Source organism: Haemaphysalis longicornis, unplaced genomic scaffold (assembly GCF_048455015.1).
Source record: "Haemaphysalis longicornis isolate Haplotype H1 unplaced genomic scaffold, Haemaphysalis longicornis Haplotype H1 scaffold_1, whole genome shotgun sequence".
NCBI lineage: Eukaryota > Metazoa > Arthropoda > Arachnida > Ixodida > Ixodidae > Haemaphysalis > Haemaphysalis longicornis.
Window position 1 is genome coordinate 479,105,334 of NW_027526203.1, and position 117,712 is coordinate 479,223,045.

General features: G+C 48.0%; 1 protein-coding gene across 3 annotated transcripts; it reads left to right on the forward strand.

Annotated features, from left to right (window-relative positions):
- The first annotated feature begins 28,786 nt into the window (after positions 1–28,786).
- LOC144173767 (uncharacterized) lies at positions 28,787–107,761 on the forward strand. 3 transcript variants are annotated; one of them, XM_077702043.1, is made up of 4 exons: positions 28,787–28,913; positions 96,178–96,352; positions 96,406–96,648; positions 107,398–107,761. In XM_077702043.1, the coding sequence occupies exons 2-4, from the start codon at positions 96,185–96,187 to the stop codon at positions 107,653–107,655; spliced, it is 669 nt and encodes a 222-aa protein (XP_077558169.1). In that variant the 5' UTR covers positions 28,787–28,913; positions 96,178–96,184; the 3' UTR covers positions 107,656–107,761. The 3 variants fall into 3 exon arrangements, with proteins under 3 accessions (XP_077558169.1, XP_077558173.1, XP_077558167.1); XM_077702047.1 differs by having other exon boundaries at positions 28,849–28,934; XM_077702041.1 differs by lacking the exon at positions 28,787–28,913 and adding an exon at positions 52,625–52,759.
- The last annotated feature ends 9,951 nt before the right edge of the window (positions 107,762–117,712 follow it).

Sequence of the window (117,712 nt, forward strand, 5' to 3'; positions counted from 1 at the left end):
GATTGTGCGTCCCCATTCGTTCTTCAGCTCGATCTCCAGTATGTAGTGGTCGCTCCCCAGGTCTTCCCCGGTGTTGCGCCACGTGTCTTCCCCTACATTTTTGACGAAAGTCAGGTTAGGTGTGGAGCCCCGTTGGGTCGACGTCGGGGCCGTTCTCGTAGGCTGTTTGTGGTCCGTGATTAGGGCGTACCCTTGCTCCGTTGCCTCGTGCATTAGGTCTCTGCCCTTGGCCGTGTCTCTGCTGTAGCCCCACGCCTGATGCGGTGCGTTGAAGTCGCCTCCCACCACCATCGGTGCGGCTCCTCTGGCCAGGTTGTTCGTCGCTCTCAAAATGATCTTGAAATTTTGGCAGTAGTCCTTTGGGTTGCTGTAGACGTTCGTTATGTACAGTCCCCGCTTACGGCCTTTTCCCGGGGTGATTTCGATGCAGACGAGTTCGCACTTGGTTTTTTTACCCAGTTGTCTTTCTATTGCGGTCAGGCCCTTTCGTACGAAGGTGCAGACCCTTCGTCGACTGGACGTATCGGCGTTGTCCCAGTACCCCGTTAGTTTCGGGTCCTGCACCACCGTCTCGTGCAGCATGATGATGTCCGGCTTTTTTGGCCAGCTCCGAATGTGTTGCTGCAGCGCCGCTTTTTTGTTTCCGAAGCTTCGACAGTTCCATTGCCAGATTGTAAACGGCTCGGTTTCCGGCTTTACTGTGCGTTGTCTTGGCATTGTTATCCCATCGTGGGTTGCTGCACCTGTTCTTGGACGTAGGGATGATTAGCGAACTGCGTCGCGAATATCGGGTTGCGTAATATTATCTTCTGTGTCTGTTCGACGATCTGGAAGCGCTCGCACAGGTTCCTGTGGGACGCCGTCAGCGTGGAGAACATCTCTTCCAGCCTTGCGAAGCGCTATTCCTTTGCCGTCGCCAGGTTTTTGACCATGGTCGTTAGGTTGCCCACCGTGGTCGTTAAGTTGCCCACCGTGGTCGTCAGCTTTTCGATTGACTGGCTTTATACGCACGACGTCGTGTAGTCTGGCGGAAGCCATTATAAGCACGACGCGACTGAGGCGCCAACGCGGCAGTTCCTGAAAACTGAAAGCGCCCTCATCATACGGGTTGGCGGGTTCCCCAAGCCCCTTGGCGGCTTCGACGGAGGTGGCATGGCATTCGAAGTTGGGGCACGATTTAGTTGCTTTAGCGATTTCAATCGCACCTTCAGAGAATTTCAGCTCCCGAACAACGCCTTCTTCGTAGTGAAAACTACAAAAACAGTGGACGTCGTCAATTCCCGGATAAGTGTGCGACTTGAACGGCTGCAAAACAAACTGAAGTACACAAACGCGACAACAGACTCGGACATCACGATAACACCGTGAATTAAAGCGCCCTATTATTTTCGGAACGATCGGTGCAGTTTGTTGTTGAGTGTCGCGGTTGCTCGCATGACTGTTATGTTACATGCTGATATTTCTACGCATGCCGTTTTGTTTTATTGTCCGGAATAATTTGGTTCTTTCTGTTTCTTGCGTGTCGGCGTCATTTTGTCGAGGTGGGTCAGGCTCGCAACCCTTCGCACATGAAGGAAGTTCCTTCACGACGTATACATAAACCAAGCAGTTCTTGGAACGTTCAGTGCACATTTGGTTTCTTAATTTTAGTGTACGTAAATGGCTAATGCCCAAAGCAAACATGAAAGCTGTTATCATTGCTCAACACATGTGGATGTGCTTGAAATTAAATGTTGTGGGTATTCATTTCCAAATGGTGAAATTGGCTTGCACGTGGCCACCGAAATCCGTTTAAGAATAAAATGTATCATCTGACTTCGTTTTTTTTATAATTTGTTGCAACTGAACTTGAACCTGTAACTTCCTTAACGCGCATGAGTAGAACAATTTGCCGCATCGTTTAGGCTATCGGTCAAAGTAATCCTCCATATACGTGTTAATTCTAAATATAGGACAGGTGCTTCAACCCAGCGTATTAATTCGGAGGCTGGATATGAGCACCGCCATCCGTTGTGCACGTGGGTTCGATACGATCGCAACCCGAGCGCTTCTGAACTGCATTGACTATGCAGATGTAAGCCGATATAAGAAGTATGTGAAAATTATAACCTAGGTTATTTTTAGGGAGCTGAACGTTATTTAAGAGCCCCAAATTTCCCATCAGTAATTGGGAATATGGTCGGTCTGTCAAGGACGTAATGTGGCACAGAGCAGGTTAAATAAGTCGCATAGCTGCAATCGTAGGTGAAATAAATGCATTATCCGGTTCTATGTTTGCTTTGCATCCATAACATCAGCTGTGCTTTTTTTATTGCGATACGGAGCGCGAACGCTAAACAAAAACCCATTTTGAGGAGCGTTGTACGGCTGTCATTTGAACCATCGGCTTGGTCATTTGAACCATCGGCTGTCATTTCAAGCCATGGTATGGGACCTGTGGTGCGACGGAAAAGGGCGATAGAGCCGCTTGGAAATTCGGCAAAACGGTCTATCAGGGCGATTGGGACGGGCGGAGCATCAGCGCGGCGCCGGTTGCTTTGGCTACCGCGTTGGCGCATCATTCACGTCGTGCGTATAGTGGCTTCCGCCAGACTTCACGACGTCGTGCGTATAAAGTCTGTCTTTCGACTTGGGCATCGTAATTTTTCTTGGTCGACGGTCTCGCTCGTTTCTTTCGCGTCTCTTCGTCCTCGTCTTCATCTTTCGCGATTTCCATCGCCGTGTCTTTCTTTGGCTGCTCCTCTTGCTGTTGTTGCTTTTGCTGTGTTGTCGCGGTTGTACCTGCTTCTGCTGGGCCGGTTGCTTTTGCTGCTGTAGCTGTTGCGTTCGTGGCGCGCTCGTTTGGTCCGCTTTGTTTTCTTGCAGCTCTTCTCCTTGGTGGTTTCTCTGTTGTTGTATTAGCGCTTGCATGCTCCAGAATTCCGTCTCCATTTCCTCGAGCTTCTTTGCCATCATCTCGTTGGCCGCTCTCAGCTGTTCGCAGCATTGGTTGCCTCTCTTGTGCCCGTTCCCGCTGGCGGCGTCGGCCCAGCTCACGCCTTCCATCGGCGGTTGTTGCTGCTGCTCGCTGCCGCGCAGGTGTCTCGTTTGTGAAGTCGCTCTTCGTGACGCACTTCACGAAGCGCTGCGCGACGCGTGGCACGATACGTTCACGTCACGTGACGTCACATCGCCCAGCTGAGGAAACGAGTCCGGCGATGGCACGAGCTGTCTGTCGGTGTTTTTGCGCTTCGTCTTCTCACCACGAAAGGAATTTTAAATTTTGCCTTGCATGTCCTATCTCCGGTTGGGTGACCCTTCCCGCACAGTTTGCATTTGGGAACGCACTTGTGTCCGTCTTTCGGGTTGCGCACTCCGCACGACAGGAACACTTTCGCATTGGGAGTCGGGCACGTCGCCCCGATGGCCGACACTGCCACAGCCCATACATGCCTCAATCTGTTTTCTGTATAAGCTGCACTGGTATAACGTTGACCCGTATCTCACGTATCTTGCCACCTTTTCGCTCTCGAAGGCGACGATGACCGTCATAGACGTTCCAATGCGCTTGGCTCCCACTGCCGTCGAATTGTGCTTGGTTAGAATCTGCTCTAATATTTCGGCCTCGCTGTCTTCCGTTGGTATCCCTTTGATTACTCCCTTCACCGTGCCGTGGGCGGACGTTCCGTATGCGTTGATTTCATACTTGTTTCCTGGAACTTCGACTCGCGGATTGGGGCGTATTTTTCTGCGCGTTCTCTGCTCGGCGTGCTGAGCACCATTATGTTTTGCTGGTAGTTGGGGCACGCCATGTCTTCGGCTCCTGCCTCTCTATGCCCGCGGCCGCCACGATGGCTGCCACGATGCATTCGGCTCGTCTTCTCGCGATGTCTAGCCTACCGCGGTGCCCGAGTACGATCTTAATCTCTTCCGCTGGCATGCGGGCGGCCCGAATGGCCTCCTTTCTTGAGCTGGTGCCTCTCGAAGCCTTGTCGTTACACTCGGTTTTGTAAGTGTTGTCGATAGGCTCACCTTGGGCGTCTTGCTTCTCCGGCTCCTGCTGCTGCCTCTTCTTCCTGTCGTGGCCTCCAATGTATAGCCGGCCGGCCGAGCTCTTGAAGTCTTCTGGCGATATTTCCTCCCCCTTCGACTTGCACGCACATCCGGTTCGATGGCCCGTCTTCTGATGACGTCGTCGTCATGTCTTCCTCCATCGTACACGTGGAGAACGCCGACTGTTAGGTTTAGCGAAGCGCTAGTGCGTTGGGCTTAGCTTCACCATGCCGGCGTCGAAAATTTCACTTTCGGTAACTCGGCGAAAAACGCACCTTTTCGTTGAAATCCGGTGTCGGTCGATAGCTCTCGACTTCGTGAAAACACTGGCAGCAATATCTTCGTGGTTGAGACAATTATCACTACATAATTGGGCATTAATTACGGAGTCGATGTAAGCGCGTTCGCACTCAGCGACCGCGGCGCCACCCATCCGCTACCCCAAACGCCGGAAATTACCTAGCGGCCGGCCGGCCGCTGCGCTGCCCAGGCGGCGCTACACGGCAGGAGGCCATGCAAACCGACTTCCGGGCAATACAAACCTGCGGCGGTCCCGTAGGATCCCGTGGTTACAGAAGCAAAATAAGTTCCCGATTTTTTTGCGACATGGTCGCCAGCCCATCCCCGGCGCATCCCATCTCTTCCGGCGATCAACCTGGCACCAGGGAAAAACGTTTACGGCGTCGAGGAAACTGCTGGAACGATGGCGGCGCTCTGCCACTCGCAGGTTCACGAATTTTAAATGAGAGTTTCTTGTTTAAACTAATGCACTTGGTGAAAAGGACTTTTAAACAATCGCCGATCAAAATGAAGAGTAACGCAATCGACGACGATCGTGCGTAAAAATCAGCGTGCCCGGCGGACCGCGCTGGCTCGTCTGCTGCGGTGCGCTAGGCTGGGCTTATACTATGCTTATACATTGCCCATACCATACTTCAAAATTCATATTTTTGGGTTTCACGTGGCGAAACTTGGCATAGATTGGGATAGCTACGGGTGTACTGTGGTGGAGGGCTGTGGGTTAATTCAGGCCGCCTATGAATCTTTGACATGCGTTGAAATCTCGGCGCACAGGCATGTTGTTTTTTCTACTGCACCTGAAAAGTGGCAGTGACGCCGGAATCAGACCCATATTCTTGAGTTAGCGGGACACCAAGCTGCTAAGGCAGGTGCTACCTAAACCAATGCTGATGGCTTTGGCCAGAACGTTTCATACGGGGGAAACTGCGCTATGCCGCTACAAATAAGAATGGAAGCAACTCGCGTTTGTGTCCTCTTCGAGAATCCTGTGCGCGCCTAATATCGAAACTTGCATCAAATATTCCAGCAGTCGATTCAAGAAACTCACTTGTGTGGTCAAGGGAGGGTCCACAACAAAAAGGTGCCTCACTTTAATTGTATTATTTGCATATTTATTTTATTTAAAAATTTTAGCACGAAAACAACAAAACACAACAAGAAAAGTACAGACAGCGCTGTCACTGTTCGTACTCTCTCTCTCTCTCTCTCTCTCTCTCTCTCTCTCTCTCTCTCTCTCTCTCTCGTGCTCTGTTGTTTTTGCGGTGTTTATTCTTTTTTAAAAAATGTGCCATATCTGCCAATTTAGTTTGTTTTATTTATTTGATCTTATGCTGTGTTGCTAAGAAAACTTGGTGATGTCCCCTTCAAGCAAAAATAAAAATATCTAGCATTTGTAAGTGTATGCTTCTTGATGGATAGGGACCCTCACTATGTGAAAGTGAAGCCAAGAAAACCCCAAAGTCGTCGCGAACACACTGCAGAATATTGATTGACATGGCGTCACATCACTTGCAGAAAATACATCAAGGCCCAACAATGCTGCTGACACATGAGTCCCAAGCATGCTCCCTGGCTAAAGCCACTTAATAAATATATGCAACGGGCACTGATCTGCCCCACGATAACCCTGAATACAAATGTGACATGCACAACACTGGAAATCGAAAAATTAGCGGGTCTCTTTGTAGGATAAGTGTAAAGTGCGCAGAAAGGTCAAGGGCACTTCCATGTGTTGGATGACGATACTGCTTGGAAAAGAATAAGGGAAGGACCAAAGGGTGCTTGCTCGGTATTGCATGGTTACAAATAGGTGCAGACTGCAACTCACTGGACCAAAAGTGCTTTGAAGACCCCTGATATTAAAGCGGAGCTTTCTATGTTTCACCGATGGCGCATGTCGTGCCGCAAACGCACGGCAGGAAAGCAAGCTTTCTCTGATGATGGCGAGGACATATGTGGGTGAAGAAGCGAAGAAAAAATGGCCAGAATCGAAACAGGACCCTCGCGTTGTGAAGCCGACGTCTATTCCATGACGCCGTTACAACGTGGTCGAATCAGTTTGGATTTTGATAGAGGTACACCGACGTGCAAAATTAGACAAAAAATCGTGCACCCCCGCAGTCTAATGACAATGATAGTTGAACGTGGAGCTTTCTTCATGCAAAATCAAACGGCGAAGGGTCAAAGTCTAAACCAGTGCAATTAAAAGTCCAAATTGCGTGCGAGTCAAAGTGAGAAAACCAAGGAATCCCTCACGAGTAAACTTTGCATTCAACCATCGTCGTCGTTACAGAGTGTGGTGCATGTTTTTTACCTCTAATCATGGCTATAAACTGGCACGGAGAATAAGGCGAATTGAGGAAATGAAAGGTTTGGAGTCTCAGTAGACACTGTACTTTACTGTCAACCAGGTGTGTTGCTATATGGCAGATATGAATAGCAACGAGAAACTAAGGTATTACTTGCTGGCGACACTGACTACTCTCCAGTAGTCTGCACTCCACAGTACACAGTAGGAGGAACGTAATTGGAAGTGGGACTGCAAATTGGCATGTTACAAATAAAAAAAAACTGCTGCGTGGCTGTCACAATTGTTAAGGTAAATCACCCTTAGAGAGACAAAATGCAAGTTTGCTTTATTCGAAGAAGAAGAAGAAGAAGAAGAAGAAGAAAAAAGAAAGGAAAGGCCGGGAGGTCAACCAGGTGTAGAGCCCGGTTTGCTACCCTGCACTGGGGGAATGGGGCTCAGGGAATAAAAAAGGGGGGAGAAGAGGAAGAGATAGGAGTGGGAAAGCGCGCACTCTAGTCCCGTTTCGGGCACTATAGTCTTTCAAGCAAGTTCGTTTCACTCAGGAAACGTAAAAGGGCTTTCGTCGCCTTCTGCGAGGTCGATGGTGAAGACCGATGACTTAAAATAGTTTCCACCGTAAATGGTCGATTGTCCAATCGGCTCAGCGCGGTGGCAAGCACGCTCCTCTCCGACGAGTATTCGGGGCAGCGACACAGCACATGTTCTATAGTCTCTTCCGCCCCGCAGGCGTCACAGTGGGCGCTGCTGGCCATCCCGATGAGGAAAGAGTAGGCTTTCGTGAAGGTCACTCCCAACCACAGTCTACAAAGTAAAGTTGACTGGGGTCGAGACAGCCCATACGGAATACGGCGCTGAAGAAGGGGATCCTGAATATACAGTCGGGGATTCGAAAAGTCCGGTGTATTCCATTGCTGCATGGTAATCTTGCGTGCAAGGGAGCGAAGCGTCCTGGCGGCATCGGTTCTTGAAAGCGGAAGTAGAATGGTGCGGTCGCTCTCATGGCCTGAACGGGCAGCTTCATCCGCTAGCACGTTACCGATGACTCCGCAGTGACCTGGAAGCCACTGGAAAATTACTTCATGGCCGGCTGTGATGGCTTGATGGAATTTTTCTCTTATCTCTGTCACCAGTTGGTGTAGGGGGCCGTAGCGCAGGGCTGCTCGTAAGCTCTGTAAGGCAGCCTTGGAATCCGAAAAGATCGCCCAATTTTGAGGAGTAGCTCCGATGATATGGTCAAGAACCTCACGAATGGCTGCAAGTTCTGTAGCTGTTGAGCTCGTGGTATGGCCAATACGGAATCGAGTTGTTGCAAAATCTGCTGGCACAAACACTGCACCTGCCGAACTGGATGACGTTACTGAGCCATCTGTGTACACATGTTTCCGGTCGTTGTACCGTTCATGCAGTAACAGCAGCGTAAGCTGTTGAAGGGCCAGTGATGACAAGTCGGCTTTTTTTCGAATTCCCGGAACACTGAGACGAATCTCAGGTTGTGCCAGGCACCACAACGGGGAGGTCGGTGTTGCCGCAGGGGCGTACCTTGAAGGGATTTCAGCCCTGTGCGTTGTGATAATGGCTGAAAAAGTAGATCGTGGTCTACTTTGAGGAAGCTGCGCCAGATGGTGAGAAGGCAGCCTCGTGAGTAGCCTGATGTATAGGCGCAGTGTTTGAGTAGCCACGTACGTTGCTATTGGGTGTTCCTGTGCGATGCAAATGGTCCCACTGTTGATGCACAACGCGGCAAACCAAGACACGTGCGCAGAGGCTGCGCTTGGACGCTCTGTATTACCCGCAGGTTAGTGGTACAGGTGTTGGAAATTGCGGGCAAGCTGTAACGCAAGGCGCCTAAAAAAAGTGCGGAGTACAGTTGCAGCATTCCTCTTACCGATGTTCCCCACGTCTTTCCAGCAAGAAATCAGAATATCTGGGCAATGGTGGTAAGTTTCTTCTTAAGGAAAGAAACATGTGCGCTCCAGGAAATGTCCCTGTCGATGATTACACCAAGAAATTTGTGATGCCTGGAGTAGGGAACCAACCTCCCATTGATCTTGATGGAATATCGAAACATGGGCTTGCGGGTAAATGCAACCAGCGCGCACTTGTCACCCGAGATACTCAGACCTTGTTGCCGCAGGTAAGATCGCGTTACATTGGCCGCCTTTTGAAGTCGTGCCCGTAGCTGTGGTCGGTTGACCCCCGAAGCCCAGAGGCAAATGTCGTCGGCATAAATGGAGACGCAGACATTCTTGGGGAGAGCGTGCACAAGTCTGACGATCGCTAGGTTGAAAAGCGTTAGACTTAGCACCGCACCTTGAGGAACACCCCGTTGAACAAAGTGCTGTGATGTCGGGCCATCCTCCGTCATGACATAAAAAGATCTTCCGGACAAGAAGCTTTCTATCCATCGGTAAACTCGCCCACCAAGTCCGAAGTGCTCCAGGACGTCTAGAATAGCCTCATGAACGACGTTGTCATAGGCGCCCTTAACGTCAAGGAAGAGGGCTGCTGAAATGCGTTTGCGACTTTTTTCTTGCTGTGCAAACGTTACCAAGTCCACCACGCAGTCTATGGAGGAACGCCCACGCCGAAAACCAGCCATAACTTCAGGGTATATATTGTTATGTTCGAGGTACCACTGCAGCCGCGTGAGTATCATTCTTTCCATAAGCTTGCATAGGCAGCTGGCCAGGGCAATTGGACGGTATGATGGAAGGTCGAGCGGAGATTTGCCAGGCTATTCGAAAGATTTCGTGTTTTATAGGGCCTCCAGCGCTTGTCCGGAAGCAAACGATGCTTTATTCACTGAGCAATTAATCAATTTCAGTGAAAATTTTTATTCTTCTGCAAATCGTGTTTTCGTGACGTGTGCAATGACATCACAGGAACCTCTATGCAGCCGATTGCGGAGTTTTGTTTATTGTTAGTCAATCTAGATGGCGCCACCATACCGCGAAAGGCCGTTTTCTGCCTTTGCTTTGTTTTGGACCGTACTTGTACCTGGCTTGTTTTTGTTGAGGTAGAAAATAATCGTTTCATGAAACATGGTGTTCGCTCGACAAATATGGTCACATAGGACGCCGTCGCTTACGCCATTCGGCGAGTGTCGTCTGAGACAACCCCAAAGCGCCGCAGTGCTGTGCAGCTAAAACAAGCATAGTGCACGCAGTACCAACAGCAGTACGCATCGGTACTTCTGTGTTTACGTGTACAATCGTAACTTCCACTGTTTACCCCAAAATTTCAAAGGCGAACAGTGCTTTATTGGAAAGCGTGCACTGTAAGGCCGTGCGCTTTATCTTGAACAGGCGTAGTGACTCTCCAGCTGAAATGTTACAGCGTGCGGGCCACGCTGAACTGGAAAAGCATGCCAAAGTGAACCGTTTGAAGCTTTTGCATTTACTTGTAGCACAATGCGTTAAGACGAACTCCGATACCTACATTCGAACCAATAAAACCCGTCCTACGCGATGCAAACATTCACACACTCGAAGAATATGTTTGCAATAACGATTGATTGATTGATCCCGGGGCTTAAGGCGCCGACGCAACTCAGGTGATGAGGCGCGCCGTATATTAGAGGGCTCCGGATTAATTTCGACCACCCGGGGATCTTTAGCGTGCGCCGAAATCTCGTACACACGTGTGTTTCTGCTTTTCGCCTCCATCAGAAAAACGGCCGCCGCAGCCGGGAATCGAACCCGCGATATTTGCAATAACGACACTATACTTTTATTTCTTTCCCCGCGCCATCACAGAGTGGAATTTATTAGATCACTCCATTACTGAACAAACAACAGTAGACAAATTCACTTTTCTTGCTACCCGCCGCGGTGGCTCAGTGGCTAAGGCGTTGCGCTACTGAGCACGAGGTTGCGGGTTCGCCTCCCGGCCGCGGCGGCCGCTTTTTCTGATGGAGGCGAAAAGCAAAAGCGCCCGTGTGTACGAGATTTCTGCGCACGTGAAAGATCCCCAGGTGGTCAAAATTAATCTGGAGCCACTCCACTACGGCGCGCCTCATCATCTGCGTTGCGTCGGCGCGTTAAACCCTACAATCAATCAATCAATCAATCAATCAATCAATCAATCAATCAATCAATCAATCAATCAATCAATCAATCAATCAATCAATCAATCAATCAATCAATCAATCAATCAATCAATCACTTTTCTTGCTGGATTTGCTGTCCTTTCTTGATAACAGGTTTGCCATGTTACGCTATGTGCGTGGATGTGTGGGATTTCGGTACCTTTTGAGCAAGCGCTATCTTTTCTTCGCCGTTTATCTTTCTCGCCTTTATTGTATTGTATAATTTCTTTGTTACTGCAAACTCTGTACTTCGTGTCAACCTTCGTTATACTTCTTCATTAACTATTGTGAAAAAAAAAAAAACTGTTCGACATGCGTTCTTTGACTATGCCTGCTCCTGTAAAAATCACAGAAGGGATTTACAGTATAAATAAATAAATAAATAAATAAATAAATAAATAAATAAATAAATAAATAAATAAATAAATAAATAAATAAATAAATAAATTTAAACCCCAAAGTCCCGCAGTCCTGTGCAGCTAAACCAAGCATAGTGCGCGCAGTACCAAGAGCAGTAGGCATCGGTACTTCTATGTTTACGTGTGCTTTCATAACTTCCACTGTTTGTCTCACCATCCTTAGGGCTTTAAAAAGAATGTGCCCTAAATTTTAGCGCAAATAGCTCGTTCGGCAAGCTTGTAAGCCCTGTCTAATTTGCGTTTGCTTTTTACGGTTTCGGCCAATCGCAGAGCTGGCGCATATGACATCATAGGTTCTGTTGCGGGAAATGAGCTAGTGGGTCGCATGGCCATTCCATTTTTTCCTAATTATGTAGCTTATTTGAGCGAAGTTTACGTGAAAAGTGGTTTCAGTATACGATTCTAACGAGGCAATCTTTTGAATGAACCAAATTTGTGTTTTCTCTTCATGGCTCCTTTAAACACGGAGCTCAAGATGGAAATTAAGCGGAGCAAAGAACAAGGGGCACCAGGAGGAGACTGCAAGGTCTGGGACGAGCAAGCTACGTGTGATGCTGCCGAGAAGCCAGGGCGGGAGCGGACTAACCACGTTTCCAGCCTCTTCTTGAGCAGTGGTTCAGCTCCGCAGGTCCACCATCTTCCCGACTATGACTGCTCTAATCAACGAGTGAGAATTGCAGTGAATAACCTCCCACAAATAACGTACTGCGACCAACTTGGTGTTCACTGAAAAGTTTAGAGGACGATTTCTTCGCTTGGCAACACTGGAAACTGCCATGTATGTGTCGCTGTGCCTGCACATTGCACCCGCACCTCGCAGAAAAAAAAAGAACACCGGTGTGAGTCGTCTGGACCGTTTGAACCCGATTCTCGGCCATAGTGTTAACAGATCTATTAATAACTGTACTCAAATTATGTGGTGGCGCTCACCTTGCCCTCGAGAACTTTGCATCACCGGAGAATGCAACCGCGACTGTGAACGAAAGCGGCACGGTACACAAGAGGCCGACGCTGAAGTTGCCTGCGCTTACGGATGTCGACACAAGTGCCCTCTAATGCGCGGTTCAGTACAAAAATCAAATATTGCTTTTAAGAAATGCTTCACGGGTACGCCGATTTAAATACGATGGTAGCGTAGCAGCTAATGCATGTGAGGCCATCTCCCGACTCGTGCCGTGCACGCACTCCGTAGCCGGCACACGCGCTGGCGAATCACAAGCGTCCTTCGAACAAATCACTTTAGTTGGGCTTCCGTACGGCAAATTGTCGGAAGCAATACTTCTGATGTTGTCCTTGAACAAGTGACAGATCTTAAAGGAGCGATAGGCTTTCAGTAGCACACGCGCGACTTGGTCCATCACGACGCGTTGCAAGGTTCCGAAGTTTTTACCGCTCTACCTATAGTCAAGCGACAATTTCAACCGTGTCTGGCGTCGGTCGCAGAGCGCTGAATGGTACAGTATTACTTTACGTTTGGTGGTGCTCCATCGGGCTCCAGCGCAGCCGGTTACTGCCATCTCATGGTCTCCGACGTAACAATATATGGTCTCTAGAAATATATTTTTAGGGACCATAGTAACACAGACGCTGTGGCACATATATGGTAGCGCACACACAAGGTTGCCCGCATGCGTGCCACACCAGTGAATACAACCCATAAAGTAGAATGTTGATCAGATACAGTCAGTAACAGTAAAACTAACATTGCAAATGCGCGAGCACCCAAATACCCCACCGTTTGCAATGATGGTAACAGACATGATGTAAACTTTTTTAAAACAAAATTACGGCAACAACTCAAAGGAATGTTGCACTGCAACACGCATCTAGGACAAACTTCTGCGAAGAAAACATTTGACAAGAACTCTAGACAAGAATACATTTTTCTTACTGCGAAGTTTCCGACAGAAACGCGCAATTTTCCTTTTTAGCCGCACAGCTGCATCTCAGGAGGATGCCAAACTTTTCGTTCACAAAAGGCACGCATCTTCGTTCAGCTTGGACGCCTGCAACAACTTGTAACAATTTATAAAGCAGCTAAAACTGTGCCTATCAGCTACCATGATACAATCCTTAGTATTTGCATGAAGAACACACGGTGAGAAAGATGTTGAAGGTATGAACAGGATACAGGTTTACCATGTTCTTGTAGGAGGGTTCTCGTACACCAAATTACTTGGTACAGTCAAAGCTCGTTAATTAGAACTGTTGGATTTGGCCCGGCCAAGTCTCCATAGAAGCGTATGTATTGGGGGCTTTTACCACGGATAATTCGAACTACGCGCTGGCAGCTCGGGGCTTGACGCCGGCCAGAGAAGAGGTACCGCTGCCTACACAAAAGGCTGCGTCGTCTCCGGAAAGGAAAAAAAAAATCAGCGAGAGAAGTTAGATAGGGTAAAAAAATTTCTCCCACCTCCCCTCGCTGGAACCCCTGTGTAGTTGCGACGCATTGGGGGTTCCGTTGTTGTTTCCGTTAGGCTGATTCTCCCATCGCGTGAAACGTGCCGTGAACCCCCTGACGCGGCCATGACGCAACGTGGCGCGGCTATGACGCAACACAATCCAACACAATCCACTTTAATCCAATCCAATCCAAGCCAAGCCAATCCAATCGAATCCAATCCAATGCCCCTCGCGAGGGAGTGTTCGCTATCGGAGAGGAGAGGGGGTGAGCGGCGGAGAGCGCAGCTCGCGCGGCGAGGAGAATGGGGGAGGGGTGTGGACGGACAACAACGCCGTATGGAGGGACAAGGCGAGTGAATGAGATGCAGTCGCATTTAATAAATCTGAAACCCCCATAGCGGTCGTTGGGAAGAAGTTTTGAGGACTACGTAGACGTGGAAACGAGTTCAATGTGTAGGGCATGCTGACAGATGGCACTATTCATGAGGTCAGAAGCGTAGAACCTCTCGCTGCCAGTGACCGCGAGGTGGCGGAATAGGAACCAGTGCGACCATCACTCGGAAGTAATGACCAGATAAAATGCTACCCGTCTTTTCTTGCGTTTTGGAGTGTGTAAATAGGAGCTAGGCCCATCGTAAGTAACGCATGAAACGGGACACAGAAGAGAAGATGATTTGATTGTAGGCCTTAACGCGCCAACGCAACGCAGGCGATGAGGCGCGCCGTAGTGGAGGGCTCCGGATTAATTTTGACCACCTGGGGATCTTTAACGTGCGCCGAAATCTCGAACACACGGGCGTTGTTGCTTTTCCCCTCCATCAGAAAAGCGGCCGCCGCGGCCGGGAATCGAACCCATGACCTCGTGCTCAGCAGCGCAACGCCTTAGCCACTGAGCCACCGCGGCGGGTGGAAGAGAAGACACACACGACGTCGTTTCATGCGCTACTTACGATGAATCAAAACCAACTAGCCCAGCTGTCAATTTTAAGGAGCTAGGCCTTCCACTACATTCTCCTGCTAGAGAAAAAAGTTCTAGCTTTCGCCTTCAAGCATAAAAGTCAGGTTACAATCATGGCCTTTTTAAAGCTTTCAATATCTGATATGCTCTACTGCTCCAGAACCGCAGTGTATGGCTTTTGTGTTTCACTTTTGTCAGTTCGAACTTTCATTAATTCGAATTGAGGTGGCGTCCCCTTGCATTTCAAATCAACAAGCTTTTACTGTGTAATAAACCATTTTATTGCATGAACCTGATGAACTCTACGTGCTTTGTTGTGGTGGGAAGCTTTATCCTCTATTAATTACCTTGAAGTGCAGCATGGTCCTTTCGTTTCCTGCCTACATCATCCGCACTGAATGTCAAACAAAAAAGTTCCCACTTTTCAATTTTCCCACTTTTCACTTTTCACTTTTCACTTTTCACTTTTCAGTTCCCACTTTTCAAGCTAGTTGGCACTCCAGTAACAAAACCTACAAGACTGAAAAAAATTGATGCAACGTTCTATAATTTTTAAGAGTAAAAATCAGAAGGGAGTAAATAAACAGCGCATGAGATATACCTACCTCTTCAATAGAGAGTTTTAGCACTCCGTATGTTCCGTGTTGTACATGGTTACCGTGTTGGCCGGAACCCGTCTGGGCACATGCGCATTTGTCGCGGTAGGGGGGATAAGTGCCCTTCCTCCTCGCCCTTCCGCACGCGCAGGCGCAGTCGGGTCCCGGTCAGCGCGGTAAGTACGTAAACGACGGAACAGAGGGACTGCTAAAACTATCTATTGTTTCGCAACTCGCGTAAAGACGTACTTGAAAACGTCAGGCTGGAATGGATACGTAGATACACACGCTGTTGCCTTCATGGCTATCAACTACCGTGTCACTCGCTTTAAATGTACACACAGTGAGAACGCAGTGGTGCATTTCATTTCATTTCATTTATTTACTTTCAGGGCCCGAGGGCATTACAGAAAGGAGTGGGGTTTGAGAACAAGAAATGTGCAAACAATCCATTCAAAGCACTTCTTGATGGATGATGACCTTGAAGTTATTTACGTCCGTGATGGAGGCGATGGCGGCGGGAAGGTGGCTCCAGTCCCTGCTAGTTCGTGGAATGAAAGTCATGATAAATATTAGTTCGACTAGATGGCACACCAACTTTTAAACCATGATCCAAACGGGACGAAATATAGGAGGGGTTTGTGAAAAGCTGTTCTTTTAAAATGGGGTTGTGATGAAAGATTTTGTGAGAGTGAAAGCCGTGAACACTTACGACGCAATGACAGATCAGGCAAGTTTAGCGACTTCTTCATTGCAGTTACGCTAGAATGGCGAGAGTAGTTTGAAAATACGAAACGAGTTGCGCCATTTTGAATCGATTCGAGGGTGACGATGACAGTATGTTTGGAAGGATCCCAGATGGCGCATGCGTATTCAAATTTCGGACGTACAAGCGTTTTGTAGAGAGTTAGTTTCAGTGATGAAGGTGCAGATGAAAAATTACGACGTAAATATCCAAGCACGCCATTAGAATTGTTAGTTAAGTTGTCAACATGCACCTGCCAAGACAGATTATTTGTGATATGAAGACCGAGGTGTTTGTATGAATCGACGTGTGATAAAGAAGCGCCATGAAGAATATACGTGCACGTGTTAGCAGTATTATCACGACGCGAAATTCGCATGTATTTGCATTTCGTCACGTTAAGTCGCATGAGCCATTTATTGCCCCAATCGGATAGGTTGTTAAGATCTCGGTTTGAAGTTTCATGATGTCAGCTGGGGTAGAAATTTTGAGATACAATACACAATCATCAGCGATGAGTTTAATGGTTGAAAAAGTGATGCAGTCGGGAAGATCGTTAATGTATATAAGAAAGAGCAATGGCCCCAGCACTGACCATTGAGGTACGCCAGACGTTACAGCACAGGAGGGGGATAAACAGTTATTAGCGGTTACGTACTGGGTTCGGTTAGAAAGAAAGTCTTTAATCCAAGAGAGAACATTAGGGTCAATGTTCAGTTTGCTAAGCTTCAGAATTAGTAAGTCGTGAGATACATTGTCAAAGGCTTTCGCAAAATCAAGAAAAATGCAGTCAGTATCGAAACCTTGATCAGCGTTAACAAACAGGTCGTTAGTAAAGGACAAAAGCTGGGTTTCGCATGATACCGTCTTCCTGAAGCCGTGCTGACAGTTGTTGAAAAAGCAATTTTCTTCGAGAAAACTAATTAAATGTGAATATACTATGTGCTCTAACATTTTACAAGGAATGCTCGTCAATGAAATGGGACGGTAGTTCTCCGGCGAATTAGTGTTACCTGATTTATGAACGGGAACCACCTTGCCCCTTTTCCAGTCGCCAGGTAGGGATGAACACTGCAAAGACTGATGAAAGATCTTGGAAAGAATTAGTGATGAGTACAACTCTGTACATTTCAATATTTTAGAATTTATGGCACCAGGACCCGCTGGAGAAGACATATTCAAGTTGCTGCTCAGTTTTCTAACTCCTATCCAATCTATTACAATATAGTCCATAGGGAAAAAATATCGCTGGGGGCTGTTGGAACAGAAGAAAAACTGAACAAAATGCATCGTTTAAAAGCTTGCAACATTCATTATTTGGAACAGGTGCGCCACAGTATGTTGTTTTTGTTACCGTTCACAATAGACCAAAATTTTCGGGGATTGTTTTGTAGATAAGAGGGAAGAGTAACGTTAAAGTAAGCATTTTTTTGCATTAGAAACTTCACGGAGGCATTCGGCGTTAGCGTTTTGGTACTGGGACCAGCGGTTGATTGATTGATTGATTGTAGGGTTTAACGCGCCGACGCAACGCAGGCGATGAGGCGCGCCGTAGTGGAGGGCTCCGGATTCATTTTGACCACCTGGGGATCTTTATCGTGCGCCGAAATCTCGTACACACGGGCGTTTTTGCTTTTCGCCTCTATCAGAAAAGCGGCCGCCGCGGCCGGGAATCGAACCCGTGACCTCGTGCTCAGCAGACCAGCGGTTGGGTCTGTCTACTCTCTTGGCAGAGCGAAACAATCGCTCCTTTTTGTTGCGTAGGCGTCGAAGTGCAGCATTGAACCATGGCGAACGGGGATTACTACGGACATTTCTTTGTGGAACGTAACGGTCAACTAAATATAAAAGTTTATTTTTAAAAATAGACCAGTTTTCTTGTATTGACCGTTCTTCAAAGTTCGCCATGAATTCATCGACGAATCGCTCCATTTCTTCTGTTATTGATCTGATAGGCTGCTCTAGGGTAATCCCGGATAGTTTTAACACTTTTGTTAAAAGAAACACGTGCCTTTAGATTAAAGTGTAACATTGAATGATCACTTATTCCTTGAAGGTAACTAAGGGAAGTAACCAAGTCTGGCGCGTTTGTTAAGATAAAGTCTAAGGTGTTGGAACAAGTAGTGGTAGTGCGTGTGGGTTTGTGAACGAGTTGGGTTAGATTGAAGTCAGAACATAACGTTATGATGTCAACACACTCAGACGAATTTTGAGTAAGGGTTACAATGTCACTTTGCCACTTTGTTTGGTAGGTTAAAGTCTCCCAAAAGAAATAAGGGCAAATTCGGGTATCTAATAATGACATTGTTTAAAACATCATGTAGTTCGACAGAAAACGATGGTGAGGCGGCAGGTGACCGGTAACATGCGCAGAGAATGAAATCTTGGCTTGGGAGACAGATTCGTACATATATAAGTTCTAAGTCGGAAGAGACACTAACCACATAAGATTTCAGAGCACTGCTGACACCAATCAATACACCTCCCCCATTACGTACGTCACGGTCGTAACGATAAATGTTGTATGATTTTTCGCATTCAAATATCTCACTGTTCTTTATTTTAGCTGACAGCCAAATCTCTGTACAAACAATAATATCTGCTGAGCATGAATCAATTGCAGAATATAACTGCACGCGCTTGTTCGTCATGCTTCGCGTATTTGTGAAAAGTACGGACACGTGCTCGACATGTGGCTGCGCTGAAGATAGCTATGAATGGTGACTGGCGCGGGGAGTATGCACTGACGCGCTGCCGCTCGATGCACGTGTCTCTTGGCTAGGGGTGACTTCACAAACCTCATCGGTCGCCGCGCAGTACACGTACGTTTTCTTGTTCATTACAAGTTTGTTGCTACGTAGTGAAAAACGCTGACCGCTTGCAATGCCAAATTTAATTAGCTTCTTGCGCGACTGTCGAGTGATTCGGCAAAAGTCCTCCCCCACTGATACGCCTGAGCTTTTAAGTTTGGCTTTTTGCGAAATGATGCGGTCCCTCATTTTGGAAGAAGAAAACTTGACGATGATGGGTCGCATTTTTGTGGCTGAAAAAGCGCCCAACCTATGTGCTCTCGAGATACTACCAGAAATTTCAGAACTTTGCATTTCAAGCTGAGAGGCTAGGTTACACACGTGTGCTTCAGATGGATCCCATGTCTCCGATTCATTGTCAGCTATTCCGTAAAAGATAAGGTTGTGCCTTCTGGACCGGTCTTCAAGCTCGTCCAACCTTGACTTCAATTCCGCATTTTCGCTTTGGACAGCGGCAGAAACAATGTTTGTTATGTCATCGGTACATGGTCCGCTGCCAAGGGTATCAACAACTGACTCAAGAGCGTCCATCCTTGTTGATAAGTCGGAAAACGTTTGCCTCAGTATTTCTTAATTCTTTTTAAGGTCAGCAAATTGCTGCAAAACATCAGCGTGACGAGACTCCATTTTGGCGGAAAGATCGGCGATAGCCGCTAGGACTTCCTTATTAGGCCCCAGATTCAACTCCACGTCGCCGCAAAGCAGCAACTGTTTTGATACAAGAACGCATTCACAAATTATCTCGCAAAGTACACTTGGGCACGGAAAGAGCAGCAGGTAGACGTTACTAGAACGTTTACAGTACAGTGACAGAATTTCACTAACCTGCACAACAAAAAGCAGCGGCTCGGTCAGTGACGAACACATGCCTGTCGCTACTCCGTGCCCACTAAAGGCTGGCATGCTATGCCCGTCCTTTAAGTAGTCGGTGGCTAGTGTTGACCATGTCGATGACGCTTGCTTGTCGAGAAAGGGCTTGAAGGTGGTTTCGAGATCCGGTTGGTGACGAAAGCATGGCTCGTCGATAATCGGCGCCGGAGGCACCAGCTGAACTTGCAGTACTGGAACAGTCGATGCGTCATGTTGTGGTAGAAGCCATGCGCCAACCAGGAAAGACTGCACAACAAAAAGCAGCGGCTTGATCAGTGACGAACACATGCCTGCCGCTCCTCCGTGCCCATCTAAAGTATACCATCGATTACAAGCCAGGACTGGGCGGGGACCCATTAGGTTGTGTGACAGTGACCTGCGCACATCAGTTCTCACTAGAGTGGCCGGATGAGTGCTGCAGGCACGCTGGGGGCACCGTGACTGCAGTCAGGAGATGCTGCAAGACAAAGATGTGGAACATGAAGAATGAAACAACGTTCACGCAGCAGTAAATAAATAATCTACGACTACTGAAAAGCAGGGCAAACGACAAGGAAGACAACGCAAGCAGTGCTCCTGCTGTGTGTTGTTATCCTGGTCGTTCCCGCCGCGCACTACCATTAATTATTGAACGAAGATTGGCTTCACTATTAAACATGAAAATACATAGCGAAGTAAGCATTTCTTGGCAGGCCCGTCTGGCAAGCAAAAGTACTGGATGCCCCAAGGGAATGCAATAGGCCAAAACAGCGCGTACAACGCCCTCACGAATCACGCGCACACACGAAAACCTTGCCAACAGCGTTCGTTCGCGCCCTAACATAACGCATAGATCGCACTACAAGTTAATCATTTTCGTTACAAGATTAACATTGGTTAGGTTAGCACGAAGCACGTTGCCTTGAAAAATCGTACAGGATACCATGTGGTGCTATTAGGGCACCTTGACAAACAAAAAGCCCCGGGCGAGAAAGGGTTGCATTCCAACAAGAGAAATGTGTCCGAATGCTTTACCGAGCCGTGCAGGAAACCATCAACAGCTCGCCATCGCCGACAGACGCGAGCCGAACAGCATAAACAGGGGCAATAATGCAAGAAGGTGAGAACGTGCCGTTAAGAATATCGTGTTCGTCGCTGTTATAACCGTCACGAGCATAAAGCATCTGTTCCACTTGCAAGTATGCGAACAGATTGCGAACCCGCCAAAAAGGAGCGCTTACCTGAGTCGGCCGACGGGAAACGGTTGAAGGCCCACAGCTGACTGCAAAGCCGTAGTGCTAGAAGAAGCTGGAGCTCTTGAACGACGACTGAGTGGGCGACAACCATCGCCAGTTTGCGAATTCTTGCGTCGACCGCAAAAGCCGAACACGACTACTTGAATTGCTGCGGTGCGTACGCTTTGGAGGCTGCACTCCGAAAAAATGTGAACATACCGCGCGGGAACGCTGGGAATAAACGTGACGTCACATCCGCCTAGTGCTTCTCCTCAGTCCTCACCCGCCGAGGTAATCGGTAAATTCCTGCCGTGAAAAGCAGACGACAGTGGAGCGAGCGACGGCGGAGGAGGTAGCACTTGCGCGCAAAATACAAGCAAAAAAGGGCGGAACCAATAGGCCTCCTGCGCTGGAGTGATGATGATGATGATGATGCTTAGTGGCTTCCCCTTTGTAACGGGGTGGCGTTGCACAGCGGCCTTAGTCGCAACGCCACTGTACAATCACCTCGCCAAAAAAAAAAAAAACAAACAAACAAAATAAATAAAAAATAATGTCAAAATAAAAAGCAAATACTGTTACGAAATTTTTGTGCTAGTCTGACAGAATTTGTTCGCATGTCTTCCCAGATTGTTCTCTGCTCTTTTCCCACCAACATTCTAACCTTCTTTTACTAACCTCAGCTGCTGTCCAGTTCACTTTTCCGCTAACCTTAAAGCCAAGGGCTTCCAGAAGCTGGATGGCTCCATCTAGAGTCACTAGATAAGGTTTAGTGACACTAGCTCCATCACTGAGGACTGAACGGATACTTTTGCACTCCGTTACAATATGTCGCATGGTTTCTGGCTCATTTCCGCAGCCTGCGCATAGTTCTTCCTGTACCGGCTCGCGGATAAGCGTTTTTGTCCGCAAGCAACCCGCTCGGTCTTCAAAAAGCAATGCACTCCCTTTGGTATTATCGAATAATTTTTCCCTTGTGATCTCCTGCTTCCCGATCCTGTAGATATCTAAGGACTTCTTTGCATCCATCCTCTTTTTCAAGGTCGTTGTCTCTGTTTCTTTCACTTCATTTTTTATTGCCTTGGTCGTTTCCCCTGCACTTCCAGGTTTCATATACTTTGTCCTGAGACTTCTGGTTCTTTTCCTCCATTGTGTGTCCACGCTTTTCATGTAAAGATACCGTAACACTTCGGCCGCCCATCTCTGATCGTCCATATTTCTAAGTCGTTCTTCAAAACATATTTTGCTCTGTGCTTCTCTCACTTCGAAGGATGCCCATCCCATGTCTCCCTGCACTGCCTCATTTGTTCTTTTACTGTGTGCTCCTAATGCCAATCGACCTACGGCCGTCTGATTTACTTCTAGCCCTGATTGAATCTCTGATTTGACACACACTACTGCGTTTGAAAAGGTGAGTGCTGGTACCATTACTCCCTTCCAGATTCCTCTCACTACTTCATATCTGTTATATCCCCACAGTGCTCTGTGCTTCATGATAGAGGCGTTTCTTCTGCCTTTCATTCTTAAATGCTCCTCATGAGTTTTTAGATACGCCTGACCTTCGTTTAACCATATGCCCAGATTTTTGTATTCCGTTACCCACGGTATTGCTGCTTTTTGAACGAATACCGATTCGTTACGGGCGTTGTCATTAAAAACTAGAACTCCCGACTTTGCTGTGCTAAACTCTAACCCCAGTTCAGTGGCTTCTTCCCCGCAAATATCTGTGAGCTGTTGCAGACGCTGTTTGCTATCTGCTAGTAGTACTATGTCATCTGTATATATATCTCCCGGTATATGTTGTTCCACTTCCTGTCCTTTGCGGCTATAACACAGATTGAAACCTATTTTACTGCCTTCAAGCTTTCTTTCCAGTCTAGCCATGTACAGCATGAACAGCAATGGCGACAGAGGACAACCCTTCTTTAAACCTCTATTTTTGACTACCGGTTCCGTGCAATTTTGGTCCTCCCAGGTAATTTGCACCTCACTCTCATTGTAAATTCCCTGCAACAGCTGTATAAAGTCCTGGCCTAATCCCTCCCGCTCAAGTATGCTCCATAGAAGTTCTCTATCTACGTTGTCGTAGGCTCCCTTTATATCGAGAAATGCTATCCATAGTGGTCGCTCCTGAGCCATTGACACCTCTATGCATTGGGTTAGGACAAATAAATTGTCCTCTAAGCGTCTGTCTCGTCTGAAACCATTTTGTAGTTCTCCCAGTATGTTGTTCCCCTCTATCCACGCCTGTAGTTCCGCTTTTATGGCTTGCATTACCAGCCTGTATGCCACTAAGGTAACTGTAATAGGTCTGTACGAATTGGCATCAGCCCTGTCTCCTTTAACTTTATATATCATCTTCATCCTGCTCTTATGCCAATTGTCCGGTACTTGCTTAGTTTCTATCACTTTTTCGATTGCTCGAATCATTTGTGCCTTGCTTTTTGGACCCTGTAGGTTGACCAGCCGTATAGGAATTTCATCCGTTTCTGTTGCCGTATTAGCTGGAACATTTTCTTCGGCTTTTTTCCAGTTTAGATTCTCCAACTTTAGCTCTCTATCTGTACGCACTTCGCTTGCCCCACTCCCTGAATGCTGTAGCCCTCTCTCCGATCTTCTGAACTTCTCTTGTATCATTGAGCGTATGTGAAATACCGCTTCTTCCCGTTTTAGTACCTGGCCTTCGCCGTTTATGACATGACGTTGTACTTCCTCGGTCTTTTTCCTTAGTTCCTTTACATGATTCCAAAATTTTCTCGGCGCGCCTTTATCCTTTGCCCGTATATTCGAGACCCATCGCTCACCTTCTCGTTTAAGTTTTTGCTGTACAAGTTTTTGTATTTCCAGCTTCTTAAGGCGGTACCAATTCCACTTCAAAGTTATTTCCTCTGTTTGCATTTCCACTCGCTTGTTCCTCCCTGTGCTCTCTCGAGGCCTGCTGCCTTTGTGTTATAGCTTCCTTGATTTCCTTGTTCCACCAGCTTCTAGGTTTTCTTTTTCCTTTCCAGTAGTTGCGTTCTTTCGCGTTCCTTATCTTTCCTTGAATGAAACCAATCAGTTCGCTGTATTCCCAATCTTTCGTAGGTTGTCTCTCGATTTCCGTCTCCAGGCTTTTGACAATATTAGCCATTTGCTGATCGTTTAATTTCAAGTCGTGTACCACCGTTTTCTGGTTTTGACCTTCCATTTTTCCAAAAGTCAATGTTATCCGTTTATGGTCACTTCCTAAGCTGTGGGCACCTATTTCATCTATTTCCATTAGAGTCAGCCTTTCATACACTCCTTCTGAAAGGAGGCTGTAGTCTATACTGGACTGCTTTTCCCGTCGTTCCCAAGTAATTTGTCCCTCACATTTATTTTCTCTGTTTACTACAATGAGATTATGTTCTTCACACATATCTAGTACGAGTTTGCCGTTGCGGTCTGTGTATCCGTCCAGGTCCTCAATGTGGGCATTCATGCCTCCCACTAGAATCACATGCAGCGCCCCTAGTGGCCGACGCCTCTGGTTAGTACAAAAGCAGACGACCCTCGCCGCCCTCCATGTGTTTTCAATTACAAGCCAGAGTGAAAGTTGGTTGTACTTAGTTTAATCGCTTTGTGGCGCACTGTATGAAATAGCCCTTAAAGTACTTGCAGAGGCTAGACAAAATAATTTTCCGCTAAAACAAGCCGATTTATCTAAGGCCCCTGCATTTATCTAAGGCCCCTGTATACAGGCACCTTAGATTTATCGGCTTTCTTTTGAGCGAGCTGTCGCGATCGTCGCGGCGTGGGACAGTATCGCCAGGTCGGGTGTTCTAACTTCCTGACGACTATTACCGTTCTTTCTTTTGCGTGCGGTCGACAAAGGAAAGTTCACGAGTAGCATAAACACGGAAGGCTGCTGGTAACTGCAAAAGGTTGCTTCAGCGGGAGCATGCAAGCGAACGCAAGAATTGCGCAGCCGACTCAGCTGACACTATTGGCCTGGCACCGCCTTGAAAACGACTGGAAATTTTGTTTTGTATTTTCGCAAACTAAATGATTCTTGCGTAACGTTTTACGCCGCACGATTTACGAACGGCAGGGTACATGTATACTAGCGAGTAGGTGAGGCAATAGCATCAAACAAACAAATTAAGCGCTATTAAAGGACGCAAAACAAGCACCAAATCGCACGCCCGCTGCCTGCAAAGATGTGTACTTCTATATTTGCACAACATAACAGCCGCATACACGGGGTGCGGCCCCGCATATTTACATACGATCACCACTGATTCTGTTGGTTTTCTTCTAGTGTAGGGGTCGTCGCTAACAATCTGAACGCCGATACGCCAGTTTTGTCCTCAAATGGAGTTAGGCAGCGAGACAAGAACATATAATCGGTCGCTTCCAGTTGAATTGTGCCCCATCTTCACACTTCGCCAGATTATTGTAAAATATTGGCAATTCGCTTTTTTTTTGCGTTCAAATCCCCCCTCCCCCTCCCACCCGATTTGCCGCCCAGCCCTCCGCCGGGTCGGCTGCATGCAACTCGGCCCTACAATTCAAAACGTTGCTGACCCTCATTCTATAGCCTATTAAGTTAAGAGCGTAATCAAGTAAAATGAGAGCAAACAAGGAAAGCGAGCGGCCTCTCAGGTCGCCCGAGCACCTTGTTTTACCGCCACTAATTTCGGAATCGCAAAACAGATTTCACGCTTCTGACGCTGGCTGCATTTTGTCACGGAGACACGCAACAAAACGGCAAGCTAACGCTGCACCATGTATTCGTAACGGCGACGCAAACGAGCACTGTTTAATGAAAGTGCACGCATAGTGCGCAGGTACGCAAAAGAGCAGCGCACCGCAGCAGGCGAGCCAGCGGTCCGCCGGACTCGCTGAGTCGCTGGCTTTTTAAAGCGCGATCATCGCCGATTGCGTCCCTCTTATTTTGTGATCGGCTGTTGTTGAAAAGTCCTTGTCACCTCGAGTATTAGTTTAAACTAGAAGTTTCACTTCAACTCTCACTTCATAAGGCCATCGATCGGTGAACCTGCGAGTGGCAGAGCGCCGTCACCGTCCCGGCACTTTCGTCGGCGCTGTAAACGTATTTAGCGCTGCAAAGCTTTTCCCCCTAATGCCAAGTTGATCGCCAAAAGAGGCCGGACTCGTCGGGGATGGGCTGGTGAACATGTCGCAAAACAATCGGGAGCATCGAGCTTATTTTGCTTCTGTCAACACGGGATCCTAGGGACCCGCACAGCTTTGTACTCCCCGGAAGTACTGCCCGGAAGCCGCTTGCGCAGCGCCCCCTGGGCAGCGCTGGAGGCCTATTCGCCGCGAGCTCGACATGTAGGTGGCGACAGCGTCGCGCTGCTAGTGTGGATGCTCCGCTGAGCGGCCCGTAAGAATGCACACTGTGGGCGCGCTTCGTGCCTTTTTCCCGCCGTATGTGCGCACAAAAGGTGCAAACAAGAGTGGTATGCTGTAGTTCGGTTCCTCAACGTTCAATGTATAGCATGGAAGCGGCAGTCAGTTTTCATTACTACGCCAAAAAAAGCGACGACTCATCGGAAATCTCAGAATGGCCGTAATTGTGACAATGAACTTGTACGCTGTGGCTCGAAGCAAGCTAGATCTTTCCAGACTATGGCTTTGAGCCTTCAATAAAAGCATAAATAGAAACAAATCAGGAAGCCTCGATCTCTGAAATTCAGTTTACAACGGCAATCTCAATCACTTTCACTGGTAGCATGACGCATTTTTGCATTTGTGGGATGCCCTGAATGGGTAACACTACTTAACTGCCCCAAAATTCTTTCTAAGAGCTTACGATATTTTTTGTGTGTTCAAAAGGCAACATAAAATTACTGAATTTTGATCAGCGTGGAGATGTAAATGTAACCGCTCTAACGGTTCTTTTAAATTAAATTTTAACGACTCTGAAGGAAGGTTTGATGAATAACGGTTTCGGATCACTTATTTACGGCTTTCGTCGCAAGTGAACTTGCGAATTGAATTGTCAACGCACGCAGTACAATCAACATCTCATGTTTAGCTAGGTTTTCGCAAAGTGACAAGTAGGTTTACAGTGTGCAAACCAAGCTTCTGGGACCTCACAGTGAGCACAAATTTTCTGTTACGGCTGCTCTGTTGACCATTTGCGTTCCTTTTAAAATCTAACAGGTGCCTGCAACAGCGAGGTGTGTTTGCATTCTTGCGTATAAGGTCGCTTACGAACCCTAAAGATGGCAATAAATAAAGTTGCGCTGTTGCAGATGTAGTAAAACATTTCCTTTTTATTTCTCGTTGCGAATCAGCGCAACGGGTTCCCGGTAACTACTTTGTTTTGTGAACTGAATATCGCCTTTGTCTTGGCATTTATTTTTTGAGGATTGGTTAAAAAATGAAGTTCTGTGCATTTAGTTTTTTTCGTGAAGGGGTGGGGGGGGGGGGGGGGGGTCCTGCCAACGTTGCAAGAGCAGCGAGAACGCATGTAAAGCGAAAAGCCAAACTATGGTTATCAGTAGTACAATCGAAACTACACTAGGCGTTGTGTTCTGTAGCGGTGAAAAAGCAGTACGTATTTTCAAAACTGATTAATCCCCCTTTGGTCCGGGATTGTCCAGGAATTGTGGCTCGCCTTGTTCAAAATTGTATTGAAAGCAAGCATTGTGGGAAAAAATTAAAAAATAAACAGCGAGTCATGGCACACACCCCTCACACATGTGGACAACAACGTGCATTATATTACGCGTTTTCTCCTGTTTCTTTAAACTTAGGTCCACCTTAAGAGGTTAAGACGTGACCATATTAGGCATTTGGTTATGCTGAGTGAGACACGTTTCTGGACGAGGTGATTCATGTCGGATTTGAAAATGATATATATGAAAATGACACACGAAATGCCACGACAGACGCAAACTCACAACTGCTTAATTTTACCGAAAAATCCCCCCTAAATACTCTTGCGCATCCATAGAAACGTATTTTAAAAATGTAAAATTAGCAACTCGATACAGTTGAATAAATGTTTATTCCTCCTCCTCAATATAAACAACGACTGTCCAAAAATGGTATTTATTTTAGAAAAGGTACGGGAAGGACACGATCACACAGGCGCTTGCGGGTGTAAAATACGTGTCCGGTAATGTATGGGCGATAGCGCATGGGTCGTGTGCAGTGTAAATGTTTTTGCTTGTTTCTTCTTTCTATAAGGACACAGCGCAATTTTACAAGGGTGTGGAATTTGCACGCGTATGTACAGGTCTTGTCGCTTCTTACCCGTTTCGCGTACTAAACTTTTATCCTTTAAATAATCACCACGCCACCTTCGAAAAGCACCCTTCGAGGTTCCCGAAACGGCAAACGACTGCACTCAACAATAAGAAAAGTGCAATGTGTAGAAGCAATGTTTATAACACGTTTCACACTCAAGCGGTGACCAGGGCGAAGATGTTTCGTGGAATTAAACCAGCGCATTAACCCGCAACGGCCGCTGATTATTGCGTTTCTAGAGGAAATCGCAAGCAGAGGTAACTATGTCATTGCTTACTGCCAAACGAGCACACATATTGGTTGTTTTGTCGTGTTCAGCACGCGTCTTGCGCCGCACGCAACGTGAAAAAGCAGACGACGCGAGAGCGCCATCCACACTAGGAGCGGTTCGTCCAGCCGCCGCCAGGGGCCGACTCTGTTCGCGCTCGGGGCGAATATGGCGGTTCCGGCTGCTGTAGGAGTGACGTCATGGCCTCTCCTGGGGCTTCTCTTTCCTCCATGGGGAAGTACCCATCACGCCCATAGAGTTAATACTACTGATCACGCCCATCGCGACGGACAATGTCCATGGGGCTATAGTGCCTAGAATATTCTAAGCACTATAATGGGGCGCTGCATGGAGGGGCGCTGCGTGGTAAAAAATGACGTAACTTCCGCCCCAATTTTCAGCGGATGGGGCGCCTCTCCGGAATATTATTTCCTACATGTTGGCTTACTACGTCCGGTGGAGAAGCGCGCATCTTTGAGCCACAATGCAGCCGTATTTAGCAAAGCCCGGAGCATGCTGCCTGCGGCGACATTGGGCGGCACTGCGGTCGCCGGGGGGCGGCGCCCACAAGTGTTCGAACGTGCGCACGCGCAACCGATCAATGCAGCCGACGAAGCCGGCGCGCGGGCGACGCCGCGGGACTCCTCGCGACCACCAGGTCAGCCCGCACGGCACCCAGGCGAGCCCGTTGAGCCACTATTTTCCCAGCGCGCTCTAAATCCTCCAGCTGCACGCACAAGCTGGACTGATTACTGTGGTGCTACTCGTGAGGCCGACAATGGCAGGAATGAGAGCCAATCGATGCCCCGGAATACACGTCTCCGAGGGAATCGGGTGGCTCGCGCAGCTCGCGCTTTGATGGAAACCGGGAGCGGCGGTGATTTACTTGGTCTGACCCTGGTTGCCGACAGACCGCCGCTCCCCTCGCGCTGCCGCCGACGAGGATGTCCAGCCAGCTTCCTTCAGCGCACCCAAGAACGGGGCAGTCGCGCGATCCGTACTACACGGGCTACAAGTTTCCTACAGTGCGGGCCTTGGAACGAGTCGGCAGCTTGTGGCTTCTGCATGGCGCTAGGGCTTGAACTCGTTGGCGCTGCAGTTCGTTTTTCGCCCCGCTCCCACGCTTAATCAGCTGCGCGATGTCTGGTATATTTAAAGCCGCAGAGCTCAGTGTCGAGCGCAGCATTGGGCAGAGTGTCTTGGAAACAGCTGCTCAACTAACAATTCCATGCGAGCCGTGAGCGGCGAAACGCCGTTTGGCAGCGTATGCCGGGTGCCACCTGCCTAGAACGGTGCAGCATAGTAGCCAGCAGCCCTTCCAGGAATCGGTTTTTTTTTTTGGGGGGGGGGGGGGGAATTTCAGCACCACGAAAATGCGCACTTTCCACCAAAAGCAGGCAATTGTATTTTAACAATATTTACGTTTACTTTTCCCAAATGAATACTTATTGGACCAAATTTAGGGGAAATCCTAAAGGTGGAGTAAGTTTCTGCGAAGGAAAGTTTGACATCCACCTCAATGCAGCCGTACGGCTAGCTGTACAGCTTTCTCAGAAGGAATGCTGTAAAGCTTTCTCAGAAACTTCACAGTTGAAGAAAAATTCGTCCTGGTCCAGAATTCGAACCCGGGACCACCGCTTAACCGGACCGTGCACCGCTTAACCGCTTGTAGCCGTACGGCTGCATTGAGGTGGATGTCAAACTTCCCTTCGCACAAACGAATACTGAAAACTAAACTAACTTGTTCGTGTGTCAGTAAACTCCTACATCTATTATGCCGCAGGGAAAACTTTCGAATTAAAAAAAAAGAAAACTTGCAATACAGCTTTCTTTTTAAACAACGGCACGAAGGCCGAAATTTTAACATTTATCACTTCTACTTTTTATGTATAAGTGTTTCTACTCACGGGAAAGCCATTTAAACACTTTGTCGTAAGTGATTGCGCAACACTTGAACAGTTTATTTGATCACATATTATTTACATCCGTTACAGAATGATAATCAGCGCTTGCGATAGAGCTGTATATATGTACTAGAACAAACATGAATACAAATTTGCCATACGGTTTTTTTTTCATTTGCAGCTAGTAGTCTCTCGTTTATCAGGGTGGCTTCAAAATGCATGCATGCATGTGCATACATATATAGGTGTATTTGTATACGAGAACATGTTTTTGTTTTTCCGAAGGAAACTTGATATCGTAGGAAAAATGCAGCAAGGTTTTATGAAAACGAAATTTGTTATATTAGAATGTAGTGAAAAGTGGAAAGTGTAAGGATAACGTGCGAATTCTCCTCATTTTGTCGCCCCTCGCCGTCGCTGATGTGTGGCATACCTGCTTTAACGACCTTACCACGCCAATGGGGTTCCCCACCTCCCCGTCCATGATGGTGCTGGTGTAGCAGATTTTTATACACTCCACCATTGCATCACCTATCCCACATCGACTGGGGAGCACGAACAGGAAGGCGTGATCTGCCTGGTCGGAGGTCTTTTTAAACTCGAGTTGTAGGACAGCTCAGGGGTGAATGCCTGATTCTGCCACCTCACAGGCAGTCCTCATGCAGTGTAGGTTGGTGTCCATGGAGCGACCCTTAAAACCGCATGTCTGATGTGGGCCCATCACACTGCTGAGGGTCGTCTCGAGCCGTCTGGACAGGATTCGGGCTAGTATTTTGTAGTTTGTGGATAGCAGACTACAGGTCTGAAGTCTTTTTGTTGTGCCATATCATGAAATGCTTTTTTTCGCCATAAGGGCCAAATTACTGCTCCACATTGAAGGTGGCAGCAGCTTTGTGCTTTTGATGTCCTCGAAGACCAACGCCAAAACAGGGCTCATATCCTTACGGAATACTTGGTAGAATTCTGAGACTATCCCTTCCGGCCCCGGTGACTTATGTTTTGGCAATTTCTTTATCGCACGTTTGACCTCTTCGACCTTTATCAGGTTGTTTATTACGGCCTTAACGTCCTCCGACACCATGGGAAGCTTATCGAGGACCGGTGGCGAAGGACCATCGAGGTTAGCGCGCAAGGGAAACCGCTTCTCGTAATACTCGCTGAAGGCAGCCGCCACCTCCCCGCTCCCACGGGCAAGACCGCCAGGGTGGTTCACCTCGGAAATCGCTTTATGGGCAGCCCTTGCTCGCTCTAAAGCACCAAAAAGTTTCGATGGCTGTGCCTCTGACACCACTCGGTGCTCCCTGCTCCGCACAAGCTCAGATCGGATCTCCTCTTTCACAATGCGAATGCGAGAGAGAGAGAGAGAAACTATATTTTCCAAAAAGCCCTAGTCCGGGCTGTCGTGCCACGGTCTCTTTATTAGGAGACGGCTGGTCCCTAGAACTCCCAAAGGTCCTCACTAACACGAATGCAGTGGGCCGCCAGTTCTTGCGTCAACTTGACATCCACGCCAGGACCCGAGTTCAACCAGTCCTCCCAGAAACGATGCGGGAACGTAGGTGCGGTTGGAAGCTCCGGCGGATGGCACTCCCTCCCAGTGAAGGTGTCGCACTGGTGGGCAGGAAGGGCAGTTGGGTGTAGGGCAAGGGGGACGCGAGAGGATGCCATGCATGTAGTGGATACGGGGTGAAGTGAGAAGAGTCTGTGCTTTCCGGACCGCAGATGCGGCTTCACGGGAGAGGGTGAGTTGGAGGACCGGGAAACACTGCCCACTTGCGTAGTAGCGCGCAGAGATGCTGCTGGCGTACCTGACGTTCTAAAATCTTCTGAGTGCCAGGGTGGTACACAATTCCCCCGGCCTCTCCTCGTCCGCTTCTACTAAAGAGCGCAGGCAGTCCACCAGTCTTTCGGACTCTCGCCTCCTGTCGCCCGACGGCGATTGCTGTATTTTTGACCCGTTGTTGAAAGCGCTTTCACGCAGCTCCATCGATGGTGCATCGTTGATTGCTTCAATTTCGCCTCTTAAGCGATCCACGAAGGCCTCGTTATCGAGGACCTTAGTATTTATCACCCAACGGTTGTCGGCCCTCCCCTTGATTTCGCGCTCAATTTTAATGGTGCATGTCACCAAACCGTGGTCCAACAGGAGTGACGGCGTAATCAATCAATAATGACAGCGCATGCCCCGTTGGGTACACCCGGTCTAAACGGGCCTGTGACGAGCCACGTCATCTAGCGTCGCGGGTAGTTGGTCACCCACGCTGGAGCAACACGTCGATCAAGTCACCCTCCCGAAGGACCGCTTTCAAAACGCGTGCCTTAGCGTCCACCACTGCCTTAGCACCTCCTCTGCCGCCGGCATTTACAGCGCAGTTAAAGTCGCCTGCTAGGCCGAGTTGACCCGGAACCACCGGAATGTCCCGAATGGAAGATAAGAAGTCGGCACGCGCCGCATGAACACACACCTCCTCTCACCAGTACGTCGACGGTGCAAAAACGCCTGTCCTTCGCCAGCTCGCAGGCATTTACGGTGAAGTTATGTTTGCGGATTAGAATTGTGGTTCCGCCCGCTCACCCGCCGAGGTGGCTCAGTGGCTAAGGCGTTGCGCTGCTGAGCACAAGGTCGCGGGTTCGATTCCCGGCCGCGGCGGCCGCTTTTCTGATGGAGGCGAAAAGCAAAAACGCCCGTGTGTACGAGATTGCGGCGCACGTTAAAGATCCCCAGGTGGTCGAAATTAATCCGGAGCCCTCCACTACGGCGCGCCTCATCGCCTGCGTTGCGTCGGCGCGTTAAACCCCACAATCAATCAATCATCCGCCCGCTCGGGTAGGTGTGAGGGTGTAAAACATCAAACTTAGTGGCCAAGAAAACGTGCAAAATTTTGAGAATGGTGTGTTATTACATAAGTGTAAAATACAACCGGCTGTTTTAGAGCTAAGGAAAAAGGAAGTAAACCGTATTTTTTGCCGGAACGGTTGTGCCTACTATTCTGCAGACCAAGCTTTGGATGGAGGAAACTTAGATACTCTTATGAGATATTTTACCATTATTTCAAATAAGAAGTTGTTTGAAGAGCTTGGAAATGTTTTTGAGTGCCTACAGCGCCGGCAACAAGTTTTGTTAAACTGCAGCTCTTCAGTTTACAAAACTTGTTGGCTATCGCAAAGTGAAGCCACTGCTATAAGTCAGATGTATACAAACAATGAACGGACTCGAGCAACTTATTTTGTAGCACCTATCCCCAGTGGCTAACACTGAATTTTCAAAGAACATCTTCCATGGCACTGGCCGGCACTCTCCTCAATAGTTCTTTTTCTCTTCATTGTGCGGCTCAATGTACAGGATTTCTTTTTAATATGTACACTTCGTAGGCTGCAATCAACCTCTCCCCAAGACCTTTTGCTTTTTTCTTGGGGCGGTACTTGCTAGAATTGTTGTGTTTTCCACAGGCTGGTGGCATACCTGCACCGTTTTGCGCTGCTGAGAATTTATCCAATGATCCTGACTTGGAAACTGGTAGCATATCTGGTGCAGCCCCTTTTGGTGCCTGCTGGTCTGCCCCCTGCGCTGTTCACACAGCTGGATGCTGTGTGAACCCTGCGCTGTTCACCTGTAGCGAAATGGATGCCACGGTTTTAGGTTTTCCAAGGCTTTTTGTACATGTGTCTAGAGCACAATTATCTTCTCTCAACATCCAAAAGACTAACAAGCTTATCTGCACAATGGGCTTCAGCAACATAGGATATTCTATGGCTATGACTTTCTCATGAAAAGCACACAGGTATGGTAAGCTGCTTTGCTCGTGGTGAAGTCTTTATTAAACCAAAGAGAGGACATACGCAGTACACGCTGGGTCCCAACGATGTTGTCAAAGGGTCGTGTTTCGACAAGGCATGACCTTATAAGTTTAGATTATCCAAGATTGACAGTATACTGACAGAAATGTTTGGAACTGACTCCGGAACAGCTTCAGAATAACGAATGCACGAGGGCAGCGTGTGTATCGTGGAAGCGATACCACAGAATCACTGTGTAGTTGTCGCTATTTAGACAAAACACCGCCAGATCAGCAACATTTACACTGTTGGACAAATTCATTCGCACGTAATTTAAAACTCTGTTCCTTCGCTTCGGAGCGCTTGTATGGGTGGCACTGGCAAATAAACTAAGCCTTGAATTCCACACGCGTACCTGGATACATTTGGGAGCGAAACCTCGTTGGCACTATTTTTAAGCAGGTGGTGATCAGTTATCCCAGAAGAGCAGTGTTGTGGGCGTGTAATGTAAACCCATGGTGCTTAGCAATATTTGCGCGCATTATTGGTCATACAAGAAAACGTTCTACGCGGGAATTTTCACAAAATTAAGAATTCCGGTAAAATGCAGTCCCCTGCTCCAGTTTTAACGACCTACTTGTCTCCCTCAGCAAAAAGCGGTCATCGTCTCTAAGATTACCATAAACGAAGTACGAATATCTTTTTGCTACATGGCCTGATCGATATCGGGTACCCTGCTTCGTACGTTTATCGCTCTCCCCATATAAGCTTAGCATTTGTTTAGAGAAACGGCTCAAAAGTACCTCAGGACATACAAGAAAACAAGAAAGGTAAAACAAACAAAAATGAAGATGAACTATATCCGTTCATCTAATCAACTATCCGTTCAACACATTTTCTGCGCTTTAGTGACAAACAGCGGTGGCGCAACTGTTCGAGCTGGCCGTTATCGCTTCTCGGAGGAATTAAAGTCAACAAGCAGATTTTACTCAGCGTAAACAAAGCGCCCTTTCGCGATTTCGCCAGCACGTCGACCGCTCGCCGAGTAAAGCTCCAACAGTTAGACTTTTGAGTGGAAATGAATAGCAACCGTGAATACAGCCTTGGGGTTATATGACGCGTCTCTTCCCTCCTCGTAGTCTTCCAGAACAAAATTAAACGCAGTACAGCCGCCCCGCTTCAGTCGCAGGCCATCGCCGACTCGCATTAAAAAAATTGCTGTGGTTTAGCTTTGGTTAACCCTAGCTGATAGCGAAATATTCACTGCCCTGGCCAGGCCCATTGTCGAGGTGGGGTTTCGGAACGATACACAGACATGTCTGCAATCAATACTCTGCTTATTCTTCATCTTTTTTCGCCTCACGGCGTTATTTAAGCCTCGCCGCTGTACGAGCGACCACAGCCCGATCTTCTTCCTCCATCGCACACTGCTCTGTGCCGCACGTGGCCTCTTGGACTTTTTTTTGTGGCGCGCGCTTATCGCTGCGGCGGCGGCCTCCTCGCCTTCCTCCGCCAGGTGGCGACACGGGTTCCGCGCACGCCTCCGCTCCCTCCTCACCTCTCTCTCCCCTGCCGCCTATCTCTCCCCGCCATCGGGCCGCTGCTTCGTGCCGGGCGCTTGGGGAAGAGGGTGTGGTTCGACCTCTAGCTCTCAAGGTCGAAACTGGTCACCCCGCGAAGAGAGCCCGAGGTAGCGTGTGTAGCTTTCGCTAAAAAATAAAAAGCAATTCGCCGGCTCCGATAAACTCGGCCATGTATACAGGTTAAAAATCTCTTCCCGTTTAAGAGAACAATACGTCTAAACCTCAATTTAAAGTTAAGATAAAGTAAAAGTTGTTCACATGACTAATAATTTTTACACTAATCAACGTTAGTCATACAGTGGTTAAGGCGTTGTGCTGCTGAGCACGAGGTCGCGGGTTCGATTCCCAGCCGCGGCCGTCGGCTTTTCTGATGGAGGCGAAAAGCAAAAAACGCCCGTGTGTACGAGATTTCGGCGCAGGTTAAAGATCCCCAGGTGGTCGAAATTAATCCGGAGCCCTCCACTACGGCGCGCCTCATCGCCTGCGTTGCGTCGACGCGTTAAACCCTACAGTTAATCACTTTAGTTATATCTTTTGTATAAAAAATGTACTTCGAGTCAGGTCATGATAACGGCTGGGTCAAGCCAAGTTCGAAAATCACGCATCCTCGAGGTATGGCCGCCTCTATGGTGGTTGAAGCCGTTATTCGGCTGCTCGCATAGACACTATTCAGCAGCCGACCGATTTTTCGGACCTGGAGGGGAACGAAAAATAGTCCGAATAAAAGAGCAGGCCGAAAAGTCCGTGAGTAGTTGCTCCTATGGGACAACTGTCCGTTCCTCGGAAAAGACCGAAATATCCAGCAAGTCCGAACTTTTGGAGTCCGAAAAAAACGGTCGGCTACTGTATTCGGTTACAACTTAGAAACAACAACGCAAGTTGCACCCGCGCCTCATCATCGCAACCGGCTTTTCCTACGCTCAGCGCAGAGTGCGTTACTGCGAATATTTTTGGCAGCACAAAATAAAAGAACCCGTAAAAACAAACCAAGTGATATTGATGTTCTTGCGAGTCTAAATTTTCAATGTCAGATACATTACCACAACTGACACACTGTAAAAAATTTTCCCCAGAAAAAACACATTTTCTGGCAGCTGTCCTGCCAGAAATTTTCTGTAAAGTCATGCTTTGTGCTTTAAGGCGGTAGGGTTATTAGGCTCATTTTCCGATTTTCCCCTGCCTGCTAGCCGCCCGCTATCAGCCGTGCTCATCAAGCGTCCGCCGAAATGCGTCATCGCTGCAAACCGGAAACTGCTGCTGGTTCAGCCAGATACGACGGCTCGTCTGAACCTCGAACACGGGAAAGCGGCTACTGGAATGTGGAAAGAAGGACAATGATACTACAGCAAAAACAAAAGAAAAGATACGCGATTTCCGCAGCCGCCGCGCCGGCGCAGTAAAGTTTGTTCTACGCCACGCCAGTTGGCAGATGCTTGGCAGATGGGTCCCGAGCCGCTCCCGCAACTCGGCCGTCAGCCCGAAGCGCCCCGCCACTGAAACCGATGCCGGCTCCAAACTTGTGCCACGCGGTTAAAAAAAAGGGGACATAAAATTAAGGCCCGGCAAAAATGAAGGAACGTCTAGAGTGAGACCAGAAACGAACTAAAATGTCTCCGTATAAATAAAACGGACACCTCGCGTCCAGCTGCGCCATTTTTAAATTACTTCAAATTTTTCGCGGCCCTGACACCGCTGCAAGCTCTGAGCGGAAAGTGATGAATGGCGCCTAGCAGCCAGATGAATTATCACCCTACAAATTAGTAAGAGTGTCATTCGAGACGGTGGTCACATAAGAATAGGCATGGATATACCTATCTCACAATCCCCCCAAAAATATAAAATTTTCACCAAGTTGGCACACATTGTAATAACCTAACCAAAGGGAGGGCTCGAAAGAAAGAAAATACTCCCGTTTATAAAGGAAAATATAAGGGAATATAAGGTTTATAAGGGAAAGAAAATACCCCCGTTCACAAGGAAGGAGGGGAGAAGGAAATAAACAACTACCGACCAATATCGGTCCTACCGGTCTTTTCAAAGGTATTTGAAAGTATTATCAGAGTCCTTCAATGCTTCCCTGGTCATGGAACTCCCGGCCAAGTTTCGTACAGGGACAAAGGCTACCGCGAGGGGCGCCACCGCAGATCGGAGGGCATCGGGCGGTCGCCGCTGCTCTGTAGCCAAACCGGCAGGCAGGAACGCAGTAGCAGCATGCACGTTCGCACCAATTTTTTTCGCCACTCACAAAATGACAAGTCCATTTGAGCGGCCCACGACACGTAAAGCGAAAGCGCACTGCTGATAAGGCGGCGAGCGTCTACTTTATCTTATACCCCTGCTACACTGGGGTCCAAATGTCATTTGAACCAAATGTCATTTGACTCAAATGGGTTGCTTCAAATGCCATTCAGAATCCGCCGTGCTACACTACAATTTCGATGGCATTTGAAAGCTTTCACAACTGTTCGCTGTGCTGTAGTGGCGCTGTTGTTGCCCCGTTCCGTTTTCGTACACTAATACAACAATCAAACTTAGGAGCAGTCCGAGGCAGTAAAATGATATCAAATTAGAAGAGACACCAGTTTTGACTCTAAATATGGCTGTCTTGCGTTGTTTTTGTTTGTGTTTTTTGCAACTGACCCCCTGGTTTTGAGAGTATGAAAATTAAATATGTTGATTTTGTATTTTAAGTAAATAAACAGTGAACAAAGTTTCACAAACAAGAATATTTTGTTTGTTTTACGTACGGAAGTATTATATTTTTTATTGCCGATCGAAGACGCTGCGTCCGAGAGTGCTGGAAATGGCATTTGAAATCTTAAATGTCTCTCTCGGTGCTCATTTGGCTCAAATGTCATTTGAGCCAAATGGCATTGAAAAACCTAGTGTAGCAGCACAACATGGCATTTGAGCCAAATGACATTTGGTTCAAATGACATTTAGACCCCAGTGTAGCAGGGGTATTACTCCGTGGTTCGTTCTCTGCCAAACGCGCTCTGACCACGCCCCCGGCTGCCCTCCGATCAACACCAGCGCCGCGGCGCGGCCTTCCTGGGCAGCGTACGAAGCTCTCCCATAGCGTGACGGCGAAGTTTCATGACCAGAAAGGCATTATATTATCAATGATAGACTCATATCTTTTTTTTTTAAAAATGGGAACAATAACTCCAGCGCAATATGGTTTTTAAAAACCTAAATCCACGGAGATGGCGCTAATTCGCATCAAAGAAAAATTGTAGAGAACATTGAAAACAAACTACTTACACTTGGGCTATTCCTAGATCTACGAAAAGCGTTCGACGCCGTGCAGCAGCACATACTAATTGAAAAACTTGAAACGTATGGCATACGAGGTGGAGCGCTGAACTTAATGAAAAATTATCTGACAAATAGATATCAGTGCGTTTCTGTCAACGGTATCTCATCCATTCAAATGAGGATTCAGTATGGCGTCCCCCAGAGCTCTATTTTAGGGCCGCTGTTATTTCTCATATACAGCAACGATATTACAGAAATTCCCGGTTCTTCCGAATTGATAATACACGCCGACGATACAAACGTATTTTTTACTGAAAAAACTGTAGAATGCATACAACAATCAGCTAATGCGCACCTCATGAAGCTATTGCAGTTGTTTTAAACAAATCATTTAGGCCTTAATGCTAATAAGACAAAATACATCATATTTAAGCCAGCAAGTAAACGAGAGACCAGCCCTATTTAAACTAACGTACGAAGATACCTTACTGTAACAAGTGGCTCAACAAAAATTTCTTGGTGTTTGGTTTTTTGAGAAGCTTTCATGGTCGTTTCACGCCAACAAACTTAAAGCTGAGTTGTCACGAGTGACAGGAAGCATATACCGAATTCAACATCTGATAACCTCTCCGGTAAAACAAACACTCTACTATTCTCTTTTCTATTTGAGGCTGAGTTATGGCATATTAATTTGGGGAACCATGACGGCCTATAACTACAATAGCTTGATTATTTTGCAGAAAAAATGCTTCGCATATGTGAAAACTACGAAGGAAACAAACAAAATTTAAGGACAGATCCACTCTTTATAAAGTATAACATGCTTAAAGCTGATAAAATCTGTTACTTCAAACTCTTACAACACATTCATAAGAACCGCCTACTTAACGTACTAACCGCGAAACCTAGCACATACCCAATACGCAAGCCCTTAATTCCACCACCTACAATTCGCACTAATTATGGTAAACAGACCATTCTTTATCAGGCTACACAAATATTGAATAGCGGTGATATGAAAATGAATTTCCTAAGAGTACTTGCACCATTCAAAAGCGAATGCAGAAAATGTCTAGTCCGTAATGGTGCATCATTCTCTACACTGTGAAGTGTTGTTTCTGTGAAATATTGCACGTTTCTGTAATAATTTTTGAACCACAAGAACGTTGCATTGTATGTTTGAATATGCAACTTATATTTATGAGATATTACCCATGGTGTAACCGAATTCACTAGGCCCATTGTTAGAAATACATGTCAATTCCCTTCTGTACACTGTACGCCCGATTAACGTTTTGTGCGATGTATGCTTACTTAATGTTTGTTATTATATGTTACACGGATAGACACACGCCTGAAACGATTCATCTATGCACGTGGATATATTGTAGTAGCATTGCGCTTCATTTTTTAAATACATGAACCTGTGTTATGTGTTTTACTCTTTTGCTACGTTGAATTTCTGTTATGTTTCCTATCTCGTTCAGCTGAGAGCCAGCTGTTCGAATCTAGATCCCTTGTGTGAAACTGTGAAACCTGTAAGGGGGCCGGGGCCTCGTCAGGCGATGCACGCCTATAGCCTCGGCTCCCTCTTAGAGCTGTCTAAGAAAAACAAATGAAAACAAAAAAAAAATAAAAATAAAACGGCAAGACTTATGCAGGCACTGATCATGAAACGGATATCGTACAGCGCGCCGTCCCAGAAGCTCACCCACACTAAATAAAATGAAATAAACACCATCATCAGGGCAGCATATTAGGCAGCCTTCAACCTCCCACTACTCGCTGTTGCCGAAAGGTCTGCGATTCACCTACCGGAACGACCAAACAGCAGGTTACTCGCTCTGAGAAGGCCATTAGATTATTGCCTGCAGGCGGCATGTCTAAACACTTGAAAGAAATTCTTCCAGCCATTATGATGGCAGTTCATGTCGGACTGACGCCTAGACCCGACTGGCCTGGAAGGCTACGCCGTAGCTGGCCAAAAAGCGCTCAAACTCGCATTCTAAGCTCTCTGCGACGACAAGCGGCACACTCTCCTCCCCGAAAAATCTGTGGAACGCCTTCGTATCTTGCGCTTAGGAGCACCATCTTTCCCCATGCCAAACAGGGATCGCAGCGCCGAAGAACCGCAAGCTCTCCGCAGTATAAAAACCAACACAAAAATTCACACATCTAGATATTTTATAGAAAACGTCTGATATTACCTTGAAATACGAGAGACATCCACCTCGTGCACGTAACCGGGCCACATAGCGAGATATGCAGGGGATAACAACTGAAACATTACACATCATCAGGCATCCCTGACCAGCTCGTTACCAGAAGGTTAGCGTGAGCTCACTGAGAAAGCAAGGAGCTGCCGCATCTCGGGCACTCGACTTCGGGTTCTACCCTTGAGCCCTTACAATCCGGCTCAAGCCCCCATATACCTTACTCAATACAAGTATTTTCTCTGCCTCCCTCCCTCTTAGCAAAAAAAAACCCCTAAAAATGTAAGGCTGGCCAAGACGCTAGAGAGTAAAACTTTCAAACACTGACATTGTCGCCTTCTCGATTTTAAGCGTTCAACACCCCGCGGCCGAAACCTTACATGCGGCATCTTCAGCTACACAAGCGCACATGACCTCTGCCTTTCGTTGCCCCTAGTCTAGCTCTCTTCACTTTAGGTCAGTGCTTGGGAAGAATGCTAAATACACGAACTCCGTCCCCAAACGCTCCATTGACGTCGAAGTAATGCTATCGCGTCGTACATCTTAAGAGCTAACCGTAGAAGTCTACTGCAACTTTTTTATGTTTGTTATTTTACAAGCATTTTCTGTTTTTCACTACAGAAAATGTCAGTTCTCTGTTTTCGGTTTTTAGTTTTCTACATTCTTACAAAATTGTTCTGTTATTTAATGTTGTTTTTCTCCACAGAAAATCTGTTAACCTTCTGTGTTTCACTGTCAGGTTTTTTACAGCCTATTTGTGTTGCGCATACATCATTTTTTCTTACCGAAATTATAACAATGTACTGTTCCACGTTTCCGGTTAAATTGTCTTGCTTTGACTCATTTTGACACCAATCTCTGTCAAAATAAGTCCAAGCAAAAGTATTCAGCACCTCGACACAATTTCTGTTATGGTCCTTCGTAAAATACATTTTCTGTTACTTTTTCACATCTTGGAAATACTGCAGTTGACTTCGAGGCTTTATGCTTCATGGGTTAGAATAATCATACCTTGAAAAGAAAACATCATCCTGTATCATATCGTTTGAAACTGCCAACACAACTACTGGAGTGCCGTATATAGCATAAAGCGACCACTCAGGCACACAAGAGAGCAGGGTGAAAGTATCACTGAGATAATTTATTTTTCTGCCGAACTGAAGGCTATTGCTACCATGAATTAACTAAATTTCAAACAAAGTATCAACAATATATCAAATATGAGGATCTATGAGTATGAAAACAAAATCACATTTCATTATATTGTGGCACAGAGAACAAAAGGAGACTGTCAGTGACAGAAGCGCTGTTAGACTGGGAATATCACTTTTTTTTTCAACTTTCACAAATGCATGCAAACACGCCACTGAGGTAAAACAAACTATATACAGAACGCAATCTTGCAGCAAGCACAGTGATGAAGGGTGAGACTTCTGGCACACATAAGTGACGTTAAACAGAGGACATCTCTCCTGCAGTGCATTACGCTACAAAACGTTCATATCTTGTACTACTACAGTACAATACTACTACGGTGGGAACTCCAATAAGACTACGAGAATATTTTTTTTCTACTTCTAAAAAAAGAAAATCAATGAACAAAATCAGACATTTTTACTGCTTTCTGGAAGCAGAAAAATGCAACAGAACGCAAGTAAGATGGTAATCAAAAATGAGAGAGGAAGTGTTGTGAGACTAGGAACATATATTTTCTTCCACCCTAATGAAATCACAAAGGAAGGCAGAGAACATTTAAATCTCAATTCATATAATAGCAGAGTAACTAAGGATGCGGAACGTTTGGTGCAAGGCGCTTCAGTCAGAAACATCTTCACTGCTGCTCAGGGAAAGTGGAGGGGGGCTACTTCCAACACAGTGATCAGAGATGCGACCTTTGGAAACAGGAAATGCTGCTTTTGCTTTGACTTCTCCACCTTCGCTTCCATGAACGGGTTAGTGGCTGCAACTACCCTGCAACAAGAATAACATACGTTCCACATATAAAATACATGGGCACCAACGAAACAACATCGTTTGCAGGGTTTTATGTATGTTAGCATGCTGTAATAACTATGAGCTTCCAGTTGTTTAAAATTAAGTGTTAAGCTAGACTTAGGTTTCGTTCCTGCATTCCGTTTTCTTGTGCCACTGATGTACCAATTGAACACAGGCAAGGAATATATACATACAGCAGGCTATGAACATTGCAAGGTGGTGAATAAACACCCTTCACTGTATTTGTTCACTGCCCGCTTTACAATACGCAGCGGGGGCAGTCAACCTTGATTTTTTTCCCAACCGGCCAAACCGCGTCTGCTCAGTGACTAGCCAGAGTCACTGTTAATTATTAATCAATATTAATATTTGTATATTATCCTACGTAACTATCAATGGCTACATCAGCCTTGGCTTCAGTGAGCGGGAGCGGTTCGGCCGGTTCAATAAAAATCAAGGCCTATTGCTCTCCCCATGTGAATTGTAAACCGGGGCGTGAAGTGTAGCTACAGCTATTCAAAAAGGCCAGACACAGCCACACAAAAAAAAAAGAAATAAAAAAGAGGAAGCTTGGGCAGACTTGAACCTGTGATTACTTCTGTGAGCATAGACGTAACCTCTACACCAAACTCCAGGGCGAAAATGGCATTTAATCAGCCTGAATTTCATTCCGTCTGAACGGAACTTTAGCAACCCACGCTAGACACTGCCTATGTGGTGGCAGCGTGGGTTGCTAAAAAAAAAAGACACCGCCTATGTGGCGGTTCAACGCGCGTGGCAGCGTTGAGCCGCGGTCAACGGAGCATCGCAGTACAACGACTAAATAGAAAGGGAAAGAAGAGCACGGCGGCCGCGTCGTGCGTATAACATTGTCCACAAAAAAAAAAAAAATTGGCCGTGTATCTGCTCCTTTCGTTGCAAATGTCGTCAAAAGACGATAGTCTTTAACGACTTTTGTCAAGTAAATACCTCCCTTCGCTTTCCCGCTCACCTCTCATGTTGTTCCTGTTGCGTCGCGCTCCTCCCAAGGTAAAGACGCCAAAGGTTTGCTTAAATCATTTTAAATTTCCCGCGTTCCACTTCTCCAAACCGGGTGTCTCGATGCCAACGCTGCCGCACGGCAAAGACGGGTGTGAATCGAGGCGCCCTACTTCAACGTTTATAGAACCGCGTTTCCCTAGTCCACGTGCGTTCCAAGCAGAACGTGGAACCTATCTAGTGGAACTTTTCGTAACTCTTGCCACTTGGTTTCTTCAAATGCCGCCAGAAGCTATATGGCGCGGGCGACAGTAGGCGACAGCGGAGTGATAATTTTTTTCTTCAGTTGATGAAGTATTTAATTTTGCCAAAATCAAACTTGTACAATTTTTTATAAAGGAACGCTGCAAATATCATTTCTGCATTAATTTGTTGTCTTATATATGCGTAATGTCTTGTTCTTCTTCAACAATATTGACAAGTATGAACATTACACCGGACTTACATGGGCACATTTAGCTGTGACTATATAAGACTATTGCGCAGGCATTGTTTTACTTTGGCTGGGTGGCTGAATCGAGTCACAGACAGACAGACGGACAGACAGACATACAGACAGACCAAAATTTCTGGGTTTAAGTAGCCCAAGAAAGACTATCGTCTTTAAAAAAAATTACGCCCACCTCCCCTCGCGGGAACCCTGGTGTGATGCGACGCTGAAGGGGGTTCCATAGTGCGTTTCCGTTGGGTCGATTACTCGAATTGCGTGAGCAATCGTCGGGTAATGCGAGAGAGAGAGAGAGAGAGAGAGAGAGAGCAAGCATAGCGCGGACGACCGTCGACTGAGAGACCGGCCGGAGCGCGGCACTCCGCTTATATGCGCAGCGCGCCCGAAGGAGAGGAGACCGCGGAGAGAAAGGGCGCTGCACATGCGCACAGCGCGCTTGCGCCGCGCGCAGCGCCGCCCACCGGCGGAGTGAGAGAGCGCGCAGCAATGCGCGCGCCACAAATGTTGGGGGAGAGGGCGCGCTATCACGGCGAGAGGAGAGGGGTGAGCGGAGGAGAGACGCAGCTGTGCGGACGCGGACAATGACGACGCAGGAAGGACAGGGCCGCCGGCAAGAGATGCTGCTCTCAGCGTCGCATCTAAAAAAACTCGTGTTAGGGCGAGCGTCCAAATTGAGGCACGGCACAAAGCTCTTCTCGCGCGAGACGACGTATCGTTGCGGTACGGGGCGCGCGCTTCATAAGAATCTATTTCCATCCAACAAGCGAACAAACAGTGCAGGCACGAAATAGAGAGGCATAAATAGCAACAAGGCTCCGCCTCCACAGACATAGTAGAAATTCATACTCACCGTTAGAAGAGGCCTAACTCAGCTAACCCTGGATACGCAAAGCGAAAGCTTGGCTTTGTCCGCCCGGCTGAGTCTTGGTTAACCTTTGATGTGGCCGTATTGCCGACCACAGCTCAAAGCCGTTTGGTCCTGTGCAACGCTCACAGAAGGAGGCCCGGCGAACGCGGCGTTCATTCACGGCAAATGCGCCATTCCTCTTCGCCGGCCGCGAGACGAGTCAGGTAGCTCGAGACGACCTAGCGGCGCAAGTATGCCATGCTGCGGGGGTGGTCGGCTGCTGATCAGCTGATCGGTCACTAGCGCGGCGGCGGCCGCTGCTCATATGTGCAGAACGACTGAAAATGAGGCCTTGTGCGCAGCGTTGAAAGCGGGCCCGGCGAAGCACGCGATGCGCTTCGAAGGGTGCGTGTCTAAATTGCGCGTCCTCCCCAAACCACTGCACGAAAGTAATAAAGCTTTGCTTTAAAAATTGAAGAGGAAAGCCCGCCGCTGTTTCTTTGTGATGTTAGAGTGTACGTGCTGGTACCCACAGGGTGGCCATTTGCAAAGGGCCGCGTTTTAAAATTGCAGGACCGCAACAAAACTACGTCGGCTGGGCGCTGTTTTAATTGTTTAGTAAATCCTTGTAAAACTTAAAAAAACATTGATATTTATTCTATTTTATGCAAATTAATAGTCAAATATTTTCATGATTTCACGCCTGTTATTGGTCAAGACGAGGAAATAACAGAAAATTTGTATTTTTTCTGTTAACAGGTTTCTGTTCACTAACCATCGCAGAAAATTTCTGTACGGCAACAGACATTGTATGTAAAGACTCTGTAAATTTAGAGAAATTGTTTACAGTGAGTCTACCAAAACGTAAAATATCATAAAAAATTGTCATTCCCAGTCAAACCGGGGGTAAAAATGACGAAACAACCCTTAAAAAGAAAATATAACAAACTTCAGTTTACTATTTATGGCTTACGTGTTTATTTAGTTATTTGGAAAATACTGCAGGCTAAGAATAGCCCAGGCAGGAGTGGGGGTGGTACAATACGAGAACATGACCAAAAAAGGAAACAAAACAGGTGGCACGAACTAACAAGTAAATATACAACATATTACGGTACATGATCTAAGCCACTTCAAAAAAAATTTCAATACACCTTAACACGTTTCCAGATTCAAAAATGTGATGTGGTAGTTCGCTTCATTCTGTTATTGTGCGAGGAAAGAAAGAATATTTTAAATTGTTAGTTCGAGCAAAGATAGGAGTGAAGTTTTGTGAATGATATCGTCTAGTTGTACGCGAAGATAACGGAACAAGAATGTTTGATAGGTCTAGTACAGTTTTTTTTTGCTGGATAGATAGAAAAGAAATTTTAGTCTTGCTGTTTTCCAGTGACATTCTAAAGTTTAAATTTTTTATCATGCATTCGTTCAGTTGGGGAATCAGACTGGCGATATCGGTTGAAAATAAAACGGACGGCTAACCTTTGGATTTTCTCTACATTGTTAATATCTTTTTTAGTATGCAGATCCCACACCTCACATGCATATTCCAAACCAGACCTCATTATTGTATTGTATGCTACCAGTTTAGTACTGCGAGGAGAACTTTTGTGTTTATGCCTTAGCATGCCTAATTTCCTACGTGCGGATGAACAAATCTTTTCAATGTGAGAAGACCAAGTTAGTTTTCCGGTGATTGTTACGCCAAGATATTTGAAACTTTATGTTAGTAAAATGGGGGTTCCTTTTATACTGTACGGGTCAATAAATGGCTGTTTCCTGTTAGTGATGGGCATGAACATAGCTTTATGAGTGTTTACATTCATTCCCCAGCGGTCACACCACGTAGCTATGGCTTCGACAGATTGGTGCAGCATTATCTGATCAGTTAATGAATTAACTGAACGGAATAAAAGACAATCACCAGCAAATAAGCGGATTTATACACCTTGTTTAGCACATGTTGTAATATCATTAATATAAATAAGAAAAAGCAGACGCCCAAGGACACTTCCCTGGGGAACATCGGAGTTAACAGGGAGAGGGTTAGAATAAACACCGTTTATGTCAACAAACTGTGTACGTGAACTTAAGTACGATGCAACCTATTTAACAATTGTGGAGGGGAAACCTATCAAATTAAAGGAGTGCTGACACCAAATTTTGACGCTTAAAAAATGATATAATTGGCTTCATCAGTTTGTACAGATGCCTCACAGAAATTTTTGCAGCGATCCGAGGCCGGAATCACATCTAAAATCGATTTTGATTGTCCCGGCCGCGAGCTTCCACAAAGCGGCAGCACTAGCGAAATCGCTTTCGGCGTGACGAAACATCGGCCGGCGTGTCTGGCCGGTTCAGGGTGACGTCATATAATCGTTTTCGGAACCGGAAACGATATCCTGCGCTGCTGTTGTCGGTGGTATTCGTTTGGGCAGGAGACGTACGGGTGTAGCTGTGTGAGCAATGCTTGTAAACTTTGCGCACTTTGCGTGTTCGACGTCTTTGCTCTTCAGTTCGTGGCTGGCGCATGGTGTTCCCTTGCACTGGGTGCCGAAAACTGCGCGGTGCCGGCACCGCGCTGACGCGCACTGCGGCGACGAGGCGACGCGGCGGTGCTCGTCGCTGAGCTCGCCTAAAAGCCCGTTCTACATGGGGCGAATTTCGCTTGCGAATTCGCAGTAGCGGCGCTGCTCGTGCACCAAAACGATCTATTCTCGTTGCTGTGGCGAATTTCCAAATGTTTGCAAGAGTCGAACTTCTCTTGTGAACGCCGCTTAGCATTTGGCAATATGTCGCAGCAGTGAAAATAGAAAAATAAATCGTTTCGGCGCACGGGCGGCGCCGCAACTGCGAATTCGCACGCGAAATTCGCCCCATGTAGAACGGGCGGTGCTATGACAAGCTCGCGGAATGCGAAATACTGCTCGTGGAAGCCTGTCCAAGCAAACCGACGACGACGCAAAGATGCATTATTTTCCACGGGACGACATGCAGCTCTAAACGTGGACTGAGTTCGTGCGCGGCGGCGGCCGCAAGAACTGTCGCCCAAGCCAGCGGGCTCGGCGTTGCTCGAGTCAGCTTGGGCGTTGGCATAGAGTTAATAGGTGTTGGGAACTTCAGGCTTAGTATCGTGGCGAATATTTGATCGCCGGTATCTGTACAACTGCGAATGACCATCCCTTACACAACTTTTCACCACACTACCATCCCCTTTTTCGCATACTGAGCTTTATTTTGGCGATAATTGCCGTTTCAGCGATCGGTGGCCAAGACATCTTCCGCGGCCTGTTTTGATTCTAGCGCGCAGGTGGCGCCATCTTTCGGCCGCTCGCCGCACCGCTGAGCCGGCAGTGCTGGGTCGGAGCGCCGAACCTCCGCTGCCGGTCAGCGTAGGATTACCATCGCGGCAAATATTTGAACGCCGCTTTTAAATTCAGCGCTGATAACAACCCCTAGCACCATTTTTCACCACACTAACATCTACTTTCTCGCATGTGGAGCTTCTTTTTCGTGATCAGATTGATTATAAGAGTGGCGACAAGCTGTTGCTATCACGGTCTGCGCCGGTTCGAGCCGCATTGATATTAAAAAACGGACGACGGCGAAGACATCGCCGGCCTAATCGCCTGGCCAAATAAAGTTGCTCTGTCTGTCGGGTGGAAGCGACTCATCCGAGTCTGACGATTCAGACGACATGTCGACTGCTCGGGCGAGTGCTGACCATGTGCAATCGTAGCAGACGATGCGGCGAACGTCCCTGACGTCACGGGTGAGACCGTGACGTCAGACTGGCCCGCTTGCAGGCTGGCCTTCGAACGGCCATTTTCCCGCGCGGCGACCGAATTTGAAACTGGTTGCAATAAACGTGTATAATTAATTCTGTGTTGGCGGCTGACGGCTTTCGGTTCGATTTTCGTAATTACTGGGTCAATAGGTATCTTTACAGCATAAAAAGTGAAAGCGAGAAATTTCGTGTCAGCACTCCTTTAAGTTTGTGAATTAGTTTAGAGTGCGGTATCGAATCAAATGCCTTGCTGAAGTCAAGGAAAATTACATCGGTTTGGCCTGATTTATCTATTACCGAGGTGGATGAATGGACACAAGAAATTAATTGGGTAGTTGTAGAGAGACCTTTACGGAATCCGTGTTGGAATGGCGATCGAACATTTCGCGCGTCGAAAAAAATTATCATGTAATTTGAAATGATGGGTTCCAGCAGTTTACAACACGTGCTTGTAAGGGATATCGGCCTGTAATTGGTTATGAGGATATTATTTATTTTTTTAAGTACTGGTATTACTCGAGCGATGCGCCAATCTGAGGGTACAATGCCTTGTGATAAGGATAAGCGAAATATTATAACAAGAAAGCGGGAAAGAGATTCAGCGTAACGACGTAAAATACATTTGGTATGTCGTCCGGACCACAAGAAAATTTTGTTTTAATGTTCAGAAGCATATGAAAGATACCCTCGAATGTTATGAAGTCGGGGTCGACTTCTGCGCAGTTTCCACTGGCATTATCGAACACGCATGGGTTTGAAAAAATGGAGTGAAAGTACCGGTTGAAGTCTGTCGCTATTACTTTCTCATCTCGAATGATTTGATCACCGAGCAAAATGCAGTTTGCATTTTTTTGTTTATTAGTCTTTATGTGGCACCAAAACTTGGCTGGATCGCTGTTAAGGAATTTCGGCAATTTTACTGAATGAATAGAATGCGTGCTGGCTAGACCGTATTTTTTTCTGAAAGGGTTCCTTTTAATTTTTGAAACAAGGGACCTTGTGACTTTCGTTTTCTCATGCGCTTAATTTTCCGTGCTATATGAATAATTTCCCTTGTCATCCACGGATTTTTGGAGGGTTGTTTTTAGGTTTGTTCGGGATGAATGTTTCGAGGCAATAGCAACAGAGTGACCGGAAAGTCCTCCAAAGACAGTTGACATCAACACCGGTAAAGCGATCAAAGGCTAAATCAAGGTAATCAAGAATTGATTCATCATTTGCTTTACAAAAGTTTTTAAACACTCTTTGCTTTACAGGCATTTTTTCAGGTTGATTGACTACACTGCATTTAAAGAGGACTAGCTTGTGGTCAGACAGATCATCATCAACAAATACATGCACATCAGAAAGGCATTTGCTGTGGAATACAGGTCAAGAATCGATGCTGTCTGCTCCTGTATGCGTGTTGGCATGCTCACTGCTTGGTCCAGATCACACGCTAACATCATATCCAAGACAATCTGATCACTGGAAGATGGGGAACTTAATTTGGACCAATTAATGTTCGGTAGATTGAAATCCCCGGCAATTATAATACGGCATTCAGAGTATTTGACAGAAAAGTTGTAGAGTTTGCTAAGAAAATCGGCACCAGAAGAAGGAGGGCGGTAAACGGCAACTAAAATAAAGGAATTTCCAAAGATGTTTAATTTCAGACATAAGCTTTCATGGTCTTCTATTTGTTCTAAAGGGGTAACGGTTACGTGGGCGATGAAAATGACAGCGACGCCTCCTCCACGTGTCGACCTATCTCTTCTATATATTTTAAAATTTTGGGGAACAATTTCGGTATCATCGATGCCTTCGCGAAGCCACGTTTCCGTGACTAAACGGTGATGTGGGACAGTATGTTAACAGTGTATTTTCGAGTTCAATCGTTTTATTAAGAATGCTTCGAACGTTGATATTAATAAGGCGCAAGGTTTTATTTAGCCGAGAAGTATTTGGTCGTGATGTTGCTGCGGGCTGCAATGTAGTTGCTAAATTAGGAGGAGTGATCGTTTGAACTTTCACGCGCCTGTTACTGCTATCACCCCACATATACGTGTCGTCATCGATCCGCAGCTTATCATGCAAGAGATACGGTTTCTTTCCATTCGCTTTATCTATCTTGGCACTGTCCCATAACAGTTTACGCCTACGGAGCGTGCAGCGAGAGTAATCGTTTTGAATTAAAAAATCCGTACCTTTAAGCTTCTTCGCGTTCTTTTGTATTTCTTGCGTCTCATTATAATCCTGAAGGTACAAAATTACGGGACGGTTGCCAGCTTTTCTTTCAAGTCTGTGTATGCGGCAAATTGAACTGCACTTAACTTGAAGTTTTTTGCCAAACAGTTCGTTCACTACCTCATTCTTTAAGTCATCTTCCGTTTTATTTACTTTTTCCGCGTGGCCATATATGACTAGATTGATTGATTGGTTGTAGGGTTTAACGCGCCGACGCAACGCAGGCGATGAGGCGTGCCGTAGTGGAGGACTCGGGATTAATTTTGACTACCTGGGGATCTTTAACGTGCGCCGAAATCTCATATGACTAGATTGGAACGGCGGCTATGGTCTTCGATATCGACAAGCTTTACTGACGTGTCAGCTACGGAAGATTTTAGTTGGTTTAAATTTGAATCAACCTGATCAATTTTACTTGTTGATTGGATCATTACTGTGACGGGGTTTTCGAAGTCAGAAATTTTACCGGATATAAATGCATCTTCCGTTTTATTTACTTTTTCCGCGTGGCCATATATGACTAGATTGATTGATTGGTTGTAGGGTTTAACGCGCCGACGCAACGCAGGCGATGAGGCGCGCCGTAGTGAAGGACTCCGGATTAATTTTGACCACCTGGGGATCTTTAACGTGCGCCGAAATCTCATATGACTAGATTGGAACGGCGGCTATGGTCTTCGATATCGACAAGCTTTACTGACGTGTCAGCTACGGAAGATTTTAGTTGGTTTAAATTTCAATCAACTTGATCAATTTTACTTGTTGATTGGATCATTACTGTGACGGGGTTTTCGAGGTCAGAAATGTTACCGGATATAAATGCTTTTGGGATGTCTGTTCGCTCTTCAACTCAGTTATATTTTTCAAGATGATATCCTGTTGCTCCAAGATTTTGATGAGCATTTCTTTTACGTCAGGACCGGGGTTTATTTCGACGTCTCCGCAAAGAATGAGCTTGCAGACATGGAAACAGTCATACATAATGCATATGCAAGTGTGTGGGCATGGCACAACAAGAAGATACCTATTACTTGATCGTACCGAGCTACATTCGTTACTAACAAGGATAACGAAACGGACAGATATGGTCAGCGTTGCTGTTCGGTTCACTTCGCCATGCCCACTGAAGTGGAACCGTTGCGGGCCGCTGATTATACTCAACCGTTGCGGGCCGCTGATTATACTCTTCGCCGACGATGACGTCAAAGAGAATAACGCCACGGGGCGGTCGACGGGATGCAGACTGTACAACACGTGCCTTGGTTCTGGTTCGTGGGGCAGTGCAGTAGTTGGTGACGAGGCAGGCGTAGGTAAGATGACGGGCTTGTGACAGGCTGGCTCGAAGAAGACGCCACCAAGCAGGATTTCATGGATAACGAAACGGACAGACATGGTCAGCGTTGCTGTTCGGTTCACTTCGCCACACAGGTAAGCATGATCCACTAGCTTTGAAATTACGAAGTATTATCGTATTGAGTCTTTTTGGCTTCGCGCATTGTATTTTTGTCCGCACATTTTCCTCCATCTCGTTCTCCAACATGGACGTCTCGTATGAGGTTGAGTTTTTGGCGGAGCATGACTACGCAGTTCCAGCTGCAGCCGCATTTGTTACTGTTTCATCGACTCCAGATTTTTCGTGGCGTTCGCGGTCCGGGGCGAGTTCATCTCACCCGAAGAGCCCATCAGCGCCGAAGCACCTGTACAAGAAGAACTGCAGCGGCATTGTTCTTTGTCGCAGCATCATGTAGACGTTCAAAATTTTGAACGTCTACATGATGCTGCGAGAGGTGCACCCGTGCGTCGGCGCGACAGAAACTTCCACACGACAAGTGAGTACACCGGTGTCAGTTTCCTGAAGATTTTAGACATCAAATCAAAAGCGAAGGCGATGGATGGAAAGCGGACACCCCGGAAAAGTCCCGGTGGGGAAAACCGCAGTCGCCGCAGTGCGAAGTATGACGGCTTCACTTTGTGCGCGCTGAGAAACATTGTGCACGGTCTCTTCCGGCGCAACGAGCCTCCTACTGCGCACAAGATTGCAGAAGAATTTCGGAGTGTGCATCTCCCCAGCCTTCGAACGTGGACTATCTGCTGCCTCCTGAACGACATCGGCTTCGTCTTCGAGAAACGCGAACGAAACTCGATGATGATCGAGCGTAAGGTCGTGCTGAATTGGTGGCAAAAGTATCTTCGTCAGTACAGGTAGCAGCACCGCAAGATGTTCTACACGGACGAAATTTGGGTAAACGCTGGCCGCACCGTGACGAAGGATTAGAGGGACGAGACAGTGAAATCGCTCCAGGACGCTATCCTCGTGGTTTGACGACTGGACTCAAACTGCCACCCGGAAAGGGTGCGCTGCTGGTAGTCACCCCAACCAGCAACCAGCAACGAGGACGGCTTTATTGACGGCTCTCTTTCTCCGTCTTCAAAGGAACGAAGTCGGAAGGCTATCACGAGGGTATGGAAGGCGAGCATTCGAGGCTTGGTTTGACTCTGTTCTGAGGAGTGTTGTCGCGATGGTCAACGCATCCTACCACTCCAGGCGCCTGGAGACTGTCCCGTCCATGTCCTCACGCAAGCCTGGAATACTAGCCTGGCTGACATGAAAAGGTGTCCCGTGTGAGGCAACGATGACAAAGAAGCAGCTTTGAACTGGGGGCACCGTTGAAAGACCAGTTTGTGAAGTTCAGTGTTGATGCCGCGGTAGAAAAGGCTGGGTGCGTCGTTCTGGGGTCGCTTTCATACCACTGCGAGTTTAACCCCATCGAGCTGCTCTTGGCGCAGATGAAAGGTGACGTAGCTAGGCTGAACACTGACTTCAAGATTGACAGCGTTCGGAAGCTCCTCATCCCAGCAGCTGAGAATGTTTCTCCGGAGAACTGGACGAAGGCTGTTGAGCACGTCATCGGCATCGAGGACAGAGGCCGATAGGCGCGTGGCTTTGGCGACCATGTGGAGCCAATCACCATCAGCCTCGGTGAGGAAGGCGACGATAGCTGTGGGAGTGCACATGACGGTGGTGCCTCGGACGACCTTTCCGGCATCGAGCGAATGGAGTGAGGCTTCAGCTCAGAAGCTTCAAACGGCTCTTTCCAGTGTCCACGAAGTGGTGATTAGTGGTCTGCCCTACAACGAGCTTGCCGCACACTATGTTTATTTTATGCAAGCAAAATTCAACTTTGAGTCGTGGATGAATGAATAAAAAAAATCTTGAAGGAAGGACAGGTCAGTGGCCTTGCGTTACGAAACGGGAGGAAGAGGGTTTGTTTGGTGGGAAGCCATGGCGGAGGTTGTGCAGCGCTGTGGGGGGCGACATTCTCTTCAAGGGTATTGGGTTCGTTTTGAAAGGCATGCATGTAGTTTGGCATGAATGCTTTTGGGGGCACATTTTGCAAGCAGCTTTCTTTGGAAACTTGCCAGCGCACCACTGGGTCGCGTTGCTTCGGCACCGCTGCCGAAATGTAGTTGCACGTTGTGCAGGCAGTGTAGCAAACTGGGTGAGTTATTGTACGCTCATAATGACAACAGCGCAAAGGAAGACGAAGAAGAAAAAAACAGACATGGCACTGATTCGCAACTGAATTTTAATGAAGGGAAACATCCGTACTTGTACTACATCACCGAAAACATAAGCACAAAGGGATAAAGCCAGATTATTCAGACTTCAACGGGAAACATGACATGCCTTTATGTAGACACCGCAACAAAATCCTGTCACAATGCTGTGTCGTCGAGTCTGTGAAAGGTTAGACAGGTTAAAACTTGCCTGGTATCCAGAACATGCGGCGTCGCAATGGTGTGAAAAAGTGTTGCGGTATGTAAAAGAAAAAAAGAATAACACCCATCTTGAAGTGTCGAAACGTGACAGGCCTGTCGCTGTGCCTTATGTGTATAAAATATCGCACGGGCTGCGAAAAGTGGCGTCACGGTACAGTATCAGTTGTTTTCAGCACTCCTCGACGATGCAGGAGCATTTGCCCGGCAATGCAGAGAGCAGCTGAGTTCTTGAAAAAGCTGCCTCACGAAGACTGTGGCGTCAAACACGTGTCACAGTTTGTACCCTGTGCAAAAAAAGTGTGTACAATTGGCCTTTTTCCTGTCACGCAGTGTATGTGGGCCAGACGGAGAGATGCGTTAAAGGAGTAGTGACACATTTGTGCACTTAGTTTTTTTGGGTTCGAATTGTCCGTGCTACCCTATAAGACATAACTCACGAGTTAATAATGGACTAAGTGCTGTAGATTATGAATTACAGCGCCATTCATGGCATAAGTTTCGGTTTCGGCCGCTGAGAGCCGGGGAGCAAGCGCGGGGGCTCAACGGCAGCCATGACGTCACATTTTCTGTTCAAGCCAGGAGGCAACCTTTCACGACGCCGCTTCCCCCCTATCTCAATTAGAGATTATTTCCTCCGCATTCAGCCGGTATGAAACTGCCTAGAGATGAGGCCGGCGAGGCGAAACAGGACGAAAAACACCACAACCCCCACCAAATGTTTCCTTTGTGTTGTTAGTTTCGTTCCGACTAATATGCTCGCTCAGAGGTAGGGTTGCCACCTTACCCCGAAAAAAAAAAAAAAAAACCGGCCCTTCAAGAAAGGGGGGGGGGGGGGGGGGCGTTGTATACAGAATGTTTGATTTGTGTTGAAAAAAAGATGCCATGTTTTTGACATGCAGTGCCATTTATTGTAGCGTTTTCTTAGAGAGAAATCAACGTAACGTTTATACTGAAAGCGATTGAGAGCTTGGTTATTGCTGTGTATGTACTTCACTGCAAAGTAATCGCAGTTGCTGCCCGCGGCGGCAGCATTTCGTTGTTTGTTCCTCCGTTAGGTCCCCCTCGCCTTTAGGTAGCCCGCTCGCCCGAGTATTTTCTCTGCTCGCGTGTCTTTACGCAGCTTGTCGACACATATTTGTCGACTTAGTTGTTGAATTGACGCTTATAAAACGCCAAAGCGGACATAATCACGTTACGAGGGCCAGAAAACCGGCCAATTACGGCCGGTGTTAAGTATGGACCGGCAACCGGCCCGCTGTTTTTTTTTAAAAAGCCGGTCGGGCCGGTCCAAAACCGGGCAGGTCGCAACCCTACTGAGAGGGAAGGGACAGATCATAGTCGGTGCTGCTCCGAGTTAGACCTAGAGAGGGTTTCAAGGCCGGATTTCTTGTGGACGTACGTCATCAGCCGTCAGGGTTAGTGGGCTGGCTTCTCCCGCCGCACGACTGCCGCCGCGGGGGGAAGGGTCACTGAACAGAACTTGTGAATGCGGGAGAACGAGTTTGACCACGCCAGGCACGAACACGCACAGTTCGCGTCGGTGACGGGGAGAGCATGCCGAGCGTCTTTCCTTATTTCATCACGCGTTTAGAGTCGAATCTGCTAGCTAAAACTCATAGTCAGCGCTGAGAGTGTGTTGTGTGTACTACGTGAAGTGCTATGTGATGTGAAGTGCACCGTGGAAAATGTCGTGTAAATGCTATATTCTTAGCTGCAACGAAGCTACGATTCGGGACCAATGGACCTTTTTCCAGTACCGGTCCTCCTAGCGGCCGCCACGGCTAACTAAAAATGGCAGTAAGGCACGCCCCCCAGAAAGGCGGGCTTTCGGAGAACTCGTGCACAAAATATCATGGTCCTGAAGTACCTCCCGCACCCACCCGTCATCCGCACCTTTCATATGAATGTCACGGTAGCAGGCGCACGTTCCGACGACTAACCTGCAGTGGTCGAAGCGCCCCCTTTTCTTTACTTTTTGCATTTTTGTTACTACCTCCACAGCCGCTCGATGGAAACTAGGTCCGGCCTGCCCATTCACGCGCCGCCAATGGGCAGGCGCGTGACAGCGGAGTTGTCAGTTGCCGCCGCCACTTTCGGCGGGGGCGCCACACATCGGTGACGGCTCCCGCGGCCCTCGCTTCGGGGCGCCTACGGAATATCGACGATCATAGTCACTTTAAACGTCGTTCACTCGCGTTCTAACACACGTATCTGGAAAATAATGACACCACAATTTACGGCAAAGATATGTCTTCAATGTCTAAGAATTTCATCTGTTTGTTGACGGTAATTCTTGTTCGCGGTTTAAAAAGACGAGTGCGTTGCGGCCGCTCCCGCAACCCAGTTCCCGCGATGTTCGGGAATATGACTGTACAGCATGTTACAATGCTAATTCGGTTTAAACACAGCAGCGCGTTTGTGCTAGAAAATAAAACTCCATTACTGCTGCCATTCACCATGCTAATGGAAAGACAATTTTAAAACGGCCGTGTTTTAACCTTGCCAAACACAGGCTCAGCAGCCCTAGGGCAGTCTCATGTTTGAATTCAGGCACGGTAATTTTACTCCGAACCAAATGTCCCAAATGCCGAGAAATTGTAGAAGGTCACATTTATTAGTAAACCGGATATTTACTCGTTAAACAGGGACGTAAAATGCTTAGATGCGCTGCGTACGATGCGCTGCGTACGTAGATGCGCTGCTTTGACTGAGAGAAACACCTGTGTACTATCGGTAATGTGTTTGTGATTTGCTTTCTTCTTTCCGTATTTCGTTTGAATCGTGGTTTGATTTAGCATGTGTGGTCGAGTTTCCCGTATGTGTGAAATCTTATGTGTGAAGTCTGATAGGCCGCTTGCGTGGGATATTAATAGATTTAATAAGAACTGCTTGGCAGTGAGAACTTGTGTATTTTTGCGTGATTAGCATTTACGCTGCTTGTCATTTTTCATTATGAACAGAACCCAATTAGCTCAGCTTCCAGTTTTAATAATCTGTACATGTTAACTTCAGGAGCGTGGAATCGTAATTAACACGGGCAAGCAACACGGTTGGACGGATAAATGCGGCTTGCAGCATCGCACGTCGGGGACGGGCGAGGGCATGGAAGCGAAGTTTACGGTTGCCGCTTGTACTCGCGGTGGGGTGCCACGTGTCGGCGCAGGCTCCGGTTTGGGTGCGAAGAGCAGCAGCGGCGGGAATGTTGAAGCTCGCGTGAGCGCTTTGAGCTTTCCGTTTCGCAGAATTCCGCGCACTGCTCGTGCAATATATCGTACTAGTGTGCTCCTGGTTATGCAATGCCCAAAACTGATGCGTGCCGCGCTGCAAGTCGAATTCCTCGAAAACCCCGGGCGTCTGCTGCCACGAGTTCCCACCAAAGAACGACTCCGAGACGCCGGGCTGCACATCTCCCGTCAAGGGATCAACAGAGGCAGCCAATGGAAGCCAAGCTCCAGATCGGTCGTTTGCTCGCTGCACTTCAAAGAGGATGACTACACGGTGGGATTGAAGCGCAAGTTGTTGCTGCCAACAGCTGTGTCGACAAGATTTCCGTCGTAGCCAACGTACGTGCTGCAGGGAAGCCCGAAAAGGAGGAGGGCGCTTGTTCGGCCGCTGCCCGAGGCGTGTGCGTCGGCATCTCAAGTACGCAATCAAGGGCAAGTGAGCACAATGGTTGCAGAAAATGGAACGATTGAGCGTTCAATTCTCGGCCTAACGGATAATGAAGAAAGAGGTCAACCGCACTCACCGAAAGAGGTTAGACCCAATGCTGTACTCTCTCACGGACATGCAATCATGCGGCCAACGTAATTTTGAGACTCGAGAATGCCAGACTTCGTTCGATCTGACCGGCTTTTTCGATAACACCAAGAGAAATGCCCGCCGCAGTAATATAAAAGAAAACAGACTAAACGAAAAGCTGCAAAAACGCTGCGACGAATTTCGCTAACAAGTGAAGAAGTTCGAGGAGGATCGCGCTGTACAGGCAGTTCGACACAGCGGACAAATTTGTAAGCTCCTTTCAAACACCGTATTCCCACACCTCGCAGACTGTCCGCTGATGTGGTGCGCCAGCAACAGGGACCCGTACCACTGTCATGAGCTGTGCGAAATGTTCTTGAAAAAGCTATTGAGGCTGCTTCTTGCCACCTGGGCTGGCGACGTTAATAGCTCTTTGGAGAATCTTTCGCGAAAACATTTCTCGCCAAAAGTTTTCCGCTTGTAAAGCTGATTGCCGGTTAACCATAGGCGAAGCGGACTTGCATATTTTCTGACAAACCCAGTAAATCCCCCTTTAAATGTTGTATTAAATTTACCTTTGATGTCCCATTGATTTAATACAGTTTAATTTACCTTCGAACTGTATATTACGTTGTGCAACTAGTGTAAATCAAAGAACGACTGCCGCAATTTTACAGCATTCCAACTGCATCCTGTACTCATTTCCGTGTTTTGGTTCCCATGTAAATAGTGTTCTTGGTGCAATAAATCAGTTCATAGTTGCGTTCGCTCTGTCCACTTCATTCGTGTGTCCTCCATAATTTTGTGTACCCTGTAACCTAACGCGCAGTCTAACAATATTTCCAAAGCAAATGGACCAACAGACCCTAAAAGGTATTAAGATTATTCCAGTTCTCTTTGAAGACGCAGTTAAAGCAAGGTGTGAAAATATCCAGTCACATTTGTCAAACGCGCATTGAGAAATGGGCGTGTACGACACAGCATGAAACGTTTATGTAATTTTTACGTACGCGCAAGTTGTAAGCTGTTTTGTAATAAACAAATGTGGTTGCTCAGACTAGCTTGCCACGCCAAATATTATTCCTGAAAGCCTGGGGAAAATCTTTAGAAAGAAATCCGCCTATTGCGCTCGGCGTTAGCAATGCGCCACCTGCTAACGTCGCATGCGGCGCGCTAAAAGGAAAACAAATATAGCACTGTGTCTACTTCTGAAATACTAGTTAGTCCGTGACGCCTATATTGTGAGTTTCCGCCTCACGTATCACCGCATATTATAAATTATAAAGATGCTGACTTCGGCCGTCGGTGCAGTCATGCACAACTTACACCGCATTGAAACCGTGACCGCGGCCAGCAGCCGCCGCTCTTCTTTCACCGATGATTAGCGCCACGATTGACGCTGCGGCGGAAAGGGAAACTAATGCCGTCACCGGCGGAGAGGCGCGTTCGGCAGGCCGGACCTATTTTCCATCGAGCGGCCGTGCTCCCTCACTGGCAGGCATGTGCTCGCAGCGTGGGCAGCCTCAAACGCCGTTGCCCCTCTCATTAGGCAGCTTTTTTTGTGTGCACGTACGAACCCACCAGGTGCTGCTGAAGGGGAAAAAATAAAACCGTGCAGCTCTTGACAGCACATAGCCGCTCCCAAAGCAGAAAGCTGAGGGGCGCCCTTTTGTTTATTTTGCCGGGAGCGCCTGCCCAGAATGGCGCACCGGCAGCCCGCGCATGCGCAGATCGCTACTGGAAAAAAGGTCCATTTGAACATTTTTTACCTTTTCTAAAAGTGAGCCGTCGTGACAACGATCGATACGGGTCATCCCGAAGGATAACTTGCCCATATCAGAACAATCAAAGGTAAGCGCATTTTGGGGTGTCTTTCGGACCTATTTAAACGTTGAGATTCGGGCTTGATTGCAGGATATGTAATTGGCGTGTTATAATTGCATGCAGTAAATACTGTAGCTGAAGTAACGCCTACTTAGGCTAGTGCACATTCTTTGTTGTGCGTGCAAGGGACATTTCAACACGGACGACATTGTGTGGAGCCAGTCATGTCGACGAGGTAACATGACGAACGTCAGTACGACTTCGCTAAGCACAGCTTCTCTGTCATATCCGGGCTACTTGGGCGAACAGAAGACGAGAGAAACCTGGGGCAAAACCAAGACAATTAGAAATTGCTTCTCGAACCGCTCTCCCGGAAAGGCGGGAAAGATTCGTTGCGGAAATAATTTTGTTCTGTGCGTCAGAACCCTGCAGTTTATTTTCTGGCTCGCTATCGAAAACAACGGCAGCATAATTTTTCTGCACACTACTGATGATGAAATGCCCAACGTCAAATACTTAGTTGTTATAAAGCCAGAGCTGAGCGTCTACGCGCCACAGATGACTGCAGTGTAACTTGCTTGTCCCAGTGATTACGCGGCAGGCTACGCAGTTGACGTTGCCCTGAAGATGCTGAAGTGCGAAAGCTGCAAAGATGCTCTGGCCATTAGTATAGCAGCACGGTTTCGTCAACAAATTCTTAGTAGCATCTTTAAGGACATTGACAGGGGTGAGCGGTTTGGCCCACAACTATATGTTGTCATGCAGGAACATTATAAACGAGCGGAATTTTTAAGGGTAACCAACCAGCGATAGCTCGTAACTGTGTTAACGATACAACTGCTGCCCGACGAATACTCGTGCGATTTCGACGCGTGCGAGCAAGCGCGTAAAAGTGAATTGGTTTTGAAGCATGTGCTTTGTTGTAGCATCAAATTTTGGGCTCAAGAACCACACTTGTACGTAACGCATTACAACTAATTGTAATCGACGTAATTTTGTAATGCTTCAATTACTCCCTTTTAGGAGTGACGAGCCTTGTAATTCAATTACGGTTTTCGTGTTATCGATTACAAAATTGCACATTACAATATTTCTCGACTTAGAAGTCTTTTTTCTTATTACTCACAGAAGCGGAGTTATGCTTTGAAATTTGACACGGTAGCGCGCACGACTAAAATAAACTTTGATAAAACATTTGAGGTACATAAATGCGGGTACCGATTTTTTTCAGTTAGGTTTACTGGCCACTTCGCTATTTATTTATGTCCCGCTTAATGTGTATATATGTGTTCCAGAAGCAACAAAAAAAAAAAAAAAAAGATTGTATGAAAAGTAAGATGAGGAGAAATTGATTACTCTAGAGTAATTTTTCGTTTGCTCTTTCTGAGGCTGCTGTTGCAATCGTTTGCTTTTTACAGTGAAATAATTGTAATTGTATTCGGCTCCTTTTTTTCAGTAATGTGTACAAGCCTGCCAAGGACCTCTGCCGGCAGCGCAATAAAAAAAGTGTGGAGCGAAAAGAACCAGTCTCGAAAAACTAAACTCCAGGCACTGGCAAATAAATAAACCAGCCTGAGTTTTGCTACTCAAAAAGAAACTCGTCTATGTGATACCTCCTTTTTCTCCTTCTAGTAATTCGTTAAGGGAAAAGCGGGCCGCTGCCGCGGAAACCACTGCAATCCCATTGCTTGTCCAGCATGCTCGCGCGGCCGAAGTCAGCCTCCCGGCCTTGAAGACCTTCTCTAGGTGGCGGTGGTTAGACAGCCAGGACGCGTCTACGTCACACCCCTCCACCGGCGGTACTTCCGTCACAGAGCGGCTGAGCAGGGTAGTGCCGGGTCTCTCAAAACTGCGGAAATAATATCCCTTTAAAATTGGTTCCAAGCTACGTTTGGCGCCCATAATAGTAGGAAGGCAACTTGGCAGCTTTATGAAGCGAATCATATCAGTTTTTAGAAACGGAAATTTGGTGTCGGTACTTCTTTAATGTTGGTGTAAGGGAGTGTGAACGGTCCTTGGAAAACGACCCCTTGGCGCGCATGGGCGCGCGTTTACCCACCGGGGCGGTGGCGTTCCGGGTTTCAAGAGCAATTTTTAGTCAAGCACCGTGATAAAGTTACACGAGAGGTTACTGAGGGCCATTTCATAGCCAAGCAGCGTGACAAGTGGATTAGTTGTCCTTCTGTGGCGTGGTCTCTGAGAGAAGTTGCGTATGTGGATTGCGCGTCAATGCCTCGTGTATCACGTTGGACGTAGAAGTCTATAATGTGGCTTTATCCCTTGTTATACTTATGTTTTTGGTGACGTACAGGTATACGTACGGCTGTTTCCCTACATTAAAATTCAGTTGCGAGTCAGTGCCCCGTCTGTTTTTTTCTTTTCTTAGTGTGTGTGTTTGCGCAGTTGTCATCATTGTGTAGGCAGGTAGATGTAGAAAATGCTGCGCGCAAAACTTGGATTTTAAGCAGAGTGAAAGCAATGTTGATGTTTAAAGGTCAAAATTAGGGGTGTGGCACGGTTGTGCTGGATAAAGATCCTTGCGCGATTTGACACTAATCGCGAGTTTTGTCCCCGATCACTTGGAAAAAGAAGTGTCGATACCTTAAAAAGTTGCCTCTCCAGGAATCGAACTCGCGCATGTGACCACGGAGGCTCGATGGAAACCTCCTTTCTATCGAGCGGCCGTGATGTGACTGACTTGCAAACGACGTGCGAAAGCACTTACTTATGGCGCTAAAGCATGATCTGCAAAGTAAAGTTAAGCAAGCGAGAAACAATTCTTTTAGCACCAATACTGCCGAAATAATTAAAAATGACCCTTGAAAGTTCTGGCTCTACCTCAGTCAAAGTAAGAAGGAAATTAAGAAACTCAGAGTTGATGATAAAATTCTGCATGACCCAACTTCTATTGCAGACACGTTTAATCAGTACTTTCAATCTGTTTTTTTCCAATCATGACGAATATAACCTGCCAAATGTTTCTCCTGTATCCGAAAACGAGTTTGATATAACTAGTGAGGGGGTTCTGGCCATGTTATTGAAGCTAGATAATAAGAAGTCCACTGGCCCTGACGGACTGTAAAATTCCTTTTTAAGACGTTACGCACAACAAATCTCAATTTTTTTGATCGCATTGTTTAACTTTTCAAAGTACTTCTGGTGACGTACCAGCTGACTGGCGAATAGCCCGCGAGGCGCCCGTCCATAAAACCGGTGACCGGCTACTTCCTAAAAATTACCGTCCGGTCTCAGTAATTAGTTCCTGTTGCAAGCTTTTGGAACACGTAGTCGTGACTTTTATTCAGGAATTCGTTACTAAAAGCAATATTTTGTCCCCCCATCAGCACGGCTTTCGAAGGAGCCTATCTACAACCATGCAGCTTATTTCGACGGTACACGATATCGAGTGTACTTGATCAGTCCGGTCAAATTGACATTCTGTTTTTAGACTTATCGAAAGCCTTGGATAGAGTGCCTCATGAAAAACTATTGTATAAATTAGAGAGTGTAGGGTTACCTTTGTACATAATTCGGTGGATTGCCTCGTATCTAGCCGATAGAAAGCAGTTAGTAGAAATTGATCATTGTACGTCTAGTGCCCTTTCTGTTACGTCGGGCATTCCACAGGGGAGTGAGTGTTTTAGGTCCGCTGCTGCTGCTTCTTTATGCAAATGATTTTGTGGATGTAGTGCCTCATGATGTGTCCATAAGTATGTTTGCGGATGATTGTGCTGTTTTAAAGAAATATCATCCACAAATGATCATTTCTTGTTGCAAAAAACTCTCTTGGCAATTGATGATTGGTGTATGCGTTTGGGTATGGCGCTGAATTTGGAGAAAACTGTACTTTTACGTGTCACAAGGAAAAAATGTCCTAGTTCTTTTTCTTATCTACTACATCAACAGCCTGTATTAGAAGTTTCCCAATATAAGTACCTAGGTGTGACTCTTAAGGAAGCTCACTTGGTCAGATCATATCTTGGATATTTCCTCATCAGCCCTGCGCAAGCTATGGTTCCTTAAAAGAATACTTAAGAATGCTTCTGTTAGTACTAAGATGTTGGCTTAAAATACATGTGTTCGGTCAAAACTGGAGTAGAGTATGCTGCTGAGGTTTGGGATCCCCATTTTAAGGATGTTATGCAGCTCAAAAGAGTTCAAAGAAAGGCAATGAGATTTATTTTTGGTAGATATTGAAGGCATGATTCGCCATCCTTACTGATGCAGAAGTACAATGTACCGACTCTCGAGGCTCGCCGGAAAGTTAGTCGTCTTGGGTTTCTTCACAACTGTCTTGTAGGGAAAACAAAATTAATACTTCCTAATTGCATAAAACCTTTAACTTCACGGACAACTAGACATAGCCATGAATACTCATTATCGTCAATTTTCGCCAGAACTGACGCACACAAGTACGCATTTTTCCCCCGAACAGTGTCCGAATGGAATTTTTTGCCACGAGAGGTTTTTGAATCCGCCGATTTTATGAAAGAGCTTGAGTCCCACATTGTTAAATTTGATGGTTGAACCAGAGTCCTTCAATGCTTCTCTGGTCACGAAACTCCCGGCCAAGTTTCGTACGGGGACGAAGGCTACCGCGAGTGGCGCCACCGCAGATCGGAGGGCATCGGGCGGCCGCCGCTGCTCTGTAGCCAGACCGGCAGGCAGGAACGCAGTAGCAGCATGCCCGTTCGCACAAATTTTTTTCGCCACTCACAAAATGATAAGTCCATTTGAGCGGCCCACGACACGTAAACCGAAAGCGCACTGCTGCTAAGGCGGCGAGCGTCTGTTTTATCTTACTCCTGCCAAACGCGCTCTGACCACGCCCCCGGCTGCCCTCCGATCGACACCAGCGCCGCGGCGCCGCAGCGAACGAAGCTCTCCCATAGCGTGACGGAGAAGTTTCATGACCAGAAAGGCATTGAAGGACTCTGGTTGAACATTGCTATGGTCTTCGTTTTGTCTTGATTGCTGTTACTAATCTTCATTATATTGTATGTATACTGTGTAGCCCCTCCTGCCGGGGCCAAAATACTGGCCTGCAGTATCGTTAAATAAATAAATAAATGAATGAATGAATGAATGAATGAATGAATAAATGAATGAATGAAGAAACAAAGAAATGAATAAATAAATAAATAAATAAATAAATAAATAAATAAATAAATAAATAAATAAATAAATGAACGAATGAATGAATGAATAAATGAAGGAATAAATAAATAAATAAATAAATGAATAAATGAATAAATGAATGAATGAATGAATGAATGAATGAATAAATAAATAAATAAATAAATAAATAAATAAATAAATAAATAAATAAATAAATAAATAAATAAATAAATTAAATAAAAGCTTTGCTATTAATGCAGCGAGTTTTTCTGGAGCAAAACCAAGGTTATTTACAATGCTGGTCAACAAAGAAGGGGTGAGCAACATGGAACATAAAAGTGAGGGAGGTAATTACACAATCTTGCATCATTGGAAAGGCAATCTAGTGTCATTGGGACGACGCTCTATAACTGTATACTCGGCGGCCTCCCGCCTACCTATCTTTGTGGCCGCACGCTCCATTCGTGCCTTTAAATGTTCACTTGCGGCCACGCCGGCAGTGTTAGTTTAAAGGTTTCCAATAACCTTGTTTATCTTCTCAACGAGTTGGGGTTTGTGAACAGCGTCAGGATTCGTCATCTGGCGATTGCTGGTCTTTCTTTCCACCCGAGCCAAGCTGATTAATATGGAGAAAGACACTAGTCCATGGTCCGAAAAGACGTGCGACACCGTATCTAACCACCCACTGCAAGAAGCCCCCTGGTAACGCAGAGGCGGTCCAGGTGAGCTTGAGACGTGCCACGCCGCCATGTGTTGCGGGGTGCACCCCAGACGCGTCACGGGGCCACTTGGATTCTGTCACTGTCCCAAAAAAACGAACATTAAGATTTAAGTTGAGAGTGTCTGGCTCTGCCCTCCCTTGTCACTGACACTTTACGGAGTTAATATCCCCTCAAAAAAAAAAAAGAAAGAAATACATTTCCCCGGTACATTACGCGGTATTTTTTGTGGGGAAGCAAACAGGTCAGTACCAGTTGCGCCTTGTCGGGGGCATACACGCAAACGAAACAGGAAAGCTTCCCGCTCATGTTTGCATGGACCAGGGAGAAATGACCACCTGCCCAAGCTTGCAGTCAACAATTTTAAGGAAGTTTCTTTTTCTACTAAGAATGGTTGTTCTGCCCGCACGACATTTACCCGGCTAACTTACTGTTTGTTGGGAGACGGCCATCGCTGGCTTGGTTCAGGGCTGTGGAGACATATCTAGAGCCGACAGGCACACTTTAGCCAGCTTGCATGCAAATTAAATGGTCTTTAATGGTAATGGGCCAGACATAAATACAGTACAGGCCAGTGCAGCAGGTGATTAATTTACACATGCAATTTTGGTTCTCAAATACACAGACGCCTATAAGGCTGCGGATGTAACTGGCTTCTGATACCCGTAAATGTGCAACTAAAATATACTTCTGAGCTTCAAGCGACTAAATGCATGTACTTACAGCAATGGGACGCAAACATAAAACTCCTGAAGGGCTTTCTGCAGAACGATCGAAGTGCCTATCCGCTGGATGGTTGAAAAGCGGGTGACCAGGGCAATGAAGCGGCGCCAGATGTGGCAAATGGACAACCAACAAAAGAAACATGTGACCATGCAAATCGACATTATTCTAAACCTGTTCACGTTTGGTGTTCCACTTTTGCCCTCACACCAGAGTTGCTGGAGATATCAAGAACGTGCAACTCAAAATGCAAAGAAAATATGAAATACGACAACCAAAACATACCAAGACAAGATGGGCTATATTTGTCACGTCAAACCAACAAATTTTTTTGACGTTGCTGCCATGTGGGCCCTGCCTTTGCACCCTTGGCACAAATGCCAACATGTTGCAACAATGCCCAAGATACACTGCATGTCACCAGGGCGAGTCTGTCTGATTGTTATCGGACTGCCTGAAAGTTTCAGCGACCAGCTTCAATGAGGCTACTGTACCTCGTGGCAGTACAGAAAAAGTTTCTAAATGGCTGCTACAATAAAAGGTGCAGTACAAAATGTGCTCATGTCGTTTGGTTCTCTGTACGTCTAATTTGTGGCATTGTGCCCGATGAGTAGGAACCATCTTGCAGCATTACGTGACCTACAATCACATTTCTCGTTGTTTGGTGATTTTATTTTATTTCACACTGCTTACAATGAAGAATTTCCTAAGGGCTGAGGCAAAAAACAATTGTAGTAACCATCTCACTAAACGCCGTTTCACCAGACAGCAATTGGAAGTAAGGCATGAGGGAAACCACTGCAGTGTTCTAAGGGGCATCATATGCTTGATGCCACTTGTGCCATATACTTGTGTGCTTGAATGGACTCCTCATGGCGGCGCCACGTATGATATGTTGTGTTCTTGCGGCGAGAATGTGTACATTTTTTATCACTACATGTGTACATTTTTTCATCACTACAGGTAAGCTTGTATGTTATTTCATGGTAAAGCTTGCAGCGTAATTCAATGTAATATGTAATTCAAAAAATTACAATTGATCGTGAAGTTCCGATTTGCAACACATCGCTGGCTAGGTGTTGTTTTGAATGGCAGCAAAAAAGCAGTTGTGGCAAGTTATGTACATGTAACGTACACTGCTTATAACGAATGCATATATTACAACTGCAAGCTCATTTGAAGCCATGATTAAATGTGACTCTCACATTATGGGCAAGGGGAGATCATTGAATGCAACTTTGTTTTGATTTGAAAAAGGAGACGTAGTGTCAGGTTTGTCGTAAGTGCCTCAGGTATATAAATAAGCAGCTGGGAAAGTGGTGCAAGCAGCTGTTGCAACATTCGGGCCGTGATGCGTACTTCAGGGGTTCTTAGCAGCGCGTTATTGTGATAATGTTGAAGAAACACTCAACAAAACTGCGTACGGGACCTGTGAAGGTCTTCATACGCACGCAGCAGTGCCGTAGTGATAAATCCAGATGGCAGGCCTACAGAGAATCACCTGTCGCACTATGCATTCTGGTGTTCAGTAAAGTTCCACGTCAAAACCACACTTTTTAGCCCAATTTATTTCGGTTGAGGGGGAGGGGCCTGCTAATGTTTCTGGGTTCCAAAAACCTTTACGTATTTGTAAATTGGTACCTCGTGCTCATATTCATGGATGTGTCTTCAAATGAGACTTTCTGTGTCATGCATTGTTTTGGCACGTGAATTTGCATAGAAGCAACTACAACTTTCCATTTATAAAAAATTCAGTGCAAAAGGGAATAAAAACAAATGCTGTTTATTAGTGGCGGTTCTCTAACCAAATTAGAGGTGCGAATAATTCACTCCGACGTATAATTAAGATAAAAGGAAACACTTTTCTGCTTGGGCTACGATTACTTCGAACTTGCCCCAGCAGGTGTAAGTTCAAACAGTGCGAATAAAAAGGTGAGTTATAACTATGACGCCAAAACAAAATTTTCCCTGTGCAAAAATGGTCCCCAGTATCGTAAATTGACACTCAAATATGCCGTAATTGTGTTATGGCGTATGACCACCTGAAAAAAAGAGCGGTGTAACCAATAAAAAAAAAACCCGTTCTGTTACGGCTCGGGTTCGGGTGAATTTATTTCGTTCCGGTTGAGTTCTGACTCCACTAACCCGAGCCGGTTCGCCCGAATCGGTTCCCAAACTTTAACCGGTTCGCGAACTGGTGCGGTGAGTTATTTGTGAAGTGCGAAAAAAAAATGGTCGGCGGTTTAGCGCGAGCATGAAAACTAAATATGATTCCAACACTCCTTTTTCGCAATCTTAAGAGCAACACTGAGCCATTGGGATATATTGAAAGAAAACACCTGAAGTAGTGACGATTTACCAGCTACTTTCCCGCCCAGCCCTTATGTTGTCCTAGGGAGTACTTGAAACCAACAAGGGTCATAACTGTCTGTGGGATAGACTTCCTCGCGCTCCCTTTTAAGTGCGAATGCACTTCTTAAGCGAGCCTGAATCGTCCGCCGCCGTAGTCCGCATAGCAACAGATGCGGGTGCGCGCGCTCCTCGTCTTCCTCCTCGTCTTCCCTAGCCACGGGGGGAGATGGGCGCGCGCTACTCTCCTCCTCCTCTCTCCGCTCAGTGACTGCGGGTGTTGGGCGCCTCCTCTCCACTTCGGGCGGGAGAGCTCTCGCTCGCGTAGCGGGCGCTCCGCATTCCGACGCGTGAGGGCGCTCGTGTAGCCCTGGCCGTAACGGCGGGCGCTACTCTCCTCCTCCTCTCTCCGCTCAGTGACTGCGGGTGTTGGGCGCCTCTTCTCCACTCCAAGATCACGATATCCACCGTAATCGCGCAATCAACAACCGTGCATTCGCACTTACACACTCTCCCCCTCGGGGAAGTGCGAGGGAATTTTTTTTTGTTTTATTTAAATCGCAATCTCCTCTCCGGAATCATCCATCACCCGGAACCATGAGTGCCGGCAGGATTTTGCCTTGAGGAGGGTGAGGGCGGCGAGTGCCTCTTTGGCACCCCGCGCCGACGTCTGTATCGGTGCGATAAGATAGACGCGAATGCGCGCCTTATGTTTGCTAGGCACGAGGCGTGCCCTTTCTGCTTTTCCCCTTTCCCCCAACCCACGCTATATAAGCATATAATCTACGGCTGAATAAACCGATTTGCATTGCCTTCCAGAAGGCTGCCTTGTCTCGTTCGTCGTTCGTCGTTCATCGTCGCGAGACGATACATGGTGTCAGAAGCGACTACCAGACGAAATGGAACTTCTGAAGCCACCAGACCGACTGCGCACGACCGGCGATACAAGCAAGAACTGGCAGCTTTTCAAGCAGAAACTGGAGCTATACCTCACAGTGGTGCAGCCGCATGACAAGCCCTTATCGGATGCTGCAAAAACGGCGATGCTGCTGAGCCTTGCCGGGGAGGAGGCCATCGAAATCTACAACGTGAGAACAACCAGAACTACGCGGCCGTTATGAAGAAGTTTGACGACTACTGGGATGCTCAGAGAAATGAAGTGTACGAGCGCTACATCTTCAGGAAAAGAACACAGTCGGAGGGAGAAACCTTCGAGCACTCCTTGCGAGATGTGAAGAAGCAAGCGCAGTTGTGCAACTTTGGGACCTTGACCGACCTCATGATTCGCGACCAAATCGTCATTGGCATAACAGCGACAGCCTCCGTGCGAAACTGCTACGTGACAACCAACTTACGTCGGCGAATGCGGTACAACTCTGCAAGGCATCCGAGGCAGCAGCCACCCAGAACGAAGCATGGGTGACCAAAGAAATGCAAGTGCATCCAGTGAACCGAGCTATGCAGCAGAATAAACAGCATGACGGTGCCGCACTCGAGAAAGTCAAGTGCTCCAGATGTGGCCGGCTTCACAAGCCGCGACGCTGCCCCGCATATGGCAAAACTTGTAGGGCATGTCAGGGGAAAAACCACTTCGCTGCCTGTTGCCGCAGGACTGAACAAGTCGGTGAGCTAAAAAGCGACGACGAAGACTTTGACGTCCTTGATATCGGCGTCAACAGCGTGGGAAGGCAGCGAGACTGGATCGTGAAGACGGGCATCAGCGGCGTACAAGTAGCCCTCAAAGTGGACACTGGATCCCAGGCGAATCTTCTTCCTTTGTCCGTCTACAAGAAGATGCAACCGAAGCCGCCCCTCAAGCACAGTCGTTCAATTCTGCGGTCGTACAGCGGGTGCGAAATCAAACACGGTGTTATCAGCGTTGAAGTGACCATTGGCGACCAGTGCAGCGTTCAAGATTTTTTCATCGTCAAAAAGGGCCGACAGGCGTTGCTGGGCCTGCAAGGAAGCGAGCGGCTTGGTTTGCTGGCTCGTAACGTGGACTTGGTGGCGACAAACAGCTCTGAAGAACTGGTGCAAGAGTTCGACGACATTTTCAAAGGCACCGGTTGCGTGCAACGTCAGTACAAAATGAAGCTTCGGGACGACGACATTCCCGTGGTGCAGGCAGCTCGAAGGGTTCCGATGGCGTTGAAAGAGCCTGTGCGCAAAGAATTGGGACGCATGGAACAAGCCGGCATCATAGTCAAAGAAAACGAACCAACAGACTGGGTGAGTCCCTTGGTTATCGTTAAAAAGAAAGACTGGAGCCTTGGAGTATGCATGGACCCGAGAAGACTCAATGCGTGCCTAAAAAGAGAACACTACGAAATGCCCAGCCGCGACCACATAGAAGCAGAGCTGAGCTATCCGGCGCAAAGGTATTCACTCGCCTTGACGCTAAGGCCGGGTTTCACCAAATCCCTCTCGACGATGAAACTTCAAAGATTTGCTGCTTTGCCACCCCTTTTGGCAGATACAGGTTCTTGAGGCTGCCGTTCGGCATCTCGTCCGCATCGGAAGTTTCAAAAGATCTTGTGCGAAATTTTCGACTCTCTGCCCGGCGTTCACGTCTATGTCGGTGATATTTTGGTCTGTGGGGAGTCACGCGAGCAGCATGATCAGCGCTTAAGGGCAGTGCTCGAAACAGCAAAACGGGCGGGCCTAACCTTTAACGCCGACAAATGCACAGTAGGCGTCCAGGAAATTGAATTTCTGGGTGATGTCATATCTGGTGACGGAATCAAACCCTACCGTGCCTTTGTGGATAGCGTAAGACAGATGTCTGTTCCCTCGGACAAGCTCAGGGTGCAGCGTTTGCTCGGTGTCGCAAACTATTTTTCAAAACTATTTTTCTGGCCCACAAAACGTCAGCATTGCGCAGCTTAACCAAGCGTGACGCAATATTTGAGTGGACATCTAACCACGCAAAAGAATAGCAAGAAATTTGCGAAGCTCTTTGAAAACGGCCACTGCTGGCGATATTCGACCCAACCAAGGAAACCAAAGTGACGTCAGATGCGTCAATGAGCGGAGTAGGTTCGGCACTACTGCAGCGTCATGACGATAACTGTCGACCGCTGGCATACGCATCGCGAACGCTCACATCAGCTGAACAGCGCTATTCTCAGATAGAGAAAGAGGCACTGGCTACAACCTTCGGGTGTGAAAAGTTTCATTACTTTATCTACGGCCGCAAGACGACCTTAGAAACGGACCATAGACCGCTAATCGCAATCGCCCAGAAAGCGATAGGTGCAATGCCACCCAGACTACAACGGTTTTTTCTGAGATTGCTAAAATATGACTTCGTGATGCAATACGTTCCAGGCAAGCAACTCGTTCTTGCCGATATGCTGTCGCGGGCCCCAGCTGACCTCCCTGATGATACGCCGGAAGGAAATGACGTCGAGGTCCATGCAGTGAGTACCGTAGCTGCTTTCGTCAGTGACAGCACGATGAAACGGCTTGCCGAAGAAACGGAAAAAGACTCCTACTTGCATGCGGTGATGGAGCGCCTCCGTCGCGGTATGCCTATCAACGGGGAGCTCAAACCATTTGAGTATGAACTTTCTGTCGTTCAAGGAATTCTACTGAAAGGGAGCAAGGTAGTAATTCCGGAAGCCATGAGGAAAGACACGCTGCGACGCATTCATCAAGGCCACATGGGCCTCGCCAAATGCAAGGCAAGGGCGCGAAGATTTGTATTTTGGCCGCAGATCCATGCCGGAATAGCCAATCTGGTTCGAGCATGCAGTGTGTGTAGGCGATATGCATACAGTCAACCAAGCGAGCCTCTCATTATGAGACAGACACCAGCCTTTCCATGGCACAGAGTAGGCGTTGACTTGTTCCAGTACGGCGGCAAGTCGTATCTGGCTGTTTATGATGCCCTTTCAAATTTTCCAGAGGTGGAAGAGCTGCTAGACACTTCATCGGAGACGGTCGTCGCCAAGATGAAGGCCATATTTGCGGGATATGGAATCCCCGCCCAAGTCTGCAGCGATAACGGGCCTCAGTTTGCCAGCCGCGAGTTCGCCCGGTTCGCAGCGCAGTACGACTTTGAGCACGTGACCTCAAGCCCAGGCTTCCCGCGCTAGAATGGACTGGCCGAAAAAGGTTCAGGTGGTAAAACGTATAATGAAAAAAAATTAGCGCCAATCCACACTGTGAATGTGGTTGGAAAGCAAAGCTGTAAACGACACCCACAACGATTACTCATGCGACGTCACTTAAATTCACTCACGTCGCTCTACATATTGTGAAACCAGAGGGAAGTGGAATGCACTTAACCACACCCTCTATTACTGTAAGAGATATTCTTGGTAAGGTTAAATTAATGCACGATGCATGAACGGTGGTTGATTGAGTTGTTTGGTGGAACACATGAGTAAAAACTCATTTTTTAAGAAATTATAGCTCAAACCCGGTGTTAGACGATCTCACTTCTCAGTCTCTGCCTTCGCGGACGGAGGCGATCGCATCGGCTGCAGAAATGGGGGAGGAGCAAGAGAGGAGGGAGAGCATCAGTAAATGCTTAAATTCAGATTTCTGAACGGCACAGAGTGCCGCCCAGGGGAGTGGTTCCTTCTTCACTGTAGCGCATATTCAGTCCGCGCCGACTGTGCTCTGCCCAGCAGCTGAAAGTGGGTAGGCAGAGAGGGGCTGGACAGCAGCATCTCACATTGCTCTTGTTCGGTGGTTGACGGAAAGAGAGGAGGGGGCTCAGGGCTAAAGTCGCACACCCCGATTATGTGGCAGAGTGTTCCTACTTCTGAGAAAAATTTACATTCAGCGACGTAGCGATTGGGGTTCATTAAGTGAATGCGCGTCGGGTGTGGGAAGGAGCCGGATTGTACGAGCCGTAGGGTAGTTTGTTTTTCTATGGAGAGGTCAGGGTAAGGTGAAGGTAGGGTCTGTCTCAGAAGGCGATAATGCTGGGTTGTGTCCCTGAACCAGAGAAGCGGGTGACTGTCCTCGTGCATCTCCATAGGATGGGGGGGAGAAGGTAAAAGTGCAGGCTGGGTGGTCGTATTCGTTGCCTCCTGTAGAAGCGTTTGCGGGTGTCCAGATGAGCTGATAGGAACCATTTCGTGAATGGTTTTAGCACGCGCAGTGCAGGTCGGGATACCAAAACCGACTGGTTATTCTGGTAGACTCGTTGGGAATCGGTGACTACCTTACGAACCCCTGTTAGAGTGAGAGCCAAGGCGATGGCTGCCTTTTCTGCTGCCGTCATTTCTTCGGTCTCTAGTGCGGCACCCGCAAGAAGGTTGGTTCTGGAGGTAGCCTCAATGATGGCGTACTGCTAGCCTGGATGTTGGGAGGCGTATGTGTAGATAACGACATGATGCCCACCGAGGCTGGTGTTGAGCCTTTGAGCCCGTGCTTGTCGGCGACCCTCGTCGTGTGAGGGGTTTATATTTCAAAGAAAAGGGAGCATATTTAGTTCTTGTCGCCAAACGTCCAGGAGTATATCAAGAGGATTGGCGTTCTGTGCTGCCCAGCTAATCTGGTGAAGGATGCGGCGACCCGCCGCAGTTCTGCTCATTCGGTGCTTCTATACACAAAGATGGCCCTCTAACCGCTTTTCCACCGTCTTGTAGAGCCCCGTGCGAAGCAGCCTTTCGGTAGACGCACTCATGGGAAGACCAGTGGCTTGCTCAACCGCCTTTCTAGTCCTTATATAAAGCATCTTAAGTCCTCCTTGCCGTAAAGAAGGCAGGGGGCTGACGTAAGTGATTCGCAAGAGGACAAAGGCTTGAAGTAATCGAAAGGTATCAGATTCCTTGCGGCCTCGCTTCTTGGTGTTAACTTGCCTGATCATGTGTATGATTTTATTGATAGTGTGAGGCCCTGCAATGATCTGTCACTCTTGGTGTTGGTCTGAAGATGTAGGCGCAAAATCTTGATGCTGGGGCTTGGAGTGATGGCCTGGCCATCAAGGGGTATTTCAATGTGTTCCTTGAGGTGTCGTTGACGTGAGGGCGGACGACAAGAAGCTGATAATTTTTACGTGTTTTCTGAAAGCCACAGGTTTTAGCACACTGGCGTACTAGAAGTGAGGTGCCATGGGTTGGTGTGAGCTTCTTTTAATCGCTATCACGTGGCATTCAGCGAGAATGCAGGGGTTGAACCCGTAGATGTGCTTGCTGAGTACACCCCTTTTCTTCCCTATCTTCGCATGGGCTCGTAGCTAAATCCTAAAGATAACGGGCTTTTGCTTTGTTACCCGGTTAGTTCCAGGTTCGATTCCTGGCGGTGTAGTAAATTCTTTTATTTGTTCTCGGGAGTTTTCTGGTGACACCAACGGTCGCGAAAGAACCCTTGGGGGGTAGAGGTAGAAAGCTTTGCTTTAAAAAAACTCAAGAAGCGCAAGACGACTTTTGGCTCGGTCTCCTAAGCTACAGGTCGACACCTTTGGAAGACGGGCGCTCCCCCGGAGAACTGCTGCAGGGAAGACGTCTGAGGTCAACTCTGCCAGACTTCAGCAGCCAGCCAGCGCTTCCAGTGCTAAAACATGTACAGAACGACCGGTCAAGAGGCCCCCTTCCACCTCTCGAAAGGGGACAGGTGGTGTGAATCAAGAAGGGATCCTGGGATGCAAAAGCGAAGGTCGTCACAGAGGTTCATCCGAGGTCCTACCAGGTTGTTACGGAAGACAACAGATTTCTCCGCAGGCACAGGCAGCATCTGCTACCGACGAATGAACCTTTCAACCAAGGCAGTTTATCAGACGACGAAGACGACGGCAGAATACATGAAGACACTCTATCCGGTTTGCCTCTAGCGTCGTGCCTAACTTCACAGCAGAGCGCAGGCCTTGAAGGACTCTGCTACTACGCAAAATTGCGCACTTCCGCTACGAAGATCGGCTCGACAGAGGCAGCCCCCACAGCGTCTTCTATATGATTCGCGGTTCAATCAAATGCCCTAGACCATCGGTGTCCCGCTTGTTTCCTTTAAGGAGAAGGATGTATCGGTGCGATAAGATAGACGCGAATGCGCGCCTTATGTTTGCTAGGCACGAGGCGTGCCCTTTCTGCTTTTCCCCTTTCCCCCAACCCACGCTATATGAGCATATAATCTACGACTGAATAAACCTATTTGCATTGCGTTCCAGAAGGCTGCCTTGTCTCGTTCGTCGTTCATCGTCGCGAGACGATACAACGTCCACGCCTTGTACGTTAAAAACGCATATTTAGGCCTGCTTACCGTCAAGAACCCTCAGTACATTAGCAGGGAACGGGTTTAAATTCCGGCGGTGTTCTCTTTTTCATCAGTTGTAGTGTAAGAAAAATAATCCTACAGCAACCAGGTAAATGCTACCAATTAATTACTCATTATTTACTGTGATAACTGGTATGCATTTTGAAGTAGCTATTAGAGGTGTGTGCGTCACTATGAATACGTCTCCGTAATGCCTGACCACCACCGTCGTTCCTTTCACTTAAAAGGTGCTGGGACGCGTGAAGCACGGGATGGGACTCTTTTGTGAGGACGCTATTTACTTAGTCGACTGAATTACCCCCCTCCTGAACCACTAGCAGAGTAGCCGTTAGACCACTCAGTGAAGCGCATAACCGAAAACAAAGCAGCTCTGAAAAAGACAAAACAGCAGAATAAGCGCAAATTATTAGCGCTGGGCACAGAATTATGCGGGACCAGCCTTCCTTTTTGTAGGTGCGGTGGTGCCGTCAATGCCTTTAGGGCCATTTTTTATCCAAGACGAAATAGGCAGTGCCTGCAAGTTCGAGGGATAAAGTTTCTTGCAAATGGAAAAGTGCGTGCCATACGCTAACAGGTGTCTATGCTATATCTGTTATCATTATTTGGATCCGCTGAAAACGCAAAATTTCCCGCTGTACGCGTCCTGAAAAATTGACTATTATACCAGGCACCACGGTGATCGCTGCATTCGCCGTGATGACACGTTTGGATGTGTGAAAGGTTGGACAAAGGAAGGGATGTCTAGAGCAAAATCTACCTTTTGGCGTTTCGTTTATTCGATGGCTGAATGCAACAAAAAAGAGAACTCGTCACGGAATATTTTAAAACCACGAGATGGCTGTGGAAACACATTTGTCAAATAATATGGGGACGTTTGATTCCCTGAAGCTATACTCCTGTGCTATGAAGAGCACCGTATATTGACGAGCAATTTAGAACGCCTGGGGACCAGCAGGTGTGTCGAAATCTTCACACTTGGAAGTTTTCGTGCTTCATTCACATGACCAAAAACGCAGCCGGGTGCGGTGATCGAACCCGCATGCTTGTGGTCAGCTGCCAACGGCGCACCCTCCGAGCTGCTTTTGAGGGTCAAACTTCTCAAGTGTTTACACTCTACAGGTGTGCGACCTTTTTAAAGAGAAGTCTGAAGAGCAAGAGGTATGCAGATTTCGGGTGTTGGCCCTTGCCGTTGCGCAATGCAGCAGTCTTGCTGCCCGGTTGTCATTACACAGTCGCAGCGAGGGAAGGGCGAAGTTGATGTCTCACATCACCTGCCGGCTGCTGGGAGTGCGACATTTCGTTTGGTCAGCCTTGCACTCTCGCGCTACCAGCATTATCGTACCGTTGCAACACTATTACGACGCCTCCTTCGCACAGGGCGATACAGGTCCCGTGACGTCTCCGATCCCTCCTCTCCTATCTCTCCCCGCCATTGGGCCGCAGTTCCATACCGGGCGCGTACCGAAGGGGCTGTGCTTTGACCGCTAGCTCTGAATGTCAAAACTGGTCACTCCGCGATGAGAGCCCGAGGTAGCGTAGTGTAGCTTTCGCTACAATATCGCTTCGCTTCCTGTTTTAGGTTCGGTTCGGTTCCCGTTTGACACACTGGAAAAAGTGAAATAGCCTGTTATAACCTATATTGGTTTGCTCAGTATCACAATTGCAATGGCAGCTGTAAAAAAGCATTTTAGGCGCGACTGCATCTCATTCACTCGCCTTGTCCCTCCATACGGCGTTGTTGTTGTCCGTTCACACCCCTCCCCCATTCTCCTCACCGCGCGAGCTGCGCTCTCCGCCGCTCACCCCCTCTCCTCTCCGATAGCGAACACTCTCTCGCGAGGGGCATTGGATTGGATTCGATTGGATTGGCTTGGCTTGGCTTGGCTTGGATTGGATTGGATTTGGATTGGATTAAAGTGTATTGTGTTGGATTGTGTTGCATCATAGCCGCGCCACGTTGCGTCATAGCCGCGGCAGGGGGTTCACGGCACGTTTCACGCGATGGGAGAATCAACCTAACGGAAACAACTGAACCCCCTATGCGTCGCATCTACACAGGGGTTCCCACGAGGGGAGGTGGGAGAAATTTTTCAGGAATGGAGAATTTACCATACATTTGGAAACGCCCGTGTAGACTCGATCAGAATTGCATTGCGTTGAGAGTTGAACAAATTCAAGCCTGAAAGCGCTTCCCCCCCCAAAAGTGCAGCGCTGTGAAGCACGATTTTCACGTGCAGACACTTCACGATCGCTTCCTGTGAACTGTAAGCTTACCTGCCAAGATTGCGTTAAAAAAAAAAAAAAAAAAAAACGCGCGTAACAGCGGGGTATTAAGGACAGTAGTAGAAATGACGGAAGTGCTTAGACAATTTACATGTGAGGAGCGATACCTAGGTATAGAAAGTTGAACAAAGTGACGCTTAATAACGAAGCAGAAGCCAAGTTATTTTTCACGGTGATCTGAAAGGAGCAATTCGGTTATTGTTTTCCTTCGTACACAGAGCGCATTACCAATGTGCACCTCCGATGGGCGTGGCTTTTGTGCACACATCACTAAACACAAAAGTGCTTGATGCCATTGTTATTACCCATCAGCATAATTTAAAAATATGAAATTGCTGTCCTGGTCGTCGCCGAACGGGTATAATGTTGCGTTCTTCGCGAAATTAATGCTTCAGCAGGAGTAATTCACCTACGTAAAACTGCATCGATCTTCGTAACATGGTGATTCCTGTGCAAATTAATGACGCACCCGCCGTTTTACGCATTACATTAACAATTATTTGCGTACACGTATGTCATGACTACGAAATGTCGCGCCGTCCACGAACTGGTGGGTTGAGGTGTGCACAACCGATCACTTCTAAAATTGTAGACGCCAATGAACAACCAATGAGAATCACCGCCAGTGCACGCACACAATGACCACACCTGACACGAGTCGTTTCAATGACTTTTTGGTCTTATCTGCGTATAAATTACTGCAGCGACGACAAACTCGGTGAGAAAAGCAGATGATGTCACGCATTTACCGTAATCCTATTTTCAAAATGCGCGCACTGACGTCACGGGTCCGTAGCCTTGGCGGAATGATGCAGTGCATGGGCTGTTGCTATTCTTAACCTGAACTCAAGTATACTGCCAGTGTCCTTTATAGCGTATATTAGTATGCGCAGCGCTTTTTTCTCTCGAACCGCGCTGAGTCTCGGGCGCGGGGCCCACGGTGATCGTTGACTGAACAGGAAACGTACCAGCTGGGCTCGGTAGCATGGGGTTTCTTGGTAGGTATACTGCAGAGGAAACTGCGCCTCGGAATCTGTGTCGGCGTGGGGCGGCTATGGCCTTATGGGAAGACTACAGCTGCTGGCTTGGCATGTCTATCGGTTTCTTAAGCGTCTTAGTTGGTTTGCTTTCTTCACTATGCAATTTGCTATGACTACAAGGTAGCCGCTCCGGCGGAAATGGCATAAACTCGCTTCGATTCTCTCGATTCGCTTGAAAACTCGAAATTTGCTCCATTAGTTCATGCTAAGACTGCTGTGCCTCATTGTAAGCAAGTGGAAGGACTAGTGCCGAGGAGCGACCATCAATACATATTTGCGCAAGTGCAAACCCGCGACGTGAACTCGTTAGTTTGTGGCAAGGAGAGTGCGCTTCGGGTTCTTGTTTGCAGTAGACAGCGCCCGGACATCTTGACTGAGCGGGCAATTTTCCGCTGCGAAAGTTGCTGCAGACGGCCTGTTACGAAAAGACGGACGAAAACACCTCGAAAAGCGATGTTTCCATAGGTACGCGGAAAAAAAACTTCCTAAAAATAATCTATTATTTATATATCTGCAAAATAAGAGTTTCTCCCTATATTTACGGATCACTATCATCGTACCGCGGAGAGAAGTCGCACTTACACATGGGCTCCGGCATTTCTGCGCAATTTTTTGGGGTTTTGTAGATATAACGAACGGTCAAGTGGCATCACCAGAACCGCCAAGTGAAGCGGAACACGTGGGCACCAGACTTTGACCGGTACGTGGACGCCGCTAATAGGAATCGCTGCTAGAAGTGATTAGCGAGTGGTGAAGGTCGCTATAGGCCTGGTCGGAAACATACCCACCAACTGATGCGCACTGCACGAGGCGCATATGTGTCGCCCGATCGTGCACTAAGCTGTGGTCAGCGGAGAGGATGATGACTGCCAACGAAGAGCACGAGATGGAACAAGAAACCCAGGAGACGGCAGCTCAAAATGCGGTCGCCCATGACGCGCACACTGGAGAAGAGGAGGATATGCGAGAAGAAGCCGCGGAGACTACAATCCAAAGCGGGAATAACACTACCCATAGAAGCTATGACGCAGATAGCGGAAGAACAATATATCATTCATTGTGGATGAAAAAAGTTAGCAGAAGGAGCGCTGCCAAGAAGAAAAAAGAACAGGCGGGAATGACCGCTGCTGCTGCCCAGGGCAAGGAACTTCCAGACGGGAGCACTGCACCTGGCAACAACACAATGAAGGAGCAACCAACAAGGAAGAGGGAACCCACGGGCCTTAAGTCACCGGTGCTGCCGGAGACGGACTACAAGATCGTGTATCGGCCCCAAAACGGGTTACACCTAGAAAAATGGAAAGACTCGGACGCTGCTAGTGCCATGTCGCAAGTAATGAACATGCCCCACGAGGCTTTGTGAACATGATCACTGTCCAAGTACAGTGGACCTAGAACCTGCTTGTAGTCAGCACGGCCCATGGGGAATTAGTCAACCAACTCAAAGCAATCCGCCCACTACAGGTGGGCCCGAACGTTACCAATTTCACTTCATATCTCAAACCATCGCCAAACACGAGCGCGGGAGTAGTAGCGGGAATCACCGATTGTCTGACCAATGAAAACATTATGGAATACATAGCGGCAGAACATCGCGATATCATATCAGCAAGACGCCCGGGAAACTCGACGGCAGCGGTAATACATTTCAAGGGACCGCATGGGCCCTTTTATGTTAAAGTATCGGGGTCAATCTCCCGTTTCCGCCAGTACCGCACATCAATTCAGTACTGCAAGGCATGTGGTGATATCGGCCGCAGACAGGACGTATGTCCATCACCCAAACTGGACGTATGCACCAAATGTGGCACTAGAACAGCCGCTGCAGATCATACGTGCAACTCGAAATGTAAGCTATGCAATCTAGCTCACGAGACGGCCAGTAAGGAGTGCAAGAGGCGCCTACAATCGGCCCCACCACCGCTGCACGTCAGACATGCTTTGGCACAGAAGGGGGACAATGCGCCGTGGTCGACACCCTCGTCAGACCGCAGCTTTACCAGTTCAAAGAGCAGCATAAGCTCCGAATCGTTGCCTTTGAGCATTCTAAAGTCAACCACTGATGGATCGCCTACTTGCTTTACATCGGGGCGCAGATCGCGATCCAGTTCAAAGTCGGGGACCAGAAGAAACTTGATGTCCAGGTCGCGGTCGATTTTAAGAAGAGACTACAGTAGAGGGGACGAGAAGAACACTAACAAAGTTATGTTCTCGGATAAACATTTCCCGCCTTGTTCTCTGCTACATCCTGCACTGCAAATTATATCAAAGGAGGGACACGCCTGACTGGGTAGCCCCTTTTGAGGCACTCCGACGCACCATGGAAGAGAACACGCGGACAACCAAAGAATTGATCAAGGAGAATGTTGCGACGAGGAAATACGTAGAGGAGATAATGAAATATATTCAACAAATCAAGATAGAACAAGCCCGACAAGATACAGAAATTGCAAAGATGAAACAGGATCATACCCAAACGAAGCAATGCCAGGTCGAATTTCAACAGGCGGTCTTAGAAACTTTCCAAAAGATCTAAACGCAGATCCAGGGCATAAACGATTCTCTGAAGCAAACCAACTGAGAAAACACAGGAAACCATGGCAGCAATAGTGACGAAGATATCGGAGCTAGACAAACGGGTCACCGCTACCGAGCAGAGAGACAAAGTTCGCAAGAAGCCTAAGAACTACCCAAGCAAAGAAGCAAGGATGGAGGAGATGCTCGAAAGTGATGAGTAACAACTCCCACAAAAACAGAAACAAAGCAAATAAGGAGCATAGGATCAAAATTTGGCAGTGTAATTGCAGGGCCATTAAACAGAAGAGACAAAATTTGTTGCGTTTCAGCGAGAAAGAGAAACCGGAGATTCTGGTCATGTAGGAAACCCAAACGAAAACCCCTAACTTCAGAGGTTACGATACCCTCATTGCCGAAGGCAAGGCCCGCACTGCCATACTCACCTCGAAGAGCTTGACGACGCAACAGCACCTAATCCAACACATAATCGAACACGCTCGTTGAATTAATACCTGCGAAGAAAAATCTGCAAAGCCTCTTCATACTCAACATATACAGTCCACCCGCCGACAACTTGGGAGACTTCGACGTTCCGTTGGGTCCTCAAAGTGACCAAAGGGCATAGGATTGTTGTTGTGGGCGATTTTAACGCTCCTCACGTAGCGTGGGGATATGCTAGAACACTAAAGAAATGAGAAAAAGTCCATAACTTTGCCTAGCAACACCACCTGACCCTGTGGAATGATGTCCAGTACCCGACAAGAATCGATGACAGTGTGTGTAGAAACACTACTCCAGACCTGACGTTTTCGAGGGGACTAGAGTGGACGAAGTTGGATGAAACAATGGGAAGTGATCATTATATTATCCAACTAACCATTCACCTCCACCATACCCTGACACTTACCAGGGTGGAGAAGGCACGAATCACAAATTGGAAAGCCTTCAGAGAAGAAGGGGAGGTAGAAGAAGAAGACGATCAGTTATTTGATCTCGAAGAATGGACCAGACGATTGGTGGAGAAGGCCAACAAACACACAAAAGAAATTCTACTAACGACAGATAATCCTAACGCGAATCCCCACCTCTTACACGAAGCCTTAACCGAAGGTGGAAGAATTTAAACAAAAATGCAACAAGAAATTGCAACTTCGCATCGCGCTTTAACAAAAGAAGCAGCTGAGTACGCCAATTAATTGGAAAAAGAAAATTGGAATCAACTGTGTGATAAATTACCAGGAACCCTGAGCATTCGGGGAGCATGAAACATTTTGAGGTCACTCATTCTACACAATTTGGAGTCAAAGTCCACGAAAAAAAAACGTGCAACGACTTATTCACAATTTCTGGGGCGCAGAGAAAGACATCCTTGAAGCAGTAAAAAACATTTTTGGGCAAAAACACGTCAACAGCGGTCACCTACCCCGACTACGGTAGAAATCCCAACCCAGAACTTGATCAGCCATTCACGAGGGCAGAACTTGGTGCTGCACTGGCCAAGCTCACGAGGAACGCCTCCCCGGGAAAAGACAGGATAACAAACAAGATGTTACGCAGCACCATCGAAAATATGAAGGTCTTGAAGGTCTTGGTGAAAATAAACATGATTTAGGACAGCGGCAGACTGCCGGCCATGTGGAAACACGCAGGTGTCACCATGCTTCCAAAACCCTACAAGCCCTTGGGGATATCCAACCTTAGGCCGGTATCTCTGACTTCGTGCGCGGGCAAACTAATGGAACACATGGTGCTAGGCAGGCTGACATCTCACATGGAGGAACCAGAAGAGGGACGAAAAGGATTCCCGCAAACCATGTATGGGTTCCGCCCCAACTTGTCTACTCAGGACATCCTCTTACAAATTGAAGAGGTCATCGACAACCTAAGCACCTCACGAACAAGCTCCATCCTCACCTTTGACGTCAAAGGGGCTTTTGACAACGTGTCGCACGCGGCCATACTTGAAACTCTGAGGACTACCCAATGCGGAGAGAAAGCCTATAATTACATCAGGGACTTTTTCTCCCATCGCACGGCAACGGTGGGAGTCGGCAAATTACGGAGGGACAAATTCGAAGTCACCGCAAAGGGCACTCCGCAGGGCTCGTTTATCTCGCCATTACTATTTAATTTATCAATGATGCCTGACCAGTGATGCCTGACCCTACCTGACCAGCCAAATGCCATCCCAGGTCTCAGGCATGCCATCTACGCCGACGACGTAACCTTTCGGACTACCAAAGGTCCAGCAGGCATACAACAGGACGCACTGCAGGACGCCGTCAACTGCACGGAAACCTATCTGAAAAGATGTGGGCTCTCTATTGCACCGGAAAAATATGAAATTCTTTTACTCAAGAAGCGAGCGAGAGGTAGACCCCCCGCCGAGACCCCCGACCCAGAGGTGACGCTTCATAGTGCTACCATCCCAAAGCTCGACACACTCCGAGTATGGGGTCTGACTCTTCAAAAAGACGGGGCAGGGGCTACCACACTCCAGAAACTACAAAACACTGTCCCCCAGTTAACCCACCTAATCAGGCGAGTAACAAGCAAAAACACGGGTTGAAAGAAGAGGACACAATCAGAATGCTACAGGACAGGGTAATTAGCAGAATCACGTACGGCACCCCTTACTTGGGGCTAAAAATCGGTGAAATAAAGATGCTCGATATGGTATAATATGGTATGATACGATATGATACGATATGGTGAAATAAAGATGCTCGATAAGATGCCCGATAAAAATCGGTGAAATAAATATGCTCGAAAGACAGCGCCCGCGCTGCGAAACCAAAGGAAATGCTGCGCGCACAGAATGCGATGATTCTGCTTCCAGCTGCGCTTGCGTGCGGACGCATAATGTCGAGCTCCGTCGAAGGAGCCGACTTGGCGGGCCTTTCGGCCCGCGGTAACAGGAATCCTTCACAGGATAGCAGGGATTGTCAAGTTGTTTTGCCCCAGTTTACCTCAGGCCAGCCGCTGTGGAACACGGTTTTTTTAACGCGATAGCGTTATTAGGCTCATTTTTCGATTTCGTCGTGGCTCCTAGCCGTCCGCTATCAGCCGTAATCATCAGGCTTCCACGACAATACGTCACCACTGCCACCCGGAACCTACGACTGAGGCAGCAATATTCGAGGGCTGCGCTGAATGTGTAATGTGGCACGACGGCAACAGAAGTTTGGAAAGAAGGACAATGATACAACGTTGGATACGAAGGAAAGGACGCGCGTTTTCAGCGGGTGCCGCGCCTGCGCGGTGAAGTTTGCTCTATGCCCAGTCGGTGGTAGCATGCCCGGCAGGCACGGTCGCCAGCCGTGTCCGCCACTAACGCCATCACACCAAAGCGTGCTTACACCAGAAGATAAAAAGTACAATTTCCGGTAATTTATGCCCTGAAGTTACACGTGGGCTAAGAGGCACGCCGTAGCGGATGTCTCGGGAAGAATTTAAGCCACTGTAGGATCGTTAACGTGCGCCGGAATCTCGACACACTGGCGTTTTCGTTTTCTGTTTCCACCAGGAAAACGGTCGCCGCGACCGGGAATTGAACTCGCGTCCTTGGGATCAGTAGCTCAACGCCTTTCCCAACAAGCCCACTCGGCGTGTTTTCTGGCAGGACTTATGCCGGCACCAACATTGCGTGAACTAAGGCAGGGGGTAAAGGATTAACGCCGGGCTCTCAGAAATCAAGGAAGGCATAGATTAAAATCATCGAAGGACTAAAGTAAAGCCCACTATACAGCGTCTAATCACGTAAGTTTTCAAAATACTTTTCCATATTTCCACAATTCCGTCTCCGCTAAGCTCGGTTTTGCAAACGACCGATGGCGCCACGCGGCCAAGCTAACAATCACCATAAAAATAGGTGCGGATGTCCTTCCAGAGAACAGTCGCGTAAGAAGGCTCGGCGTTGCTCTAGAGACGAGCGGTAGTGCCAAACTCACAATTGCCAAAAGCAAAACTTTAATCAATTGCCCACAAATAAAACGCCCAACCGAGAGCATAGCAAAAAGAACAGAAAAAGACATGATAAGACTCATGCAGCCCCTGATCACGACCCGAATATTGCAGTGCCTACCATGCCACACATTTACTGGCACCGATGAAAGTGCAAGCTTGAACACCATCATCAGGACAGCATATAAGGCAGTTCTCAACCTCACAATTTTGAGCGTGAGACGAGCTAACAAAGGGTGGACCAACAGGGTAACAGAATCGCCATGCATACACGGGTCTAGAAGAATGGGACGGTCATACTCTCAATGTAGGGATAAAATACCAATATTCGGAGCAAAGAATAGACTCGAGAAGCGCAGGACAAGAGTGGATGAAGGTCAATGAGAGACTCCTTCACCCTGCAGTCTCCCTAAATAGAATGTTGGTTATAACGACGATGAATATGTCCTCAACTTGTGTCTTTCTAGCGCATTTCAAGAAAGCGAAGAAACCACTTTCATAGCACCAAGAAAGAGTATGGAAAAACAAAATTAGGAGAGCCGGCATTCCCCCACCCCTTCCCCTTCCCCCCTTTGAAAAGAAACTACCGCAGTGCACGCCATGATAGAAATGGCACTGATCCAGTGACCCCGCATAAAAACTCTCCTCCTCCAATAGTGTAGATACAGTTCTACAAATAAGAGGCGATATGGCAGCATCAAGTTCATTTGGGAAAATTTTCAATATAACGAGACCACCGACTCCGGGATGTACAAAAGCACGAGGTCCGAATTGTGGTAGTGGACTACTCTGGCAATTCTTGTGACTGCATGACCCTCCAACATACAAGAACAAACAAGTGTAAGTTGGAGCCACCCTCTTGGCAATCTGAATAGCGGAAGTATCAAATGGAAGCGTAACATCATTACAGACTCTCAAGGGACATTATACTGTTTTCTGCACACAGAATACCTAAGGCCTTCGGTATATTATTCCCATCCACAATAGAAATAGTTAAAAACGCCACCTGGACACCCGGACCCAATGGCATGGAAGAGAATGACGCACTGAGCAAAAGGCGCATGAAGTCATATATCGTGCTCCTTGTCACCACGACTAAGGCACTGCCCTCTTCGAAGAACGTTAAAAACGAATACTCATCCTATGCATAGAAACGCGATCTTTCCCCTAGCTACAACGAGGTGTGAATGCCGAAGAATCACGAACTTTGTGGACAAAAAACCAACACAAGTAGCTGAAATCCATGTGCGTTAAGGTGTTCTGGGAAAACATCAGACATTAACTTAAAACTGTGTTAAAATAGGAGAAACATCCACCCTCTTGCACGCAACATATGTGAAAGGGTATGGTTAGGGGAGAAGAACTCAAACAAATAACATATTTCACTTCTTCGAGACATGGGAGGCAGCTTTGACCAGTTCAAGATCAGCGCGAGCTGATTGAGAGGGCAAGGGAACGAGCTGCTGCTTATAATGCCGTAGTCTAAGGTTCTGCCTTTGAGCTCCCTGTCATCTCTTTACCCAATTTTCCTACCACAACTATTTCTTTCTGAATAAAGATCATCTCTCTCTCTCTTCGAAAAAAAGCAAAATTGTTCAGCCCGGCCTACACATCACAGAATAAATATTTTGATACACTGACACTGAGGCCTCCTTGCTAAAACTTGCCAACACCTCGCATCTGCAATCTTTCACGCTCAAATTTTGAGCCACAGAAGCCCAGAGAGCCTTTGTTTCTCCTGAGCCACGGCGATTAAAAACCCTCGTTTGTAGTCTTTTATCTTTTCGATCACCTTTAGTGCTAATGAAGCACGGAAATGCAGCAACTGCGTACGAAAACGCTCCGTGGAAGTGGAAGTATCGCTATCGCGCCTTACATCTTAAGATCCAAACGTAGATGTCTCTGCAACTTTTTCTTGTACAAGATGTGTTCGAGTGAATCCATGATCTAGGTATCTAGGTCGGCCGCGTTAACGTTGGTTACGCGAAGAGAGTGGCTGTTCTGTTCATCGCTGTGTGCTGTACATCAACCACAACTTCCTTACGAGCGAGTAGAGTTGGTCATGGCTCATCGGTTGCAAAGTGAGTGCCGTACTGACACCGTTGTGCGGCAGCGTGTGTGCGGACAGAATCAGCAGCAGTATTGTGCCCCACTGAGCTCAATTACCTCGACGGCAAGTACTGTTTCGCTCAGCGTCCTATAGCCCCCCTGTCACAAGACACGAGTGAAGTCGAAGGCACAGATCAGCCGATTGCCAGCTGCCATGTAACCACAGAACGCTCAGCTCGGCGAGCTCTCATCGAGCGCTTTCCCTTTCGGCCGCTAGCCGCTTACAATGCACTTACTAATAATGCGTTCACTGCTACACTGCTGTTTTAGCTCAATCGGCGTGGGCGTGAACGAGCACAGTTTTTTCGGAAGCACTATTTGGCCTTTGTACTGAACGACTGTGCCGTGGGAAGGTGCAGGCGCCCCTGTGTCGATATCCGTCTTCGCAGGCAACCGTGATGCAGCGTAGGCACTTCGTGTGTCATCATACCGCTTTCTTTCGCAACCGTGGCTCCAGTCTCCGGTGCTGATGCGGAGTTCTCAAGAGCAAGTAGATTATCAACACACAGTGTCACCGCGATAACCCATATCTGCTGACGTCACGGCCGAGAATCGGGTGGTAACGTGGTAACGGTGCAGACGACGGACGTCCGGACCTGTTTTTTGTCTCTGCGAGATTCGGACGTATGCGCAGACACGTGGGAACGGGCATGGCGGTTTTCAGTGTTGCCAAGAGAGAACAGTGTTGCTAAAGAGAAGAAACTGGCGGCGAAGTTTCATGAGCGGTAAAAGCATTGAAGGACTTTGATTGTGAGTAGCGCTAGGACCCGTCGTTTGTGGGTTTTTCCTCCTGGTTTTTCACGCAGCTTTCCAAGGTTAAAACATTGTGAAGACAAAGGGGCTGAGAATTGAGCCTTGTGAGGTGCCAACGTCAACAAAAGGGGCTGCCGACAGGGTCTTTGCCGTGAGGCCCTTCAAGGAGGCCTTGACGAAGCCCCTCAGATTTCCCGCAATGACAGCCGGCTTCAGTGACTGTGGGTTGCTGCAGGTTGTCGAAGGAGCCCTTAATGTCAAGCAATAGCAGGGAAGCCAGCTGTTTGGTAACCCGGGGTTTTCAGGATCTCCAACAGGGTCAGCTATCGAGTTGGCCACGGCAAAGTGTTGCCGAAACCCATTAAGTTACCCCGGGATGTAGCCGTATATACTCCGTAATGGCTATCATTCTCCACAAGGCCCCGCTCTACAGGCGCTTCCGATGCAGCCGCATGAAAGGAGGGCGACAAGCCTGAAACTCGCCACCGCCCGGAAGCCGTGCCCAGGTTTGTGAATGAATGGCAGGATGGCCTGTAAACACGCGGGTAGCAGCCATCCCGTCTCGAAGATACAGTTGTAGGCCTCCAGGAGCTCCCGCATCCCCGCCTTGTACAGGTTCTGCTGTATTTTTCAGGTGTGGCTGTCTGCTCCCTGCTTCCGCTATAGGGGCCGTGGGAAGCCCTTCGTAGTTCGTACTAAGGGATTGGAGCATCGTTGAGAGGGTGGTCTCCTCCGCTTCCTCCAGGTGAACCATGATCTTTGGTTTTGTTTGGTATCCAGGCAAGAAGCGGTCGGGAAACCGTTCCGCGAGTTCCTCGAATCTGCCCTGCTTGCTAACGGCCAGTGCTGCATGGGGATTGCGGTTACTGTAATGCGCCAGGACGGCCCGGGAAATGTCCCAGAGAGTACGACAGTGTGCATCGGCCTCCGAGCTGGCGCCTAGTCAGGCATACCGCTGCCTACTGCGCCCGTTGGCCTGGCGTCTGCAGACGGCGTCATCGTGTCGGCAGGCCGTGCAGTAGGCGAGAGCTCCGATGTGCTGTGCCCTCTTTTCCGCTTGGTTCATGGCCACGCGAAGGTCCAGCAGTTTTCAGGTCTGGCGCCGTAGCCTCTTGCTTAATGATGCAGCTTCGAATTGTTCGCTTGCACAGCGAATGCCTCTGTCCTCGAACGCCTCTGGTTCCCATAAGCAGTTGTGGAAGTAGCCTCAGTGTGGGCCCTTGGGCTGTTCGGGATGCTTCGCTGCCGTGTCAAGAAGTGCGATGCGCAGTGGATGTTGGCCTGCGTCCGAGGTGCTGTGTTTCCATCTCCAGGTACCCAAACCCAGCCGACACGAGGGCCACGTCTTAGCCCGAGGGACTGCGCTCTCGCCTCCAGGTGGCTTCTCCCAGCTGGAACCAGGTCCAAGTAGCTGGCGGTGGCAGATCGGTGGCCATGCCGAATTCGTTTCACCAGTGCTAAGAACGCTGAGGTTGAAGTGGGCTGTCTCCAGAGATGGTGTCAGGCAGTGCAGAGGGGTAAGCGTGCGTACACTAGGCGGCTGGGTACCTCTTTGTTTACAACATGGCGGCCAGCACGCGACGGCCCTCCACGATTCCGCACTTCTGTGTACAGTGATTTTCTCCCGACATAAGTTTCTTGTTCATGTGTTTTTCAATACGTCGCGGGGCTTGCACCTTGCCCTCAGATAGCGCTGACCCGCGGTTAAACTGCTAACTGACGGACGACGCTTTGCAGCCCCCGCGGCCGAAGCTGTGTTTCCTGTGGATGCGTTCACTTCGACATGAAAGGCGACGTTGTGCGTCTGAGGGTCGACTCTGTTTGCTATGTTCGGAAATATTTTTCACAAACGACGATTCAATCCCGCACCGAGTATGTGCAGTGAGCGCGACTAAACCTTCTCGGCTTGTGCCGGGGTGAAGGCAGTTGCTGTTCGGTCCCGTAAATGACAAAAAGCGAGTGCTATCTTTACGACGGACGGGAGGAAATCGGTCGGCTGGTAATTTTGCGCTTCCGTCTCACAGCGCATACCCTGAAGATGTGTTTCTTAGAAAATCCATTTTTGAATTGTCGTGACGTTGAATAAATGTATGCGTCAAACTAGGCCTTTTATTTCAAAGCATTGTCGTCATCATCATCATCATCATCATCATCATCATCATCATGATCAACAGCTTACTCAGGTCCACTGCAGGGCAAAGGCCTTTCCCATGGACTTCAATAGCTCCTGTACTGCGGCGCTCGCGTCCGGTGTAGGGTACAGAATTTCCGTATTTCATCCCTACATCGTGTTATTGGCCTAACCCTTCTTCTAGATACATATTGTCACCCTAATTGTTGATTGTAGGGTTTAACGCGCGGACGCAACGCAGGCGACGAGGCGCGCCGTAGTGGAGGACTCCGGATGAATTTTGACCACCGTGGGGGCCTTTAACGTGCGCCGAAATCTCGTACACACGGGCATTTTTGCTTTTCGCCTCCACCAGAAAAGCGGCCGGAAATCGAACCGGCGACCTCATGCTCAGCAGCGGAACGCCTTAGCCACTGAGCCACCGCGGCGGGTTGTTGCACAAATTGCCCACCGGTTGTCGGTTCGTCTCACTACATGGCCAGCGAAAGTCCATTTCTTTTTCTTTACTTCAACTATCATATCGTTCACCCGAGTATGTTTCCTGATCCAGGGAGCTGGTTTCCTGTCCCCAAGTGTTACTGCTTTGGTTATCCGCCCCACGGCCCTTTGAGCCGATCTAGGTTTGCTTTCCAGTTATTTAGTAAGGCGCCAAGTTTTAGGTCCGTATATCATCACTGGCAGTATGCACTGGTTGTATATTTTTCTTTTGAGCGACAGAGGTAGCTTACTGTTCATTATTTGTGAGTGCTTGCCGAGTGCTCCCCAGGCCGTACCTATTCTGCGCCGAATTTTCTTCCCGGTGTTGGGGTCAGCGCTAACGATTCGTCCTAAGTAGTTATATTATTTTATTTCTTCTAGCGCTTCGTTTTCTAACCTGAAGAGGACGCTTTCGGCATGCTTATTCTAGAGTTCCTGTATATCGCGTAGCTCCCCTAAGGGAGCTATATACAGGAACTCTAGCTTATTCTTCATTACTTTAAATTTATTCATATTTATTTTTAGCCACACGTCCATGCTTTCTGACTGTAGTTCCTGAAGCATTTTTTGCAGGTGTTCTGCAGTCCAACCCTGCAATACCATGTCATGTGCAAAGCTCAAATGAGTCAAGTATTCTCCGATTATTCTTAATCCGGTGCCTTCCCAGTAAAGCTTTCTGAATACCCCCTCCAGACATGCTCTGGCCAGTTTTGGCGAGATGGTGTCTCCGTGTTTTGCTCTCTTTCCGGACGGGAATTTATCGCTTTGGTGGTGAAGTGTTATCCTACCCGTACATCACTTATATATGTCGTCTAGGAGTCTTATGACTCTTAGGAGTCTTATTAGTTCTCTTGTATTCCCTGGTCCGTTAAATGCTTTTGGCACGGTGGCGGTTTGTACTGAGTCAAACGCTTTCTCAGTCTATAAAAGCCATGTAAACGGGTTTGGTGTGTTCTGCGGATTTTTCTATCTCTTGATTGACTACATAGGTGTGATCCATGGTTGAGTATCCTTTCCTAAATCCAGCCTGCTCTGTGGTTTTTTGGCAGTCCAGGTTCTATCCAATGCGGTTAAATATAACTTTGGTAAATAGCTTGTAAAGAACGGAGAGTAGGCTGATGGGTCGGTAATTCTTAAGGTCCTTGAGATCTCTCTTTTAATGAATGTTGGCATTTTTCCAGGCTGTGGGTATTTCTTGAGTCCTTAAGCATTCTGAAAATAGTGCAGCAAGCTTTCCTAGCACTGTTTTTCCCCCCTTCAAAAGTTCCACTGTTATGCCGTCGTCGCGTGCAGCTTTTCCTTTTTTCATGTCCTTGAGAGCCTTTCCTACGTCCCCTTTAGTAACTAGTGGGATATCGCGAGTTAAGCTTGTATTCTCAGTAGTTTCCCCTCATCAAACGTCACTGACATACAGTCTGGTGTAGAATAGTTCTGCTACATTTATTATCTCGTCCATGTTGTGCGTAATGCTGCCCTGCTCGTCCCACAGTGCGTACATTCTGCCTTTGCCAATGGCGAGCTTCCTTTTAGTTGCTCTCAAAGTTCCTTCAATTTGCAGCGTTTCCTCCATCCCTGTCATGTTATATGACTAACGTCATTTGTTTTCAGTTCAGTTCAGTTCATTTTATTGTAACCGATAACAAGGGTACAGTGCATGGGGACTGTTGTTACAGAAAGAGGTCCCGAAGTGAGGCACTGCGGTGGGACCCCTTGTAAATGAACAGTGTTACAATATAAAGTTCTAGCAATCACAACAGAAGGAACTTAAAATTAAGAATTAATAATACGAAGATTATTGCAACATACACAGCACTCACACAGAATAGGTTTGTTCACAAAGCGAGCGCAGGTCTCAGTTTTACAAAACAGTGCAATGACAAAAGAGGCAAAAGAAAAATGGTGCGAAATAGAAAAGAAAAAAAGGAGCAAAGCCAACTGAACAATGGGGGTCCTCGAGGATAAATTTAAGAATTGATTGTTTGTACGACGAGCGACTTAATTTATTTTTAGTGCCAATGGGCAAGTCATGGCGGCAAATTCAACCGTCTGTTTACTGTAGTTTGTTCTAAGTTTTGGAAGTAAATAATTATGTTGTAATGCAAATCGCGTTATGTTATGGTCAGTCAAATCAGTTCTACCGATTATAAACAGCACACTGTTATCAGTAACAAGTCTATGGGCGGTCATTCCAAGATTATATAAAATAAGTTTATCCAACGGGAGGAGATCAAGGTGTTGATATAAATAAGTGACACGGGAGTTGTAAGAACTAAACGTCATGATTTGAATGGCTTAGTTTTGAATGCTTCTGCTAATGAATTTAGACAGCTCTACTAACTCAATTTAATCCACCGCACTTCACACCTTCATGTTCGTACGTTTCGAAATTAGTTCGTTCGTTTTATTAGTCAGTTTTCCCGTTTATTTTCTACATGCTGTTCCCGCACAGGTGCTGGAGATTCTGTGATTGCCGTTGTTAGGTTGTCATTTAGCTTGCCTACACTATCCTCGTTCTCCTCATTGAGAAGCGCAAATTTGTTTTAGAGAGTTATTTTAAACTCCTCCGTCCTGACTCTGCTTGACTCCATACTGGATTTTTTTTACTATTCACTATTTTTTTTCATTCTCTTTGGAGAATCAGGCTCACCTTGCATCTAACTCTCATTTGGTCGCTGCTCTGAACCTTGCTTAGCACCTCTACGTCTTGCATGATACCTGGGCTGTCACTTAAAATGAAATTAATTTCGTTTTTGTGGTACCAGCAGGACTTTTCCATGTCTATTCTTTCGTTCGCAGAAGAACGTGTTCATCAACCGCAGGTTATTTCTGTTCGCAAATCCCACAAGTGTATCTCCTTGACTGTTGTGGTGGTCTATTCCGAAGTTTTCCACTGACCTTTTTCCCATTTGCTTCTAACCGATTTTCGCGTTAGTCTCCCATCACAACTGTGAACTGCGTTGTTCCCTTCTTCACTGCTGAGTCGACGTCCTCGTAGGAGCTATCTACGGCTTCATCATCGTAGCATGTTGTTGGGGCATAGCCCTATGATATCTTTAACCTGTAACGCTTGTTTAGCTTGATCAAAACGGCTGCGTCTCTTTCGTTAATGCTGAAGAATTTTTCCACGCTGCCTGCTAATTCTTTCTAGATTAGTAATCCCACTCCGCGTTCTTTCTTCCCATGAAGTCCTCTGTAGCACAAAATATGCCCGCATGTCAGCTCCATGAAGCCCTCTCCTGTTCTTCTAACTTCGTTTAACCCAATGATACCCATTTAATGTCCGAGAGCTCCTCTAGTAGTACAGCTAAGCTTCCCTTAATAGACAGTATTGGTGTGTGCAATGGCGCAAAGCAGGTGCCGTGGGGCTTCGATGCTTCCGCTGCAGTGAGTACTTGGATAAAATATTTGTATCATGTGGCACATGTTTTGCATTCTATACTATCGCAAAGGCGTTTCTTAGCACCGGTTTGGATAGTCGTAAGAACTCTAGGTGCATGCCTGGCAGATGGGCCGACAGGCGAGCCGCTTCGCAATACATTCAACAGGTGGGGCAGTGAGCGTTAGCGTTAGGGGACCGCAAAAATTGAGCGTTGCAAGTCCGCAATCGGAGCAAACGGTGTTCTAAAACTCGCTATTACCGCAGTGTTCGCGCTCCAGCGGGTGCGGTCGGCAGGTCCTCATGGGTGGCCGCAGTGAGAAGGAAGGAACGCGGGCAGGCGGGACGGGAGCCGCAAGGCGCAGGTGAACTGCAGCCACTTGCGAGGCGCCCGCTCTACAGCAACAGGGGTCTCGAGGATCGCCGCGATCCCTTTTCGTGACACGACGATGATCCCCGTGCTGCCCGGGGTTTGCTTTCGAAGCCCACCTCGATGCCACAAGATTGCTTATATGGGTACAAAGCCCCGACAGCACACCATCCTGCCAGTTAGCTCTGTGTATCTGCCAATTGTAGGGCCTTGTATGCGTTAGCACGTATTAAGAACTGATAAACGCTTGGTTACATAGCACGGCCTGGGGAATTTGTGGGCAGCACCCAAGCAACATGTTGCCTGCCGTCGGAGCTGTCATTGGCGGCCCAATGCTCTTGCGCAGAGTGGCCATGTGGGACGAGCCCCGGCCTCCATCTTCGCCGAGTGCCGAGGCCATGGCGAGATCTCCGAGCCGCGAGTCGTTCGGCACCGATTTGTCGCTGCTCTCGCTGTCCAGCCTCGGCTCGGACCTGGGCCGCCTGCGCGTCGGACAGAGGCCCAGCCGCTGCCTGCTCCAGGTGACTTTACTCCGCTTAAGGGTGTCCGCGCAGGTCTGGAATATTGTATGCAGGTCCCAGGGGTCACGAGGAGGCCTATATCGGGTGAAGTTCTGCTCGAAGAAGACGGCGAGACTTCCCGGCTGGCTGTAAAGAGCTTCAGCACGGCGGACCTGTTGCAGGCGGCTGCCGCTGAGCCGCCATTGCGCGCCAGCGTCTCGGAGATCGCGCTGGCTGAGTTGCCAACGCGCCTCGAGTCGCGCTCGTGCTCCACTTGGGTGGCCGTCGGCGACATCTCGCAGCTCCCCTCACCGCAGGCAAGTCTTCCTACGTGAACAGGGCGGGCTCTGTTGAGCACCGATACTATAGCGAGACTAGACTAGTTCAGTTCATTCGAATACTCTCTGTAGGTTTACTGGTCCTCGGTAAAGTCAGAGCTGCCTCCTAGTGCTTCATCCCTTTGCGCTCATCGATAGATCCTTTTGACCAATAAAAATGTGTCCTATTGTACTGATGGAACGTTGCACATAGCACCACGATCACCAGAGTAGTGGTTTGGGCGAGTGGGTGCATAACAAGGTTTTAAAGCTCTGCACTGCAAGAAGCCCTGCAAGAAGACACACAGTGTGCTGACTTCCAACTTCAATATCACAAAACCCAAGCGCAACATATATACCACACATATCAAGCAACACGACTGATTCTAACCAATCACGAAGTAGTCATAATATCGCGAACAACACCAATAAAATCGCGTAGAAGTTCAGCCCAGGCATCAGGTAATAAAAGTACACACAACACATAAAAACCTCTACAGACAAAGGTTGTCAAACGCTGACCAGGATGAGTGTTTCTAAACGCTGCGCTGCACAGCGCCCCACGTGACAGGTGTGATGTCACTGGGCGTGCTATTCTATCCAGCTCCTGGTAAAAAACCCACCGTTCAGGCAATGTGGCGTCGAGGAAGAGTTCTAGGTACTGGCGCTGACGGCCCTTTTGATTTGTGAGGTCCAAGTCACGATTGAGCTTAAAACGTGCAGAACGCACAAGTTATATTGTAAGGCATCAACCGCGCGTTAGCATCTTGCTAACCTACATGCTGATGGCCAAGGGGCCGAATTGTGCTCTTCAAGGGGGAAAGGTAAGAAAAAGCGTTGTGTACGCGTGTGATCGACGTTTTGTGCATTATGCGGTGAAATTTAAGCAACTTTTACCTTGTGAACTTTGCTGCAGCTCCTGCTCTTGGGTTACCTACTGGCAGAAAACATTTTTGTCTGAAATAATAGAGCTTCAGTACAGCCTTTCTGGCACTACGCAAAGTGTTAGCGTACGCTATTCCCTTGCGTTGTTCTCATTGGGCATGGGCAGTACACAAAGTTGGTTTTGTGATTAGCGGACGTCAGACGAACGCACAGTGTGAGATCATTTATGCCCTTCCGGGCGTTTTTTGCTGTCTCTAACACCGTTACATCCTAACAAAAAAGCAAAGGAAAACACCCGTTAAGGGGGCCATGCACACAAAACACAAGTTTGGTTCATTCGAAAGATTGCCTCATTAGAATCATACTATCACCACTTTGAACGCACACTTCACTCAAATACTCTATAAAAGTAGGAAAAAAAGGGAATGGACATGCGACCCACTAGCCCGCAACAGAACCTATGATGTCATATTCCCAGCTGTGGGATTGGCTGAGGCCGGAAAACGCAAGGTAGGCAGAGCTTATAAGCTTGCCGAACGAGCTATTTGCGCTTACACATAATGCATATTCAATTTACAGGAGTAAGAATGGTGGGGTAAACAATGTTATGAAAACGCACGCAGAAAGTTATGAAAACGCACGCAGACATAAAAGTACAGATGCGCACTGCTGTTGGTACTGGGCGCACTATGCTTATTTTAGCTGCACAGCAGTCCGCCGCTTTGGAGATGTCTTGCACGACACTGGCCGATTGGCGTAAACGATGTTGCCTTACGTGACCCTGTGTGTCGAGCATACCCCATGTTTCACGAAACGATTACTTTCTACCGTAACAAATACGAGCCAGGTGCTCGTATTTGTTAATAATACCAGAGTCCTTCAATGCTTGAAGCATTGAAGGACTCTGATAATACGGTCAAAAATACGGTCAAAACAAAGAAACGGTGGACAACGGTCCGCGGCTCCCTTACGCGGCTGTCTCGTAGCGCCATCTGGGAGGCTGACGGCAAGCAAGGATGCAGATCCTAATGACGCATTGGAAGTTCGTTGTAAAAACTCGCCCTTGTGACTTCATGGCAGACGTCACGAAACCACACAATTTGGCGGCAGAATCAAAATTTTAAACTAAATTGATTAATATCTTCGTGAATACGGCATCGTTTGCTGCCGGACAAGCGCTGGAGGCACTATAAAACACGAAATTTTCCGAATAAAACAAACTTCTATTTTGTCTGCATGGCCTTAAGGTATTTTGCAGTTTGTAACACCCTTACACCTAGCAAAAACACAAGGTCAAACCCTTGAAAACTGCGTTTTATAGTACCTCTCAAAAGGTGTTTTTCGTTTTTTTTTGCAGGGGGTAAGGGTGACAAAAAGGGTGTAAATCATTTTACAGTGCATCCTATTTCAGTAAAGTAGCGTGTCTACGCTACGGGCCTTGCGTATTTCTGTGTTTTCAACATGGCGGAAAGTAGAGCGGAACACCTCACGACTCTCTTGTGAGCAGTAATTTGCATGTTTATTGCCGCTGTCTGCTTATATAGTCCTCGTGGTTTGACGTTTCTCTCGCGGTGTAGGAAACTAACGTGACATCGGTGATTGCCCGAAGGTCCGGCAGGCCGGCCTCCGAAGCTGTGTGTGCGTGCGCGCGCGCGCGCGCGCGCGCGCGCGCGTGTGTGTGTGTGTGTGTGTGTGTGTGTGTGTGTGTGTGTGTGTGTGTGTGTGTGTGTGTGTGTGTGTGTACGTGCGTGCGTGCGTGCGTGCGTGCGTACGTGGGTGTTGTTGAGGCGTACGCCTCACGGTGGAAGGCGACGGTGTGCTCCTGACGGTGGACTGTGCTTGCTATGTTAAAAATTAGTTATCATTTGCGACGAGTCAACTAGGTGTGTGCGGCTGAAAGCCTTCTGGGCTTACGCTAGATTGAAGTGACTTGCTCATTGACCCCGCAAATCGCGTGTAGTGAGAGCAAGCTCTACAACGGCCAGTAGGGAAATGATAGCATGCTAGTCTTGTGCTGCGGCCTCGCAGTGCTAGAAGGTACGTCGTTACATTGCGCTTGTTCGAAACGGATTTCTAGATTGTTTACGAGCCGAATAAAACTTACACGTCAAACCCAATATTTTGCCATGTGTATTGTGTGCCATTGCTAAAACAAGTAACCTCGGGACTTCAGTGCTTCTGCTAAAGAGTATACTTATCTACAAGTATATTCGTGTTGTGTTGTGCACGTTTGCATTCAGTACTAACGGGAAGGCGTTTGGTTCAGCTGGTTGGGTAGTTGGGAAATATTCCACGTGCTCGGTCGGCCCACGGTGTAATCCAGGTGTTGACACTCGCCGGCCGCCACGACGGAGAACGCGGCCTCTGCAGGCACACGCGCAGGCGCAGACCGCCGCAGCGGAGCGGTTACGCAGACTGCCAATGACGCTCACGGAGTGAGTGGCGGGCGCGGCTGCGGTGGATGCGCGGCGTGCTTTGACTTCCTGTATCGTTGAAGCTGTGTTTCGGTGTTTTCTGCTGCCAGAGTTAATCAGGGAAAGTACACATTATGTTTCAGCTTCCACGTTGTGCTCGCCACCGATCACTGCGGCACCAGACGCAGTCAGTGTTACACCAGCCGCAGTGATAGTTGTGAAACTCACGTGGTGAAGCGAGAGGACACAATGCGCGGATGTCGCGGCCCATGTGCTTTCTCAATGGCAAGTCCCTGCGAAAGGCAACTTGTAACGCATTGTGTTTTCTCCGGCCAGAAAGGCGACTTGTTAAAAATGTGTGTTACACAAAATGGCTATTTTGGGTTCCGTGAAGCAAAAATACATTTTTAATCTTATGCTGAATGTTTAAATGGGCAATCAGAGGCGTATACAAAGCAATGCTATTAACACACCGCATCGTGATATTAAAATGTGAAAAAAAAGATAACAGGAACGTTGGTTTGTTCACGAATATGGTTCGTCGAAGTCGTGTACGTACCCGTATTTTTGTGGAGATATTACAGTCGACGAAACAAATAACCCTTAGGCATTACTAAAACAGAAAAACGAATATTGTTTCGCCGCAGGATCTATTTTTTTTTACTTGTGGCGTATAACCCCCGAAAATAATTTCTGGATACGCTTCTGTGGGAAATAATAGACACCACAATGGAAGGGTCCAAAGTCAGACCTAATGGGATTATTCACAACGCACAGAACACAGGCACCATTCGCATTCTTTCGCTGATGCCGCAGTCAGTGTTACGCTTATGTTCTTCGACTGAGCTCCCTGATGAGTAAAGTCTAACGGTATCAAAAGTCTGGAGGTCCCCGGACGAAATAATTGAGGCTTCTGCAAATTTGTACAAAAAAAACCGTGCATAGATAAGAAAGAAAAACACAAACACGAGCTCTTGTGTTTTCCTTTCTTTGTCCTTATCTATGCACTTTCTTTTGTCAGAATTTGCAGCGCTTGTGTTTTCTTTTCTTCGTACTTGTCCGCGTGCATTTTTTTTTTGTCAAAATGTGCAGAAGAACCGATTGGCCCAAGCTCCAAATTTATTAGAAATAATTGAGGCTGCCCATGGCGGTATCTTCCATGTGTTTTCAAAGAAGCAGTCGCACAGGCATGGAGTGGTTAAGTTTAGACAGCCAACTCGGGCCAATTTTTTGCCCGCTCTAAATTTCGGTTTAACATAGTATGTTCGTAAAGTTGTATAATTTGCCCTGACCCTATTAAGTTCGGTGGAGAATTTTGTGGTCCACCAAGTCGGTTTACCACACCGACTGCAATTATTCTCAACTGAAATCCGCCAATCCCAGTATAGAGTCGCGCCAGTTTTTTATATCTGCGCGTCCATGCCTTTGTTTCTGTGAGATAGACAACCGCCCAGCTCCGTCGGTACTGGCGGGAAAGACGAGCTTGACAGAGAAACGCCAGGGACAATTTCGGTGACCATTTTCGTGTCGAGCAGACAGCACTGCACTGCCTTAGCCATTAAAATGTCGCATATGTATTCTCAGTTTTGTTTCGGACCGACCCCCTCCGCGCACAACGGCAGCGGCCTCCCGCTACACAGCAAAACAGCGCGGGTTGGGTTCCTTGCTACGGGGATAGCATTTCTGATGCGGGAGACTTATGGAAACGTCGCTGATGTCTTTGGACACATTGAAGAACCACATTTGGACGGATTTTACCGCATTCCCTACGCGGCGGGCATTACCATCACACAGCTTGGGCGATTTGCACTGCTCAAGCAACGCTTTGTGCTACGCGTAGGTCCTCAATGGGCGAGCGTGCGCGTTTAGGATAACCTTTTATTCCAAAAAGCGGTAATGTAACTACGCTCGCGGGAGTCGTGCGGATGAACGAAAGAAATTATATTTGCCAAAGAATTGTTTCGACAACGAGCTAGGAAGGGCCGCACGGCCGCGTTCTCGCTGCTGTTCCACGCAGTGGTGCAGTTTCAGCGAGTAAAAATGTAAGTAGCCCAAAATTATTTGATGTCGAAAGCATTTTCAATCTGTCTGTGCGTATCTGCAATAAAAAAAAAAGCTTCACGTACACGCCGCTCCACCGAACGATCCCACAGCACCTGCACTAAGGCCACCGCAGCTCGGCGGGAAGACAGATGATGATGATGATTAGTGTCTCTCCCTTTGAATCAAGGCGTCGGTTCCCAGCAACCAACTTGTCTGTTTTATTCAACTAGTTGCCCTACTCCTAGCTAACCTAATAGATTTGCCTCCTCCTGCCGTCTCCCCCTCACCCCTGTTTTAAACTCTCATCGCTCCCAACCCCTCCCAGCCATACTCCTAAATAATTATACTCTTTCACTCGTGGTATTTCCACTTGTTGCACTGTTACTGTTTAGTGCTTGGCGGCGTCGTTTAAGACCATGATCCCCGATTTTTCTCTGCTAAAGGATAGCCCTAGGTGCGTCGCTTCTTCCCCGCATATATCCATCAAGCCCTGCATACTTATCCGGTTGTCCACCATCAACAATATGTCATCTGCATACATTAGTTCTGGAACCCGTTGTTCCACCACCTGCCCGTTTTTCATGTATGATAAGCCGAACCCCATCGTGCTGACTTCTAGCTTCCTTTCTAACCCCGTCATGTAGATCATGAACAGCAGCGGAGAGAGAGGACATCCTTGTTTCAGACTCTTGTAGGTGTATACAGGCCTATTGTATGTTACCCCCTCCCACACTATTTGCACTTGGTTCTCCCGGTATAGCTCCCTGAGTAAGCTAATGAATTCTGCCCCAACTCCCTCGTCCTCCAGGATACTCCAAAGCCGCTCCCTGTCTACATTATCATACGCCGCTTTAATATCCAGAAAGGCTAACCACAAAGGTCGGTTTTGCATCTTCGCCACCTCTATGCATTGGCTTACTATAAACAGGTTGTCGTCTAGTCCCCATTTGGAAGTTACCTTAATATCACATTTTCTTGTAACCACTGCTCTAGTGCGAACTTCACTGCCTGCATTGCTAACCTGTAGAGCACTGACGTGACGGTTACTGGCCTATACGAGCTCGGGTTAGTCCTGTCTCCTTTGCCCTTGCACACTAAGTTCATCCTGCTCATTTGCCACGTGTCCGGTATTGCCTTTTTTTCTATCCTTGTTCTGATGGCTTGTAGTAGCTTTCCCTTGCTATTCCGTCCTAATTGGTTAATCAACTCCATCGGTATCCCATCCATGCCTACCGCGGTGTTTTTGGGGCCCTTTTACTCCGCTCTTTTCCATTTCAGCTTGTGCCCATCTATCCCCAGACATTCTGGCTTACCCGTCGCGACATCCCTTTGTCGCTGCGGGGCCTCTTCATCCACCTTACCGAACTTCTCCGTGATGATTTCATGTAGGTATGCCAATGCTTCCTCTCCCTTGAGTATCTGCCCCTGCTCGTTTTCTATAATACCGCCTTCTGTGGGGCTCGTGCGTTTTCCTAATGCCTGCGCATGGTTCCAAAACTTTTTCGGCGCGTCTCTACCCCTCCCTCGTATTTGCGCTACCCATCGCTCGCTGTCCCCCTTTATCTTCGCCTGCACTAATTGCTGCACTTCCTGTTTCATTTGCTTATATTGCTCCCATTTTAGGTCCACTTCCTCCTGATGTCTCCCCATCCGCTTGGCCTGGCTGTGCTCTCTAGACGCCTGTTTACGCCTCTCTATCGCCTCCTTGATTTCCTCTCCATCGATTGGCCCCCTCTGCCTTGACTATTTTTTCCTGCATAGTTTTGATGAGCCTGTCATATTCCCACTCTTCTCCAGGATTTCTCTCTATGTCAGCCACGTTTGCTGTTTAACTTTGTGCGCTGCCCGGTCGACCCGGTTTTTCGCCCCCAAGTTTCCCAAAACTGAGGTTTATGCACTTGTGGTCACTGCCCAGACTGTGGCGCCCTTCCTCATCTATGGTCATTCCATCCAAACATTCATAAAGTCCCTCTGAAATAAGGCAGTAGTCAATACTCGACTGTCTCCTACCACACTCCTATGTTATTTGACCCTCGCATTTTTGTTCCCTATTTACTATGATCAGCTTTTGGCTCTCACACATATCTAGCATTAGATTTCCGTTGAAGTCTGTGTACCCGTCTAGATCTTCAATGTGGGCGTTCATGTCCCCTACCAATTGTACCTCCCCGGAACGTTTCAAATACTCGATGTCCTTTTTTAGACACGCCACCAGTTTTTCGTTTTGTTCTTTGCTAACCTTACCCATCCACAGGTACGACACCCCTAAAACCAGCTCCCTACCCTCCACTATCACTTTCACCCACACATGTTCTTTACAGTCTTCTTTCACTCTCTTCCAATTAGCCCCCTGCCGTATAAGCATACCTACTCCTCCGCCTTTTCTCAATCCAGCCGTCTTGTGACAACCTTCCCATACATACTCTCCGATTACCGGAGGTTCTTCCAAGTCCCGTAGGTGCGTCTCGGTCACAGCGTATACCCAGATATCTTCCTCTTCTACCTGCTTACTAATCTCCATCCACTTCTCTCTTTTCCTGCCACCCTGCATCTTTATGTATGCGATCTTCAGTTTTCCCCCTCTCTTCTTTACACGCCGTCGTAGTCCCTTTCGTCGGCCTGCACCGATCTGCACCGACCCAGCTATCTCCCTTTGCTCCTTGAAATTGTCTACGCCATCTTCGCACAGGCCTGTGGCCACTCTAAAAAAGCCACAGTTTGCGCCGCGTGCCGTCTTCCGATGGCTGCTCCCACCTGCCCGCTGAAATGAACTCCGTCACGCTGGAACGCCCTTTTCCGGCCCACCCATCGGACATCCCTATTGATGTCTGACAGCAAAACACAGCTCCTTGCTCAGCTCCCGCATGTCTCGGTTTACCGCTACAATTTCCCTTTCCACATGCACCCCTGTCCCAATGATCTCGGGTACTGTGCTAACGACGACCTGCACATGTGGGCACAGCGCCCGAAGCTCCTTCACCCCCTTTTCTAGTTGTTTGCGCACTTAGCGCCCATTGCCCGCAGAACGTCATTGGTTCCTCCTGCTATAACCAGGAGGTTCTTCCCCTGCATGTTTTCCAACATCTTATCCTTCGCCTTTTTCAACACTACCGTCTGCCCCGGGAACACGTCAACCTGCACTCTCTCGTCCTCTCTCACCCTTTCTCTAATCTCCCTCTCGGAGTAGCGCATGTTCGAGTCCCCTGCCACGATCACCATGCGCCTTTCTTCCTTTTCCTGCCTGCCCCCCGACGCGGACACCTGCTCCCGCACCGGCTGAGCCAGCGCCAGTCCGGGATCGTTTTCCAGCGTGGCGTCTTTGTCCTCCGGCTTTCCCTTCTCGGGGCCAAGACTTTCGGCAAACCTGCATCGTGTCCTACGTCATTCTTTCTCGGGATGTCACCCTTAGTCGCCAGTTCGACCTCCATTCGCGCTAACCTCGCTTCGAGTGCCTTCCTCTGCTTTTGTTCATCTTTCAGCTCCTCCCGTAGCTCTCCTACCTGAACCCTGAATTGTTCCTTTTCTTCCTCGAGCCGGTCGAGGCGCGACGCTAGCACACACACTCTGCACCTAAAGTCTTGCCCTTCCGGGTCCTCGACCGACTCGAACCTCGTCTCCTCGAGCGGGTATTCGTGCTCGCACGCAGCGCACACCACACCCGGCTTCTTCTTCAGAGGCATGGTACTGCCCGTCCCAGGCGTGCCCAACTCTAACTTACTTCACTGCCGCGTTCTCGCACGCTCCACTCTAATTAAAAAGTAAAACACAACGTGCGATTCTTTCCTACAGCATCAATTCTTCTTTCAGGAATTACTAATTAGAATAACAACTATCACGCTTTTAAAACCGCCATGTGCAACTATCGCGTGGCACATCTGATTCGGTCACTTCCCTACGCAAACAGCTCCTGAGAACTCCAGCTCCTTTTCACTAACCCTATTCACTAAACCAACATCTGCTCTCTCTAAGACATGGTCACTAAAAAAAAGGAATATTAAATTTCAAACACTCATCCGTTTTCGTCGTCAATGCCTCCGCCACGCTCTGCATGTCCGCACACCTCGACAGGCCCTCGTGGCGGGGCGTACTCTGGCGGCGGTCCGGAGAAGCGCATAGAGCGGCGAACAAGATCTGGCCGCGCCGCCGCGCGCAGTGTGAACACCTGAATATATTTTTATAGCATCTTCGGTAAACCGCACCGGTGCACACCGGGGTGCACGGGCGCGCCTTTTCATCCTCGATAAACCCTACCGGTGTGCACCATTTGTCCCCTATAAACCGGGGAGCACCGTGGCGGAGCAATTTTTGGTTGCCCCGCCGCGCACCAAGAGGGTCGATGGGGCGCCGGGGTGCAATCCTAAGGATGCATCGCGAACGGCGCCGGGGAAGCGGCTTCCTCCGCCGTCTGCTGCAGCGACGGCGCATCGACGCACTCGTGTGAAGGGGGAAGGAGCTGTATATTGTCGCTGACAAGGATGACTTGCTTGTGAATTCATCGGTTAACGATGCGACAAGCTCCGAACGGGCGGTAACAACGGCCTAAGGCTGCAAATGAGGACGCGTCGTGTATTGCAAAGACGGCTGCATGCATTACCAGCCAGTTGGAGATTTGAATTCGCGTTTCGTTCAACTGAACTATCATGAACAGTCACTGGAGTGCTTAGCCCTTGAAGGCCTACATGCTTTGCTGTAGTGGAAGGGCGGAACAAAACAGGCTCTAAACAGGCTCGTGGCTCATGGCTCATGGCTCATGGCTCATGGCTCAAAACAGGCTCATGGCTCTAACGAAGTTGAGAAGCATGCTTGTATGTAGCTGTTTAGTGGAAGCGGTGTAAGTACGTTGTCGCGCATGTGTGACGAATGCGAGTTGTGTGTACATATAATCATTGGATTTCGATAAAAAAATCACTTTCTAGTAGAGCTGTGTCACGTTACATTGCTGTATTGCCACTTGTGAACGTTTTTGTGAGCTGCTTTCTTAGCTTAAGAGGTGGCACTTGGGTAGAACCGCTCAGTTTGTCCTCGATCAACGCACCGTGCCGGTGCGCACCGTCGTGGGGCACTGTGCACCGCTCCGGTTTTAATGGCAACCCGGTGCATGTTTATCCAGGACGCTATTACGCCGTGGGTTGCGTGGGTCAGCCTGACCAGTGAGTCGCTTCGCGTTCGGTTCAACAGATGGCGCAGCAAGCGTGAGCGCGTTGCAACGCAAAAGGAGCTGTCTCCTCGCAGTCAAAAATAAACGTTTAGCGTACGCAAATGTGCAAAAAACGGTAGGCTAAAACTCTCTAATGCCAAATGAAACACCATCTTGTTAAGAACGCCCTGATTTCCTCCTCAGCCCAGGGCGGAGAGCGCTAGGGTGGTGCGCGCATACAAGTGACTGCTGTCATGTTTGACACTGCAGGCTTCAGAAGCCCCGGCGGCGGCGCTGACGGCCGCTGACCTGGTGCGCTCGGTGAGCAAGAAGGTTCGCCAGATGTACGTTCGCCGCCGGCTGCTGTCCACGTACCGCGCCCTGGAGCGTGTGAGCGACGTGAGCAGGCGCGGCGCCAAGCGCTCGCTCTCGCTCACGGTGCGCGAGGTGCAGCGAGATCGCGGCAAGCCGCTCACCAAGTACGAGCGGAACATGATGATCTTCGACTGGCTCCAGAACCTGGACTAGCCATCACAGTCGACCACTGTACAGCAGCACGTCCAATGCACGCTTTGCAATACGCAGGCCGTACATGAGATTTAATAAAACCACAGCGGCTTGTTTGCACACACACCATCCCTTCCAGTCTTCCAGCGAGTTATCCACCTGACACACAGCACTTCCTCGGACCGTTTCCAAACAGCCGCTCGTAACTGCCGATGAAAAATATCTGGGAATCTCTGAGTCAGGCCTTTGCGGGGGTTGAGTATGTTGTTTTCGTGCTCGCTGGGGGTGCCCACCCCTGAGCCTTCGCTTGTAGTGAGGAGGGAATCGTCATGCAGAGCCACTGGAATTTAGAAATTTCATTTGTAGTGGTTGTGTGAATGTGGAGCATGCGACTCTTCTTCTCGGGCACAGTACATTTTAACACAGGTCGCGCTGAGCGTATCCTCACCTCAGTATTCGTTTGCAGTGAAGGTTCGCCAAATGAGACAATCCAGGCACAGACAAGCATTTTTACAGTGCACTTTCTCGAGGCGACGTCGTGTTCGCTTTCATATTCTTCGAGTTCTAATAAGTACTGGGCTCTCATCCAGGCCTGAAAAACAAGCAATGCAAATATATGGTTGAGAGGCCCTTTGGAAGACACGCAATGCGCTGTAGCCGTCATCCGTGTTTAACGCATGCAGACAGACACAGCTGTATGCAAACTCGGTAAATGTTCAACATGACGGCGCGGCTCTCCCTCCTGGGGTGTGGGTTACGGAGCAAAGCCAACGGCAAGCATCAAATCTGTTTTGCGGGATAACGTACAAGGGGTCCATCGTAGAATACAACTGGCTATGCGCTCCATCAAGTGGGCAAGTCCAAATACGCAGCCATGGTCTTGTTTAGCAATGGCCGCAGTGAAAAATTCGGCGCCCCTGGAAAGATACACTGTCAAAGGATTTTCACTGCCTGTAAAATTATTGGCCGGTTTTCTTTGCTGCGTCCCAGTCTGCGAATACGAGCGACAGAGGAGCAGTTCACTCGTGGCTTTTTCTAAAAAACTTCATCAATAACCTTACTTCGCAGATCCGATTATGTTTCATTTGAAGCTTTAGCAATACTAAAGACTATCAAATTATATCTGACGCTGTAGTTTTCTTGGTCAATGACGTTAGCATGCCGGGTTATAACGGCCTCTTGAACAGTTTCAACAGTAGCTGTCAGCTGTCCATGACTTTCGTTAACATTAGCTTCAAGAGCATTTAGGCGCACACCAATATTCTCGATAGTCTTTTAGCATCTTGTTGTTAAGTAAGCTGTCTTTGCCTTGATTTCCTTTTGTACTTCCAAGATTACCTTAAACACTTGCCCAACAGTAGGACCAGGATTTCCCTCAACGTCCCCACAAAGAACAAGATTGAACGAAAAATGGCACTCATATTCAATCTGAAAGCATATGCATGGGCATGACTGAATAACAAGAAATCTGTCGTCAGTACTAGTGCGCCTTCATATCTAGCGTGTACGATGAAGAAACGCGAAGCCGTGAGCCACATGCTCTGAGTGCTTTCGATTCTGAGGGACGGTCCAGTGCTTCTAGCGTTGGTTTCCACTTACGTAACGAATCTGGGCGGAAATGCAGCAGAGTCCCTTCGATAACGGTGTCGTCAAAGCCATTTCGTTCTGAGTTGCCTTGAAAAAACGGCTCGGCGAAGGGAGTCGATGGTAAGGCCCCGGCTGTAGAATTCAGCAGCGCCTGCACGATGCCCAAACTAGAAGCCGTGAGTCGCATGCTCCCAGTGCTTTCGCCGCGCCCACTTATTTGTTATTTTGGTCTACACAGGTTATGGAGGTCTCGCATGGCTTCCCGCAACAGTGATGTTGATGCCAGACCGGTCAGGCAATACTTCTGCGAGATCATCATAAGAATCGTTCATGTGTGGAAGTCCCAGTCCTGTGTACCGGACTGGCTGCCGGAGGTGGAAAAATGAGCATGCCGCGTTTTAAGTGCAGAGCACTTTATGAGCTCGCCTTGTCGTCTTAACTCGCTAAGGGTCGATTCGACTGCCGGAATCGGGCAGAGCTGCGTGATAACGGACCCAAGTAGAGCCTTCTGAACCGGGGTCAGGGAGTCACGCTGAGGCTTCGAAAACCACCCGGTTCAAATAGTAATAACCGTTCAAACCTCGTGTACCACTGGCGCTTGTCATACATCTCCCCGTTATTTCGCGCAAAAACAAACAAAAAAAAAAAACAGCAGGCACATTTCACGCAAAATCTGTGTATTTAACCGCCAGCCCACGCGTTCCCTTAGTTAGGAACACTCGTTGGGTAGGTTTTACCAAGAACCTCCTTTGTTTTTATTAGTAAGCGGAAAAAGCGGCCCCGCAAGAAAGAAATGGTGTGTTCGAAATGACGCAGAAAGGCTCCAGCCGTGCAAGAAAGAAATTGCGCGTTCGAAATGCCGCAGAAAAGCTCCAGCCGCTCAAGGAAAACTCGTCGCATTCGAAATGACGCAGAAAGGCTCCAGCCGCGCAAGAAAAAATTCACCCGTTCGTAATGACGCAAATCAGCTTCAGCATACCAAATTAAAGCAAGCGCAAAAATAACAGGACTCCCGCTGGCGCAGTTTCAGGCAGGGGGCGCGCGAGCACTTCGAAGGCAGGAAATTTGAAATGCAGCAGTGAGCGGATAACGGCGCTGCAGCCCGTTATGGCGAATCACTGCTCTGCACTTACGACAGCTTTCACATTGAGTGGAACGGCTTTAATTTTTCAGTTAGGGTACGCTAGGTAGCGTGGCGCGGGTGGTTTTAAGCTAGCCCGTGCCTTTTCGATGATCTCCATACCCGCTAATAAAGTATTCGGTTACTTTTACAATTGAGAGACGAAGACTGAGCAAACAGCGGAGCTGGTGGTCCGGACTAGCTTTAGTTTTCTTATGTCTGTTCCTTCAGAAAAGATGGTGAAGAAGCCAATCCTTCTCAATGCAAACTGAGCTATATCAAAGTCCCCAATCCACCCTTACAACGTCCAAACTCCGAACTGCCAATTGAGTTGTATCAAAGTCCACAATCCACTCTTCTAAAGCCCAAACTCCGAACGGCCAAAGTCCACTTAAGCTCAGCTAAAGTCCAAAGCCAATTCCCGCGCTATGATCCTAGAGGAAATGCTGTGCGCCCCGAAAGCGCTGTCAGCGCAATCATTCCCCTTTTTGCCACTGCGGTGAACGGGGGCATATATAGTTATCTATAGCGACGGCCGTCGTTTCGAAACGACGCGGTAGCGCCATACAAATGCATGTGTTCTCGGGTTGCGGCGCCGCTTTTAGGGGCAACAGATAGATGGAAACCTTGTTGAGGATCACTGTAAACAGGGCGCGAAGCCCAACCCGAGAACACATGTATTTGTATGGCGCTACCGCATCGTTTCAAAACGACGACCCGTAATTTTAGAGAATTTGGCCCCGGGTGTCTAATCTTGAGCTCCGGTGGAGCGGTGATAGCGGGCCTTGCTGGCCGCATAAACAGGGTTGAAGTAAACAAAGATAAGGAGTACCAGATTATTCTGCCTACACTGCCCACCGGTCGAATCGTTTTGAATACCGTTTGTTTACATGCGGACGTGAGGGGAAGACCGTACCGCGTCAATATTTAAAGGGGCACTGACACAAAAATTTTGCATCTTGTTTTTTTTGTTGCGATAAGTAGCTAGTGACCTACTTATAACCTGTAGAAACCTCATTTGCTTCAGCGTGCGACGGTTGTTTAATTAGAGGCATTTTCAATGCGGCCAGTCGCAGTTTCGGTTTCAGCGAGTGCCGCGAAACGATGGATTTTGTGGATTTTGTGTGAACAAAGCTGACCACGTGACCGTGGGAGGGATATCACAGTTACAGAGCAGAGCCGCCGTAGCACTGTCGAATCCGCATCGACGGCAGTTTCTGCGATTGCCCCCCCCCCCCCCCCCCCCCCGTACTGATCTCGTGAGGCGCCTAATTAAAAAGCGACCGTGGATGTGACGCAGGCGCTGCGAGTGCAAATGCTACCGCGGCTAACGAACGACGCGCGACGCTCGAGACGGTGGGTGGCAAGACGCGCGCTGGGAGCAGCCGGCCGGTCTGCCTACAGGTCCGCCTACAGATGTGTTCGGCTTAGCACTGCGGCGGATATTCGAGTGCCGCTCTCGTAAGCGGTGCAGATGACAATTTTTAATGCAACCCGCCATGACATCATTAACTCCTTTCTCATGTAAGCCACCATGGTCGGGACTTGGGGACAATTTCGTGCAGCGGTAACAAGCTATCACTCGAGCTACCTGCGCCGGCGTGGGCCACTTCGCGGCCGTGGCCGCCGCCTGCACAGCGACCGTGCGGCTTGCTCAGTGGCCTTTTCGTGCCTCCGGCGCGTTTCCGCATCCAATGGTAATAAACAGTAATAGAAACAGCGTGCCTGGAATCGCTGTAGAACTTTGGTCGCTGCCAGCTGCCCGATGAGCTGACGAAATCACGGCGCCTCCGCCGCCAACGATCGGGTCGTTCGTTCTCGAGAGCAGAAGCTCCGCCCTCCGGCCCTCCGATTGGAGCGGCGAGCCGGCAGTGCGGAAGCGGCAAACACAAACTCGTGACGTGTTTGGATGTTGTTTATTTACACTTGCGCGTGGTCCTCTGCTGGCCGCTCGGTTGCGTTTCGCACACTTCAAAATTGATTTTAAATATGTTCTAGGCTGTATTCACCGCTGATATTTTGCAGATGATGTATATGTGTTCCCACCATTCTATCTCCGAAGTTATCTCGCCTTCAAAATTTTGTGTCAGTGCCCCTTTAAGGGACGCTATGGCTAATCCTGGTACCTTCACCGAGGCGGTGGCCTTGGGGGAGAACCAGATCAACCACATCTGCGCAGTTACCTCAAGTGGCTGGACGTAACAAAGAAGAAGATGGCAGCCGCGGACCTGCAAGCCAACAGGCGTTGCTCCCTGGTTATTGACCCGCAGTCAAGCTACATTGGCTGTAGGAGGAGAAATAACTTTATTGTAAAGCATGTCAGTGCTAAAAGCGCTGGATGAGAGTGGATCCTTCTTCACAGGATTCCATATGCTGCGTTTGCCACCTGGCCCCTGGTAACCAGCCGTAGCTGATCCTCCAAGGCGGGGTTGGACAGGAAGACCTCCTATCGCTCGCCAGGGGTAAGGGTGGGGTTCTTTGTGGAGGAAATACAGATGGGGGGGGGGGGTGTTTTTGGCTGAAGTCGCGCTCTCCTACCATGTGGCGAAGGGTACCGAGCTGCTTGCATAATGGGCAGGTCGGGAAACATGCTATTCAGTAAGCGAGGGTGAGGGAAAGATCCTGACTGGATCTGTCGATACATTACTTGCTGCTCCCGCGTGAGTTCTGGTGCGGGGCAGGACGTTTCTGCCTATCCTCTCGATAGTACCGTGCTCTCTCCGTAGATGACCATAGGTTGACTTCTGGCCTCTTCCTCAGCCGTTGCCCGGTATGTCAACGGGCGGGCCTGTCGGTGGGCAAACTCATTGCCCTCCACCAAGGAGTGGGCTGGAACCCATACTAACTGAACTTGGCTCTCCGGAGGCGTTTTTTCTCTCAGGATGCGAAGTACCTCCCGGGACACCCAGCCTGACTGGAAGTTCCTGTACGCCTGCTGTGAGTCGGTGACAACCTTGGAAATTCCCGGAAGGGTGAGGGCTAGGGCAATTGCCAACTCTTCCGTTTCTTCCACATCTCTGATTTGAAATGATGCGCTTGTCAGCAGCTCGCCCCTAGTTGTCACCACCGCCACTGCTCTGGTCGTTTCCCTTGTTTTTGGAGGCGTCCGTGAAGACGACACCGTTTTCGCTCTCCAGTAGCCTGCTGAGGGCATGAGCCCTAGCCTCACGACTGCCGCCATGGTAAGCCAGATTCATGTTCTTTGGGAGAGGCTTGGTTTCGATTGCGTATAGTCATTGGTCCGCAAGCTGTTCTTGATCGGTCAGCTCTGCCACGCTCCAGCCGATTCTTCCCAGGACACGGCGGCCCGCCTTAGTGTGACTCAGCCTCTGTTTTTGGCTGGATAGGTGGCCCTCAACCAGCTCGTCCACTGTGTTGTGTAGAACTATCGGAGCACTAAGGTATAAGCTTGGGCGTGTTGGTATAGCATTCTCGGAACAGCGCAAAGGGACGCGGACGAGGCGTAGACGGGACACAGCGCAGACTAACAACAGATGTTTATTGCACAAAATTACTTAAATACAGAATTCTGTCGCAACAAATGAGAGAAAGAGGGAAGATCAAAGAAACAGAAATTTCAAGCCATCACTGCAGCTCACGTGCTGTCACCAGATAAAAAGGCAATGTCTCGGTTAACAACACCGAAGGGTAGCTGACACACTTGTCTTTGTTAGAATATATCTCGTGCGCTTCAACGATCTCCCGTGTCATTTGATTGTTACCTTTATTGTTTGTTACCTTTATTGATTGTTAACTGTATTGAGTGTTACCTATTGCTAGGAGAAGCTTGTCCGTCTTCGCACTCATGGGAACTCCGATGGCTTGTTTAACTGCCTTGCGTATTATTCTGTCCACCTGGCTCTCTTCTCCCTTGTTCATCAGGAGGTAACGTGTGACGTACGTTACTCTTGACGCCACAAAGGCTTGTACCAGCCTCAAAATGTCGTTCTCCTTCATTCCTATCCATCTGCTTGCTACCCGCCGAAGCATGTGCAGGATCTGTTCTGAGGAGCCTGGATGGTGAGCCCCAGAATCTTAACGCTGGGTCCTGGAACGATGTCTTCACCCTATAGGACCACCTTCACGTCTTCCTTCTGTGTCTTGGGCGCCCGAGGGCGGACAACCACCAGTGGAGACTTTTGAGGCAAACATCGCAGTCCACACTCCTTCGCGTATTTACCAACCCCATCTGCGCCGGCTTGCAGCGTCTCTTGAATCCATCCTGAGGATCCCGCCTTCGTCGTCCAGAGCGAAATGTCGTCGGCGTAGAGCGCGTGCCCCAAACCTTGGCCTACTCCGAGCGCCTTGTGCAGGACAGAAAGTGCCATATTAAAGAGAAGAGGCGACAGGGCGGATATCTGTGGGGTCCCCTTACTTCCCAACACTATGGGTGGACATACCTCTTCCCCCACCTTGGTTTGAGCGCTGCGGCCTCTTAGGAAATCCCACACGTAGTTGTATGCCCACTCCCCATAGCCTGAGGCCTGAAGATTGGCTAGGATGCCAGCGTGGGAGACGTTGTCAAACGCTCCCTTGAGGTCCAGCGCTAAGAGGGCTCTAGGCGATTGCTTGGTGGCTTGTTTCATGAGCTCGTCCTTCAGTTGCAGCAGTTCGTTCTGCGTGCTTAAGTGTCTCCGAAATCCGAACACAGAGTCCGGCATCTGATCAGAGCTTTCCAGGTGTTTTTGCAGCCTATTCAACACCATTCTTTCCATAACCGTGCCCACGCAGGACGTAAGGCACATAGGTCGTAAGTTATCTAGGTGTGGTGACTTCCCAGCCTTTGGGATGAACTTGACCTCCGCTTCTTTCCAGCTGCTTGGCAACACGCCGCTTTTCCAGGCACTGTTCATGTGTCCAAGGTGCTCTTTTCTGGCTTTGTCGCTCAAGTTGTTGAGGAGTCCGTAAGTAATAGTGTCCGGCCCTGGGGAACTGCGTGTATTACATCCAGAAATGGCCGTTCGTAATTCAGAGTCGAAGAAAGGCCTGTCCAAGACCTCATTGGAGGTGCCTCTGTACGGTCCAGGTTACTCCACACTCTTCTCCGGAGTGAGGTACCTGTCTTTGAGGTCTTCCATTAATTTCGTTGCATCTCCTGTGTAGTTGTTTAATTGCGCGCCATGCTACGGTTGTTCGCGCTTTTGCTAGCCAGTGGGTCTATGAGATGGCGGAGCAATTGCCTAATCTTTCGGGTAGAGAGTGTCCCCCACGGACCGTCACAGAGGCTGAGCCAACTCTCTTTACACAGCTCGGCGGCATATTAAGCTGCTTTCCTGCTAATTTCATTAATATTCTTCCGCAATTTCTTATTATCTCGCTGCCTTGCCACCGCTTGGAAAGGCTGCGTCTGGCTTCCCACAGGTGCGCCAGTCATGCGTCGATGCATGGAGTCTGGTGCGTCGTGGCAATCTTCCGCGTGTGCTTGTCCACCTGCGCCAGCTGCTCCTTTTCCCAGTTCTCGTACGGCCGGCCCTCCGCCTCCTCCTCTGAATGGTCTTCCTGTTCTTTTCTTAACTTGTCCCAGTTCGTTATCCGTGCCGTCCCCATCCTCGCCTTAAACACCGGTCCTTTAATCGTGATACTCAGCACATCGTGGTCCGAGCCCAAGTTCACTCCCGAATTCTGCCATGTAGCATCGAGGGTGCCAGCTAAGAATGATAACTCTGGTGTGGTGTCCCTTGAGGTGCTTGTGCCTGTACGGGTAGGAGTGTATGGTTCGTTGAGGAGGGCGAGGTCAATGTGGTCAATGAGGTTAGCCAATGTTCTTACCCTCTTGAAGCAAAATTGTATCCCCACGTCGTGTGAGGAGCGTTAAAGTCCCCCAGAATAAGCAATGGTCGAGAGCCTGCCTTCGTCGCGGCGTCTTGAATTGTACCGGCGATATCTAGACCTTTCTTGATTGGAAGGCAATATGCGCTCAGCACAAATACATTGTCTGCGCTTCAGATACTTCTGCTATTTAGCTCAATAAGGGTGTGCTCACAACCCTTCTGGGCAGTCATGTGTTGGGTAGCTGTGATGGTGTTACGCACTAAGACGGCCGTGCTTCCCTCCATAGGATCTGTATAGGTTACCAATACGGGGAGTCTGGGTCTTTCATTTGTCTCTTGCCTAGCTACTACATCTGGCTTGTACTCGAGAGATTCCACGTACTGCTGCAGCTCCCCCAACTTTTCTCTGATGCCATGGCAGTTCCACTGACGAACTACCGTGACGTACGCTTTTCTCTTAGTTCGGCGCTCCATCTTGGTTAAGACTGTGATTCATTGCGGTGAGGCTCCCTTCCGCACTTGTCTTCACCCTTATGAAAATGCCATATATGGCCATGTATAAAAATTGCCATATATGGCCACGTCAAGAATTGGGCATGTGTGGCCATATATGGGTGTGCCGTATATGGCCACATATGGCCTTATATGCCCAATTCCTGACGTGGTCATATATGGGTGAGGCCATATACGGATGTGTGCCATATGGGGCCATATATGCCCAATCCCTGACGTGGCCATATATGGGTAAGCCATATATGGCGACCTAATATTATATATGGCTATGCATGGATTGACCTTATGACCACGTGGATGGCATATATAATAAACTTCAGTTAACAGCAGTAATTATTGCTGCACCCCAAATGCTGACAAACACTTCATCGCATACCTTCCACATTTTACTACAAAAACTGCTGCTCGTGCAGGCGAATTAAGGTGGCGCCATGTTGCCTTGTTGTGGCGACGGGTCAGTGGCTGCATTCTTCTTGGCCAGCTTGGCCGCCTTTGATGGAAGCACAAGTTTCTCACTGCATTTATTTAGATTTAACTCTTGTATTCAGCTGTGGTTTTCCTAAATCTTGCAAATGAAATGAAACAAAAAGAATTATCAGTAGCCAATGTCTAGGCTTTTTTCATCAATCCTGAAAATAAATTCCGTAAAAATTACTGTCACCTCCTGAAATAATTAGAGGGCCTGAATGAATTCCTTCTGAGGTCCTGAAACAATTCCTTCCCCTTGTAAATACTTTTATTCAGCCTTACACTCTTCACAACAGGATACAGAGCAGAATTGTTATTGATGATGCTGAAAGGTAATTCCTTGCAATTTTGTCACCATAGTCCATGTTAAGACCTTCATGCAACTTTTATAAAACCAATTTTCCTTGTTTAAATCAAGAACTCCTAATTTGGACTATTCAGCATGATGTTTAAACAAATGCACTTCAGCTAATCACTTCGTGGTGGCGCTGAGGTCACCTAGGTGTGTGAGCGTGTTCACGTCGGCTCTGCAATTAATGTCCAATTATGCAGTATTAATTATTTTCATCCACGAAGATTTTAGTACCATCGTGTTCGTAAAGGTGTGGGTCATCGACTG

Excerpts from the sequence above, each read along its gene's own strand:
- LOC144173767 (XM_077702041.1), top strand. The coding sequence starts at position 52,722 with ATGGTCAGCGTTGCTGTTCGGTTCACTTCGCCACACAG. Across the intron at positions 52,760-96,177 it reads CGGTTCACTTCGCCACACAG|AGTGGCCATGTGGGACGAGC; the intron begins GTAAGCATGATC and ends GCTCTTGCGCAG. Across the intron at positions 96,353-96,405 it reads CCAGCCGCTGCCTGCTCCAG|GTCCCAGGGGTCACGAGGAG; the intron begins GTGACTTTACTC and ends TATTGTATGCAG.